At 51.6% G+C, this 137,039-nt stretch overlaps 9 protein-coding genes across 22 annotated transcripts in view; 4 read left to right on the forward strand and 5 right to left on the reverse strand.

Annotated features, from left to right (window-relative positions):
• Window positions 1-1,835: 1,835 nt before the first annotated feature.
• Window positions 1,836-4,142, reverse strand: MISP3 (MISP family member 3). Of its 3 annotated transcripts, none has more exons than XR_013998697.1 (3): window positions 3,001-4,101; window positions 2,438-2,595; window positions 1,836-2,206 (listed from the first exon to the last, which is right to left on the reverse strand). XR_013998697.1 is itself a non-coding variant. In XM_081135541.1 (3 exons), exons 1-3 carry the CDS (start codon window positions 3,566-3,568, stop codon window positions 2,189-2,191), a joined length of 660 nt encoding a protein of 219 aa, XP_080991667.1. In that variant the 5' UTR covers window positions 3,569-4,142; the 3' UTR covers window positions 1,836-2,188. The 3 variants fall into 3 exon arrangements, 1 of the variants encoding a protein (XP_080991667.1); XR_013998698.1 differs by having other exon boundaries at window positions 2,438-2,558; window positions 3,001-3,656; XM_081135541.1 differs by having other exon boundaries at window positions 2,438-2,511; window positions 3,001-4,142.
• A 5,371-nt stretch (window positions 4,143-9,513) lies between these two features.
• On the forward strand, window positions 9,514-18,693 carry PALM3 (paralemmin 3). Of its 3 annotated transcripts, XM_081135153.1 has the most exons (8): window positions 9,540-9,655; window positions 10,602-10,769; window positions 12,117-12,165; window positions 13,218-13,298; window positions 13,853-13,992; window positions 14,123-14,207; window positions 16,495-16,540; window positions 16,655-18,693. In XM_081135153.1, exons 3-8 carry the CDS (start codon window positions 12,121-12,123, stop codon window positions 18,448-18,450), a joined length of 2,193 nt encoding a protein of 730 aa, XP_080991279.1. In that variant the 5' UTR covers window positions 9,540-9,655; window positions 10,602-10,769; window positions 12,117-12,120; the 3' UTR covers window positions 18,451-18,693. The 3 variants fall into 3 exon arrangements, with proteins under 3 accessions (XP_080991278.1, XP_080991279.1, XP_080991280.1); XM_081135152.1 differs by lacking the exon at window positions 10,602-10,769 and having other exon boundaries at window positions 9,514-9,655; XM_081135154.1 differs by lacking the exons at window positions 9,540-9,655; window positions 10,602-10,769; window positions 12,117-12,165 and adding an exon at window positions 13,460-13,539 and having other exon boundaries at window positions 13,110-13,298.
• IL27RA (interleukin 27 receptor subunit alpha) lies at window positions 14,940-32,828 on the reverse strand. Of its 4 annotated transcripts, none has more exons than XM_081135156.1 (14): window positions 32,710-32,828; window positions 32,161-32,278; window positions 29,110-29,267; window positions 28,866-29,023; window positions 27,589-27,748; window positions 27,416-27,489; window positions 24,858-25,041; window positions 24,564-24,752; window positions 22,635-22,736; window positions 22,406-22,564; window positions 20,407-20,532; window positions 19,911-20,004; window positions 19,654-19,747; window positions 14,940-15,011 (listed from the first exon to the last, which is right to left on the reverse strand). In XM_081135156.1, exons 1-14 carry the CDS (start codon window positions 32,804-32,806, stop codon window positions 14,997-14,999), a joined length of 1,728 nt encoding a protein of 575 aa, XP_080991282.1. In that variant the 5' UTR covers window positions 32,807-32,828; the 3' UTR covers window positions 14,940-14,996. The 4 variants fall into 4 exon arrangements, with proteins under 4 accessions (XP_080991282.1, XP_080991284.1, XP_080991281.1 ...); XM_081135155.1 differs by lacking the exon at window positions 14,940-15,011 and adding an exon at window positions 18,826-19,530; XM_081135158.1 differs by lacking the exon at window positions 19,911-20,004.
• Window positions 32,829-33,092: 264 nt separating this feature from the next.
• RLN3 (relaxin 3) lies at window positions 33,093-42,962 on the reverse strand (the record flags this gene model as incomplete). The annotated part of the gene is made up of 6 exons (XM_081135471.1): window positions 33,093-33,827; window positions 35,183-35,387; window positions 39,553-39,670; window positions 40,102-40,275; window positions 41,270-41,420; window positions 42,770-42,962. The coding sequence occupies 6 exons, from the start codon at window positions 42,960-42,962 to the stop codon at window positions 33,661-33,663; spliced, it is 1,008 nt and encodes a 335-aa protein (XP_080991597.1). The 3' UTR covers window positions 33,093-33,660.
• A 15,506-nt stretch (window positions 42,963-58,468) lies between these two features.
• RFX1 (regulatory factor X1) lies at window positions 58,469-90,054 on the forward strand. Of its 2 annotated transcripts, XM_081135557.1 has the most exons (23): window positions 58,469-58,809; window positions 60,212-60,285; window positions 65,729-66,103; window positions 72,885-72,994; window positions 73,216-73,299; window positions 73,922-74,029; window positions 75,036-75,152; window positions 76,183-76,278; window positions 76,629-77,006; window positions 77,769-77,863; window positions 80,869-81,238; window positions 83,648-83,829; window positions 84,789-84,908; window positions 85,002-85,117; window positions 85,331-85,449; window positions 85,532-85,641; window positions 85,995-86,146; window positions 86,230-86,327; window positions 87,568-87,717; window positions 87,820-88,028; window positions 88,319-88,472; window positions 88,553-88,598; window positions 88,732-90,054. In XM_081135557.1, the coding sequence occupies exons 3-23, from the start codon at window positions 65,776-65,778 to the stop codon at window positions 88,899-88,901; spliced, it is 3,312 nt and encodes a 1,103-aa protein (XP_080991683.1). In that variant the 5' UTR covers window positions 58,469-58,809; window positions 60,212-60,285; window positions 65,729-65,775; the 3' UTR covers window positions 88,902-90,054. The 2 variants fall into 2 exon arrangements, with proteins under 2 accessions (XP_080991683.1, XP_080991684.1); XM_081135558.1 differs by lacking the exon at window positions 76,629-77,006 and having other exon boundaries at window positions 58,471-58,809.
• Window positions 90,055-90,178: 124 nt separating this feature from the next.
• On the reverse strand, window positions 90,179-98,897 carry DCAF15 (DDB1 and CUL4 associated factor 15). Its single transcript, XM_081134360.1, has 13 exons — window positions 98,634-98,897; window positions 96,860-96,957; window positions 96,632-96,767; window positions 95,853-95,959; window positions 95,632-95,771; window positions 95,374-95,544; window positions 92,137-92,571; window positions 91,939-92,030; window positions 91,710-91,838; window positions 91,532-91,617; window positions 91,231-91,335; window positions 91,041-91,156; window positions 90,179-90,675 (listed from the first exon to the last, which is right to left on the reverse strand). The coding sequence occupies exons 1-13, from the start codon at window positions 98,769-98,771 to the stop codon at window positions 90,620-90,622; spliced, it is 1,809 nt and encodes a 602-aa protein (XP_080990486.1). The 5' UTR covers window positions 98,772-98,897; the 3' UTR covers window positions 90,179-90,619.
• A 3,166-nt stretch (window positions 98,898-102,063) lies between these two features.
• CC2D1A (coiled-coil and C2 domain containing 1A) lies at window positions 102,064-126,804 on the reverse strand. 5 transcript variants are annotated; one of them, XM_081134354.1, is made up of 30 exons: window positions 126,490-126,779; window positions 125,019-125,154; window positions 123,915-124,030; window positions 123,756-123,821; window positions 123,347-123,481; window positions 123,018-123,252; window positions 119,714-119,838; window positions 119,316-119,388; window positions 119,076-119,147; window positions 118,848-118,984; window positions 118,696-118,768; window positions 117,880-118,013; window positions 117,398-117,512; window positions 117,144-117,316; window positions 116,302-116,424; window positions 116,157-116,215; window positions 115,950-116,066; window positions 114,609-114,682; window positions 114,476-114,534; window positions 114,306-114,357; window positions 114,121-114,220; window positions 113,944-114,034; window positions 113,502-113,639; window positions 113,349-113,413; window positions 112,706-112,769; window positions 112,483-112,609; window positions 112,332-112,408; window positions 112,202-112,249; window positions 102,977-103,122; window positions 102,064-102,136 (listed from the first exon to the last, which is right to left on the reverse strand). In XM_081134354.1, exons 1-29 carry the CDS (start codon window positions 126,547-126,549, stop codon window positions 102,985-102,987), a joined length of 2,982 nt encoding a protein of 993 aa, XP_080990480.1. In that variant the 5' UTR covers window positions 126,550-126,779; the 3' UTR covers window positions 102,064-102,136; window positions 102,977-102,984. The 5 variants fall into 5 exon arrangements, with proteins under 5 accessions (XP_080990480.1, XP_080990481.1, XP_080990483.1 ...); XM_081134355.1 differs by having other exon boundaries at window positions 117,398-117,509; window positions 126,490-126,755; XM_081134357.1 differs by lacking the exons at window positions 102,064-102,136; window positions 102,977-103,122 and adding an exon at window positions 111,669-112,123 and having other exon boundaries at window positions 126,490-126,804.
• PODNL1 (podocan like 1) lies at window positions 104,205-111,354 on the forward strand. Of its 2 annotated transcripts, XM_081136070.1 has the most exons (9): window positions 104,205-106,800; window positions 107,271-107,364; window positions 107,673-107,737; window positions 107,853-107,962; window positions 108,213-108,369; window positions 108,636-108,751; window positions 109,152-109,809; window positions 110,469-110,617; window positions 110,760-111,354. In XM_081136070.1, exons 1-9 carry the CDS (start codon window positions 106,441-106,443, stop codon window positions 110,908-110,910), a joined length of 1,860 nt encoding a protein of 619 aa, XP_080992196.1. In that variant the 5' UTR covers window positions 104,205-106,440; the 3' UTR covers window positions 110,911-111,354. The 2 variants fall into 2 exon arrangements, with proteins under 2 accessions (XP_080992196.1, XP_080992197.1); XM_081136071.1 differs by lacking the exons at window positions 110,469-110,617; window positions 110,760-111,354 and having other exon boundaries at window positions 106,668-106,800; window positions 107,639-107,737; window positions 109,152-110,040.
• A 98-nt stretch (window positions 126,805-126,902) lies between the features above and the next one.
• The window catches only part of BRME1 (break repair meiotic recombinase recruitment factor 1), an 18,803-nt gene continuing 8,666 nt past the window's right edge, over window positions 126,903-137,039 (forward strand). The window contains exons 1-5 of the mRNA XM_081134359.1: window positions 126,903-127,292; window positions 127,868-127,922; window positions 131,652-131,823; window positions 134,469-134,550; window positions 134,788-134,892. Of these exons, the coding sequence (XP_080990485.1) occupies window positions 127,889-127,922; window positions 131,652-131,823; window positions 134,469-134,550; window positions 134,788-134,892 (393 nt within the window). The 5' untranslated portion in view covers window positions 126,903-127,292; window positions 127,868-127,888. The remainder of the gene's footprint in view (window positions 127,293-127,867; window positions 127,923-131,651; window positions 131,824-134,468; window positions 134,551-134,787; window positions 134,893-137,039) is intronic.

The following is a 137,039-nucleotide window of genomic DNA, read 5'->3' on the forward strand; positions in this document are numbered from 1 at the left end:
AGAGAGACATCAATTGGCTGCGACCTGCATTCCCCCTACTGGGGATTGAGCCATATACCCGGGCATGTGCCCTGACAGGGAATTGAATCGAACGCGGGACATCTTGGCTCATTAGGCGATACTCAACCACTGAGCAACACTGGCTGGGCAAGAATGTGCATTTTTATTTTTAATCCTCACCCGAGGATATTTTTTCATTGCTTTTCAGAGAGAGTGGAAGGGCAAGGGGGAGAGAGAAACATCGATGTGAGAGAGACACATCAATTGGTTGCCTTGACCGAAGCCGGGGATCGAGCTTGCAACTGAGGTACGTGCCCTTGACCGGAATCGAACCCAGGACCCTTCAGTCTGAGGGCTGACGCTCTAACCACAGAGCCAAACTGGCTAGGGCATGAATGTGTGTTTTTAACAAGTTCCCAAGCAATTCTGGTGCTGCTGGTCCAGGCAGCACACTTTGAGAACTGCTAGCCAACTTCGAGAGCCATCTACATCATGGCTCTCAAACTTGGTTCCATGTTGGAAGCACCTGGGAAGCTTTACTGATGCCAAGGCCTCCCTCAGGTTCTGATCTGCTTGGCACAAGGGTGCTTCCGGTGATTTTAACTTGCAGGAAAGTTCAAGAAACCAGGTCTATACTTAAGCCACCCTGTCAATTCTTTACATGCTTAGTTCTTAGCTGCCCTGCTGGGAATTAAGAACTGGCTCTGGGTGTTTCCATTTCCACCTTGGTAGTGCTGACTTCCCTACTTTTCTCTCCAGACCTCCCAGAGTCACCATCAAGCATGTGGTCAGACGGTGGACTGAGCTGCTTTTGGGGTGCAATGTATGAGCAAGTATTCTTGCATCCTTCATTAGCCATTTGTTGTCCCTATGCAGGTTCCAGCCTGTTGCTAGACCCAGGGTATACAGAGTTGGACAAATCCAGGAATTTAAACAATGATTCTAAAATGTTTCCTGGGTCTCAACCATTTCTGGGTCTCACTGCACCTCTAAGAAATTGGTACACTAAAACCACAGAATATAACTGCAGAGATACAATTTTACAACTTGGGGTATTCCAGAACTTCTTGAAGTCCATTCAAGGGGGCCTTGAACCCCTTGTCTTGGGACAGAGAGAATTAAGGAGAGTCTGCCAATTGATAACCATAAGCCTTATTGCAAACAGGTGTTGCTTGCTGCCTTCTCTGGCACTCCTCCCCCAATTTAAAAAGTTTCTAATTAGTCACTATTATTTGCAGTATATTTCTCTTTTAAAAGCTGGGTTTCTGTTGCTTTTGGAAAGCAGAAGCTCTGCACCACTTAACTCACTCGTTGGTGGCACTGCTGTTATGGAGGAACACTTACAGCCCGTTGAACCGAGGCATTTGTTTTTGAGCACCTCTCATCTTTCTCCTTAATATTTGCCTGGGGCCGCAAGCATGTGAGGTTTGCAATCACTGGAGAGATTATAAATGGCCTTGTGTGCCCCGCTAAGGAGTTTGTACCCTCTTTTTTTCTTTTGTAGCTATTGTTTACATCCCAAGGCAGGAACAACCTCTTATCAATTCTGTCTAGCCAGCACCTAGCGCGGGGCAAGCCTCTGGCACCAATAAATGTTGATGAAGTCTGGAAAAGAGGGCGTGAGGTCATTGATCCGAGCGCTGCAGTTTGCACCAGTGCCGCCAGGGGGCATTAGGACCCGGGCAGGGACGGGGGAGACCAGCGGCCCAGGAACTGGGCTTTAAGGAGACGTTCCGCATTCCGCACACTCCGCGCCCCCGGCGGCTTTCCCTCCGCTCGCTGCGCTCCCGCCACACCCCAGACCAGGAGGGCCCAAAATAAAATACCCTGCACTGCTCAGAAAAAACGGACTTTATTGGGGAGTGGGGAAGCTGAGGCGGTGACCCCAGTCAAGGCTGGAGGGAAACGCTAGCTCGGTTTGCAATTAGGTGGAGAAGAGCTGGACTATTTCAATGGCTGGGTTGTTGTAGTGGTATTTCCCAATGGGGAATAACAGTTTTATAGCAGAAACTGATCAATTTCACAAAATCAAGTTCAAGGATGGGCTGGCAGATTTCATCTTTCCCGGCGCAGACGGCTGGCCCCTCTCCAGGACTTCTGCTTATCCAGAGGGCACTCCTCGGCTCCTCTTGTCCATGTCCTCTGACGGTCATGTTACTTTCGGCCGGGATCCCAACCCACTCCAACCTCAAGGCTTTCGCTCTTCCTGGGAAGAGGGACACCCAGGCTTAGGGTGGGGCAATTTGGGCCCCAGGACCACCCCCTCCACATCACCCCTGAGCAGCGCCCGGGTCTTCGTATCCTAGCCTAGGGCGACTTCCCAAGGGGCGCGGGGATGCACTTTCCCTGGTTCAGCGTCTTGGCGCCGCAGGGTCGTGGGGGATAGGGGAGAGAGAGTGATAAGCGTCTGAGGCAAGAGGGAAAAAGGGGAACCCACCTGCTCCAGGCCGTTCTCCGAAGCCTTTCTGCGGGGAGGCCAGATCACCGCCAGTTTTCCGTCGCCCCTGATCGCTATGGGGAAAGGGGCACTCAACCAGGGTCGTTGCTCCTCTCACCAGCTGGAGGCGGCCAGGACAAGGGAGACAGGCCGCACCCCTTAAACACACACAGGCGCTTACCCCCCACTGTCCCCTGGAAACCTCCATTCTGAGGGAGGAGGGAAGCAAACCCAGAGTGGGGACATAGGAACCTGAAGGACGTACCAGGAGTGGCAGAACCCAGGCAGGGTTCCCTGGGACCCAACAAAGAGAAAGACATATGGAATCCTCCTCCCTTCCCCCACCACGAACCTAGGTGAGGTGTATCTAGGAGGAGTAGGGAGTGAAGCGCAGAGAGTGGGTAGCCCAGAAAGCCTGAACGGAAACTTGAGAGGGGGTCCCAGGTATTTGGGAACCAGGGGAAAACCTCCAGAGGGCCAGAAGAGGGGCCACTGGAGTTGGGCAGTCGGCGAGGGCGGCTGGAGCCCCGGGGAGCCTCGGTGTCCGGGCGCAGGTGGCTTACCCATTAGACTAGGCGAGGGCTCCTTGATCTCGGCGGTGCCATAGACGCTAAGCCTCTGGCGCTGCAGCTCTCGCTCCCGCTCCTGCGCCTCGCGCACCTCCTGCTCCAGCAGCGACAGCGCGATGGGCGGCGGGGCGCGGGCCAGCACCGGGCACCGGCCCTGCAAGGCCAAATGCGGCCGGCTTCCGGGCTCCGGCAGCCGCTGCGGGCCCGCGCCGCCCTCCGCTGCGGGTGAGGAGCCGCACCCACCCGCGGCCTCGAAAAAGCGCTTGAGCTCGCCCAGCGGCTGCAGAGGCGGCCGGGTGCGCGGTTCCGGGGTCGCGGGGCGCGCCAGCGCCGCCTGCCGGTGAGCCTCCCGCTCGATGTCTCGCTGCATCTGCGCGCCAGCCCGCTCGCGCTCCAAGGCACGCGGGAGCGCGGGGCCCGGGCCTGGCAGGCTGAGCACCGGCCGCAAGCGCAACTCCACAAGTTCGCGGCCCGCGCGGCCTGGGCTGAGACCTCGGCTCCGGCGCAGGCTCTCCTCGCGTTCGCAGCTGCGGCGGATTTCACGCTCAATGGGCGTCTCCATGAGCGGATATTCTGGGGGCTGTTAGGGCGCGGTAGAAAACGCTGCTGGGGGGCTTCCGAGTCTGACCCGGAGGAGGAGGTCTCCGGACCCTGAGGGGAACACTGCCCCGGGATCCCGGCACTTCACGCTTCGGATGGCTCGGAGTCGTCGCAGCCTGGCCCAGGAGTCTCAAAGCTCCCAAGTGCGCACGGCCCGGGGAGCTCTGCGTCCTGACCCGCTGAGTGCTCGAGCACTTAGCTATCTTGGTCTCCGCGTCCTGCTCTGCAGAGGGCACGGGGGCCTCGCAGCCTGGCCTGGGGACCTCGGTGACCTGCCCTGAGATAGGCCGAGGGACTTCGCTGTCTGACCCCCGGGGGCTCTGGGCCCCGCTTTTCGGGCGACTCCAGGGCTCCAATCTCCGGCCTGGGGGCCTTGGTGTCGAGAACTGAAAGCAGCTCCGAAGCCTGAGTTTCCAGTGCCAGAGTTTTGATGCCCACAGCTGGGACACAATGCCCTGCCCGGCACCTGTGGCTGCAGTCGCCTCCCGCGGGTTCCAGGGCGTCGCCCGCACCGGCCGTTTCTCTGACCCGCCTCTGGCCTCCAAGAACAGCCCCCGGGGCAGGGCCGGGCACCGCCCCCTGCACCTGCCGGGAGGACTGGGGCCCCGCCCTGGCCCCGCCCTCGGGGCCAGAGCGCCTCGGCGGGGCACCGGATTTTGTCCATAGGCGCGTTTCAGGTCAGCTCAGGGCACCTGACTTCCCTAGGCTCGGTCCACTACCCGGAGGGGGCGGCAGTTTGGGTGCTGTTTCACATACTGGGCGCCACCCTGGCACCTTTCCATCCTCAAGTTCCTGGTATTGCCTGGAGGCGTGGCCCCAGCCGGGAGCCGCTCTGAGCCTTTGAGCCAGTAGCCCTCTGGTAGGGTATCCCCCAAGACATCATTCTGGGGCCTTGCCAGCCCAGCCCAGCTGGTGCCAGAAAGCAACAACGGCCCTAGTCTCTGGGCTGTCCATCCACTTTCCACCCCTGCGGCGCACAGCACAGGCTGGAGGGGGCGCCAGGAGCATGGGCGACAAGTTCCTGGGTTAGGGAGGCTCCCAGCAGTGGCCGCTGGCGCCAAGCCCAGAGGCCTCTTCCCTTCACCCTCTCCCAGAAAAGTCTTCGAAGCCTCCTCCGCCAAGTGCATTCCCAGATTGAAGGAAGAGAGAGGGACAGACACAGTGCATCTAGGATTCAGCAGAGTGATTGTGTTTGAAAGGCAGTCACCTTGGGCTCAGGCAGCTGGGAAGGCCCAGAGAGAGATCCAGGCTTGCAGAAGGGAGTAACAGCTCCTTGAAGCTGGGGCCAGATCCAGGGACATTGTCTACCCTTTCCCCCAGGCTCTTTCCAAATCTACTCTCCTATCCTGACTATTCTAGGGTGACCAGGAAGAAAGCTGTAATTATCTAGAGAAACTGGTGGGACTACACAGCCTCAGGAACCCCCAATAATCCAACTCTGACCATTTCTTCCCCCAACTCTCTGCCTTCCCTGGTGACTCCCCTTTCCACCCTCTCATTCAGCTCTCTCCTGGGTCACAATCTCAAACTGTTGCTCTCCTCCCTCTGACCATGACCTCCTTCCTCCCTCTGACCCCACTGGCCTAATTGGAATTGGGCCCACCTAGGTTCCATCCCACTCATAACCTGAGCAAGGTACCAGCCTTCTTCAAGGCTCAGTTTTCTTGGGAGGTGATGAAGATTAAAGCTATACTTCTGGAAAGAGCTGTCTCTATAGTGGCCTCTCCATTTTATCACCTCTGACCCTCCTCCAGCCATGCTAATCCTGTTCTTGGTCCCACCATCCCACTGAGCTTTCTCCATTCAAGGACACTGATGACCTCCATTTGTCAAACTCAGCCACTAGCTCCCCTCTGACTTCCTCTCCTTTAGCTTGGTCTCCAGGGACACCACCCTCTCCTGGTTTTCCTCCTACCTCCAGAGCACCCCTTTTCAGACTTCTGTTCACCTGCATCAACAGGCTTCCTTCCCCTCTGGCTTCCATTGGGGTTGGCTAGTGGGGGAGAGGAGAGTGAGGTCAGCGTATTTATCCCATGTACCCTCAGTTGGACACAATTGGCTGTGTCCCTCCACTGTAGGTAGCAGCTCTGCACAGCTCACCCCCCCCCCCACACGCACACACCCAGGCCAAGGTGGTAAGAGCTCCCGGCTGTTACTAACCCAGGGTGTGCACAATGCTTTGATTGTCTCCCTACTCCTTTGTAAACCTACTCTATAAATTCTCATCCATTACTCAGTTTGAGCACAATCTCTTTCCTGCCAGCACAGGGACCCTGACAAATCCTAATCTCATGCTTTAAACACCATCTCTATGCACATGTCTCCCAAATTTACATCACTAGCTCTGACTCCTCAGAGCTAGAGGGTTTTGGACTCATAGCCACCAGTCTCCAGTCTAATAGATATGTCAAACTGAACACTATCAAAACAGAACTCTTGGTTTCTTCCAACTCTATTTCTCACTATTTGGCAACTCACCCATTCTGATTTTCATGCCCAAAACCTAGGTGTCAGCCTCAGTTTCTCTCTTTCCCTCAACCCTTCTGGATTGGGTTGCCATTGGATCTGTTCGCTCTGCCTTCAAAACATTTGGAATTTGTTCACTTCTCTCCACCCTCACCCCAGCCACCTCACCCTCCTCCAATAGCTCTCCACCAAACTTAGAAGAAAAATGTAAACTCCCTACCCCAGCCCAAGGCTCTGCCCACTTTTCCGATCTCATCCTGTAATGTTTTCTCCCTCAGTCACTCCCCTGTTCCAGCCTTCATGCTTCCCTCAAACCACCCACTGTATTCCCACCTCAAGGCCTTTGCACTTACCTTTCCTTCTTCCTGGAATGGCTCATTACATGGCTGGCTTCTACTATTTAAGTCTGGGCTCAAATGTCGCTTCTTCAGACAAGTGGTCCCTGATCATCTCGCCTACATCACATACAGCCCTTCTCCATAACCATCCCTTTTGTTTTTTGTAACTTACCCTATACTGCAGTTATCAGCAATCACCTTTATTTGTTTATTTATATATTATCTATCCCCCACCACTAGAAAGTGAGCCACATTACAGCATTTTTGGTTTGTCTTGCTCACCTCTATACCCAACTCCCCCATGCCTAGAACAGTGCCTGACATACAGCAGTTGCTCAAGCGTTATTATTGCCTGGTACTTACTAGGCCTGCATGAATGTTGGGAATAAAGAAATAAATCAGACTCGCACGTCGCAGTTGAGCTTGAAATTGAGAGACAGGCACAATTATAAACAGAACAGTTTTGCCTCAATGTGGAATCCAGGACAAGAGTACAAAGGGAAGCCTATATACTACACATCTAAATTGTTAACAGTTATAAAATTGTTAACCTAAAAATAAAGGCCAGAGTGAGAGGCAACAGGCATTTATTTGAGACCCAACAGAATAGCTAGTTGGGAAGCAGTGATTCAGACAGAAACCCAACCAATGTTCCAATTAGGAGACAAAGGCAAGGGATATTTATGAGAAAGGGAAGGTGAACAATTATAGCAATAAAAGGAAGGCATTTCTATTGGTGCAGACGAGCTAACATAGTGATGCTAATTCTAAACTATGTTTTAAAATTTCAGTCCCATAGTCATTAGTTCAGTAGTCATATACCTGCTTTCTTGTTATCTTTGCAAACAGTTCTTTGGGGCACAATGTTGCTTTAGGCCCAGCCCAAAGTTTGTTTTGCCCTGTTTTAACATTCCAAAGGTTTGAAGGAAAAAGACATGCAAGGCAGCTCTGGCTCCATTTTAAAGTGGCTCCATTTATATAGTAATTATTATTGTTATTACATTTACAAAATCAAATTACAAGAAATTAAATGAAATATATTCCTGCCTCCAAAAGGTGAGAACAACCCATACGTCCACTAACAGATGAATGGATAAACAAAATGTGGTCCATCCATACAGTGGAATATTATTCAGCCATAAAAAGAAATAAAGCACTTATTCATGCTACAACATTGTGCTGAGTGAAACAAACCAGACACAAAAGGCCACATGTTATATGATTCCATTGATATAAAATTTCCAGAACAGACAAATCCATAGAAACAGAAAACAGATTGGTAGTTGCCAAAGGCTGGGGGAGGGAGAATGGGGAGTGACTACTCAGGGGGACAGGATTTCATTTTGGGGTGATGAAAAAGTCCTGGAACTAGATAGTGGTAAAAGTTACACAACATTGTGAATGTACTAAATACCACTAATGAGAAATTTTATATGTATTTTACCACAATTAAAACCAATTTAAAAAATATGTTCTCTCTTTATATCATGGCAAATATACTCTCAGAATGACCTAGAAGGCCGGGTTTAATGGACAACATTTTAATCCCTAGGAGTTTTGTACTAGAATGTGGGGTATGGGGAAACTCCAATCCTCAGTCTGGCCCCCTTTACTTCCCACCTCCAACTCTGTCCTGCATAGTAAGGAACCTTGTGCATGCACCTGGGGACCCTGTCCTACATGTCCAAGCTCTTTCCTCACCCATTCTCCCAATAGCTGTCCTTGGTCAGTTCTGGGGTCAGGGTCAGGTGAAGTGGCAGGGTGAGACACACCCTGACTGCATGGTCTGCCTTCAGGAAACCAAAGGCCTTCTCAGTGAGCTCAAGACCACTGGGACAGCCCTAGCCAGGTGGCTCAGTTGGTTGGGCATCGTCTCATACACCAAAAGGTTGCATGTTGGATTCCCAGTCAAGGCACATACATAGGTTATGGGTTCTATTCCCAATAGAGGCACATATGGGAGGCAACCAAGCGATGTTTCTCTCTCCCTCTCCCTTCCTCTCTTTCTAAAAATCAATAAAAGAATATCCTCGGGTGAGGATTTAAAAAAGAAACCAGCTTCCTTCTTATTTTAAAAAAACACACAGCAACACTGGACAAAAAAACAACAAAACACTGGGGCAAGGAATTCTGAGGTCCTAAGTACCCCCAGTAGGATCTAGAAGAGGGAGGTGCAGGTGTAGGTGGGGACCTTCCCTTTTCTTCATGGGAGGGTGTCCAATGGATGTGCTCTCTAAAGCAAGGAGTACAGGGCAAGGACCTTTCTCCTTGAGGTTCATGTCTTGAATTTGTACAGTGTGACCAAGGCTGTGATGGGGGAAGCACTGGAGACTATGGGAGACCAGCCTGGAGAGTAGGTTATTTCCCCAAGGGGCGGTTAAATGAAGCATGAAGTCAGCTGAGAAAGGAACTACTGACACTTTAATAATGACATTGGGGCAGGGGGAAGCAGAGACCCTCAAGATTTGGGTGGGAAGTTCTCTGGACCTTCCTCATCACAACCACATCCCAAGCTGTTATAGCATCTAAGGGTCCAGCACCCTGCCGGCCACTTATTCTAATTCTCCCTCTTCACAAAAGGGGAAACTGAGTCCTAGAAACTTGAGGTGAGTTGCCTATAGTTACCCAGAGCCCAGGTCTCCTGATTCCCACAGTGCTCAGAATCCTCTAGCTGGATCAGTCCCTCCCTCCCCACCCCAGAGCCAGGGTCTGGGAAGGGAGGGCAGTAAGTAGTGTGTAAGAATAGCCATCATGTGTGGTGTGCAAGGATGCTCACATGTGGGGGACCCTGGGTGGGCAGGCTGGACTTGAGGTCTCTGGCATACCAAGTGGGGGCGCCATTCTCTGAGGGGGTCCGTGACTCCCCACTCTGGTCCACATGCCCCACCATGCATGTGAGAGCATATTTGCAGGGAGGCAGCCTAGTGCAGCAAGGAGGCCAGTGGCTGGTAAATAATTTATCAGGACAGCTGATAGTACCTCCCCAGAACTGCTCGCCAGCCCCCAGCCCCCCTCGCCCCATGCACCTCCCGCCTCCCAGCCCAAACCAGCTGGACCAGCTCTCCTGGTGCCTGACTGCAGCCCCCCCCCCCCCCTCCTGCCAGCCAAGTCACAGCCTCCATCGAGGGCACCTTCAGGCGGGCAAGCGGGTGGTGGGTTCTGATCTCGGAGATTGGAGACCGGAACGTGGGCTTCTGGGCAGAGATGGCCCTGCAGAGCCAGGTGTGGTCTCCGGCCACACCCATGTAAGTGTCCAGGGGCAGGGGGGCGGGGGGCAGGTGGGCAGGGCCTGGGAGGGGCTCATGGAGTATACTGGCCTTTCCACTGGGGTGAGAGCCCCAGATGGCCTCTCCTAAGGGGACAAGGGGGAGTGGAGGGATGCCACTAGCCAACCTCGAAGGCTCTTTGCTGCCCCCCTCCCCAGAGAGTTGGGTGGGAGAAGTGAACCTCCACCCCCTTCTTTTGGGGGGATTTTCCGCTGGTAGGCTTCAAGCCCAAAGTCCAGCCTGGGGGTGGGGCTATGAAGGGGGGGGTGGGGAGGGTGGGGAATGACAGGGCCCCTCACTCCCCTGTTTTTGCCTCCAGGAACACCCTTCAGAGTCTATGGTAGGAGGAATTGCTTGAAATCTAACAGAAAAGTTAATAGCTCCTAAACTGGGAAAGATGATGGCAAAATTGAAATGATCACCTGTTTAATGAAATGACCACCAACTATTCCTGGTGGCAACAGGCCGCAGCTATGAACACTGTTCTTGCAGAGTTAGAGATAAACAATATCGAGTGCATGTACAGAGTATTTTAATATTTGAAGTGTGAGGGCCTTTTAAAGTAGGAGGGTGGAAGGACTCGAGGTTTGTAAAAATATCTGGAAAATGGGTTCCCCCCAGGGACCCCAATTTGGTTTCCTCACTCTTTTGGGTCCCCCATTGCATTATTCACCAACTACAAACCTGGTTGCCTAGCAACGGGAACCCGATCCCCCCCAGCAAGGAAGAGGCCAGGAGATTACATCTTGGGGGTGGGACAGCAGAGGGGGGACTTCAGTGGGGCAAAACTATTTAGCAGAGGGTCTGGCCTTCCTGCAAAGCATGACTTCAACCCTCTGCCCTAGCTGAAATCACAGCCCCCCAGGCTGATCTCTGGCCTCCAGGCTGCCAAGACAGGGTACCTGGACCTCCCTCTCTCCTCCAGGGTTTCTAGTATTTGGGGCCTAAGAGCTTCCAGCTCCAATACCAACTCAGTGACCTTGGACAAGACTTTTTGCTACTTCTTGGAGCCTCAGTTTCCCCATCCATAAGATGGGGACAAGAATACTACTTACCTCCTAGGATCTTTGGGAGGATTCAATGAATTATATAGGTAAACCATTTCACAGCGCCTGGCACATGGTATGCACTGGGTAATGGTTGGGTGATTTTATTCTCAGTTGGAATGTCAACTCAGCAAAGAGTCCACTACAGTGTCTCAAGATCAGGGCAGGGAGGGGGAGGGGGAGGTGGCTGTGGTAGCCTATTGGAAGCCCCACAGAGCACTTAGAGCACTATATATAGTAAATGCTAAATATGTGCTGATACTATAGCTGCATGGTGTGACCAGAGAAGATCTGGGAGGCCCTGCTTGAGTTTGGGCAATGAGGTTAATAGTCACTCAATAGTGTTAGCGCTCAAATTAATAAATGTTTGAGGGCTTGCCCTGTGTGTGCCCTGGGCTAAGTGTCCAGGACAACAGGCAGATAGATATATTCTTCTAGATATTGGCCTGTGAAGCACCTGCACATAGTTGGTACTCAGTGCACATCCTTGATGATAGGTTGATCCAGTGATGACTGTCTCTTAAGCACCACAATCAGTTTCCGGTTTCCAGAGTGAGCCCAGATGGGGCCAGGGGCAGCCCTGGAGTCTGTGAAGTGGGATCCTGGGATTCTGCAAGGAGGACAATGATGAGAGTATCTCAGGTTAAACCTTACATAGCAAATCCTCCTCCCCTCTTTTCAGCTCAGAGTCCAGGGCTAGGCAGCATGACTTGATGACCTTTGCCCCCTGAGGGTGGGGGCTGGCAGGTAGAGAAGGCAGCTCTGGAGTTACCATGGCAATGGTGAGTGTCCACAGTGGTGAGATGGACACTGCTCTCCCCAGACTCCCTCACCCCCCAGAGCTTAAGAGATCCTGGGTAGGAGTCAAAGTCCAGAGATGGTGTGGAATAGGAAGGAGATACAGCATGTTGGGGGTCTGGTGGAATTCGAGTTTCTGTAGGATGGACTGGAAATGGTTATTATAACTAATCAGCATTATCAATCATGGGAATTATTAAAGGTATTATGATTAATAAACTATGCTACCAGTTTTGGAGAACTATGTCCTAAGTTTTTTCTAGCATGGCTATTTCCTTGTTAGGGCATCTCTCTGCAAGGTCAGGGTCAAGCTATCCAGGTCCATTTGATAGATGAGGAAACTGAGACTCAGGTGATGTCAGGCCTAGGAAGGGCTTTAGCTCAACCTGTCATGGTCTCTGCTCCTTTTTCCTCACAGGACCCCTTCCTACCCTCTGCCCCAACTCCTCCCAAAGGGGAAATAGAGGAAATGCTGCGCTCTAGTTGCTTTCCAAGCAGCCCAGGGACCTTGCCTTAGAGAGGGGCATTCAAGAAGACAGCTTGTTGAGGGTGGGACCCTGGGAGACCCCTCCGAAGCCCCCGCCCTCTCCCCACAGGCCCATGGTCGAGAGCTCCCTCTACCGGCAGCGACTAGAGGTCATCGCGGTAAGTGACACCCTCCGGGTGCGCCCCGCCCAGCGCCCTGGGCAACTCCAGCCTAGGCCTCTTGCTTGCCTCCCTCCCATCCGGGGGAGATGGCCTAGCGCTGTGAAGTCGGGGAGCAGCACCCTCAGCTCCAGCCCTGCCTAAATCCTCAGTTCCCCTGTCTGGTTACCACCACCCCAAAATTGGTGAGGCTGCGATCCTGCACTTCCAGAATCTGCATCATCCGATGCTCCATCTAGAACCCCAATCTCCCAAACATCCCGAGTAACCCCCATCTCTGAGACCTCCATCTCACTAACCCCCATCTCTCTCATCCCTCATCTCTAGATCTGCATCTCCCTGAACCCTCATATATAAATGTTCATTTCTTTGGACCCCAACCTTCTGGCCCCCATATTTGTACCCCATCGTTCTGAACCCCACCTCACTAACCCCCATCTCTCTGTCCCTCACCTCTGCATCCAATCTCTCTGTCCCCCACTTCTGCACCTCCATCTCTCTGGACTCCATCACCACAGCCCAGTCTCGCCGAACCCCTATGACTGCACCTCCCTCCCATCCCTAGGGGCTGGCCTAGCGTTGTGAAGTGAGGGAGCAGCACCCTCAGCTCCTGCCCTGCCTGGGCGCCCCACCTAGATCCTCAGGCCCCTCCGCTCCCCGATTCCTCTGTCCGGTCACCACTCCTCCGGACCCTCATCTCATTAGCCCTCTTCCTTTGATCCCCTTATCTGGACCCCCTATCTCTGAACCCCGTCTTTCTTAACCCCATATCTCGGACCTCTACAGCTCTGTCTCCCCTCTAGATTTCCATCCCAAGGTTTGCCCCGCCCCCCATTCACAGACCCCCTCCCCCCATTCCTTGAGGGCCCGGCCCCCACGGAGTCTGGGGCGCGGCTGGCCCCGCCCCGCCCGCCCCGCCCCTACCGCTGCTGAGTCAGCGCCGCCGCAGCCCCCCAGCGCCCCGGCGCCCGCAGCCCCGCGAGTCCCGCGGAGGAGGCAGGGCGGGGGCGCGGCGGCCCCCCGGCCGGCGGGCAGCTGTCTTCTGTGCGCAGGAGAAGCGGCGGCTGCAGGAAGAGATCCGCGCGGCGCGCGGGGAGCTGGAGGAGGAGAAGCTCCGCGTGGAGCGCCTCAAGGTTGGTGGCGAGTGGGGGCGCCTGCCCGGCCTCGGCCAGGAGGTGGGGGGGTGCTGTGAGAGTCGGTTCGCGGGACCATCGGAGCCTCTGTCTAATTTGGGGGGAGCAGTTGGGGGCACTGGTTCCAGCTTTGAGGGCGACTGTTTTTCCCTGTGTGTGAGAATGGGTGATGGTGATGGAGACATTCGTGCCACCTTCGGGAAGAGTATGGGGACAGTGAAGATGTTTGTCCAACTTTGGGGTAAGGAGAGGCCAAGAAAGACATTGATTTCGCCTTTGGGAATGTATGTCCCATTCTGGAAGGGTTGGGGATGGTGATGGGTGCTGCTTCCAGCCTGGAGAAGTTATGGGCTGGTAATGGGGTGTCTGTCTGTCCCACCTAGCAGTGTTGAGGGAGCACTGAGGGCCTGTATCCCAGTCTGAGGGAGAAATGGCCGTCCCACCTGGGTCATTGTGGGGCTATGAGAAATCTGCCCAGCCTGAGGGGTGGGGAGGGGACCCTGCATAGGGCAGGGAAGTTCATATGGCCAGCTGGAGCCCCTTTCCATAACCAGAGAAAGTCTCTTCGGGAGCGGTGGCTAATGGATGGGGCTGAGGGACCTGAGGGACCGGAGGACGCCACCTTGCAGGACCCCCAGTCCCCCGAGGGCCAGGCACAGGCCCGCATCCGGAACCTGGAAGACAGCTTGTTCACGTGAGTGGGGTCCCTGCCTGCTGCCTTGGCCCCAGCATGGCCAAGGGTCTACTCCCAGGAGGTGGCAAATTGAGACTGGGGGTGTCCATTGAGCCTGGGGCTTGGCTCCCAGCAACCCCTTTTCTTCCAGACTCCAATCTCAGCTGCAGCTGTTGCAAAGTGCGTCCACAGGTGCCCAACACAAGCCCTCTGGCAGGCCTACCTGGCGCAGACAGGTGAGGAGGAGCAATGGTTAGGGAGGGGGTGTGGCCGCAGGGCCCCAAGCAGGACCTTTGCAAGTATAGTTTAGATACTTGGCCCTCTACTACTTCTTTGCTTTGTAGTCTTGGGCAAGTCACTTTCCTTACCCAAGCCTCAGTTGGCCTGTCTCTAAAAAGAGAACATCAGCCCAGCCGGGCGTGGCTCAGCAGTTGGGCGTCGACCTAGGATCCAGGCGATCAGGGTTCGATTCCTGGTCAGGGCACATGCCCGAGCTGTGGGCTGCAGCTGATCAGTGATTCTCTCATCACTGATGTTTCTGTCTCTCTCCCTCTCCTTTCCTCTCTCTGAAATCAATAAAGATATTTTTTTTTAAAAAAAGAGAGAGAGAATATCAGCACACACGTGGAATAGGTGTGAGGGAGGGTCCCCAAGATTGTAGCTTAACACTAGGAACAGGCATAAGGGAATGTTTTGATACATAGTTGCTAATATGAGGAAGGACAGAAAGTGTGAGGAGTACTCATGGAATTCAGTCTCAAAGGTGGGAATGGGTCATCATGAGATGCTCTTGGGATCTGAGGCATCTACACAGGGTTGGGATTTTTGTTTGTTTTCATTTTGGTAATGCCTTTATTAAGATAGAATCCACATGTCACACACAGGATTTTGAAAACCAGGATACTTCACAGTAAAATCTGGCTTGTCTGGGTTGTTCCCGAAATCCAAAGATCCCACCACATTTGTTCCTGGCCACAGTGAGGTGTGGGTTCTCCACAGTCTCCACCTCTCCCTGATGTCTTCCCTTAGCTCCCAGAAGCCTGTCACAGGACAGAGAAGGAGAGGAGACCTGTTAATCAGCATGGGAAGCACTTGTTGGGTTTTTTTATAAGCCAGAACTTTCTTGCCAGAGATGCACAAGGCATGCTTCCTGGCTCAAGGGAGCTCACAGTCCAGATGAGGAGATGGGGCACAAAGAGTCTGTGAGTGGAGAGCCCTGGGCTTGGGGGAGCTCAGAGGAAGCACCTTAGTGAGGTTAAGGATTCAAGGAAGGCTTCCTGGAGGCAGCGATATCTGTGCTGAATCTGGGTGGGAGCCAAGCATGAGGGGAAAGGGGATTCCAGGCAGAGGACAGCCTCTGTAAAGGTATGGAGGCTGGAAAGAGGAGATTAGGATCAGAGAACTGTGAGATCCATGGAGCTTGGTCTAGGCTTACTGCATGGCTGTCCCTAGTTCTGCTCCCTGAGCCCATGTTCCTATGGCTTCCTTCTTCACTCCATTCCAGTCATACTGACCACCTTTTCTGTTCCTTGAACTTGCCTAGCTTATTGCAACCTCAGGGCCTTGGCATTTGCTGTCCCCTCTGCCTGGACTGCCCTTCCCCACCTCTTGACTCAAGGCTGGCTCTTCTCATCTTTCATGTCTCTGTTCAATGTCACCTCCTCCCAGAGGCCCTCCTGCATCTTATACCTAAAGGAGGCACCCCATTACCTCCCAGGCACTCCTTAACCCCTCATCCTGCTTTTCTTTTTTCTGCCATAGTTCTCAGTCCCTGGCATTATATGTTTAAATATTTTTATTTATGACCTGCCTACTCCCATTGGAATGTATTTTTTTCCCCACCTGAAGTCACTGTGTCCCCAACAGTGACATCACTGGCAAGCCAGACTGCTCTGGGACACACAGTTGAAGGAACAGGCATGCTGGGGCAGGGCCATGTGGGTAGCTGAAAATATGTCACTAGCCCTGGGGCAAAGCCCCATCAGCAGCCAAAGCCTCTGGAAGATGATTGCCCCCCCACACACGTGCCTTAGAAACCAGAGGAGAGGTCATCAAAGTGCCCATCACCTTGGTTCAAGCGCCTTGTTTTACAGATAGGAAAACAGAGGCCAGAGAGGACAATGCCCCTTCCAAGGTTACATACATAGCAAGTGAGGGGCAGATTCAGGGAAGGACTTAGCCTTCCAGTCTCCCAGGACAGTGCTCTGCCCTCCAAGCGAGTTTGGAATGTATGTCCTAATAGCAAAAGGCTTAAGTGTCCCTTATGGTAACCTCAGTAGCTGTCAATACAGTAGGTCCCCAAAACAGAATATTAGCTGCACGACACAGTATTAAGCACCTACTTGTGCAAGGCACTGGAGCAGAGGGCAATAAGATGGGCGAGGAAGGCTGAGGTGCAGTAGAGGGTTTGGTCCTGAAGGTAATGAAGAGCCGCTGAGAGTTTGAGCAGGGGAGGGGTACTGGCATACAGGAGGCCAGAAGTGAAGACAGGCTGGCCTGACCTTGTCTCTGTTATTCCTGCAGGGTCACCGTCCACTCTCTCAGCCCACTGTGGAGGCAGGTACTGCAGGTAGGTATTTGTGCCCCTAGGTCTGGGGGTCCCAAGAGGAGGGGCCTGAATCTGGGTGGCCTGAATCTCATCCTGTCACCTTCCCTCTCTCCTATCCTCCCCTGACTTCCCCAGGCCAGACTGATCTGAACAAGAGAGCCTCCTTGCCAGCTGAACCAGTGGGCACATCTCTGGAGTCCCCGACTGAGCCCAGAGATGAGGCTGTTGGGGTTCTGCCAGCCCCAAGGCCGGTCCCTGGGGCAGCAGGGGCCTCCTCAGAAGCCAATGGCCCCTGCCCCAGGCCCAGCCCCCCTCCAGAGCAGGAGCAGGAGCAGGAGCAGAGTCAGGGGCTGACAGCATCCGACTGGGGGGTGGGTGAGGCCAAAGGAGGGGGTGTGGTGAAGGTGGTGTGGGAGGGGCTGAGGGCTACAGAGGACTGTGCCAGGGGGGCCACAGGCCCAGAGCTGGAGGCTAAGGTGGAGGAGATGGTGCTGGAGGCCATCGGGGACAGGCTGGAAGCCGACCGTCCAGAGCTCCCATCCTGGGTGAAGGAGGACAGGGGGGTTGTGGAGGTGGTGTGGGAAGGGGTGGGAGGCACAGAGGGCAGTGACTCAGAGGCTGCAGGGGAGACAGGCAGGGGCCCACAGACTGCGCAGACCAGCTCACGTAGGCTCCAGGAAGGACTAGAGGGAGCAGCTTCTGGAGAAGGGGGAGGGGCCCCCAGGGGCAGCCCTGATGGCTTCAGGCAGGGGGGCTCTGGAGGAGAGGAGGGATCGTTCATTTGGGTGGAGAGAGTGACCCTCAGTGAGGAATGGGAGGAACTGCTGGTGGAGGGGTTGGAAGGGTCGAGGGCACTGGGGAAGGAGGGAGGAGATGAGAATCCTCTGGGAGCGGAGAGGTTGAGAGGGGAGGAAACCTGGGAAGTGGAGAGGAGACAGGCAGAGGAATCCTTGGGCACCTGGAAGAAAGGAAGTGAAGAAAAGACAGAGGAAAAGGCAGGGGCTGAGTGGGGAGGAGTGGAGATGTCTCAGGTAGTAGAGAGGAAAGAAAGGGAGGAACCCTTGAAGCCAGAGAGGGGAGAAGGTGAGGGAAAGGTGGAGACCGAGAGGGAAGGGGGTGAGGAAGGACTGTCAGCAGAAAGCAAGGAAACTGAGGGACCTTTGAGGGCAGAAAGGGAAGGAGGTGAGGAGCCATTGGGAGTAGAGCAGAGTGGAAGTGAGGAAAAGTTGGAGGCAGAAAAGGAAGTTGAGGAACCATTGGGAGTAGAAAGCAAGGCAGTTGAGGGATCATTGAGGGCAGAGAAGGAAAGAGATGAGGAAAATCTCGGGGCGGAGGAGAAGGAGGTTGAGGAACCACTGGTTGTAGAGAAGAAAGGAGATGAAGACAAGCTAGAAGTGACTGAAGAGCCACTGATGACAGAGAGGAAGGAGGGTGAGGGGCCACTAACAGTAGGGAGAACAGGAGGTGCGGAGCCATTGGAGGCAGAGGAGAACCAGGAGGTCAAGGAAGATGTGAGTCCAGAAGAGCAGAGAAAGTCAGGAATTGGAAAAGAATGTCAGGGAGAGGAGGTGAGCGAGGCAGGGGCTCCCCTGGAGGCCAAGGAAGAGCTAAGGCTGGAGGAGGAAGGACCACAGCAGCCCCAGGAGAAGCAGGAAGGCTCCCTGGAGGAGGAAGCAGTAAAGCCCCAAACCCCTGCTGAGAGCCAGGACCCCTCAGGTGATGCCACACCCCTCCTGGCAGAGACCCCGGCTCCTGAGCAGCCCACCGAGTGCCAGCCACTGCTTCCAGTGGAGGGGCCCCGGGCTAACCCCAGTGCCCACCCTGTGCCCACCTATGCACCTGCCCAGCAGCCCGAGCCATCTGCTCCTCCTGAGGGTGAAGAGGCAAGTGGCCCTAAGCAAAAGACGTGCCAGTGTTGTGCGGTGATGTGAGTCCATGCCCTCCACCCCACGCCTCGCTCCTTTCACAGCTACCTCGGCCTCTTGGCATTCAGCAGAGGGTCCCAGGCACAGACAGGGCATATGGGACTGGCCATGGCATCTGGGAGCCTGCTGGCCCACATGTCCACCTCCACCTGGGCTTCCAGACCCCTTGTCCACTGCCTGTGACCCTGGCTCCCTTCTCTGACTAAGCCTTTATACTTGAAAATAAAATGTTAAAGCATTGAGACAGTTTGAATGTGTGTGTGTTTTGTACAGAACCTTACCATCTCCTGGTGGGAAACTGAGGTTTTCACTTGGCTAGAATCAAAAGATTATGAATCAGTGAATGTATAGGTGCAGCTGCTGTAACAAAAGACCTCAAGGTACAGTAACTATAAAAACATAAATTTATTTCTCTGGGTGGCTCTGATCCATGCAGTCACTTGGGGACTCAGGTTCCTTTCCATTTCTTGTTCCCACCCTCCCCTTAGGTCTGGCTGAAGCTAAATTATGGGCATGTTTATGTTTTTCCAGCTCATGGAAAAGGGAAGAGAATATGGAGGAGCCCCATACAGTCCCAGCTTTGGCACACATTCCATTGGTGAGAACTCCATGCATGGCCACATTTAGCTGCAAGGGAGGCTGGGAGTGTACCCAGTTACAGTTCTGTTACAGCAGCAGGACATATTTGGGGAGGTGGCTGCCACTCTGGACTTCATATATTTTCCTTTGTTCCCTCATCCATCCATCCATTTCCTATAGGTCCAGGCCTTCTCTGCAGGGGTCTTTCAATCTGAGCTCTTCCTGGCTGGGTATCCTCAGGCAAGTAGCTCAGTCTCTCTGAGCCTCAGTGTCTTCAGCTGTCAAATGAGCACCCCTCTCCTGGCCTGGGATCAGTTCAGGCCAGAACCTGGGGCCTGGGGATGGGGGTCCCAGAAGGCCTAGCTCCTCAGGTGTGGGCAGAAAATGTTTCTCATATCCAGAATCAAGCTGGGAGTAGGCCTGGGGGGACTCTATAACTGCTAGTGGCTCCATCTCCTCTACTTCCAGGGTGGGCAAGTCCCCGGGGGGCTGGGCCTGGGGCACCTCCTGGGAAGAGAGGAGGCTGTGATTATGGCCCCCATTCTCCCTCAGTGCTCCCACCCACTCCCCATTGTCCCAGCATCCCCCAACCCCCTGGAGGTTCCTGACAAGCCAGTCTTTTTTGCTCACCTCTATGTGGGGCTGGCTGGAATTGCTGTTGGCAGGATCAGGGACCTTCTCCCAGACCCAACGGGGCAGTATCTTGTGCCGCAAGTGGAGGCACCTGGCAAGCAGGTAAGAGTCAAGGAAGGGAATCCAGGGAATAACCCAGGTTGCAGGGACCAGGAATGTCAAAGAGCCCTGGGGTGGCCCCTTGCCCCAGAAGTTCAGCTATTGCCCAGCTGCCCTTCCCACTGGGCAGAGCCCCACATGTCTGACTGCCTCACCTTCCAGAGGTGGCCAGGCTCATGCCACAGCCTGTCAGAAGCAAGCCCCACAGGAGAAGGAAACCTGGCAGAATTTTCAACTTTAGGGTGTTATCTGGGGGAGAGGGGTAGAAGAACAGTTAGGCACCAGCAGTGGGCGGGGGGGTGGGTCAATTAAAGCTCACTGATGTACCAGGCTTGGGTGAGGGATGCAGATAAATGGGTGGAGCTTATGAAAATGAGTAGGGGGAACCGGTGAGGAAAATCTTGGGGTGGGAGTGAGCTTGTGAACAGAGCAATCATCAGTGAGAGGTCAAGGTTAAGGGTGGGTGAAATGGTCAGAGACACACATTGCCTGATAACCCACAGCAGTATTTAGCAGAATCAAAATACATCATCAATAATGACCCCCCCCCAAGTAAAAAGGTTGCCTAGTCATTGAAGCCCAGAGAATCATTCCATATCCCCTTCAAATGTAGCAGGCCCCCTACTATGGCAGTGCCACCCCACCCCCTACCTGGTAGGTGAAGCCGGAGGGTGGGACCAGGTGGGCCCTGTCCTGCGATGGTGGACGCCATCATCCACAGCTCACAGGGACCCCAGGGAAGGTTGGGCAGGGTGATTTTCTGGGTGCTGCCACTCACTGAAGGACAAACCCAGAACAGTTGGAGAAGCAGTCAAGTCCTACCTCAGGACCTTTGTATGTGCTTTCTCCCTGTCTGCAACATTCTCCCCCAGATATCCACACAGCTCCCTCCTTCAGGTCTTTGCACAAATGTTGCCTCCTCAGGGAGGGCTTCCCTCACCCCATCACATATAAAATTGCACCTCCTGCCCTAGCTGGTTTTGTTCAGTGGTTAGACCATTGATTGGCCTGTGGACTGAAGGGTCCTGGGTTCGATTCCAGCCAAGGGCATACACCTCTTTTGCAGGCTCAATCCCTGGCCCCGGTCGGGGTACATGTGGGAGGCAGTTGATGTGTCTCCATCACATCAATGTTTCTCTCTCCCTCTCTCTCCCTCTCTCTCTCTCTCCTCTCTCCCTTCCACTCTCTCTGAAAAGCAATGGAAAAAGTATCCTTGGGTGAGGATTTTTAAAAAAAAGTAAAAAATTGCACCTCCTTCGCAACCCATCTTGCCTGCTTCACACTCTACCCAGCATTTCTCACCATCTGACACACTGGTGAGATATTGTTTACTTTGTCAATCCCTGTGTGTCCTCTGTTAGAAAGTTAGAGCCCCATGAGGACCATATTCCCAGCACCTGGATCAGCCTGACACATGGAAAGCACTAAAAAATAATAGAGGTTTGAATAAACAAAAGAATAAATGAGTATCATATCCCTCACCTGCACAGAGCCTAGTGGGGGGAGGCTCCTTAGACCCAGGGTAGACATCTGCACCTCTCAGAGCTATTTTTGTTTATTTGTTTTACTGAATTGCTCTTTTTTGTTTTTAAGCTAAAAGAGGAAGTAGCTTTTTGATTTATTATAGGATTATAGGAAATGTGAACAGGAATCAGGATATATTGCCAAAGAAAGATGTCCAAGCAAAGTCCCAGATGAAAAAAAGAAAGTTGCAAAACATCAGTCATAAGACTCATGGGCCAAACCATAGCCTATAATATGGTCTTCTTTTACTACTAATAATGACAATATAAATGTACATATATTTAATAATAATATATGTTCGCTAGATACAATCATGGCAAAGCAATTATGCTAAAAAGTAGGCTTTATCAATTAGGGGCGAATGTGAAGTACTGATGTATTTAGGAGTGAAATGGTACCAAAGACTCTAGGGAGAAAAGTGTGGGGGAGTAAATTGAAACAAGATTGGCAAAATGTAGGTAATTACTGAAGCTGGATGGTAGACACACCAGGGTTTGTCATAGTCTCCCTACTTCTGTATGTGTTTGAAATTTTCTACAATAACAAGTTAAAAATCTTCAAAAAACCAACTCCTATCTATGTCAACATACATATGAAAAAACCTGGAAACTTGTAAGTATCAGTGAAATTATGAAAATGCTGATATTCTCGATGATACATGTCAGCTTTTGTAACAAGCACAGATAGTTTTTGTAATTAGAAAAAAAAAGGTAATATATTTTTAAAAGGAATTTGTGCCCAGAGTAAAAATGTAGCCTACACCCAAAAGTATAAATTTATTTTCGTATTTCTGCTTTAGCTTTGCTCAATGCCGGGTTTAGTGTTCAAAAAATGGAACCATCCCAGCATTTGGAATCCTTTCATATTTTTCACTTAATAAAATATGACAGACATCTTTCAATGTCAATAAATATAGATTGGAGTCTTTATTTTTAATGGCCAAATGACAGTCCATTACATTGAGAACCACCAGGGTTATTGTCCAATAGGGAACTGATGACATCATGTGTTCTCCCAGGGGCTGAGAGGGAACCAAAGGGGCCCATCTGAGGACAAGGGGTGAGGCAGACTGATGGCCTGGTCTTGTGGGGGCTGGGAGCTGGGGGCAGGAGGCAGAAAAGCTCACCATTCATGCAGACAGAAGGCCTGGTCCCACTCTGTGTGCACAAGGTGTAGTGGGTGAGGTGGCCTCGAAGTTGGTGTCTTGGGACCTCTCCCCACGCTATGACAGGGGTCCCTGGGGGAGCATCCTCGAGTCGCCAAAGCGCTGGCCCCACTAAAGGTACTGGAGAGAAAGCCAGTGTCAAGGTCTGTCAGGGCTCCAGGACCCTCCACCTTCCAGCCCCATCGCTTACCTAGTTCCTCTCTGAACCTCCATACTGAGGGGGCAGGGTACAAACCCTCAGGAGAGACGGCCGTCACTGTGATTCGGTAGGGGACCCCTCCTTCAAAATTCCCTGTGGGGTGGGGGTAGGAGCAAAGACCAGTTTCAATTGGCTCTTCCTCCCCCACTCATTTCCTACGTAACTGGAGCCTTCACTTGGGTCTCCAGGACACGCTGAGATCAAGACCTGGGTATAAGTCATTTACCTAGGAAGTAACCCCAGAAAACCAGGGGGCCAGTGGAGAAGCGAAACAGGGAAGGAAAAGCAGCCTGTAAACTGCGCGGTGGAAAACAAGTTTCCGATGTGGGCGACGGAGGTTCACTCCCGCTGGTGACCTCTGGGAGGCAGCAGAGGGCACGCGCCCGAGACCCATCCCGTTTGAGGAAGGAGCTGGGGTCTTTACCCACCAACCCTTATTTGTCAATGGTCAGGCTTAAGTCCCTGCGCTTCCAGCCTTCTACCCAGGCAGGCAAAATGCTTCAGGGACCAGACACAGGCCTCAAGCCAAGAAATGCTGAGAGATGGACAAACACTGGGCTAGGATGGGGCCCCTGACAGCACCCATGACAGGTAAGTGAGGTTTCTAAGGTCCCTCCTCAAAACGACTGCTGCTGCATGGCCTTCCCTGACTGGGAATTTTCCAGAACTGAGGTTCTTCTTCATTTGCCCATATATATTTATGGACCTCAGGACTCTGTCCTACATTTCTCACTCAACACCTTCTCATGCTCTCTCAAGTTCTTAACCTCAAGGAAGGCCTCCCCAATGTCAGGTCCCAGCTCAGAACTCATTGCTGAGCCCAAGACTTGCATTTGACAGTCTCCTAGACAACTCCACTTGGATAAGCCTCTCAGATGCAGACATGTCAAATGGGTCCCCAAAATTCTAATCCAAGACTTCCCCAACCAGAACCTGCCCGCTTCTCTCCCCTCCTCAGTCTCCACCTGGTCCAGCCCTCATCATCTCTGGCCTAGACTAGTACAGTTCCTTTTCTCAGCTTCCAACACCCCCACCCCCGTCAACCCAGTTTGTTCCTCCTCCCACATCAGCCAGGGGGCACATGTGAGCACTGAGGCAGGGCACCTCCCTCCTCTGTTCAAAATCCTCTGTGGATCCCACCTCACTCAGACTAAAAAAGGCAAAAAGTCCTCCCTGTGGCCCATAAGGCCCTGCACACTCTGCCCCATTATCTCTTGGCCTTCACCTCCTCCCACTCTCCCCTCACTCATTCCACTCCTGCCACACTGGCCTCCTCACTGACTCTAACACATCAGATACATCGCTGCCTCATGGCCCCTGCAGTATCTATTCCTTCTTGCTTTTTCCTCAGACACCCTCGTGGCTCCCTTCTCACCTCCTTTAGGCCTTAGCTCAAATGCCACTTTCTCAGAGAGGCCTTTCTTAACCTTTCTTTCTAAAACAGCAACTCCCCCTTCCCCCTTACACTGATTTATTTTGCCCCCATTACCTTATAGGTACTTGCTTTTGTTTCATTAGCTGCCCCCCACACAAGAATGTTGCTGAGAGGGAGAATGGAATGACATAGCTCAGGGTTTGGATTCAGGAGCCTGACTATGTCATTTAAATCCTGGTCCTACCACCTACTTGCTGTGAAGCCTCAATCAAGTTGCTTAACCACCCTGGGCCTTTCTAGTCATCTGTAAATGAGCATGACAATAGCAGAAACCTATTTCATAAGGAAGTTTGAATGATTTAATGCTTATGGTAAATGCCAATAGACGTCAGCTGCCATCACTGTGTACCAGTGTCTAGAACAGAAGCTGGCACACGGTGGGTGGCCAATGAATTAATGATACTTAAGCATAACATTCTTTCCGGCATACCCACCCATCAGTCTGCTCTCCCAACAGCTGGAATGGGAGCCCAGGTGTACCTCACCTGGCAACAGAGCACTGAGGTTCCCGGGGGGAAGCCGGACCCAGTTGAGGTTCTCTAGGGGCTCCCCGTCTCGAGCCCAGTCCACCACATGCTCCTGCGGCTCCCCAGACCCCTGTTGCCAAGTCACCAGCAGCTCTGTGCTCCCAGCAATGCTGCTAACCACCACACCTCGGGGGGCAGAGCCTGAACCTAAAGGGGAGGGAGAAGAAGTCTCAGCTGCCAACTCAGGAGGCCCCCTCCTGGGCACTTCCAGGGCACTGAATGGAGGAAGTCCACAGCCTCTTAGCCTCTTACCCAAGCAGACGAGAGAAAGGTTGGTGAGAGGCTCCCAGCTTGTGGCATTGACAGCAGACACTGCAGCCCACTCTGCCTGGGTTGGGATGGAGGAGCTACAGCAGGGAGTCTCCCGGCGGATCAGCTCCTGACCTTTAACCTGGAACCAGACTCTATAGCTCACCTGCACACAGTGCCCCAGGGCCTGTGGGATGAGGGAAAGAACGGGTTACTATCTCCCATTTTATCAGACACCTACTGTGTGTCTCAGTGAGGTCACCTGACAAACCAGTCAGTGAAATATTTGTGTTGGCTCCACTTTACAGATGAGGAAACTGAATCTCAGAGGGGCTTAACAGCAGAGGTGGGATTAGAATACAGTCCCAGGGCCAGGACTAGGGTGAGGTGAGTAAGGCACCCACCTTGGGTGCAAAATTTAAGGGGGAGAATACAAAAAACCCAGTAATCAAGATAAATTATAATTTAATCAATCAAAAGTAATAAAAAATCCTGTAACAAAATATCAACATTTTAAGTAAAGATAGGATCTGATCCTGCACATATACAACCCTGCCTCACTCGCCTCACCCTAGTCTGGGTCCTATGCAGTTCTTAGGGATTTCAGAATTCCCACTATTGCATAGAGGATTAGTTATATATAGTAAAGAGAATGGTACCCTCCAGGGGGATTTGGGGAAATGTGTGGGGATTTTTGGTTACCTCAATGATTGGTATTGAGGGGCAAGAATCAGGGATGCCACACTGTCCTAGAAACAAAAAACTATCCATGACCCTTATGATTTGAATGCCATTGCTACTGGAAACTCTTGTAAATGAAAAACCTGTCTAATAATTTTAATTGATCCTAAACCAAACAAAATCATTTGGGGGTCTGGTTTTAATATTCATGGAATTTTTAAATATTCAGGACATATGGGGACTTTGTAGGCAGTTTTTATTATCAACTCCCAGCACAATCTGTGTTTTGATGAGAGAATTTTTGTTTTTTAATCGTCACCTGAGAATATGTTTGTTTGTTTTTAATTCTTACCCGAGGATACTTTTTTCCCATTGCTTTTCAGAGAGAGTAGGAGAGAGAAAGACGTGTGAGAGAGAAATATTGATCAGTTGCCTCCCAACTCACCGCAGAGATCAAACCCGAAACCTAGGTATGTGCCCTGACTGAGAATTGAACCCACAACCTTTTGGTGTATGGGACGATGCTCCACCCAACTGAGCCACCCGGCCAGGGTGATCAGAGAACCTTTTAATGTGCCTTGCGTCACCTCACCCCTCTGAAGTCCCTGGGAATTGGCTCTATGGCATGGCATGTGGTTGATTTTGGTAAATGTCCTGTTTGTATATGGAAAGAACACATGTCCTGAGTTTTTATGTGAGTCCATTAGATTGTTTGTTAATCACATGTTCATAAATTCTAGATCTTGACTTATTTTCCTTCTGTTTGTTATGAAATTATTGAGTGGTGTATTAAAATCTCCCACAAAGGTTGCGAATTCATACATTTCTCCTATAGTTTTGTTTTTTTGCTTTATGTATTTTAAAGTCATATGATTAAGTAAATTTAGATTCAGTACTCTTAGATCATTCTGGTGAACTCAATTTTTTGCCATTACGTAGAACCTTATCTCCCCATTATTTTCTACTGAATATTACAGTGAGAACACTGTATTATGTATTTTTTAAAACATGTGTTTACATGGGTTATACTATCTGGGTATTTTATTTCGGTATAGTAAAGGGGCATTACAAAGTATGTGTTACACAATAGGGACACTGAGGCTGTAGATTTCTGTTCGAAAGCCAGTACTCTCAGCTCTGCCACTTACTAGTTGTGTGGTTTAGGGCAATCTCCATGTCTTATTTTTCTTATCTATAAGGTTAGTCAATATAAATAAGAGTGTGGGCTAGGGCCTGGCACATAGTAAGAGCTCTATAAGTGTTATGTAATGGTTAAAATGAATGACATTAGATTACGTGGCTCAAGAAGATATGGGCCCTGTTGTTTTGTTCCTTGCCATACTTACTGTGAGCCAGGGCCTAGTAATGCCTGGAACATAGTAGGTACTCAACAGATTTGGATCAGTGAGGACTACTGTACCCGTGTCTGTCATCTCATAATGCCCTAGCCCTGTGCCAGGACCTCTCTGAGCATTCGCCTCCTTTAAGCCTTGAAGCAACCTCTAGAGGGCAGTACAGGAACCTCTGTCTTTTTGTTTGTTTGTTTGTTTGTTTGTTTTGGTTTTTTAACTATAAAGCTTTTTTTTAAAAAAAAGTTTTTATTAATTTTAGGGAGAGTAAGGGAGAAGAATAAAGAGTTAGAAACATCGATGAGAGAGAAACATCGATTGGTGGCTGCCTCCTGCACGCCCCCTACTGGAGACTGAGCCCGCAACCCAGGCATGTGCCCTGACCGGGAATTGAACCAGTGACCTCTTGGTTCATGGCTCGATGCTAAACCACTGAGCAACACTGGCCAGGCCCTCTGTCTTGTTTACATCATTGTTATTTGGGGGTTTTCTGATACATGCAGAGAAATATAACTGGTCCCCACAACTCACCTTCCACAGAAGCAGGGATTTCTGCCCACCTTGTGTCCCACAGACGTCCCCTGATATCCAAACATCTTTTGGAGCTGACAAGGATGACGAAGGGGCACAAATGAAAGAGGCATGAATGGACAGACTTCCAGAAGGGGGAACAGAGGTACAGGGGAAAGCCAGGAGGTCCTTACCAGAGGGCAGAGTCTGGAAGGACAGAATGGGGCTCCACTCGCCCCACAGATCCTCTTCTTTCTCCATTCGGCAGCGGCCAGATACCTCGTAGCCAGTGGCCAGCTCTAGGTCCTGGATCTCAACAGGGGTTAGGGGTATGGACCTTAGTTCTGGTTCCAGCTGGGGAGAGACAGGAGAGAGCAATGAGGCTGAGGGCTGAGTTGATAGTAATTGATCTTATATGTCATCAGGGTGGCCAACTATCCTGCTTTACCTGGGACTGAGAGGGTTCCCAAGACATTGGATTTCAGCTTTAAAATTGGGCCCTGCCCTGATTGGTGTGGTTCAGTTGGATGAGCATCATCCCCTGTACCGAGAGCTTGCAGGTTCAATCCTGGTCAGGGCACATGCCCGGGTTGCAGGGGCTTTATTCCCCGTAGGGGGCGTGCAGGAAGCAACTGACTGACATGATGCTCTCACATCAAGTTTTTTTTCTCTCTCTCCCCTCCTTTCCCCTATCTCTAAAAATCAATAAACTACTCTTAAAAAAAAAAATTGGGCCCTATGTGCCAGGTATGACAGTAGGTGGTAAATTCTGTTATTATTCCCATTTTACAACTTAGGAAAACTGAGGTCCAGAGAGAGGAAGTCACTTGCTTAAGGTCACAGAGCTGGTGAGTGCTGCAGCTGAGCTTTGTACCCAGGCAGTCAGGTTCCAAATTCTGCAACTCAGCATTGCTATGAATTGCATGAATAATCAGTGACAGTTCTGCTCTCTATTGTGTTTTACATCAAAAGCTGTGGCTGAGCCCAGCTGGCATGGCTCAGTGGTTGAGCATCGACCTATGAACCAGGAGGTCACAGTTTGATTCTTGGTCAGGGCACACGAGAGGGTTGCGGGATCAATCCCCAGTAGGGGGCATGCAAGAGGCAGCCGATCAATGACTCTCTCTCATCATTGATGTTTCTATCTCTCTCTCCCTCTCCCTTCCTCTCTCTGAAATCAATAAAAACATATTTTTGTAAAAAAGAAAGAAAAAAAAGTTTATTTTTTCTCAGAAATTCCAAGTGGAATTTGGATTGAGACTGCATAGAATTTATAGACTTGGGGAGGTGGAGAGTAATTCTTTAGTTGAAGGATATACATGTACAAGTCCTTTGTGTAGGATGCAGACAGATTCCAGGGGCAGGTGAGAAATGGGCTCTGGGCTTAGTCTCTGATTTGGGGATACTATCTGGATGCCCCAAATCATCACAAATGATGATAGGGTGGGGGGAAAGCACCTTTGATACTCACCAGGGTCCAGGATATCTGCTGGCATCTTCGGTAGTGGAACTGGCAGACCAGGACCTTATGGGGTGGCCACACAGGTGGGGACCATTGGACAGTGGCCTCCAGGGGGTAATCCTCTGAAAAGTCCACGTCAGGGTCCAGTTGGGGGGCTTCTGGCTTCACTGAGGAGGGGAGACCAGGGTGCATTGAGTTGGGGTCTCCAGGACCACCCACCCTCCAGATAGCAACCCACCCTACTGCCTGTTACTTTGTGTTTCCAGGTTCACGAAGACTGGGGGCCACAGAGGCCGGCCCGCCTCTGCCCCCCAGACAAGGAGTTCATCAGATGTCGTGAACTGTTCCCGTGGGATGGCCACCCAGCTCTGCCCTGTAGGCACTGCGACAGTCCAGGTTCTGTTGGAATGACTGTGAGGAGAGATGGGGGAGTTGGGGGGATGTATACATAGGGCCAGGCCCAAGCCATAATAACTGCTCTGCCTGGGTTCAAATCCCAGCTCTATTGTTTTAGAGCTGTGTGACCTTGACAAGCAACTTAACTTCTCTGTGCCTCAGTTTCCTTATCTACAAAATGAGGGCAATAAAAGCACATGCTGAAAGGGCTGAATAGAGGAGGGGAACCAATCTGATAATAAATGGAATGCATTTAGAACACCATTGGGTGCATAACATATGTTACGTGAATATCGGTTATTATATTTATCGAGCACCTGCTCTATATATGCACATTCATGTCTATGCAACCATTCGCTCAGCAAATATATGTTGTCCCAGGCCCTGTTGTAGAAATTGAGAATAGGACTATGACCAAAGCAGGCACGAGCCTGCTCTCTGGAGCTGGTGTTCCAGGGGGGAGGCAGATGAGAAACAAATATATAACTGATGGTGGTATAAGCCATATAAAGAACAGTCAGGCAGGGTGAAGACGAGGCAGTGTGGTGATGGGGTGAGGATTGACAGCTATTTTAGGGAGGGTAGTCAGGAAAGATCTCTCAGACAAGGAGACATTTGAATAAATGCCTGAAGGACGTGAGGGTGGAGCCATGAAGGATCTGGGGGAAAACATTTTAGGAAGAGAGAACAGCCAGTGCAAAGGCCCTGGAGTCAACTGCCTGGTGTGTTTGAGGGAGAGGGGGAAGGAGGCCTGTGTGGCTGGAGTGCAGTGAGTGAGTGGGACAGTGGGAGGAGGTGAGGGCAGGAAGGTGACAAGCAGATTGTGCAGGTCCTAGTGGGCCACAGGGAAGACCAGCTTTTACAGTGAGTGAAGTAAGAGCCCTGAAAGGCTGTGAGCAGAGGTGAACATGCCCTGACTCAGATGTTCACAGGTGCCCTTAAGAGGCTGTGGGGTTGAGGGTGGAAACCAGAGCCCAGGGAGGAGGTCACAGAACTGGTGAGTGCTGGAGCTGAGATTTGTACCTAGGTACTGAGCCACACAGTCCAGGCCAGCAATGGTGGGAGCTGAGCCAGGGTGGGTGCTGAGGAAGTGGGGAAAGTCAGATTCTGGAGGTGGGGTCAGCAAGGCTTGCTGATGGATCAGATGTGGGTGACAGACAGAGGAACTGAGGAAGTTCCCAAGGATTGGATTTCAAAGGCTCAAAAACTGGAGTCCTCATACATTGCTGGTGGGAACATAAAAGGTAGCAGCTGCCTGGGCCTGTGTGGTTCAGTGGTTAGAGAGTCGGCCCTGGTACCAGGTCGGACCTGGTTTGATCCCAGGTCAAGGGTACGTGCCTGGGTTGCAGGTTCAATTCCTGGCCCCAGCTGGGGTGCATGCAGGAGGCAACCAATTGGTATCTCTCTCGCATCGATGTTTCTGTTTCTATCTCTCTGCCTCCCTCCCTTCTTTTCTCTCTAAAAATCAATGGAAAAAACATATTTAGTTGAGGATTAACAACAACAAAAAGCTAAACACAGAATTGCCACATGACCCAGCAATTCCACTCCTATATTTATATATATACTAAAGAGAATTGCAAACAGGTGCTCAACAACTTGTACACACATGCTCATAGTAGCACTAGTCACAGTCTCCAAAAGGTGGAAACAACCCAAATGTCCATCAACAGAGGGATGGATGAACCAAATGTGGTCACACCATACAATGCAATGTGGCTGAGCCATAAACAGGAATGAAGTTCTGATATGTGCTACAATGTGGATGAACCCTGAAAACATTATGCTCAGAGAAAGAAGCCGGACACAAAAAACACATTGTGTGTGATTCCATTGATATGAAATGTCCAAAACTGGCAAATCCACAGAGACAGAAAGCAGATTAGTGGTTGCCAGGAGCTGGGAGGAGGGAGGAACTGGGACAAATTGCTATTGGAAATGGAACTTCCTTTTGGGGTGATGGAAATGGTTTGGAACTAGGTAGAGATGGGGGTTCCACAACATTGTGAACATAACAAAGCCACTGAATTGTTCACTTTAAAATGGTAAATTTTATGTTATGTGAATTTCACATCATTAAAAAAAGGGCAGGACCTTCTCTGAATCCCCAACCCCCTACCAATGAAATGTACTTAATGACACTGACTTGCACACTTTAAAATGTTTGGGGGGGAAAAAGTAAATTTTATACGTGCATCCTACCACCACTAAAAAAAAAAAAAAAGGCCTGGTCTGTGTGGCTCAGTTGGTTGGGCTTCGATGTTCTGCTCTAACCTTGAGGTTTCTCTCTCTCCCCCTCTCCCTTCCTCTCTCTCTAAAAATCAATACTATATATATATATATATATATATATATATATATATATATATATATATATTTAAAGCCAGCCCCCAATGCCCTTTTTCTCTTGGTTCACTTAGCACATTTGAAATGACTTTGTTTCCAGGTGTGATTCATCATGAAGGAAGGGCAGTTGCAGGCCCAAGAAGGGCCAGGCTTTCTGTTTGCCTCTTTCAGTGCTGCACCTCCAGCACCAGACTGAATGATCTTTTCATATGCTCAGAGTGGTTAAGCTACTTGCCTAAGGCCACACAGCAATAAAAAACAGCATATAATTATTAAACATTTTCTCTTTGCCAAGTGCCTCACTCATTGGGTCCTCAGAACCAGCCCTGGGAGGCAGGTTTCACTTATTATCACCATTTGATATCTGAGTCTCAGAGAGAGAAAGTGACTGGTCCAGAGTCATGCAGCAGGGAAATGAAGGAACCTGGAATTATTGAAGGGCTTGAGAGTTGGGGAGGACTTGTGGGCAGGACTCGTGGGTCCTCTCAACTGGAGAAGGTGGGGACCTGAGCCCCCACCCCTCCAAAGTCTCACTTTCCCCAAGCCACCCCATTGTACTCACTACTTCTGGCTCTGCAGGTGCAGCATGGAGGGTGTTCCCAGGTCCCCAAGAGGCTCCCATGAGCAGTTCAAGTCGCCTAAAGGTCCAACACCGTAGCACTGCAGGGACCCTGAGCTTCCTGGGGGGCGGGCGGCAGGGTCCCAGGGAAGGGGTCAATTCCCCCAGCCTCCTGCACTGCCCACAGCCTGACCTTCCCCCAAGTTCTGATCATCATGGAGGGTGATAGGGTCCCTCTCTGGAGCGAGCAGCAGGAAGGGGGCGCTGGGCACCTCTAGCCGGCTTAGGGCATGGCTCCTCCCCTCCCTCTCCCAGCCACATCCTGTTGCCACCCGAGAGCCCCCACCCTCACCCCATCCCCACCCGGAGCCCTGACTTCCACCTGCCTCCCTCTCCCCACTCCGTCCCGCACCCCGTCCCAGCCCGGAAGGGAGCGGAGCGCTGCCCGGGCCTCTGTCATTCATTCGGGGGACTGGGGTTCGCCCTGGAGGATTTGCGCTTTAAGGGTGAGCACGAGGTAGGCGCCCAACACGAGCTCGCCCCACGACTCACCCTGGGGACTCGTCCAGCGGAGCAGCAGCAGCAGAGGCAGGAGCGCGGGCCTCGGCCTCGGGAGCAGCCGGCGGGGCGCGGCCCAGGCCCCCCGCATGGCGCCCCCGCGCCCCGGTCTGGCCGCGCGGCCGGCCCCGCAGACCAGCCCCCGGGGCCTTGCTCTCGGTCCGGTGCCTGGGCGGCGACCGGAAGCACAGCCACCCCTCCCACCGCCTCCGTACCTTCCATTTGGGTGCCCGCCCCTTCCTCTCCACTGTAAGTCCCAAAGGGGTGGGGGTGGGGGAGCACGGAGGCGGTCTGGGGCTCTGGGGGAGAGCGCCGAGGGCTGGACCTAGCTCCCCTGAAACTCAGCCCCCCAACAACACACACACACACACACACACACGCTGCAGAGTCCTTTGGAATTTTTATTATCGGGGTGGGAGCAGGTTGGGATCTGTCCCACTACCTAGCCTCCCATCCCAGGATATGAAGGGAACCAAGGGTTCTCAACACCAGCCTTGGGGTCCACAGCAGGTGGGGTTGGAGGGAGAGGGGCTGGAAGGCAAGGGCAAGGGAGTGGGCACAGGCTGGCCTGGGCAAGGGCACCCTTTGGGCTGGCTGGGGGACAGTGGCCACAGGAGAGCCATAGTTTTGTCAAGGGCTCCTTCAGTGTGGCTAGTCTGGGTAGGGTAGGGGCTCCATTGTACAGGGGACAGTCCAGTCCAGACGAAGGCCTGATATGGGCTGGGAGAGGTCAGGAGTCAGGACCAGGGGCAACCATTTGGCCAACTAGAGATACAGCTTGCTCTGGGTTAGGAGAATTTGGTCGAAGTTGAGGGTTAATTTGGGGGATTGTGTTGGAGTCCATAGTGCCTGACCTCAATGACTTGCTGTAGAATGAACATATGAGGGGACCAGAGACAGGTACTCAGCATTTCCCCTTGTACGCCCAGCTGCCCAGTCCCCACTCTAGCAGAGAATTCTGAGTTCACTCTTGTGGCAACCCAAGTTGCAGCACTTGTTGTGGAGGTCATACACGACACCTCGGCTGTGCCTCAGGACCCCTGCGGTTCCCTTCTGGCCGAGCTTGATCAGGGAGGCCACTTCCTCTTCCAGCTCACTGTCTGCATCAGATTCTGAATCTCCAAAAGATCAGAAGAGTTAATGCTTGGGGCTCAGTTTCTGTCACATCCAGAGCCCATGCTCCTGGTTAGTCAAGCTACTTTTCTGTTCTTGTGACATGGTGTCATGGTTAAAGGTTTTGATTCCACTCAGGCCTAAGTTCCAGCTTTGATGGGCAGAATATTCAACCTTACTGAGCTTGAATTTCCTGTCATTTCTTTCCCCTTACTCTTTGTTTATGGAGGACCTGGTGGTTAAGAACATGTGCTTGGGAGCAGACTGATTAAGCACCAATCCAGCTTCTCAAAGTTATAATCCTGAGCAAGTGAATTTACTTCTCTGAGTCTTGGTTTCCTTGTCTGCAAAGTGAGGGACATAATAACTCCTCCCTTTGAGGGTTTCATACAGAGTAGATGAGTTAATTAATACCCATTAGAAAAACTTAGAACTGTGTCTTATACATGATTAGCACTCAAATAGCCCTGAGCATTTATCGAAAACTAACAGTGTGCCAGGCATTGTTTTAAGGGCTCTCGTGGATAAACTCTGTTATTCCTCCCAATGACAACCCCATGAGGTGGGTGCCGTTGTATCACCTCTTTTCCAGAGAACACCACTGAGGCCCAATTTGGTAGAGTAACTGCACATGAACACACAGCTTTTGAATTGTAGAGCTGCTATTTGAACCCAGACAGCATGTATTCTAGGTCCACATTTACATCATCATCATCGTTATCGTCGTCATCATCACCACCAACATCTATTTTTCTGCCAGACCCCTGCCCTTTAGGAAAATAGACCCCCTACCCCCTGCCTGAGCCCAGACTGAGCCACCTGCCTTCCTTAGACCGTGTCCTTATCTGTTTTGACTCAACTTTGCCACCGAACAAACGTGAGGTACAGGGACTCTGCCTCCTGTTTGCAGATAAAGAGGATCAGAGGGGGAAAGTGCCTTGCTGGGAGGGTTACCCACTAGGTGGCAAAATCTGGCCTAGGACCCCCCACCCACACACGCACACTACCTTCTCAAAGGGGTTGGAAAGCACTTCGGTGGCAGCTTCTGAATGGTGTCCCCTTGGAGTTCTGGAAGCATCTACCTTGCTCAGCGCAGGGCTGGGCACATAGCAGGTGCCCCAGAAATAGTCCTGTCCTCTAACTTTAGCCAGTGGAGATGGCTTGCACCCCCCAACCCGGCTTTGCAGTTGTGCCAAGAGGCTCAGCTTTGAGGATGGGCTGGTCTCCTCAGCTGCAAGTTTTGGACAGAGACTCACCTGCCCTGGTCTTTGTTCTCATTTTTGTCCCTGCCTCCTTGGGCTCATCCCATGTCCCATATCCCCATTTCACACCTTCCACTACCTCCCAGCCTCACCTATTGCTTCTCGGGCCAGGATGACCGACCGCTTCAACATGATACCACAGGAGGCAAACATTCTCCGAATGAATTCTTCGTCACAAAGCTTCACTTCTTCATCTGGTGCTTCCTGAGCTTCGGCTTCCAGCCACAGCCCCCCAGCCAGCATCCACAGGGCCAACAGCAGCAGCAGTGGGTGGTTGGCCATGCTGGACAGAGATGCCTGGGATGCGAGAGTGGGCAGAGCGAGGCAGTTTCCCAGTGATCAGTGCCTCTGCTGCCTCCTGGCCCCCCATTTATACATCCAGCCTCCCCACCCTCACTCCCCCACCTGTTGTGGAGGAACCAAGTGACCTCCTTTATCTGTTCCAGCAGAGGAGATGCTGGCATGGGGAGAACACCCCGACCTTTCCTGTTTCCGGGAATAGGCGATAACCTTTTGCCAGGGATGGGGTGACGTGGTTTGACTTTCTGTCATCTTCAACAGAGAGGCAAAAAGGCCTTAATTTCGCAGACACCAGGATCCTAGACCCTCACCAGACCAGCAGAGAGGGTGCAGCCAGACCCCTCCTCCTCACAGGACTGGGGTCTCGGCCTTCTCTATAACAACAACGGCAAGGAGAGTGAGCCCTTACACAGTATGGGCTCGGGATTAAGCACTGCTCTAAATATTGCATATTTGTGTCATCTACTTAATTCTCCTGAGGACCTAGGATAATGGTTGTCAAATATGAGCGAGCCTCGGCATCTCCTGGAGGGCTTGTTAAAACCCAGAACACTGGGCCCACCTGCAGAGCAGCAGAGAATCTGCGCGTGCACCAAATTTCCAGGCCCTGCTAATGCTGCTGGTCCAGAAACCACTTCTGAGAGCCACTGGACTATAAGATTAGGAATAAGATGATCCCACAGTACAGATGAGGAAACTGAGGCACAGAGTGGTGACATAAGGTGCCCCAAATCAGCTAGTAAGCGGGGGTGGGGTGGAAATTGAAACAGAGACATCTGGCTCTAGAATCCATGCTCTCGGGGGGAAAATTTTCGAGAGTAAAAAGGTATCTATAGGGACAGAGTTTCAGTGTTGCACGATGAAGAGTCTGAGATGGGTGTGGTGACGGCTGCACAACAGTGTGAACGTCCTTCATGCCACTGAGCTGAGCGCATAAAAATGATTAAGACGGTAAAACCGAGATTGTTACATGGGCCAGGCACAGAAACTCGAGTACAGGAACTCGGGCACAGAGACTCACCGGGGCAGGAAGCCCCAGGTGCCTAGCAAGGGGCAAAACTGGGAAAACAAGAACCTTGTCCCCGGGGAAACCTACCCTCCCCCAGCATAGCTGGTCAGGTGGTTTAGCCCCCCTGAGCATTTCCTCCCAAAGATAACATCTAGCTCTCAGTTGTATTTCAGCTCCAGGCCCAGAAAAGCAGCAAAACCAGACAAGTGGCACCGCCATGGCTGCCTCAGGGCCACCGACATTGACTAATGACCTGCTGCCCTGGCACCACCCAATCAGGGGAGAACAGGACCCTGAAAGAAAACACCTGGAAAGCTCACAAATAATCTCTTGAGACACTGGCCTGAGACCTCCCTTAAGCTTCCCACCTGCAAGAAAGATTCATATTCTCAGGACAAAGGACCCAGTGGGTGCTCCCCACCAGGGGAGTGTGCCAGCGCCATCTCCATCCCCCTTCTTCCCTTTGAGGGGACCCCAGGAGACTTGCAACCAGGGGAGCAGTGGGCAGAGGAGGCCTGTCCCGGGCTTACCCACTGAACCTGTCTCCAAGGCCCCTTCTCTCTCTGACTTCTCAGGGAGCCAAAGCAGCCCAGCCCAGGCCATCCTGTTGCCCTTCTATGCTCTGCCTTGTTTCACTGTCCCAAGTATATTTTTGCTGCCATAATGGACCCAATACCCTTTGGCTCAGTGCTGTGTAGCCCCTCCCTTTGGATATCCCTGTCCCCTTTTAATAAATTTAATTTTTCTTTATTCACCTCTCTGAGATGGCTATTTAGCTTCCCATGCACCACCATGTTAACCTTTCAATTGATGGCACATATGGACATATCCAGAATAGAAACTTCTCCCTTCCACCCCCCGACCCCTAGAGACTCCTAGTCTTGGGGTCCAGCACCAACCAAGTTCCTCTGGAATCCCAAGCAGCTGCAGGAGTGCCAAATTGTCAGACCTCCTGATTCTTACTAATGAGTGAGTCACTTCATTTTGGGAAGAGGGCACTAGGAACAGAGACTCTCAGCTCCCCACGGAGTCACCACTTCTGGGCACCGGGTCGGCCACATAAAAGCCACAAGGGCAGCTACTGCTGGAAATGTCCCATGAAAAGATGAACTGGGCTCGGAACGGGCAAGATGGCATTATGCAGCCCCCTGGTCCAATATCCGAAAAACTGAGAGACACTGTGGAAAAGCACACACTAGACAAACCCCGGCCCAAGACATCTGGTAGGGTTTATTTGGGGAACTGTGAGTCTTGACATTACCAATGCCAGAATTTCAGGAGGAGATAGCTCAGCTGCTTGGCTGGTCATGTCACATTATGGCTTCACTGGGAGTCCCAGCTCTGGGTTGGACCAGCAGCTTACTAGGAAATAAACAGCGAGGATGCTCCTATATATCCCTAGCCACCAGGGGACTCCCAGTACCAAAACTGAACCTTTCTACTGGGATTTTGGGGGAAGCCCCCCAGAATAGGACTCAGCAAACAGAAGGAGACAGCAACCAGGTCCACACACAGGCCCTTGGTTTCTCCCCCTCACTAGGTTCAGGAGCCTGACTATGTCCTTTAAATCCTGGTTCTACCACCTACTTTCTGTGAAGCCTCAATCAAGTTGCTTAACCACCCTGGGCCTTTCTAGTCATCTGTAAATGAGCATGACAATAGCAGAAGCCTATTTCATAAGGAAGTTTGAATGATTTAATGCTTATGGTAAATGCCAATAGACGTCAGCTGCCATCACTGTGTACCAGTGTCTAGAACAGAAGCTGGCACACGGTGGGTGGCCAATGAATTAATGATACTTAAGCATAACACTCTTTCCCGCATACCCACCCATCAGTCTGCTCTCCCAACAGCTGGAATGGGAGCCCAGGTGTACCTCACCTGGCAACAGAGCACTGAGGTTCCCGGGGGGAAGCCGGACCCAGTTGAGGTTCTCTAGGGGCTCCCCGTCTTGAGCCCAGTCCACCACATGCTCCTGAAGTTCTGATATGTGCTACAATGTGGATGAACCCTGAAAACATTATGCTCAGAGAAAGAAGCCAGACACAAAAAACACATTGTGTGTGATTCCATTGATATGAAATGTCCAAAACTGGCAAATCCACAGAGACAGAAAGCAGATTAGTGGTTGCCAGGAGCTGGGAGGAGGGAGGAATTGGGACAAATTGCTATTGGAAATGGAACTTCCTTTTGGGGTGATGGAAATGGTTTGGAACTAGGTAGAGATGGGGGTTCCACAACATTGTGAACATAACAAAGCCACTGAATTGTTCACTTTAAAATGGTAAATTTTATGTTATGTGAATTTCACATCATTAAAAAAAGGGCAGGACCTTCTCTGAATCCCCAACCCCCTACCAATGAAATGTACTTAATGACACTGACTTGCACACTTTAAAATGTTTGGGGGGAAAAAGTAAATTTTATACGTGCATTCTACCACCACTAAAAAAAAAAAAAAAAGGCCTGGTCTGTGTGGCTCAGTTGGTTGGGCTTCGATGTTCTGCTCTAACCTTGAGGTTTCTCTCTCTCCCCCTCTCCCTTCCTCTCTCTCTAAAAATCAATACTATATATATATATATATATATATATATATATATATATATATATATATATATATATTTAAAGCCAGCCCCCAATGCCCTTTTTCTCTTGGTTCACTTAGCACATTTGAAATGACTTTGTTTCCAGGTGTGATTCATCATGAAGGAAGGGCAGTTGCAGGCCCAAGAAGGGCCAGGCTTTCTGTTTGCCTCTTTCAGTGCTGCACCTCCAGCACCAGACTGAATGATCTTTTCATATGCTCAGAGTGGTTAAGCTACTTGCCTAAGGCCACACAGCAATAAAAAACAGCATATAATTATTAAACATTTTCTCTTTGCCAAGTGCCTCACTCATTGGGTCCTCAGAACCAGCCCTGGGAGGCAGGTTTCACTTATTATCACCATTTGATATCTGAGTCTCAGAGAGAGAAAGTGACTGGTCCAGAGTCATGCAGCAGGGAAATGAAGGAACCTGGAATTATTGAAGGGCTTGAGAGTTGGGGAGGACTTGTGGGCAGGACTCGTGGGTCCTCTCAACTGGAGAAGGTGGGGACCTGAGCCCCCACCCCTCCAAAGTCTCACTTTCCCCAAGCCACCCCATTGTACTCACTACTTCTGGCTCTGCAGGTGCAGCATGGAGGGTGTTCCCAGGTCCCCAAGAGGCTCCCATGAGCAGTTCAAGTCGCCTAAAGGTCCAACACCGTAGCACTGCAGGGACCCTGAGCTTCCTGGGGGGCGGGCGGCAGGGTCCCAGGGAAGGGGTCAATTCCCCCAGCCTCCTGCACTGCCCACAGCCTGACCTTCCCCCAAGTTCTGATCATCATGGAGGGTGATAGGGTCCCTCTCTGGAGCGAGCAGCAGGAAGGGGGCGCTGGGCACCTCTAGCCGGCTTAGGGCATGGCTCCTCCCCTCCCTCTCCCAGCCACATCCTGTTGCCACCCGAGAGCCCCCACCCTCACCCCATCCCCACCCGGAGCCCTGACTTCCACCTGCCTCCCTCTCCCCACTCCGTCCCGCACCCCGTCCCAGCCCGGAAGGGAGCGGAGCGCTGCCCGGGCCTCTGTCATTCATTCGGGGGACTGGGGTTCGCCCTGGAGGATTTGCGCTTTAAGGGTGAGCACGAGGTAGGCGCCCAACACGAGCTCGCCCCACGACTCACCCTGGGGACTCGTCCAGCGGAGCAGCAGCAGCAGAGGCAGGAGCGCGGGCCTCGGCCTCGGGAGCAGCCGGCGGGGCGCGGCCCAGGCCCCCCGCATGGCGCCCCCGCGCCCCGGTCTGGCCGCGCGGCCGGCCCCGCAGACCAGCCCCCGGGGCCTTGCTCTCGGTCCGGTGCCTGGGCGGCGACCGGAAGCACAGCCACCCCTCCCACCGCCTCACACCTTGCGCTTGGGTCCCGGCTCCTTCCAAGCAACGGAAAGTCGGCGGGGGCAGTAGAGACCGGGTCTGGGGCGTTGGGGGAGGGGGCTGAGGGCTCGTCCTAGATCCCCTGGGTCGCCAGGCCGGGCGTGGCTCAGCGGTTGAGCGTCAACCTAGGATCCAGGCGATCCGGGTTCGATTCCTGGTCAGGGCACATGCCCGGGTTGCAGGCTCCATCAATGACTCTCTCATCATTGATGTTTCTATCTCTCTCACCCTCTCCTTTCCTCTCTCTGAAATCAATAAAGATATATTTAGATCCCCTGGGCTAAGCACCCCCAACAACACACACACATGCTGCAGAGTCCTTGGGAATTTTTATTATCGGGGTGGGAGCAGGTTGGGATCTGTCCCACTACCTAGCCTCCCATCCCAGGATATGAAGGGAACCAAGGGTTCTCAACACCAGCCTTGGGGTCCACAGCAGGTGGGGTTGGAGGGAGAGGGGCTGGAAGGCAAGGGCAAGGGAGTGGGCACAGGCTGGCCTGGGCAAGGGCACCCTTTGGGCTGGCTGGGGGACAGTGGCCACAGGAGAGCCATAGTTTTGTCAAGGGCTCCTTCAGTGTGGCTAGTCTGGGTAGGGTAGGGGCTCCATTGTACAGGGGACAGTCCAGTCCAGACGAAGGCCTGATATGGGCTGGGAGAGGTCAGGAGTCAGGACCAGGGGCAACCATTTGGCCAACTAGAGATACAGCTTGCTCTGGGTTAGGAGAATTTGGTCGAAGTTGAGGGTTAATTTGGGGGATTGTGTTGGAGTCCATAGTGCCTGACCTCAATGACTTGCTGTAGAATGAACATATGAGGGGGCCAGAGACAGGTACTCAGCATTTCCCCTTGTACACCCAGCTGCCCAGTCCCCAGTCTAGCAGAGAATTCTGAGTTCACTCTTGTGGCAACCCAAGTTGCAGCACTTGTTGTGGAGGTCATACACGACACCTCGTCTGTGCCGCAGAACCCCTGGGGTTCCCTTCCAGCTGGGTTGCCCCCCAGAGAAAGCCCAGGCGGGCTTGATCAGGGAGGCCACTGCCTCTTCCAGCTCACTGTCTGCATCAGATTCTGCATCTGCAAAAGATCAGAAGGGTTAATGCTTGGGGCTCAGTTTCTGTCACATCCAGAGCCTATGCTCCTGGTTAGTCAAGCTACTTTTCTGTTCTTGTGACATGGTGTCATGGTTAAAGGTTTTGATTCCACTCAGGCCTAAGTTCCAGCTTTGATGGGCAGAATATTCAACCTTACTGAGCTTGAATTTCCTGTCATTTCTTTCCCCTTACTCTTTGTTTATGGAGGACCTGGTGGTTAAGAACATGTGCTTGGGAGCAGACTGATTAAGCACCAATCCAGCTTCTCAAAGTTATAATCCTGAGCAAGTGAATTTACTTCTCTGAGTCTTGGTTTCCTTGTCTGCAAAGTGAGGGACATAATAACTCCTCCCTTTGAGGGTTTCATACAGAGTAGATGAGTTAATTAATACCCATTAGAAAAACTTAGAACTGTGTCTTATACATGATTAGCACTCAAATAGCCCTGAGCATTTATCGAAAACTAACAGTGTGCCAGGCATTGTTTTAAGGGCTCTCGTGGATAAACTCTGTTATTCCTCCCAATGACAACCCCATGAGGTGGGTGCCGTTGTATCACCTCTTTTCCAGAGAACACCACTGAGGCCCAATTTGGTAGAGTAACTGCACATGAACACACAGCTTTTGAATTGTAGAGCTGCTATTTGAACCCAGACAGCATGTATTCTAGGTCCACATTTACATCATCATCATCGTTATCGTCGTCATCATCACCACCAACATCTATTTTTCTGCCAGACCCCTGCCCTTTAGGAAAATAGACCCCCTACCCCCTGCCTGAGCCCAGACTGAGCCACCTGCCTTCCTTAGACCGTGTCCTTATCTGTTTTGACTCAACTTTGCCACCGAACAAACGTGAGGTACAGGGACTCTGCCTCCTGTTTGCAGATAAAGAGGATCAGAGGGGGAAAGTGCCTTGCTGGGAGGGTTACCCACTAGGTGGCAAAATCTGGCCTAGGACCCCCCACCCACACACGCACACTACCTTCTCAAAGGGGTTGGAAAGCACTTCGGTGGCAGCTTCTGAATGGTGTCCCCTTGGAGTTCTAGAAGCATCTACCTTGCTCAGCGCAGGGCTGGGCACATAGCAGGTGCCCCAGAAATAGTCCTGTCCTCTAACTTTAGCCAGTGGAGATGGCTTGCACCCCCCAACCCGGCTTTGCAGTTGTGCCAAGAGGCTCAGCTTTGAGGATGGGCTGGTCTCCTCAGCTGCAAGTTTTGGACAGAGACTCACCTGCCCTGGTCTTTGTTCTCATTTTTGTCCCTGCCTCCTTGGGCTCATCCCATGTCCCATATCCCCATTTCACACCTTCCACTACCTCCCAGCCTCACCTATTGCTTCTCGGGCCAGGATGTCCGACCGCCTCCATCGGGAGCTTCCACAGGTGAAGATGAGTGTCCTGATGAATTCTCGGTCACAAAGCTTCACTCCATCTTCTGGTGCTTCCTGAGCTTCGGCTTCCAGCCACAGCCCCCCAGCCAGCATCCACAGGGCCAGCAGCAGCAGCAGTGGGTAGTTGGCCATGCTGGACAGAGATGCCTGGGATGCGAGAGTGGGCAGAGCGAGGCAGTTTCCCAGTGATCAGTGCCTCTGCTGCCTCCTGGCCCCCCATTTATACATCCAGCCTCCCCACCCTCACTCCCCCACCTGTTGTGGAGGAACCAAGTGACCTCCTTTATCTGTTCCTGCAGAGGAGATGCTGGCATGGCGAGCACTCCCCGACCTTTCCCATTTCTGGGACTAGGCGATAACCTTTTGCTAGGGATGGGGTGACGTGGTTTGACTTTCTGTCATCTTCAACAGAGAGGCAAAAAGGCCTTAATTTCGCAGACACCAGGATCCTAGACCCTCACCAGACCAGCAGAGAGGGTGCAGCCAGACCCCTCCTCCTCACAGGACTGGGGTCTCGGCCTTCTCTATAACAACAACGGCAAGGAGAGTGAGCCCTTACACAGTATGGGCTCGGGATTAAGCACTGCTCTAAATATTGCATATTTGTGTCATCTACTTAATTCTCCTGAGGACCTAGGATAATGGTTGTCAAATATGAGCGAGCCTCGGCATCTCCTGGAGGGCTTGTTAAAACCCAGAACACTGGGCCCACCTGCAGAGCAGCAGAGAATCTGCGCGTGCACCAAATTTCCAGGCCCTGCTAATGCTGCTGGTCCAGAAACCACTTCTGAGAGCCACTGGACTATAAGATTAGGAGTAAGATGATCCCACAGTACAGATGAGGAAACTGAGGCACAGAGTGGTGACATAAGGTGCCCCAAATCAGCTAGTAAGCGGGGGTGGGGTGGAAATTGAAACAGAGACATCTGGCTCTAGAATCCATGCTCTCGGGGGGAAAATTTTCGAGAGTAAAAAGGTATCTATAGGGACAGAGTTTCAGTGTTGCACGATGAAGAGTCTGAGATGGGTGTGGTGACGGCTGCACAACAGTGTGAACGTCCTTCATGCCACTGAGCTGAGCGCATAAAAATGATTAAGACGGTAAAACCGAGATTGTTACATGGGCCAGGCACAGAAACTCGAGTACAAGAACTCGGGCACAGAGACTCACCGGGGCAGGAAGCCCCAGGTGCCTAGCAAGGGGCAAAACTGGGACAACAAGAACCTTGTCCCCGGGGAAACCTACCCTCCCCCAGCATAGCTGGTCAGGTGGTTTAGCCCCCCTGAGCATTTCCTCCCAAAGATAACATCTAGCTCTCAGTTGTATTTCAGCTCCAGGCCCAGAAAAGCAGCAAAACCAGACAAGTGGCACCGCCATGGCTGCCTCAGGGCCACCGACATTGACTAATGACCTGCTGCCCTGGCACCACCCAATCAGGGGAGAACAGGACCCTGAAAGAAAACACCTGGAAAGCTCACAAATAATCTCTTGAGACACTGGCCTGAGACCTCCCTTAAGCTTCCCACCTGCAAGAAAGATTCATATTCTCAGGACAAAGGACCCAGTGGGTGCTCCCCACCAGGGGAGTGTGCCAGCGCCATCTCCATCCCCCTTCTTCCCTTTGAGGGGACCCCAGGAGACTTGCAACCAGGGGAGCAGTGGGCAGAGGAGGCCTGTCCCAGGCTTACCCACTGAACCCGTCTCCAAGGCCCCTTCTCTCTCTGACTTCTCAGGGAGTCAAAGCAGCCCAGCCCAGGCCATCCTGTTGCCCTTCTATGCTCTGCCTTGTTTCACTGTCCCAAGTATATTTTTGCTGCCATAATGGACCCAATACCCTTTGGCTCAATGCTGTGTAGCCCCTCCCTTTGGATATCCCTGTCCCCTTTTAATAAATTTAATTTTTCTTTATTCACCTCTCTGAGATGGCTATTTAGCTTCCCATGCACCACCATGTTAACCTTTCAGGCTCTTCCCAAAGATATTATTGGTAGCATTTTTTGATTTCTGGCAAATTCAAGCTACTAATGTTAGATGTCACTATGATGTCCCTAAATTCCTGGAAATTTGAAATCTGTCCTAACAAGTCAGTGTAGCTGGCTCCCTGATACCACTGAAAGACAAAAATCATAACATGTGTAACTTAAACCATTTTAAACCGGACACGGTGTCATCACTCAGATCAGGAAATCGGATGGTACAAGCACCGCAGATGTCGACCCCTCACCCCACATCCTGCTTGATCCCAGTCCCTTGCTTTCCCCAGAGGTAACAGGCATCCTGACTTTAGCTACCATCATTTCTTTGTTTTTCATTATAGTTTTAACACTAACACGTGCCTCTCCAAAACAGACAGCCGAGCCTATCTCTCTCCTTTTTTTTTCTTGTTGCACTTGAATAAATTGGACTTTTTATTGCACATACAGAAAAGTGCACATATTGTAAGTGGACACTTGGAAGAATTTTCACAAATGGAACAAATTGCTGTGACCACCACTCATGTACAGAAACAGAACGCTCTCAGCCTCCACCCAGAGCAGGGCAATGGGAGGTGGAGTATGCAGTAATGGTGGACCTATGTTAAAACTATGATAAAAACACAAAAAATTGATACTTTGGCTGAGATACTGTGAGGCCCTGCAAAGGTCCTGTTTCCCATTAAAGTTCACCCATTGCTTTTACATTCATTGGTGGATCTTGTGTGTGGAAATTATTACTGTGATGTTTGTTTACTAGTAATTTTCCATTTATCTCATTCTGCTACACCTACTATTATTTATTATTTGGAATTCTTCTGTAAGGAAGAGTTGCTTTGTCTCCGTTGATTTGTTTATTGAATCCTTTCTTTATAGCCATATGGATTTGGGAACAGTTATTTTACTCTTTGGGTTATAATCCAGTACTACTGTTATTTCTTTTGTTGCCCAAATTGTTCCAGCCTTGGCCACTGGGAGCTCTTTCGGTTGGACCCCGCGGTAAACATTTTATTTCAGGCATGACTCCGTTTGTGTTTGTTTGTCTGTAGTACTTTGTTATTTTCTGGCACCACAAGATGTTCCAGGCTCATCTTGTGTTTTCCCCACCTCAGTCCTAGAATCAGCCTTTCCCCCAAGAAGCCTGAGTTCCCTTTACTGGAGAATGGCACTGGGAAACCAAGGTCTGGGGCTGGGCGTGCTCATTGCTACTGGGGGTGGGGCGTTACATCACTGCTTCTAGGCCCTCTCAGCTGATAGCATTACTTTTTTTAAAATTCTTACCCAATATGTTTATTGATTTTAGAGAGAAGAAGAGATAGAGAGAGAGAAAGAGGGAGAGAGAGAAGGAGAGAGAAACATCAGTTGTTTGCCTCTCACAGGTGCTGTGACCGGGGATCAAACCCACAACCTTTTGGTGCACAGGACTAGGCTCCAACCAGCCGAATCCTCCAGACAGGGCACTTTTTTTTTTTTTTAATATTGAGATAAAATTCATATAAAATAAAATGAGCCATTTTAATCATTATGTGCACATTGCTGCACACACACATTCATAGCAGCAGTATTCAAAACAGCCAAAAAGCAGAAGCAACCCAAATGTCCATCACCAGATGAATGGATGAACACAATGTGGTCCATCCATCAACGGAATATTACTTAGCCATAAAAGGTATGAAGTTCTTATATATGCTACAATGTGGATGAATCGCAAAAAACATGATGCTGAGCCCTGGCTGGTTTGGCTCAGTGGTTAGAGCATTGGCTCGAGAACCAAGGGGTCACGCGTTCAATTCCCAGTCAAGGGCACATACCTGGGTTTCAGGATCCCTGCCCCAGTTGGGGCGCATGCGGGAGACAACCAATTGATGTGTCTCTCTCACATCGATGTTTCTCTCTCTCTCCCCCTCCCTCCCTTTCACTGTCTCTAAAAATCAAGGGAAAAAAGTCCTCCTGTCAGGATTAACAACAAACAAACAAACAAAACATGATACTGAATGAGAGAAGCTAGACACAAAAGGTCACATATTGTATGATTCCATTGATATGAAATGTCCAGAGTAGTCAAATCCACAGAATCAGAGAAACCAGTGGTTGCCAAGGGTTGGGACGAGGGAGAAATGGGGAGTAATGCTACTGGGTGTCCCGTTTGATGAAAATGTTTTGGAATTAGACAGAGGTGATGGTTGCACAGCATTGTGAAGTACTTAACGCCATTGCACGATTCACTCTGACGTGATTAATTTGATATCAGTTTCACCTGGCTATTTAAAAAAACAACAATAGGGCCTGTGATGATGGGCAGAGTTGGGTCTGAATCCCATCTCTATTTACTTCCTGCCCAGCAACCTTGAACAGCTCAACCTCTTGGTGCCTCGGTTGCCTCAAATTCGTGAACTGGCCTGCGGCCTGCAGTAACTACGGCTTAAATGTTACTTGTACTTGACACATTCCGTCTGGATGCGAACTTTATTCCTCTGCCCTTTTCTTCGTGACAAACTCCTGGCCTTGGTTGCCCCCTGTGCACGTCTCTGGTCATGGGCAGCGCTCCAGAGGCAGGAGTCATATCCGATGGTAAGGCTTCTAAAGGGCTGATGAATAATACGATCTCCCGCTCCGCCTCTTCTCCAAGCCACTCCCCAGGGACGCGCCCTTCTTTCCCTTCCTCCGTGGCCCCAGGGCCTGGCCCAGGGTCTGGTGAAGAGCAAACATGCCAGGAAATTTTTGCTGCCTGACAGTCCGACTTTGGCCCAGAACCAGGAGCCTCTTTTGTGCCTCGCACAGAATCAGTTTGGAGCCGGACACAGCTGGGTTTGAGTCCTGATTCCTGTGTGACCATGAGCAAGATGCTGCACCTCTCTGAGTTCACTGGGTAGATGGAGATAATAAGTGTACCTACTTCATGGGCTGTGTTGGGGACTCGGGTGAGATTATGTAAACTGCTTATCACCCTACAGAGCACACAGTAAGTGCAGTTGGTTGAGCGGGGACCTGCAGAAGGATTAGGCCCTTGTCCTCACCCCCCAGGACCTATGAAAGTGATCTTATTTGAACAAAGGGTCTTTGCAGATATAATTAAGGACTTTAAGATGAGATCATCCTGGATTATCCGGGTGGACCCTAAATTCAGTGACGAGTATTGAAGATGCAGACAGAAGAGACGAGCTATGTGAAGACAGAGACGGAGATTGGAGTCAAGTAGCCAAAAAAGCCAAGTCATGCCTAGAGCTGCCAGAAGAGACAAGGAAAGATCCTTCCCCAGAGGCTTCAAAGGAAGCACAGCCCTCCTGACATCTTGACTTTGGACTTCTCCAGAACTATGAAAGAATAAATTTCCATTCCTGTAAACCACCCAATTTATGGCAATCTGTTACAGCAGCCATGGGAAACTAATACGTATGAATTAGGAAATCTTACGTGCTATCCATATCATTATTATTTCATTATCATTGTCATTTTGGTCAGCATAAAAAGGCAGCCAAATCTTACCAATCCCAAATCAAGCCCCTCTCTCCAATCTTCTTAACTAATTTTATTTTTGAGTAGTTAATACATTCAGGTGTGTCAAGGAACAAAAAGTGTTAAGAAAGTTTACACTGTAGAATCTCCCTACCCAGTCTCAGTTCCCCTCCTTTCCCCCATGGATAGCCCACTGCTCTTGATTTCCTGAGTATCTTTCCAGAATAGATGTGCATGTTTACAAACAAATATAAATACAGGTCCTCGCCCCCCACCCCCACCCCCCACCCCTGCTTTTACATTAAAGGTAGTACTAAAAAAATTGAAGGTGGGGCGGGGGGGGGGGGGTGGCTGTCTGGTAGCTCTCTCTGTTGGTTAGAGCGTCATCCGGATATGCCAAGGTTGTGGGTTTGACCTCCGGTCAGGGCACATACAAGAAGCAACCAATGAATGTATATGTGAGTGGAACAGCAAATAGAGGTTCTCCCTCTCCTCTCTCTCTTTTTTCCTCTCTCCCCCCCTCTCTAAAATCATTCAGTAAAGTTTTTTTGTTGTGGTATGTTATGCAAAGTGCTGAGGCCCCAGAAAACCTCAGCATATTGTTCTTGGATTCCCAGAGAAATAAGCTGCAGGGCTGGCTGTGAAAGGCATGGGTTTATTAGGACTTACATACGCACCAGTGGCTGCCGACCAGTGCTACTGTATCCCTGACACCCAGACCTTCCCAGCACAAGGTTTTATAAGAGTACAGAAAACAGAAAAACAGGGCGTGCAGGGGGAGGGGACCGGGTGATGTGTGAGATCGAAATGCTGTTTTCCTGACCGAGGAGCTGGCCAGGCTCCCATGGTCTCACCGTCTGCTTACTGAAGGTCTTCATCATTTTTCCACAGGGTGGGAGGGGGAGTTGGAGCTTGGGAAGGGGTCCATGTTCCCATTTACCGTACATGGTAAAATAAACATAAAATCAACCATTTTAGCCATTTTAAGTGCCCATTTCAGTGGCATTAGCATATTCACACTGCTGTGCAACCACCCCATCATTCATCTCCAGAACTTGTTCATCTCCCAGAACTGAAACTGTTCCCACTAAACCCTAACTCCCCCCATTCCTCCCTCCTTCCAGCTTCTGGAAACCTCCATTCTCCGTTCTGTCTCTACGAATTTGCCTATCCTTAGGTACTTTGTATAAGTAGAATCATATAATATTCGTCCTTGTGTGTCTAGCTTCTTGCACTTAGCTTAACGTTTCATGATTCATCCACGTTGTGGCATTTGTTAGAATTTCAATTCAAGATAGCGTGTTTTACACTCCCCTGCAACTTGTCTTTTTCTTTCCGCTTAACAAATGTTAGAGGTCTCCCCTTACCAAACTCCCTTTCTGTGTTGTTTTTCTACAACTGCATAATGTTCTGCTGTGTGGGTGCCCCTTAGTTCATTTCATTTCCAGAAACCGGTATTTTTCATCTGTTTGTTCTTAGGCTAACATGACAGTGAAGAACCTTGTACGAACGTCATTTCACACACATGCAAGTGTTGTCTGTACATAAATCCCCCAAAGTGAGATAGATTTCTGGTTCAAGGACCATGTGCATTTATAAGTTTTACAGATATTGCCAAATTTCTCCCTTTGGGAGTTAGATTAATTCACGTTCCCTCCAGCAATGGATAAGCGCCCTGTTTCTCTACAGCCTCACCAACTGAGTGTGTATCAACCTTTGGACTTGAGCCAACATGAAGGTGAAAAACGGTATTTCAGAACAGAGAAAATTTGCATTTCCCTTACCACAATTGGGGCAGAATATATTTTGAGGTGTTTAAGAGCCATTTATAGGCCCTGGGTAGCTCAGTTGGTTAAAGACTCATCCCAATATGCCAAGGCCAAGGTTGCTGGTCTGATCCCCGGTCAGGGCACATACAAGAATCAACCAATGAAGGCATAAATAAGTGGAACAGCAAAACTCAATGCTTCTCTCTTGTTCTAAAATTAATTTTTAAAAAAAAGCTATTTATAGTTTTTTCTTGTCCATTATTCTTTGGGTTGTTGATCTTTTTCTTCTTGATTTGTAGGAGTTCTTTATATATTAAGGAGATTTACCATCTGGTTATGAAATTAGCTGTAAATATTTTTCCCGGGTTTGTCATTTCTCCAAACTTTTGAATTAATGACCAGGAGCATTTATTAAGAATTTGATGCAATCTGTTTTTGTGCTAGTTTTTTGTTGTTGCTGGTGGTGGGTTTTTGTTAATCCTTACCAAGGATATTTTTTCCATTGATTTTTTTTTTTTAGAGAGAGTGGAAGGTGGGGGGAGAGAAAGAAACTCGATGTGAAAGAGACACATCAACTGGTTGCCTCCCACACAAGCCTTGGGGGCCAGGATCAAACCTCCAAACCAGGCATGTGCCCTTGACTGGGAATCAAACCTGTGACCCTTCGGTGTGCAGGCCAATGCTATAACCACTGAGCCGCACCAGCCAGGGCTGTGCTAGGTGTTTTGATCACACATTTCAATCTTACTGACATAGTTTTCCACCTCTCATGACTACAGCATGCATCTCTGAAAAATGACTTTTTTTTTTTACATAATCATACAACTATTTTCACATCTAAGAAAATATACAATCATTCTTTAGTCTCATCTTACACCAATCACATATTCAAATTTCCCTGGGTCTCTGAAATGTCTTTTTAGTGTTAGTTTAGAGCACCACTGGCAATAGAATGTTCTGTGGTGGCAGGAATGTTCTATATCCGTGCTTTCTAATACGGTAGCCACTAGCTACATCGAGCTCTTGAAAGGTTGGAATGTGTCCAGTGCAAATGAGGAACTGAATTGTTCACTGCATTTTATTTTAGTTACTTTTAGTTTTAATAGCCACATGGAAAATTACAGATCAATATCCCTGATGAACATGGATGCAAAAATCCACAACAAAATATTAGCAAACTGAATTCAACAGCACAGTAAAAGGATCATAAACCACTATGAAATGTGATTTATCCCAGGGATACATGGATAACGGTTTGACATCCACAAATCAATGTGATACCTCACATTAACAAAAAGGAAGAATAAAAATCATATGATCATCTTAATAGATGCAAAAAAAATTTTTTGACAAAATACATTTCTTTCATGATAAAAATTCTCAACAAACTGGGTATAGAGGGAATGTATTTCAACATAATAAAGGCCATATATGATAAACCCACAGCTAATATACTCAACAATGACAAAAAAGTTTTTCATCTAAGGTCAGGAACAAGACAAGGATACCCATTCTCACCACTTTTATTCCACATAGTATTGGAAGTTCTACCCACAACAATTAGGCAAGAAAAATAAATAAAAGGCATCTCTTTCCCTCAAAAATAGCCACATGCGTCCTAGCCAGTAGGCTCTGTGGTTAGAGCTTCGGCCCTCGGACTGAAGGGTCCTGGGTTCAATTCTGGCCAAGGGCATGTACCTCGGTTGCAGGCTCAATCTTGGCCCTGGTCGGGGCACATGTGGGAGGCAACCAATTGATGTGTCTCTTTCACATGGATGTCTCTCTCTCTCTCTCTCTCTCTCTCTCCCTTCTACTCTCTTTCTGAAAAGCAATGGAAAAAATATCCTCAGGCGAGGATTAAAAAAAAAAAATAGCCACATAGAACTAGAGTCTACCAGATTGGACAGTGCACATTTAGAATCTGGCTTCCTGACTCCAACACATCTCACCTGTACTCACTGTCTCCATTCCTTGCCTCCCACTTGACCCTCAGCCTTTTGCACTGTGATACCTGGCCCCCAAATGGCAGTGAACCTAGGTCTCATTCAGCCCCACCTCTCCCCAAACTCTATCACACCTTCATTGGTCCATGCAAAGCCTTCACTGGTTTCATTCCCAACCCCTCCAACCAAGATTCCCAATTTCTTGCCCTTCCCAAACCACTGCCAGCACCTCTAAAGCATTTCCTGTGTGGTTCTGCATAGGTAGACATTGCTGAAGAATTTTGTGTGTTTGTATGTTTACTTTGTATGCTTGTATGAGGATGTTGCAACCGGCACAATGGCATTGTGTACTAGATCTCAGCATCTGTATCCTTTTAGCTCAGTGATATATTGTGTTTTTTAAGAGTCAAAACATTTGTTAATTTATTTCCTTCAGCTTCTTTCAACAGCGGGGGGAAGGGGAGGAGAGGTTGACACATGTTCGTGTGCCCCATGCATTTTCTCTAAAAGTCCAAATACTTAGGGGACCGCCTCTTTTTGTTGTTTTATCTGGAAATCTCAGTTTATTCCTTTCTTTTCCAACTTTCCTTTCGTTGTGATGATGCAGTACTTTTAGGAATAGGTTTCTGAGATCAAGATTGTCTTAACTCACCAAACCCCTGCTTGCAACTTATTTCCCAAACCTGTTTAAGTGGGTGTCCCTGACATTTCATTCCATTTTATCCATGGATAGTGTTTATATATCAAATAAATATATATTTTTCTTTTACCCTATTGTGTATATAATTTGAAATGTTTGTTCAAAGAACCAGTCCATGCACTACACTTCATGTATAATAAACAGAAATGGTTCCGCTTTATGAGGAATTGCCAGCCTAACAGAGAGATATACTGTTTACATTTCAATGCACTGAGTGTCAGATGCTTATTTCCTTACTCACTAGCACAATAGATGGTAGTTTTAAGTTTCTTTCTTTTCTCCTTTTTAGCAAAACTCTGTGGAGACCTCTTGCTCTTGCCACTTGGATCAGGAGCAAGGTTGCTTTATTTTAAAATGCTATAGTGTCTGGGTTTCACCCCATTGGCACTCTTTTTTTTAAAAATCCTCACCTGAGGATATTTTGTATTGATTTTAGAGAGAGAGGAAGGGAAAGAGAGAAACATTGATTGGTTGCCTTTAGTACACATCCCAACCAGGGATCAAACCCACAACCTAGGTATGAGCCCTGACCAGGAATCGAACCTGCAACCTTTTTGGTATATGGGATGATACTCCAACCAACTGAGCCACCCGGGCAGGCTAACACTACATTTTTAAAGATCTACTTTGTTGCTTTCACTATTGGTTAGCACAGTATTTCGTATCATGGAGCCTTCTTATTTCACTTTTCTAGTCCCTTAAGGGATGGACACTATTGCTTCCAGCTTTCTATCTCAATGAACATTCTTATCTGGTGCAAAACTTTCAATGAATATAAAAATTAGAACACAACTGCCAAGTCACAGTTCTCCCAATTTAACAGGGAGCCAGTAACTGGCTTAAATAAGAAAGAATATTTACTTGTCTCTGTTGGTAGACAGCCTGGCGACCTCAGTCTTTCCGTCAGTTATTCCACCATCCTCTAGGGCAGTATTTCCAGGGACATTTGGCTGTGTCTGGAGACAACTTTGGTTGTTACACCTGTCAAGGCGGTATGCCACTGGCATCTAGAGGATTTTGCTCAATATCCTGTAATGCACAGGACAACCTTCCTCCATAAGAAAAAATGATTTGGCTTCAAATGTCAACAGAGCTACCTGTCCTAGAATAGTCCCCACTCCTTTTTTCTTTTTTCTAAAATATATCTTTATTGATTTCAGAGAGAGGAAAGGAGAGGGAGAGAGAGATAGAAACATCAATGATGAGAGAGTCATTGATCGAGCCCGCAACCCGGGCATGTGCCCTGACTGGGAATCGAACCCCGATTGCCTGGATCCCAGGTGGACGCCCAACCACTGAGCCACGCCCGGCTGGGCCCCACTCCTTTTTTCTTGACTGACTTGTTCAAGAGACCGGGACAGTTGTCTCATAGTGCAGCCCATCCTCTGAATTTGTCGGTTGCTTCCTGATATTGTCATTTAACTTGTTTTTCGACCGCTTCCATTTCCTGCCAACTGGACTTTAGGCTGAGAGACTTGATCAGAGCCAGGTTTAACATTTTGGCAAGATGTGACCCAGGGAAAGCTATGAAAGTTTCTTTTTGCATCACATAAAGAGGTCCACAAGGCCCTGGATCCCTCTACTTTGATACTGAGCTTCATCAAAGCTAGTGCTGGTGACATTCTGGCCTCCATGGCAAAGTCCATTCTCCTACACCCAGTGAGCCCTCTGGCACCCTGTGCATATCTCGTTCCCACCATTCCTTAACCTGATGTTTTATGATGCCCATCATGGTAACTGCCCTAACCAATGATTTCATCAGCTTTTGCAAAATGATTTTTCTAATTCTCTCTTTCCTTCTACATTTTCTTTTGCTGGCATTCTTCTTGGGCTTTTTGGTGACTGCGAAACATAGCTACTACTGGGAAGACAAGACCATGTTTAATCTTACTTTTAATTACCAATGTTTCCAGGAAGGAGTTGGTCAAGAACTGCTTCCAATGGTATAATGAATACGAGGGGCTTTTTTTTAATTTTCAAATTGAGGTTTAACATACATAAATGCACAGATCTTGCCTGGCTCACTTGGCTGAGCATCATCCTGTGAACCGAAAGGTTGCTGGTTCGATTCCCAGTCAAGGCACATGCCTGGGTTTTGAGTTCAATCCTAGTTGAGGCACATACGAAAGGCACTGATTGATGTCCCCCCCCCCTTTCTCTCTTTGATGAGGATTACAATAAATAAATAAATGCACAGATCTTGGATAGAAAACTGGGGAAATTTTTAGATCTGTATACTTGTGCAACTATCATCAGACAAAAATATAAAACATTTCTAGCCCCACATTGCCTTTCCTGCCATGAAGACTTATAATGAATATTTGTGACTGTAGAAATTATTTCTAGGCATGGAAGTGCCCATCTTGGGGTTCATAAACTTCAGGAAGATGGGAAATTTGTGAGAGGTGAAAACAAACCTTCTAGGTCCCCCCCCCGCCCCCGCCTCACCTGGTTGACCCTAGGAGCTGACTCCTCTCACAGAGGCAGCTGCAGGGGCTGAACAACTTGCTTTGCCAACTGGGATGGATCCCAGGCACCTCCTGCCTGGAAGACTCATCAATTATTGGGGGGACTTGTCAGGTCTGAGGCTCAGCTGGCATTGCCAGGCAGACTGGGGCTGCTGCTGCTTCTCCTCTCCCATTGAGGGACACACCCAGGGGCAGCAAAGCACATTGGAAAGTCCCAGAAAAGGAGACAGGCTCTCTGGGCTCTGGTGCCTCCAGCTTGGTGACTCTGGGAGAGCTACTTTACCCTCTGAGCCTCTGCTCACCTGTCAAGTTGGGGGGAATGTTCTACTTTTGAGGCTTATTGGGAGGATTGCATCCAGCTGCATTACCTCTCTGACCTCACCTGCTGGTGCTCTCTCCTCTTTGCTCATTTTGCTTCAGCCAGAGGTTTGTTCCTGCCTCCAGGTTCAGCAAACTCAGTACTGGACCTCTGGCTAAGAAAACATTCAGAGTGAAAATTCAAATACAGAGAAAAGTTTATTTAGAATGTCACAGAGTTGAAGAAGTGGGCCGCGGAAGAACTGAGCTGTGTGGGCTCAGGGAACAAGTTACAGAGCCAAAGAAAGGCCCTTGGACCTTATGAGAGAGGGGCACGGGAAATGCACCAGGGGAGGGAGGGGGAAGGACACAGAAGTGCTGCGGAGAGAAAGCTGCACTGGGTCCTCCGTCTTGAGGATATCTATCTGGAGGTCTCAGGGGAGGATCCCAATAGAATACTCACCAGCTTTCCAGGTGTGTCCTTTCAGGGTGATGGTCTCTACCGATTGGTTTGTGCCAGGGCAGGGGGTCACTAGTCAGTGCAGCTGGTCCTGACGTCAGCCATGGCATCGCTTGTCTGGTTTTGCTGCTTTTCTGGGCCTGGAGCTGAAACACAACTAAGGCCTAGATGTATTGGGCTTAATGCCGGTATTCTCCGGCCCCCTTGTTAGTTTCTCCTCTAAGGGGGTCTAACCCACATGACAGGCAACATGCCAGAGGAGGAAAGGTCAGGGGAGGGTGCAAACCCCATGACCAGCCGTTTGAAAGGTCAGGGGGTCTGAGCCGCATGACTGGTGATGTGCTCGGGGAGGAAAGGCTGCCTAGCTGCCTGCCACAACCCCTCATTAAGTAACATAGGCTATGGCATCCTCTCACTCTTCAGTATGCCATCTAATGTTGCCCCTACAGCCCTTATAAACTTATTTTATGTATGAATTTCACTCATAATTGTGCCTCCCCTAGAACACAAACTCTAAGGGCTTGTCTGCTTTCTTCACTTTACAGCCTGTGCCTGGCAAGGAGAAAGTGTAATGCTGGTTGAACTAGGAAACAAAAGCCATTTTTTGTCACACAGCAGAACTGTTAGGGGCAGAAATATTACTCATGCTCTGTTATCCGTGATTGTTCTGTTCTGATCAGAGAAAGCACATTCTAACCTGGCTGAGAGTTGTATGCACTGGGACACGGGAGTTAACCTTGGAATGATCATCATGGAAACATTAACCACCTAATTCCCGAAACTATGGAGTCTCAGAGGTGCTCATCCTTTGCAACCCCCAGCCTGCATCCCCTCACCCAGAAGTGGAGGCACCCCACCTTTTTGCAAACCCCCAGCCCAGATTGAACTATTATATCCATTCTTATTCCTTTTGCCTACTTCCCCATATAATCTTTGTCTTTCTACCCAACATAAGCAGCTGGTTTACGGGGGTGGGGCTACAGCAGATTTTATGTGGATGACCCATTATTGGAATAAACACTCATATAGGATTCAACCTTGTCTCTGCTTAATTGGTGAAGTAGTGACAGGCAGCCCTGACTGGTTTCAGAACTGGAATTAGAACCTCCTGGAGCTAGGCCTTTGCTTTCTTTTCCTCCCTCTTTTGTCTGGGTGGGGGGGTGGGGAACTAGCGCACAAAACTTAATGGGATGTCAAAAAACTCAAGCTAATTATTGTTTCCAAAAGTAAAAATTAATGCAAAATATATGATCAAAATATATTTTTTGAAAGTAAAGAACTGACCCTGTATTTGCATGACTCACCTCACCCTAATCCCAGTACTGTTTTTATTTCAAATTTTATTTTGTTCATCATGGATTTCCCCCCATTACTGTTTACATTAAAAAATATTTTATTAAAATATGTATCTTGCCCAGCCAGCATGGCTCAGTGGTTGAGCATGGACCTATGACCCAGGCAGTCTGGGTCCTATTCAGGTCAGGGCACATGCTCAGGCTTCAGGCTCTATCCCCAGTGTGGGGGGGCGTGCAGGAGGCAGCCAATCAATGACTTCTCTCATCATTGATGTTTTTCTCTCTTCCTTCCTCTCTCTGAAATCAATAAAGACATATTAAAATTAATTAATTATTTAAAAATATTTATCTTGATGGCTGGGTTGTTGTGCCTGAAGGGCTCACCCTTCTGTGGGGAAACTGAGGCACGGAGGACGGGAGGGGAAACGCAGGCGGAGCCCTGCCGAGCCGGGAGAGCGCCCGCCTACCCCCGCTGAGAGAGGCCGGCAGCTGACCTTTGCTTATCGCTCGCTCCAAGCGGCTAATTAAGTCCTCTGCGGGAGACCTTTCGCGGGGCCGCCAGCGCCGCCCGAGGGGCCGAGATAGCCGTGGTCCCCGCGGCAGAGATGACCTTTACCGACCAGATAGGGATGGGAGCGGGAAAGAGCACAGCGGCCACGCATAGGGCCCCGAACAGGCGGAGGTGCCGACAGTGGCGGAGGTGCCGACAGTGGCGTCGGTCCCAGGCTGAGACCTGGAATGGAACCTAACCCCGGCTCCCCACGTCTCTCTCATTATCCTACGGCCATGGGGGAGGGGGAAGAGCGCCCGTGACGTCATCGAACCCCAGCCCAGCCCCCACCGCTGGCGTCACAGAGGAGCAGCGCTGCGTCACCGCATTCCTCCCCTGGTATTAGTGCGGGAGGCCAAGAACTGGCCCACCGGGAAAGGGAGAAGTCAGAAGAGAAAGATCTCTTCTTTCTCCACCTTCTATTTGGTAAGGCGTGTATGTACACAGGGACGGACTACCACTCCCAGCTAGCTTTGCGTGCTGGGCATGCGCGTGGCCTCCAGTTAGAGAGCGCGGCAAACCTTTGGGGTAGATTGACGTCCCTTTAGTCGAACCAGAGAGCAGTTTTACAGCCGCAAACCAATCCCGACCTCACAGACCCACCCCTTTATTCTTAGCTGCAGCTTCCTTGCGGGAGTGACGGGCTCTGCTGCCTTTGAGGGTTCAGTTTCCTTTGATGGACATTGCTGCCGATAAATCAGATCGCCGGGAAGTCGAGAGGGTGTTGAAAAGCGTGCCTTATGACCAATAGCTTAGCGGCAGGGCCCAGCGTCGTCCAATAACTTCTCCTGGCGTCGCCAATCACCGGGACCCGGCCCTGGCCCGTGACGTAAGTAGGGTGGGTAGCAACAGTTGCCCCGGTGAGGGAAACGGAGGCGCCATAGCCACGGTAGTCGTGGCGACCAAGCAACCCGGCAACGCGAGTCAACAACAACAACCGCCCGGCCGACCCCCATCCCCACCCCCACCCCCGGCCCGGGGACCCCGGCACGTTCCGTCCCCCTGCCAACATCGCCTCCGAGACCTCTGGAAAGCCCTTCTGCGAACAGAAGTGGGGAGAAGCCGAGGTAACCGGGACGGCCAGGGTGGCGGGCTGGGGAGGGCGGCGGGGCCCGGGTGGCGGGTGTCGCTGTAATCATAGTCCCGGGGGAAGGGGCGGACGGTCAAAATGGCGGCGACGGTCGGGGCCGTGGGGGAGGGGGCCGGGGCTCGGCTGGGGCGACACCACCCGCCCTAGGCCCCGCGGCCCGGCCCCCGCGAGGGGCGGGCGCTCGCAGGCCCGCGGCGAGTGGAGGTCGGCGGGCCGCGGCGGGGGGCTTTTATATTTCGAGAGGTGTTGAGGGGCGGGTCTGGGGAGGTTGGGCCAATAGGAACTAGGGAGGGGTGAGGCGGGGCCGAGGTTGGTGGGCGGAGCCAGGCCGTAAGGTGTAGGCGGGGCCGTCCTGTGCACCCTGGAAAATCGGGTGGGGCTGCTGTAGTCTGGGTCTTACCGCTCCCCTAAACTATGGTAGGCCACCTGTGCCTCTTCCCTTCAGAAGCCCCCCCCTTCGCTGTCGTCTCCAGGACTCAGTGCCTGCCACAGTTGAGTCCTCAGTTTTTCATCCTGTAAAATGGGGAGAACCATTGTCATACCCCCCTTTTCTCCATTGCAGGAATTCCTAATTCCTTTCAGGACTCTCTCTAGGGTTTATCTTTGAACTTTTACCCCATTTACTGTTTTTGAATGTGTTTGATAGATTAACTGTTAGCTGGTTTTGATTTCAACTCTGCAGTTCTCTCCTAAATCTGCCTTCTGTCTGAGAGGAGGCAAAAAGAGACTAAGTTTCGTGGAGAAGCTGTGGGCTAGGAATATGGCTTTAGCCTGGAAGATTTGATTTGCAGAAATAGGAGCTGGTGGTAGGGAGGAGTGATCTTGAATGACTTGAGTTAGAGGAACAGAAACTTGATTGCTTCTCGGTGTAGTCGCAGGGCAGGGTACTTGTTACTGGAGACAGGATCATTCCTAGCTGTTCTGCCCATCCAGGTCTCCCTTTCTGGGAATGGGGAGCAAATGGAGCCTAAGGAAGTTTCTTAGATTTATTAAGTTTCTTCCCTTGGCCAGAGACATGTTTTTGTGTCAGTCAAGTTGGTGTCAATTGGGTCACATGTTACTGAAGAGCTACTGGCCTCCAGGGCCACGTGGGCAGGAGGGGGTGATCACCGAGGTCAGAGGGAAGGGGAAGTAAGTGTTCCACATTTGTTAGAGGAGAATCTGAGGGACTGCTTTGCCAGGGGATAAAGATCTGCCAGTTTGGGGAAGAATTAAAAAAAAAATTTTTTTTAAAGCCAGCCAGGCCAAGTCCACTTTCCCTAGTCTCCATCTTGCTTTGGAGCTTGTCATCAGCAGAGCTGAGTGGCTGTGTGCAAACTGCCATTTTTTTTAAATAAGTTTTTTTAATAGGTTTTTATTGATTTTTTTTTTTTTAACAGAGGAAGAGGGAGAGAGAAATCTCAATCAGCTCCTCCTGTACGCACCCCAACTGGGGATCGAACCCGCAACCTAGGTATGTGCCCTGACTGGGAATTGCACCAGTGACCTTTTGATGCACAGGACAACGCTCAGCCAACTGAGCCACACTGACCAAGGCCAAACTGCCGCTTTTAAAATCAATCAGACTTCAGGGAGAAGGATCCCATTTCAGGCTCTCCCAAAGCTTTCCCCCAACCATCTAAGATAAGGCTGGGGCAGGGGGTTCACTTCTGCTGGGAATTTTCCTAGGCACAGGACCCCTTGAAAGTTAGAAAATTTTCAGTAAAAATCTAGAAATAACCAAATTGCCAGAAAGATCACCAGGTGTTAGGGGAATTTTGAGCAGAAAGATTATTCCGATTGTCTAGTCTTACTGACTGTCCCCCATCTCCCATAACTTTTACATTTAAAGGGCTCAAGCTCAGAGAGTCAGTTGACTAGGGTAGGAACACTGGCTTGGTTTGCTTGTCTTTGAAACAATCAATTGCTTTCTAGTTTTGTGTGTTTGGGAAAGATACTTAACTTCTCTGGGCTTCAGTTTCCTTCAGTCTAAGCTGGCGGGTAGTGATCATTGGTAATGATTTTAATCTCATGTTACTGTGCTATGGATTTCATAAGAGAATACAAGTTGGGCATCAAATACATAGTAATTGCTCAAACTATGTTAGCTACTACTGTTATAATGATTGTCACTTCCTGTTCAGCCCTCGGAATTATACCGTTTACATTTATTTTTATCATTTTGAATGGGGTGAGAGCCTAGTGGCTTGAAAGGTTGACTTTCTGGCTGGGCCATGTGGCTGGTGACAGGGATCTCAGGAGCTGGAATCCAGGACTCCAGTGTCTAGTGGGAAAGTGTCACTCTCTTAAGGCCCTTCTCTGGCTTTAGGAAAGTAACCAGAAAGAAAAATTGTCCCTGGGCCCCAGACCCCCACTCAACCCCAAACTTTCCAGGAGCCAGCTGGGTAAGCTGGGGGTGTGGATATCATGAGAAAGGTATCTCTGAACCCTCCCCTCTTCATACACCCCTTAGCATCTTGGAGCTGAGGACAGAGAATGGGCCAGGCAGCATCCCAGGGACATAGCCTGCAGATAGCAACCACAGAGTGCATACTCTTCTTGGCCTTGGGGTCATGGAGGGAAGAAGAATTATGAGTAAGAAAATAAACAAACAAGGAAATACAGGGCTAGGAAGAAAAAAAACCAGGAGTATGTGTTCCAGAGTGCTGAGAGGAGGGGCACTCAAAATCCAAGAAGGTGACAAATGAGCTGGGACCTGAATGATAAGAAGGAGCCAGTGATGGAGGGTAGAGGTGGAGGTGAGGAGAGTATGCCTATAGCTAGAAGAGCTGGTGCAAAAGTTTTGAGGCTGGAGGAGGCCTGGAGCATTTTAGGAGTGAGAGATGTTGTGGCTAGAACATCCAGAGTGAGAAAGGCAGGAACTGGAGGGGCCAGATCCCACAGGATGCTCTAGGTCATGGGAAGGACTCTGGACTTTATTTATTCCCTGTGATGCGGAGCCTTGGAGCCTTTTAAATAGTGTTTGTGTTTTCAAAGGATCTTATACATTATAGAGGTAAGAGTGAAGCCAGGAGCCAGTGACAAGGCTGTGGCAGGGGTCCAGGCAAGAGATGATGGCAGCTCAGACTTGCACGGTGTTGATAAAGATGGAAAGAAGTGCCCAGCCTTAGGATCTATTTTGGAGGCATTATCGACAAGTCTTAGAAACTAATGGGATCTAGAGGATGAGGGAAACCCACAACCCATCAATGTAATTATTTTCCCCATTCCCCTGAAGTTCCTTATTGAAGCCATTCTACAGATGAAGAGGGTGAATTTTCTTTCCTTTTCCTCGGAAGGGCCTCATCTAAGATGTAAACTATTCGGTTATAGGATCTGGTGTCCAAAACAGGCCACCAACTAAGGCCACCACCTATTTTTGTACGCCCCCTGAGCTAAGGATGATTTTTACATTCTTAAATGATTGGGGGGGATCAAAAGGCAATGGATAATATGTCATGACATGTGAAAATTATATAAAATTCAATCTCAGTGTCTAGAAATAAAGTTTTATTGGCACAGACCCACACTTACTTGTTTACATATCATCTGTGGTTGCTTTCACACTGTAGTAGCAGAGCTGAGTCATTACAACAGAGACGGCTCACAAAGCCAAAAAAATTGAGTGCCTAGCCCTTTACAGAAGTTTGCCAGCCACTGATCAGTCATTGATTCATTCTCCAAAAACATAACTATTGCCTTTGAAGATAGGTGCGGCCATTGGTGCTTTTCTTCGCAGTTTCATTGCCAAAGAACAGATTTGCTTACTGATTCCCTTAGTGTTTCATGTGCTTTGCTCCATCAAGAAAGGGGTCTTATGTTCAAAGAGATGGAGAATGCCTCATGCTGTATAGAGATCTGTGACTTAATTTCTCTCTAGAGAATACCCTAAAGAACTCTTCTTAACCTGGTCATCCACAAATGGGAGGGAAAAAATGTTCCCTGGTCAAATAATTACAGGAAACTAGGCATCCTGTATTGCCCCTCCTGGAGACTGACAATGGCAGTGCTGAGAAGTCCTCCAATAGAAAAGTTGGTTTAACTGTTTTATCCATCCCCCCTCCCCCCACCTTAGAGCTCAACCTTTCAGCCCTCATGGCCTCCTTCTGCCCCTGAGTGGAAGGGATGAGGTCTGCAGGCTTTGTATCTTGAGTAGGAGAAAGCACCAGGGTGTGTGGGGCTTTTAAAGCCCTTTTCTGGTGGGAAGGGCCATGAGGGGCCAGCTTTCCTAGGGCTGAGAAAGCCCAAGACCAGGGTTTCTCAAAAGGTGCCCCCAGGACCACCTGCCTCAGAATCATCCAGGGGTGGGGAGCTCAAACAACAGACTTCAGGGCCCTCCCAGACTCTGGGCCTGAGAACCTGAATTTAGCTCCAAGTGATGCTGATCACATCAGAATTGGATTCCCCCTCAGTGCCTCCTTCTAAGTGCTCAAGGATGGTGCCTATCTCTTTAACCCTTAATCCCCACATGGCACAGATATTTGTTGAGTGAATAATAATAATAGCAACTTCTACTTCTCAGCATTTATGGGGTGCTGGGCTGATCTCATTGAATTTTTACAGCAGCCCTATGAATCAGCTGTTCTCATCACACCCAGGTGACAGATGAGGAAACTGTGGCCAGTCATGTGTTCATGAATTAAGAGACAGGCTAGGGCTCATGTCAAGGTGGTTCTGACACCTGGCAGATGGGTGACGATTGGCTACAGTGACTTGAGCACTTGAGCTGTGCCAGAGTTTGGACCTGATGGTGTGAGGAGCCCCTGGGAGGTGACCTCTCTAATGCTGGCAGGAAGGCGTTTGGGGAGGGCAGAGGCTGGAGGAAGATGTCTTTTCCCTGTGTATGACAGACAGCAGCCTCCTGCCTCTCCAGGTGGGCAATCTCCCCCAGCTGCCTGAGTTACCAGGAGGGAAGCACTGAGACTGGCCACCCATCCGCAATGCCTAGTGGACAGCTCCCCATCTGCCTCTGCCCCTCTGTCCCTAATGACCTGTTCTGGTAGGTGAGGTAGCCCCAGGCTTCTGAAAGCGGAGCCCTGTGTCCCCTTCCCGGCCCACCCTGAGCCCAACAAGTGGTCACATCCAAGTACAGACAGAAGCCCCTTTTCTTTTGTATTCTGCTGCCCAGAGGCAGGACTGGCAACTCTGTCCTCTTTCCTGGAACTTTGTTAAAGGACCCTGGGAGATTATGTGAACCTGAGCTATTTCCTAAGTGCTTATCCTGTGCAGGGTGCTTGGCCAAGCTTGCTCACACGACCAGACTGAACTCCTCAGCCACCCTGCATTGTAGGCCTACTGTCCTCCCATTTTATAGACTGAGCTGTGGAGGTCTAGGGAGGGGAGGCTCTTTTCCAAGTCACACAGCTAGGAGATTGCCAAGGTCAAGTCCTGCATCAGCCCGATCCAGGACTTGTTTCTCACCTATCTTTCCCCCTCTGATTCCAACAGCTCTTGGGTCCCAGGAAGGGAGATAAAGGGGAACCATTGTGCTGCCCAGCATCCCTCAGCTGCTTGGGTGGGCTCCCTGCTCACCATTTCCGCTGCTTTAACCAGGGCCCAGGGCAGGTGGCTAACCTCTGGGGACAAGGGGTAAAGGGTAAGGGTGGGAGGGAAGGGGGTCCCTCAGGTCTCCTCACCTGAAAGTGTACTGATTGTGAGAAATAAATGAGCCTGGCTGCCTGAGTAGGGCTGTGGGCTAAGAGCACATCTGGAGGTCAGAGAGACCTGGGTTCAAATCCTTCCCTCCCTTGTTGTGCACCCTTCAGCAGCTCACTCCAGAGCCTAGCTTTGCTCATCTGTAAAATGGGCATGGTGGCTCCTCCTTCACCAGGCTGCTGTGAGGAGGCAGTCGCAGCAAAGAGCTCCTGGGGCTTCTCCTCAAGTAGCAGCAGTTGCTCAGGAGCTGGGAATGGGGTGCATTTGCGGGGGGTGGGGGGGGGGAGAAACTATCAGTGCATCCCCTGCTGAGCCAGGGCCTAGCAAGAGGGACACCTTGCTTAGCCCAGCACCTAGGAGAGGGACCATGATCATTTAGCAACCAGAAAGGCTGTCTCTGCCTGGTCAGATGGGCCTCAGAAGCAGCAGTGGCTGCTGGGCCTGCCCTGTAGCCCCAGAAGGGCACTCTCCCCATGATAAGCTCACATCTGGGGTGTTCACCTATAACTGCCCCCAGGCAAAGGCCTGGAATTGTCTGTGGCCATAAGCCTTTTAGAGGAGAGGTTTGGACTCAAACACCTTTCTGGCATCCCACTGGGAATCATACTCAGCCAAGAATCCAAGCCCAGATAGGGAATATATAGGGAGCTAGCACGGGCTGGCTGGCAGACAACTTTTCCCAAGATTTTCCTTTCCAGCAATTAGCTGATTAATCAAGTGCTCAGAGCACCCAGGGTTCCTACTCAGCCTTGCTGCTTCCCTGCTCTGTGACCTGGGGCAAGCTCCTCAACCTCTCTGAGCCTCAGCTCATCATGTGGCAGACTAAACCCAAACCCAGATGTGATTGTTACACAGTTTAAAATGAAATAATGTAAAGTACAATGCCCAGCCTGTAGGAACCTTCGGAGAACTGTACCATTTGTCCCTGGGTGAGAGCCCGACTGAGTCGCTTGCCCCCCTGCCCCCCGGCACAGGAGTCCCCCAGGCACCAGGGGCTGGGACAGAAGAAGTCAGGAGTCCTGGGCAGGGGTGAGTGGAAGAGGTGCAGACCAGCCTTGGTCCATACTCAGTGCCCCTGTAGTGATGGGTTGGTTATATTTGGCCACCAGCCTCAGGATTTAATTAAGTTAGTGATAAACCCAAATGTGTCTCTAGGGAGCCAGGAGCTGTCCCTGGCTTCCTCTGCCTGTAGATTAATTTTTGTTTTTCCTTCTTTTGTTGTTTCTTTTTTCCTCTTCCCCCCTCCCCTTCTTCTTCCCAAGGAAGAAAAAAAAAAGCCTTATTTATTATCATTTTCCCCACTGTTGGCATGGCAACACAGGCGTACGTTACTGAGCTACAGGCAGCCCCGCAACCCTCCCAGCCGCCACAGGCCCAGCCACAGGCCCAGCCCCAGCCACCACCACCACCACCACCACCATCAGCGGCACCTCAGCCCCCCCAGCCACCTGCTACCACCGCTACCCCCCAGCCCCAGTACGTCACCGAGCTGCAGAGCCCCCAGCCCCAGGCGCAGCCACCGGGCAGCCAGAAGCAGTATGTGACGGAGCTCCCGGCTACTCCCACGCCCTCACAGCCGGCTGGCACACCTGCCCCGTCCTCCGTGTCCCAGCAGTACATCGTGGTCACCGTCTCCGGTAAGTGGACCTGTGTGTGGGGCCAGGGCGCTCTTTGAACAACTCCAAGAGGAGCTTTTAGGAGCATTTTGGTAGTGGGAGCTGTCACTTACTGTGCCTGTCACCAGGATGGCAGCTTTCAAACTCTCCAAGATTCCCAGGTGGGACTTGAGGAGCATCTCTGGGGATAGAGTTTTCAGGACAAACAGGAAGGCCTCTATACCCCCAATTCCTCCCCACCAGGGCAGCTTTTAGAGATGTTTCTGTCTATCCCCAAGTAAGCTATCACTTGAAGAAAGGATTGGGCAGTGAAGTTAAGGTTTAAAGTTCATAAACATCTGGAGAGGAGGGCGAGCACATGGCCACTGCTCAGTAGTCCTGACCTCACTGCTCACCAGCTGCTTGGCTACCGTGCCTCAGTTTCCTCATCCAGAAAGGAATCCTAACGGTTTCATGTGCTCAGGGGATGTGTGTGAGGTGCTCATGAAGGCACTTCAGGGAGATTGGCTGGAGGGCCTGAAGGCATCACCTTCCCTCCCCTCCCCTTTCATTTTTGGCAGGACTTGGGCTAAATGGGGCTCTTGGCTGGACAAGTTCAAGAGTATGTAGCCAAGGGTTCCTGTTTCTCACTGTGACCACCCCTTACAGCCATGGAGCAAATGACCAGGAAACTTGGGTCATGGTGCCCGTGGTTCCTGCCTAAAGCACCTAACCCACGCCCCAGTTCCTCCTAGGACGGCTAGGCTGGGCAGAGGGAACCTGGAGCAGAGGGTTCCGACAGGCAGTCACTACCCTGAGGGAGAGTGTAGGACTGAGTGGTGTTATTGGTTTCCAATGTGCTGTGAGGAGGGGGGAGGATGCAGCAAAACCCTCAGTTGAGGCTGGCCCAGTCCTTTTGGAGTGAAAAAGGAAGTGGCAGGAAGGTCACAATGCTTCCTAGAGGGCTGTGGAAGGGGCAGGTCAAGACTGAGTTTAGGACCATAGGTGTTAGTTAAATATGTGGCAATTGACATGGCCCTGTGGGACATGGGCAGATGCAGCCGGCATAGGGGCAGCATCCTGGAGACTCCTGGCACTGTCAGGGTCCCCAGAGAGAGCTAAGGGGTGGGGGCACGCAGAAGCTCAGAGCAGTGACACTTTATCACACAGATGGTGTGGAGGGATGGTGTGTGAGAGCCATGTCGAGCACACTGGGTTGAGGCCAGGCCATGGGTATGGCCAGGGTTCCCAGGCCACACATCTCTGGTGGGTTCTCAGCCTTGCCCAGAGATCCTGCTACATCTTCTCACTAGCATACCCCCCGCTGTCTGAGAAACCCACATCCCTTCCCCCCCCCCACCTCTATCACCTCCCTCTCTGTGTTCTTGACCCCTGAACCTGCTGCTGACCTCACTGGGAACAGGCTGTCATTATGTGATAAAGACCCCCATTCTCCCCCCCCCATCCAGCCTGCCAGCTCTCAGGATCCATCTGCACCCACCAGATTCACCTGTCCCAGCCCACCCCCTCCAGGGCTTGCTCTTGCCATCCCGGCCTCATCCCTCGATCCCTATCTTACATTCTTTCTCACCTGGCCACAAAGATGAAACAGCTCCCATTTTAACCAGGACCCCCCCCCAGGCCCTGCACCCCCTCCAGCTGCCATCAGTGTCTTCTCTTCCCTTTAAGTCAGAATTCCTCAAAGGAATGTCCTTTCTTCCTTATCCCAAGCTCTCTCCTCAGCCACTCATACCTTTCCTCCCAGTTGGGGTCACTGTCCTCCCAGAGATACCTTCCTGCCCTGGTCTCCACCCACCTCCCTGCCCCTCCTTCTCTGTCCCCTTTGCTGCTTCCTCCTCTTTCTGACCTCATCAGTAATGACCTCATCAGACCTGGAGCCTCCTCTTCACTCCAGTGACTCATCCTTCATGGTGGCCTTGTCCAGTGTCTCTGCTTTTAATGCCACCTCTATGCTGACGATACCCACAATGAGGTCCGCATCCTGGACTGCAGCCCTAAAACCCAGGATCCTATGCCCAGCCTCCTGTGACCATCCACTCTGTTGAACAGGCCTCTCAAGCCACCACGGCCAAATGGAACTCTGGATTGCTCCCAATTCAAGTCCACCTTCCTTTGAGGCTTCCTCATCCTCATAAGTACCACCCCCAGGCCCAGGTCAGCCTTGGCCCCTGTCTTACCCATCCTCAAGCAAACAAGGCCTCTTGGCTCCACCTCCTAAATTCAGCCATCTCTCCTGCCTCCATGGCCCCCACCATGGCCCAGCCTCGGTTCTCACTCTTCACAGTTTCCCCCTACGGCAGCTAGGGAGCCTGTTGACAACTGTCATAGGTCCCTTAACATCCCAGCTCAACCCAGCTGATTCCAAGGCAGGTGGCTCTAGGGCATTTTCTGAGAAACTCTGGCCTGGGCTTTCTGGGCCCTAGGACATCTACTCCCTTGTGGCCCCTCCCATAGGAAAGGGCTTTAAACTCTCCCCACTCGCTGTGCCCCTGCTGCTGAACACCCAACCTCCTGTGCCCTCACTGTCCTTCCTGCGGCTCTACAAACCCAACAGGCTTGGTTCAGCCTCAGGGGTTTGCACTCTTGGTGCCCTCTGCCTGGAGCACTCCCATCCTAGACCTTCTGGAGTTTCATCCCTCGTGTTTTTCCAGTCTCCTCAGATGCTACCTCCCTGACGCCCACAACACCTCACTCTCACTCTCATTCCTTGTCTTCTTACTTTGCTTATTTTTCTTAACACTCATCACCACCTGAAGTGATGACAATGACGACGTCCACCTCCATTATCCATGAGGGCGGGGCTCTGTCTACTGAATCTTTGTGGAATGACTGGTGAACGCCCACATGAATGTTGGCCTGACCCAGTGCAGCCCTCACAATCAGTCAGACTCTGGGCCACCAAGAGCAGGTGGAGGCCTTGTCTGGCACAGCTGGAGGGCTTTGCCCAGTTCTAGGGCATTGATTGGCCCTGGAGCTTGTGGGTGCTGGCTTTAGCTACCTTCTGGTCCAGGGTCTTTAGAGTAAGGGTCTAGAATGGGCACACAACTCTGGGCCCCAGAACTCCCCAAATCCAAGCCCACCTCTTCTCTTTCCTTTTGCTCCTCTAGCTCCTTCTGACACTACCCCAGGGAGGCCCTGTGCTTAGAGGTCAAGGTTATGCGTGGTCTTTTGGGTCTCGGCAGGACTCTTGCTAGCTGTGGGGCCTGGGGAGGTGGCCTTCATTCCTCTACCTCCAGTCCTCCCACCATGCTACAGGGTGCTCTGAGCTATTGGCATGACTCTTGGGATCCCTTCTCTGGTGGTGGCTTAATCATCTTCTGCAGTGGTCCTGGGAGATTTCTTTTTCCCTCTGCTCCTGACTCTGGCAGGAGTGAGCCTGTCCCCAGAAGGGTGACTGGACGATGCTTCCTAGATGTGTTTTGAGGAATGGGAGGTTGACTGCTGCCCTGCAACTGTACTTGCTGCTCTGTCGACCCCTTCTCTATTCCCTTGAAGGGATTTCCTAGGGGGGCCCTCTGTGACCCTCTCCTATGTTAGTGTCTCTTTGTATCTATGGGTGGCCTTTGGGCCATGTGAGCCAGTTCTGGGGCGGAGGGGGGGAGATAAGTGACACCAGCAAATGCAGAAGGTACCTGGGGCTCCTCCAGGGCCAGAAGCAATCTGAGCTGACCAGGGACCCAGGGAGTCTCAGGGAGGGGGCAGGGAAGGGCCTGGATCTAGACTTGGAGCCCAGGCTGGCAGCTAGCCAAGGCAGCACTAGAAGATAGGTCATCCAGCTCTCTCCTTGTGGGCTCTGCCCTAAGGTGACTTTGGAGGTGATGGGAAAGCAGCTCAAGTTTCCCTACTCAGAAACAATCCTCTAGATCCATGAATCCCATCTTCAGAGCCACCAGACTCTTCGCCAGAAACTCAAGGTGGGAGGAGGGCTGTATGGGTCCTGGCAGTGTCCCCAGGACAGTGAAACCAAGCCTGCTTGCCCACCAGGGATGGGGCTAGGCTGAAGGGGGACCATTTCTAGCCTCTCTTCCCTGCTTCTCTCTCACTTGGACTCCTTGGGAGTCCAAAAGACTTGTGTTTGAGAGAGGGACATGGAGGGTAGGGATGCATGGTTTCCCCACAGATGGGGAAACTGAAGTCAGGACAGAAAAGGGACCCAAGATCATGGGGGCAGCAGAGACCCAGAGGTTCTCCCCCCGCCCCCCAAGATCCCCTGACTGAAACCATCCCTGGTAGCAAAGGATTAGTAGGGAGAGGGCCAGACTGCCCAATCTATGGTCCATGGAGAATGAGCCTCTCTCAGCTTCCCCCAAGTAGCTCGTGACATTTGAGGTATGAATAGGTCTTGAAGGGGAAGTGTAGGGCCCAGGGAAGATGAAACACTCATCATATTGAGGGACAGGAAATCAGCTGCCACTTCCTGACTAGAGACTTGAGACAGTGGGGCCCTCCCTGATCTCATGCACATCCTAGAATGGAGATGGCAGACAGACAGATGCAGACGCTCTCAGACTCCACGTTCCCCACTCCCACACACACATCTTGGGCAAGACACAGGCACACAGGGCGCACAGGAAGCCCCTCACCTGAGGAATAGACTCTGAAACCTTACCTGCTCATCTTCCTGCAGCCCAGCCTGCCTTACTGGCCTGGCAGACATGGGAGGGGATGTCCCAGCCTTGGGGGCCACCCCAGGGCAGAAGATGGGCAAGACAGTTGTCCCAGGCAGATGTCTGATCTTCTGAGGGTCCCGCTCAAGGATCAGCTTTGGCCTTTTTCATCAGAGCCCTGGGCCTAGGAGGTGTCTGGGGCCAGCCCACCCCCACTGCCCACCCTGCGCGAGGCCAAACCTGCCATGGGCCACCTCGGTTGGTGTCATCTCTTGGCCTGGGGCTGGCTCCCTGTGTCCCACAGACACCCAGGTGTGCTGGGCTCCTCATGTGACTCAGGGTTTTCTCAGGTTTCTTCCAGGGGGCTGTCTCAGTAAGGGCCTTCTCCCTCATGGCTCAGGGAAGCCTATGTGGATGCAAGGGAAGATTCCAGCAAAACAGGAATCTGTGCTTTCTGGAACTGGCTGCAGAAGCAGCTGGCTGAGTATGCCTGGGGTTATCCTAACGACTGCCCCACATGTGGCCAATGGGAGGCTTCCCCCAACACTTCCTCCCACATCTGGCCACTACTCCCCACTACCTAACACACACACATTCACGTGCTCTGCTCCAGACTTGGTCCCTGAGGTATTTGCATCTACCTGGGACAGCCCTTTTGCCCTGGCTAGGCCTTTTTCCTGGTATTCCCACATGGCTGAGGCCCAGCTCCTTCCTTTGGAGGCTGAGCCCCACCCTGGGATGCTCTGAACCTTGTGTTGTCCCCATAGGCCCCTGTACCCACAAGCCTGAGTCTGCACACCACTACCCTTGGGGCCTCAGCCCAGGCATGACCTGTGACTCTAGGTTCCATGCATGGTGTGTTCATGTAGGCACAGATATGGGCCTGTGTCCTGGCCTGCCTGTTCCCAGCAGAATGACCTTGGTCAAGTTACTTCCTTTCTTCCAGTCTCTGTAGCTGTATCTGAGATCAGGGGTAATAACGTTCTTTCCATCTCCAGCTATCTAGGAAGACCCTAGTGCATCTCCTGGGGCACCAGAAGCACTATAGATAATCCTAGCCCTCCTTGTCTACCACCCTGCAATCTTGCTAGGGGACCCAGGAAGTGGAGCTGGGACCCTAGCTGCTTGTGGGAGCACACTAGAGAGCAGGCACATGTGTACTCCCAGCCCCACCCCAACCTCTGGAACTGCTGGGAGCAAATCAGGCCACACAAAGGGGCAGGAAAAGTGGTTTCCTGGCTGGGGTGAGTTTCTCTGAACTCGCATCTTTCAGGAACACTCACCCTTCACGTCCTCACCCCCCAGCCCTTGTTAATCACTCAGTGAGATGTGCATGAAACTGTACCTGCACCTGTCTCATAGCATCTCTGGGTACCAGCCTCCCTCCTGACCCTGCAGTGCAGTCCCAGTCCCAGCCCCTAAAAGGCCCTGTTTAGCCACGCCTGCTGGGAGGGGAGTGTTTATTCCAAGAGGGCAGCTGGGAGCTCTGCATCTACTGGGGGGATTAGCTCTCCAAGGTTGTAGGTATAAACCCGCCTTTGTGCCCTGCTGTTCCTGAAGAGATGGGCCAGGAGTGAGAAGCACAGGGCAGGCTCCCCTGGACACAGGAGGTGGGGGGATGGACAGTGAGGTGGGCACCATGTTCTATGACTGCCTCTTCTCGGCTGCCCTTCAGCGTGAGTACGAGCCTGCTCCCACCCCAATGAGGACAGAAAGGCTGGGACAGTGAAGAGGGAGGGGGCTGTCAGCCATTGGCCATAAAGGTTCTGGGGCCACTCCTCTAATCACCGCGGTTCCTGGGAAGCCAGAGGTCATCTCAGCGTAGGTGGCTCCAGCACTTTTGTTCTTCCAGAGCTACCGAGGTAGTAGGCCAGTCACTGCCTGTCTACAAGTCCTGTCTGTTGGGAAAAGGGGGTCTAGTCCTCTGGGCCGCCACTGTATCATGGCTATCTAGTCACCCCTTTTGGTCTGGCTTTGGGATTAGGAAGGTGGGGGTGGGGTTGCTTCTGGAAGTTAAGGGTCCTCCTGGCCTGCACCCCAGTGGGCATGGGCAGGGCAGGCCAGATGGCAGGCAGTACTCCTGCAGAGGCCTGGTCCCATCATGGATCTGCCTCACACTGCGTCATCCCATCCAGATGAGCTCAGGCTTAGGGTGGGAGCAGAGACAGAGCTGACCCTGTGATTCCTCCTCCCAGAAGGTGCCATGCGGGCCAGCGAGACTGTGTCGGAGGCTAGCCCAGGCTCCACGGCCAGCCAGACTGGAGTCCCCACCCAGGTGGTTCAGCAGGTGCAAGGCACCCAGCAGGTAGGGTGCACTCCTTCCCAGGGGCAGGTGGGGAGGGCACGTGAGGGAGGCAGTAGGGGCTGTGGCTGAGGGTACCTGGCCTTCCCTCCCTGATCTGCTGCCAAAGCCATCTGCTTACCTGTCCTTATCAAGATGTTCACTTCAGCTATCCCTCCACCCACCTGGACTGGGCCTCCTGGGGAAATCAACACAGCTCATGGCCTGCCTTCTTGCCCCCACAGCGGCTACTGGTCCAGACGAGTGTGCAGGCCAAGCCAGGTCACATGTCACCCCTCCAGCTCACCAACATCCCTGTGCCCCAGCAGGTAAGTTTGCCACATCTGGCCCTGGCCTTCATGGCCTCCCCAGGGTGCAGAACCAACCCTTGATAGCCTTCGGGGATCTGCCCTCACCAGCATCCAGGACATGAGCCCATACAGGGCTGCCCCACCCACAGCTTCCAGCCAGTGAGGCTATGTCAGTCAGGGCTCATCAGGGAAGGAGGAGCCACACAAGTCACCTTAACAGAAAGAATTATGGATTGGCCGTAAGGAAGGTAGCTTGCAGGGCCATTCTGATATCCCCAGGCAGAGAACCCAAGACCAGTTAGGTGCTGACAGCCTGTAGCCAGCACAGGGACTGCAAGGGCTCTGTGCTCTGTCACTTGGAAGGCTACAGGTGTTGTGCCTGCCTCAGCACAGACCAGGACAGCCCTGTCAGGTTCAAGAGTGAGGCTCCCTGACATAAACCCTGGCTCTGTTGCTTATGGGCTCCAAGACCTCAGGCAAGGACATTTGCTATGCTGAGACTGTGCTGTCTGGGAGGTTCCGTGAGCTAAGCATGCAGTACTAGGATGTTGCCTGGCTCAGCACAGTTGCTCATTAATCGTCGTTTAAACTGTATAGACTGTCTTCAGTGAACTGTGGTCCTTCTCCCTCCGGGCTCTAGGCTCTCCCCACGCAGCGGCTGGTAGTGCAGAGCACAGCTCCAGGTGTCAAAGCAGGCCAGGTCTCCCTGACGGTGCATGGCACCCAGCAGGTGCACTCACCCCCTGAGGTAGGTGGTGGCCCTGTCAGCTACCTTCCCCACTCCTCTCTCCCCAGGTTAGCTATGTACCCTCATAATATACTTGGAGCTCCTGTCTGCCCCACAAGCCCATTTGCTCCTCCAGAATCCTCCAGTCCTCCCCACTCCCATCTCTGATACCTCTTTGACCCCAGGCAGAGTGGCTTGGCTGCCCCATTCCTGGTCCTGCTACCTTCAGGAGATGGAGTTGGCTCCCTTCCCCATAGCAGGTTGAGATGGGCCTCTCAGCTCCAGCTCAAGAATGTATTGTAGGAGGCAAAGTAGTCCTTCCCTCTATAGGGTGGGTAGAGGCTCTTCCTCAGACCATAGGGTGGAATCTAGGAACCCTCAATATCTTCAAGAGTGTTGGAGGCAGGCAGGTGTGCCTTGGGGCTGGAGCATGGGTGTCCACATTAGGAGCTTGAGTTCAGACCCTCCAGCTCAGAGGGCACTCTGAGGCACTCCTGGGGCACTCTGGGAAGGCCTTCAGAGCCTTCTGTGCCCAGAGTTTTCTTCATATAAAATAGCTAATGATACCAGCATGGCCCAGAACTCAAAGGGGCTCTGTAGCAAACTGGCCTGGGGGCAGTGCCTGGTGCCACCATTCATAGCTATGTAGCTCTGGGGCATGTTCATTGCCATCTGTGCCTCAGCATATCTGGAAATTAGGTATTCCCTTACCTATCTTTCCTCACCTTGGGGCTGCAGATGGCCCCTGAGCTGAGGCTGGAGTCCGGCTATCCTCACTGGGGAAGATGGGTCTGCTTACCAACACCTCTGGGCTGAAACCCCAGTCTTACCCAGTGGTGACTGCGGCTTGTGGCCAGGACTAGGCATTTGAGTGTACAGAATGGAGCCCGTTAACAGCTTAGATGGTTGGCACATGCCCCCACTGGCTGTTGCCTTTCCCAACAGCTCTTGGGGATAGTCCTCCTGAGAAGCATTTTGTCAGGGCCCGGATGCTCCAGGCAACACTCCGTGTCTTCTTTCCTTGTAGCGGTCGCCAGTGCAGGCCAACAGCTCCTCCAGCAAGACGGCTGGGGCCCCCACGGGCACGGTACCACAGCAGCTGCAGGTCCACGGCATCCAGCAGAGTGTCCCTGTCACCCAAGAGGTGCCAGGCCAAGGCGGGCGGCAGCTGGGGCGAGGGTTCCTGGCCAGGCGGCCTCTGCAGCCTCCTAGGGCTGTGAGAGCTGGGCAGATGGGAGTCCTGCCACCTGGACCTTTGGCAAGCGCTTCTGCCTCTCTCCAGATCCAGCATCCTCATCTAAATAATGTCTTCTGCCCTGGGGCCTGGGGTCAGTGTGGTTGGAGCTGCTGTGAGGATGAAATGTGGTCCTGTGGGAGGCACCTAACACTGAGCAGACACTGGAAGCTTTGAGAAACAACTTTGGCCTCTTTGGGTCCATTTGCCTGGAGGAGCCCCAAGGCCAAGTCCTGGCTCACTCCTAAGAGACTCAGGGAGAGGCCCTAGCCTCTAAATCTATTTCCAGCATTCTGGAGGAGGTGGTGCTCTGAGCCACCAGCCAGGGCACCCAGAGCAGGTTAGGTGAGAGGTGAGGGTTGTCTGTCAACTGTTTGTTACCACTGAAATTGGTGCTTTCCCAACCCTCAGAAAACCAGATAAAAGCCATAGATCCCCTCCCCAGAGGAAAGCAGAACTGTACCCCAAAGGATTCAACAGATGTTCTGTCTGACACCACAGCCCCTCTGAACCTCCAGATCTGGATTTGAATCTGTGCTCTACCACTCACCAACCCCCCACCTACCCACCCCCAGCCTGTCCCTCACTGTGCCCTGAAGGTGATACCTGAATCCCTGCCATAGCATGGAAATGAGGACATTGGGAATCCTGGACATGGAAGTGTGGGATAAGCCTGAAGGGAGTGGAAGTAGAGAGCAGGGACTCCCTGTCAGTTCCTAGTTCAACTCAGCCCTGTCACTTCCCCTCAGCCTTGCCTTGCTGAGCCTGGGTTCCACACCTGTAACTGCCCAGAGTCAATGTGGTAATGAAGCTGGAGAAGGTGGCCTCTTTCTTACCAGGCTGCTCTCAGGCTTACATGAGTGCATGTGGGCAGGGGTGGGTGCTAGGGAGGGGTTTGCCACCATCATTACCGAGGTCTGATTCCCTTTTCCCTCCCCAGAGGTCTGTGGTCCAGGCCACTCCACAGGCACCCAAAGCCAGCCCAGTGCAGCCACTCACAGTGCAGGGGCTCCAGCCAGTCCATGTGGCTCAAGAGGTACATATCTCCCCCACCTGCCTCTGGGCAAACTGGGGCTGGTCCTGGTCTGGGCTGGGGAGGGGTGCAGGCCCCTCAGGCCGCAGGGAGGGAATGGAGCCACCCCTGGGGTCCTCAAGGGTCTAGCCCCACTCTGGGCTCCACCTCTGGCTGTGGGCTTCCCCTTCCCTGGCACCTAGCACATGTCTATTTGCTAAGAGAATAATCTGGAGTCTCATGTCCTTGAGACACGAAGCAGGGATCTTCTGGTCGGGTTGCTGCGTGAGCTCAGCATCCGGTGGGCAGCGGAGGCCTGGAGCCCCGCCCGCAGCAGCCCTGGTTACCCGCCAGTGTCTCTGTTTGTCCTCCAGAGCTCAGGCAGTCAGTTTCCCGCTAGGAAGGCAGAGCAGCGAGAGCCCAGGCCCACGCCGCCGCCGGAGCCACCACCCCGGCCGCCCACGCCTGGGCCCGGCGCGCTGGCCCAGGAGCCACCGTCGCTCCAGCCCACGTGCAGCGGCGAGGCCCCGCAGCTAGGCAGCCCCGAGCTGCCGACGCCCCATTACGAACCGGGCACCGAGCAGTGGGTGGAGCTGGTGGGCGTGCTGCCCCCACACCTGCTCCTGCCGCAGCAGAAAGTGGTCCTCGAGCCACTGCCCGGGCTCCCGGCCCGAGCCAGCCCAGACCAGAGGGTCAGGATCCAGAGAGTCCCCCAGGTGCTAGTGTTCGGCACGGCTGCCACGGCCCTCAAAGTAGGTCCCCGACACACTGGCGGGGGACAAGGGGCGGGCGGGGGCGGGATCCGCCGGCCCCGGCCTGCGCCCGGCCCCTTAGGCCCTGGACACCCCACCTCTACCAGCCAGTCTGGGGAACCACCTTTGACCCTCTCCCCAAAGCCCGTCCCAGGTCCCAGGCTCTGCCCTTACAGACGGGTGGAGGCGGGTAAGGGTGGGGAACGCGAGCCCCGCCCCTAAAGCCCTGTGCGTAGTTCCAGGTTCCGTCCCACAAACCGGGCCCCACGCCTGGACACTGTCTCCGCCCCTAAATCCTGTACATGATTTCCAGGCCCCATCCCTGCAGACTGGGGTTCAGTCCCTGATACAGACTCCATCCACAAGGCACTGTCTATAGTTCCAGGCTCTGGCTTTAGCAACAGCCTTGTCCCAGTGCTTGGCTCTGCACCTGGGGTCCAGCTTTCACATCCACAGTAGAACCCTGTCTGGGCTCCCCCTCTGTCTGCCCCACCTCAGGCCCCACCCTTGCTGTCCCTAATCAGAGCAGAGTCCTGGCTTCTGACACAACTCTGCCTGATTCCCAGCCCTGGCAGAGGCTGCAGTTCCTGGGCTTCTGACTCCTGGTCCTGTTTACTGTGCGTTTAGAGAGCCTAGAAGTGCAGCCTTTCAGCCTGGGAGCCAGGTGTCCAGGAGAGGCGGGGCTGCCACCAGCCCTTTAGAGGCAGAGGCGGAGGAGTGGGCTCACCTCTGACCCTCTGCATGCTCTTTGTCCCATGACAGGTGCAGCAGCTCCAGCAGGTACCTGTTCCACATGTGTACTCCAGCCAAGTGCAGTATGTGGAGGGTGGCGACGCCAGCTATACAACCAGTGCCATGTGAGTGTGTGTGTGGGGGGGGGGAAGCTGGGGGAAGAGACAGGATTAGGATCATAGGTCTGCTCGGGACTCCCCAGGACTGGAGGGCCCAGTCCCAGCCCCCAGGGGACGAGACAGCCTTCAAGGCTTCTGATGACAGACAGGTGGCAGGTGCTCCAGCAGCCACCAGGCAAAGGTAAAGCAGGGAGGACCCTTATAGGTTGGGAAAGGGATCCAGCATAGTTTAGGGCTTTGGGGTCAGATGGGCCTGGTTTTTAGCCCACCCCCCAAAAAAATTTTTTTTAATTAAAAGTTTTACAAGATAAAAATGTCTAAATAACAGGAAATGTTAAACAGTGAAAAAGAAATTGCCTTCACTCTTTAACCCCCACCCTGCCCCATGGGGGCACTCTGACCTGTTTTTTATTTCCTTCTAGAGAGACTCTGAGAATAGAAACTACCCTTTCTATGTTCAAAAATAGAGGGAGCATGTTCTATCCCTTATTTCTTTCCCCAATATGTATCTCGAACCTCATCCTCTTATTTGCTCAGATGGGTCCCGGTCACTCTCTTTAACACTGTGCAGTACTCCACTGTGTGGACGTAGCATGAATAATAAAGCCAGGCCCCACTCAGCTGACACATAGGTGACTTCCACTCCCTGGTACTGCACATGGCACAGCATTAATACCATGCCCCAGACCTGCCCTAGCCCCAGCCTGGGATCCTCCACATGCCACTTTCCCTCTTCCATCCCCCATAGTAATAATTCCAGGACTGTAGTAACTGTTGTTTCAGTTTTTAGAAGCTTCATTTGGTTTTCTTTGCATTTTTCTGATTTTTCTTATATTTCTGCCACCTTTCCCTGTGGGCGTGACGCTGGTGGTAGGTTGGCTCATGGACCATGCTTAGCTTGGTTCCTGGATCATGACGCTGTGGCTACCTCCAGGGGCATGGCCCCAGCACCTGAGTCATGGTTCATGGTGTCCAGCTACCTCACAGTTCTCTTGATATATTTCTAATGCTGCCAGTCTCCTAGCTGTGCATTTAAGCATTGCTGGGAGGGACCACAGAGGGGCATTACAGAGAGGAGACAGGCCCCAAGGACCACTAGGATGTCAGAATCAGAGCTGAGCCATGGACCCAGGCCTGGGGTCCCAGGGTGTCTCCATCTGCTTCCCTTGGTAGCATCTGTCCCTTGCTTTTCTTTGAATTCTCCCCTCTGTGATTATAGTATGTGAGATGCCATGTGGTCCATCGTTACCATCAGATTTTTCTGCTATATGAAGTTCTTAGGGCAATGTATCTTCTCTTTTTTCTTCAAAATGGATTGTTACTATGTTCCCAGCCCTTGGCTGGCCTTGATCCCCACCCTGGCAAAAGCCACAGCCCCTGTGCCTCTGTCCCTGGCCCTGTCCAGGCCAATATCAAGGATGCATACATTCATTCATTCAGTCAGTCAACAAGTAGCTGCCAGAGCAACATTCTTTTGGAGCAATTGTTGCATGTGGGGAACTGGGCTGGTCCTGGCTGTGGTCCTTGCCACTGGAAGGGGTAGGCACTTGCTAGTGCCAGTTAGGGTCACACACCCTTGGTGTCAGTCATGTTATAGATGTGAACCTGTGCACAGTGATCGAGATCTGGATTAAGGTGACGGGCAGGGCCACACACCTCCAGTGATCATACCTCTCACTACTCTTGGACCCACCAACTCCCTCTCCTGGCTGCCCCCAGAGGCCCACAAGGCTCCCTCTTCTGCTTCCTCTTCATGAGATGGCTCCAACAGTTCCTTCTGAGCCAGGCTATCCCATACTAGCCTTCCTACCTTTTTGGATTTGTAAAATTTAATGTTATTTTTAATCACTAGTATGTTAAGAGGGCTCAAAAATCAAAACTATGTCCAGTGATGTCCAGTGAGGCAGCAAGAGAGGTGCCCCTGCCCATCCCCTCTCCACCCCCATAGATGGCATATAGATGGCAGGTGTAGATATGAAATTCTGCTTAGTCTCCCCTCTATTACTAAGACATCATCTGCACCCTTTCCTCCTCTTTTCACCTATTGGAATGTTTTGGAACTTGTTCTTTGGTGGGACCATGAGACCTTCCTCCTCCTCCCTCTTCCACTCACCCCTATGTAGAATTTCTCCACCTTTTACTTAGCCCCTAAAGATGAACCGACAGTCATTTTTACTTTCTTGCTATGATTTGCAGCCTTGAGCCAGCATCATCTGAGGCAGGTCCTGGGATAGCTGGAGAACTCTCCAGGGCAGAATAGATCGCTGGATCCAAAGAAAATGCATCTGCACTCAGGGTGGCCACTGGATTTAGTAGAGCCTCCCCCTTCCAGTCTTCTTCTCCTCCGGGGCACTTCTGAAGTGCTCTCAATTTACCTTTGCAATAGGCTGCTTTTCCAGCTCCCCAATTAGAACATTAACTCCCCCACGCGGGGCCTTTTTTGTCTCACCCAATTGCAAGTGCCTAGTACAGTACCATACCAGCATACAATAAGTGCTCAATAATTTTTTTTTTATTGAGTGAAGTATGTGACCTGTTGCAAGTTACCTAAACTTCCTTTTTAAAAATAATCTTTGGGAGGCAGGTGTTTTTGTTTTGTTTTGTTTTATTTTTATCCTCACCTGAGGATATGTTTTTTTTATTGATTTTTTTTTTTTTTTTTTTAGGGAGAGAGGAAAGGAGAAACATCAATGTGAGAGAGAAACATCAATTGGTTGCCTCCTGTATGCACCCCAATTGCAAGCCACCCTGCCAGGGCACCTAGTCCTTTTGTCTTAGCTTCCTCACATGTGAGGTAGGGACTCCCATGTCAGGGTGCTGCTTTGAGGATTCAGTGAAAATTTGCCCATCAAGCACTTGGGGTGGTGCCTGGTCTGACACTCAGGCTTGCCTTGTCCAACACTCAGGTTGTGGCTTTCTGCTCCCAGCCACCCCTGTAGGCGCCTCCTCCTTCATGTCCCTTAATTGCCTGGCTCTTGCCCCTGACTCCCCTCCTTTTGCTTCTTTCTCAGCCGTTCTAGCACCTATCCCTACCCCGAGACGCCACTGTACACGCAGACAGCAGGCACCAGCTACTATGAGGCTGCAGGCACGGCCACCCAGGTCAGCACGCCTGCCACCTCCCAGGCAGTGGCCAGCAGCGGCTCCGTGCCCATGTACGTGTCTGGCAGCCAGGTTGTCGCCAGCCCCACCAGCAGCGGGGGCGGGGCCAGCAACAGCAGCAACGGTGGCAGTGGTGGCAATGGAGCCAGTGGTGGGGGCAGTGGTGGTGGCAGCAGTGGCAGCAGCAGCGGAGCAGGCACCTACGTGATCCAAGGTGGCTACATGCTGGGCAGTGCCAGCCAGTCCTACTCCCACACCACCCGTGCCTCACCAGCTACTGTAAGTACGAATCCTGGCCCCTGCAGAGGCAGGTGGTGGAGACCCCTGCAGACACCTGGGTAGCCTGGCACTAGAGTGCTCAGATGAAAATGGCCTGGGATCAAATTCTCACTGTGTGGTCTCAAACAAGTGATTCTGAGCCTCAGCTAATATGGATGAAGCTTTTAGGGTAGTACCCTAAGAAGGGTCACCTACTCTGATTATAATCGATAATAGCAGATAGATAGCGAAGAGAAGGAGAAGCAGGCACCATCATAAGGGGAGCTGCCCTGAGCAATGTTCTTTGTTCATCTGGAAGACATCAAAATAACCTCGTTCTGCTCAGAGACTGCTGCATTTAGTCACTTGGGCAGCCCTGGGTCCCAACCCCAAACGGGCCCCTCATCAGCTCTGTGACCATGGGTCAGGGCCTGGTAGTCATGGGGTGGTCTCTGTCCTCAGAGCATGGGGTCTGGAGCGATGGCTTCCCCACTTTTTTAACTACTGTCCTCTCACATGGTCACCCATTGGGGACCACATAACCAAGATGGACACTTTCTCAGAAGGCAGGACCTCCCCTATGTACCCATGCAGCCTGGCTTCTAGTCTAGTTTTCTTTTTTCTTTTTAAAATTTTATTTATTGATTTTAGAGATAGAGGAAGGAAGAGACAGAGAAACATTGATTTGTTGTTCCACTTATTTATGCACTCATTGGTTGCTTCTTGTATGTACCCTGACCTGGGATGGAACATGCAATGTTGGTGTATTGGGACAATGCTCTAACCAACTGAGCTACCCAGCAAGGGCTAGTCTAGTTTTTCTTAATGTTGGTGTGACCCACTAACTGATTTCATGATCCCCCTAATGGGTCCACACTCACAGTTTGCAAACATGCTGTGCTAGAACAGTGCTGTTCAATAGAACATTCTCTGGTGATATGTTTTCTCTGTGATGCTCAGTACAGAGGCCTGTGGCCACATGTGGCTATCAAGCACTTGAAATTTGGCAGGGGTCACCAAGGAACTGAGTTGAGTTGCTTTTTTAAAACTATTTTGATATGATTTTAGAGTCACAGGAAGCTGCAAAAATAGTAGAGAGAGAGATCCCATGGGCCCATTCTCAGGTTACCCCACTAGTTACATTTGACGTAATTGTAGTATGGTATCCAACCAGCCAGGTAGCATTGGTATAGTGTGGGTGTCTGCTTCTGTGTGTGCAGATTTGGGAAACCACCACTGTAGTCAAGATGCAGAACTGTTTCAGCACCACAAAGGTCTCCCTCCTACTAACCCTTCCTAGTCATCCTGCCCTCCTCCCTCCCAACATCCATAACCCCCTGCAACCACAAATCTGTTCTCCAAATCTGTAACTTGAGAATGTTCTGTGAATGGAATCATATTCCCTGTGACCTTTTGACATTGGCCTTTTTCACTCCTCATAAGTTAATTTAAATTTGTATTTCAATAGCTGTATGTGCCCGGCTGGGCTTGGCTCAGCTGTTGAGCATCGACCTAGGATCCAGGAGATCGTGGTTCGATTCCTGGTCAGGGCACATGCCTGGGTTGGGAGATTGATCCTCGGTGTGCAGGAGGCAGCCGATCAATGACTCTCTCATCATTGATGTTTCAACTCTCTCCCTCTCCCTTCCTCTCTCTGATATCAATGAAGATATATTTTTAAAAATTATTTTAAAAAAAGAATAAATCTCATTTTAAATAAATAAATAAATAAAAAGCTGTATGTGGCTGACAGGACTATATTGGACAATGTGGTTCTAGAGAGTTCCCATGGGTCATTGTAATACGATGTGCCCTACATTGTGGTTGGCAGGATCACAATTGGAAATAGGTACAGAGAGCATTAGCAATGAGTACTACTACAGCCCTGCCTTATCTGGGGGGGGTATGTTCCAAGACTCCCAGTAGATGCCTGAACCCTATATAAACTGATTTTTTCCTATATATACATACATATGATAAAGTTTAATTTATAAGTTAGGCACAGTCAGGGATTCACAACAATAACATCATAAAATAGAACAATTGTAACAATATATTGTAATAAAATTATGTGGATGTGGTCCCTCTCAAAATATCTTATTGTACTGTACTCAACCTTCTTGTGATGATGAGAGCTGATACAATGCCTACATGATGAAGTGGAGTGAAGTGAATGATGTATGAATTGTGACTTAGTGTGTGAGGCTACTACTGACCTTGTGATGTATTACTTCTGTGATCCTGGATCATTGAGCCATGACAATGTCAATGATTGGATATCAGGAGCAGACAGTGTTGATGGCTGGGGAAATTTAATATTTTCACATTGTGACTGAAACTGCAAGAAGCAAAACCATGGATAAGGGGCAATACTGTAGTTGACAAACTGAAGCGATTCTTAGCACTCTTCCATCCCTATTCTGGCCCTAGGTCCAGTGGCTCCTGGACAACTATGAGACGGCCGAGGGCGTGAGCCTACCACGGAGCACCCTCTACTGCCACTACCTGCTGCACTGCCAGGAGCAGAAGCTGGAACCCGTCAATGCTGCCTCCTTTGGCAAGCTCATCCGCTCTGTCTTCATGGGCTTGCGCACCCGCCGTCTAGGCACCAGGTGGGGCCACCTGCCCCTGACAGCCACAAGGACCTTCCCACCCCAAGTTTTCCAGCGCCTCAGCTACCCCTATCATGCCCTCACTCACTCCCCTGCAGCCCCCCTGGCCTCTCTACAGCTTCCCCCCCAGGGCCTTTGCTCCAGCTATGACTGATGCCTTGTGTGCTTTCCCCTACATTTTACTCAAACATCCTTTGGCCCCCTTAACTAAAACTGCAGCCTTTCCCTACCTCTCTGACACTCCGACCCTTCCCCCTTCCTTGCTTGCTTTTTCTCCTTATCACTTCCCATCATCCAACATGCCTTTTATGTTACTTCCCTTGTTTCTTATCTGTCTTCTGATGCTGAAATACACACACCTTGTGAGTACAGGGGCTGCACACAGTCAGTGCTTAATCAAGGGCCTTAAGTCAGTAAATTCACACAGGAAGGAACAGGGAGCCATTCCACAAACCCACCCTTCCCTGCTTTTCTTTTGCAACTCCTACGCCTACACATGCATCTCTCAGTTTGTTTCCAACTTAGGCATCACCTCATAACCTTGGGCAAAGTGCCACATCTCTCTGTGCCTCCATTTCCTTACCTGTCCATTAAGCAGTCTTCATAGGATTGGGATGAGGAGCATGTGGATTTGTATGTGCTCAGATCTCAGAACAGCACCTAACATGTTCTTATGACTAGTGGTCAACAAGTGTTTGCTGCCTCGTGCAAGGATTGGGAGTTGAGGATGCCCCAGACACTGGCCCCGTCTTCACAGAGCTTAGTTGGCACTTGGGGGCCTCTTGGCACCCGCAGCCCCTATGCTACCCCAGCACACATCCCCGGCTCTGTGGAATGTGTCTCCTTGCTGTGGGCTGTGTTTGGTCCCCAAGTAGCAAGGAAACAGGTGTGATGTGAAGCTCCCAGTGGATGACTAGTGGCCTCTGCAACCCAGCCCTCACTTTCCACCTCACTCCCAGGGGCAACTCCAAGTACCACTACTATGGCCTGCGCATCAAGGCCAGCTCGCCCCTGCTGCGGCTGATGGAGGACCAACAGCACATGGCCATGCGAGGCCAGCCCTTCTCACAGAAGCAGAGGTAAAAGGGCAGGCTGGACCCTACACTGATGGGTAGGAGATGGTATTTTGGCTGACCCCCACCCAATTGCCCCACCCACCCCTTCTCCCCCAGGCTCAAACCCATCCAGAAGATGGAGGGCATGACCAATGGTGTGGCCGTGGGGCCACAACAGGCCACCGGGCTGTCAGACATCAGTGCGCAGGTCCAGCAGTACCAGCAATTCCTGGGTGAGAGCCCCCTGGCCCATGGGCTGGGGCCTGGGTCAGGGTTTGTGGTCCCCAGGAGGTTTGCTTGTCTTCTCTGGGCCTTGTCATCCCCCACTACACATGGGGGACTCCTGCTTAGTAGGAAAGTGGTGACAATCAGATCCCAGGATGAGGCTCCAAGGGGACAGGCAGGTAGGGGACAAAGGGCCTCATGGTGTCCCTTCCTGCCCCCAGATGCCTCGAGGAGCCTCCCTGACTTCTCAGAGCTCGACATTCAGGGCAAAGTGCTGCCCGAGGGCATCGGGCCTGGGGACATCAAGGCCTTCCAGGTCCTGTACCGGGAACACTGTGAGGTAGGGCAGCCTGACTGGTAGGCGGGGTGAGGGAGGGCCATGCTGTCCCCCAACACCCCTGAATGTCCAGCCTCCCCAATAGGCCATCGTTGACGTCATGGTGAACCTGCAGTTCACCCTGGTGGAGACACTGTGGAAAACCTTCTGGAGGTACAACCTCAGCCAGCCCAGTGAGGCACCACCGCTGGCCGTGTGAGTCTAGGAGAGAGCAGGGAGGAGGGGAGAAAGGGGGAGGACTGTGTGAATCAGTACCCAGGGCTGGGGGGGCTGGACCTCAGGCATCCTGCAGTTGGTAGGGTAAACATGGCCTTCTGACCCCCCCTCCATAGTGTGCATGTGTATAGGTCTGACACTGAGTGCATGGGATGGGGTGCCCCACTGAATCATTTCCTCCCTGCAGTGGGTGGGTGGGTACCTGTGTCCCAGTATGCAGAGTATAAGACCCCATCAGACCCTGGAGGCACTGGAGCTGATGTCAGCCTGATCTCAAGGGTCAGCCAGAGGCAGAAAGCACCTGCCTGACCCCAGGGGTGGGGTGCCCACAGGCATGACGAGGCAGAAAAGCGGCTGCCCAAGGCCAGCTTGGTGCTGCTATCCAAGTTTGAGCCCGTGCTGCAGTGGACCAAGCACTGTGACAACGTGCTATACCAGGGCCTGGTGGAGATCCTTATCCCCGATGTGCTGCGGCCCATCCCCAGTGAGTGCACTGCTGCTGCCCCCTCAACCCCACTCCCCGCCCACAACCCCTCAGTCCTCATCAGCCCCCACTGCCACCCACAGGTGCCTTGACCCAAGCAATCCGGAACTTTGCCAAGAGCCTGGAAAGCTGGCTCACCCATGCCATGGTGAACATCCCTGAGGAGATGCTGCGGGTGAAGGTGAGGGTGTGGAGGGCCAGCCTGGGTTCAGCCCAGCTCCCCTCTCCCAGCTGCAGGGCCGAGGTCTGGGGGCTGGTGGCTGGGTACCTCAGTACCCTGCCCAGTAGAGGCAGTAAGATTTGTCCCCATGCCTGTCCCCTTGGAGCGAGCTTTGGGCGTTTTCTTACAAACCAGCTTCCTCAGTTACCCATTTCTGAAACAATCCCTTTGTAGTTTTTTTGTACACAACACAGCATCTTAAAAATCAACTGCAGCCCTGGCCTGTGTGGCTCAGTTGGTTAGAACATCATCCCATACACCGAAAGGTGGTGGGTCAGATCCCTGGTTGGGGCACATATGGGAGGCAACCAGTCACTATTTCTCTCTCACATCTCTTTCCCTCTCTCTCTCCTCCCTCCCCCCCTCTCTGAAATCGATGAGCTTGTCCTCCAGTGAGCATTAAAACAAAAAACTGCAAACTTGAAGTAGTTTTCTTCAGACAACCTCAAGAGAAAGTGCTTTAAGTGTTCAGAAATAGATAAAATCTAAAATTAAAAAAAAGACACTGACAAGAAAACAGAACAATAGCCCTCTTCGTCAGTGCTGCATATTCACTAACTAAGAAGTGAGGAATTAGATTGTAAGTGCTTGCTCTTGGGAAAAAAAGGGTTTTTTAGTCTGTAAACTTCTAACAAGACAACTAAACAGAACTGATGTCTAAAGAATCACCCCTGGGTACACTGGACACAGAGCAGGGCTGGGAGACTGTGGGGAGAGTAGAAGCTGGATCCAGGGGAAAACCCTTCAGAACTGACAAGACTAGTGTATTCACTCATTTATTAAACACACATTTATTGAGTGCTTACTGTGTGCCCACCATGGTTCTTAGTGCTAGCAGCACAGCAATGACCAAGATGAACAAAATTCCCTCTTTGTGGAGCTGACATTCACTAGAGTAATTGAAACAAAATAGAACAAAACTTTATTGGAGCAATGCCCTTTCTGGACAGTGCCCTCTGAGATTTTGTTGTGTCCAATAATAATAATAATGGTTGTCAGACACAAACCATTGATTATTATTATTATTTTTTTTTACCCACACTTTGGGTGGTGGACACCCAAAATTTGAAATCTCCAACCCCTTGATCTCCCAACAAAAGCAACAAGGTATACTCCCACCCTTCTTAGGAGAAAGAAAAGGGCTCAGAGAGGTGGTGTGTGGGTTCTGTGGAAGCCGCAAGTTACCCCCAATCGCCCCCAGGTGGCAGCTGCTGGCGCCTTTGCGCAAACCCTGCGGCGCTACACGTCACTTAACCACTTGGCGCAGGCGGCGCGCGCTGTGCTGCAGAACACAGCGCAGATCAATCAGATGCTGAGCGACCTTAACCGTGTGGACTTCGCCAACGTGCAGGTGAGCGCAGGGCGGGGCAGGTGAGCGTAGAGCTAGAGGGGGTGGGCCACCGGGCCTGGGGTGGCGGCTGAGTCAGGGGGGCCTCCTCCCACTGTGCCCCAGGAGCAGGCCTCGTGGGTGTGCCGCTGCGAGGACCGCGTAGTGCAGCGGCTGGAGCAGGACTTCAAGGTGACACTGCAGCAGCAGAACTCACTGGAGCAGTGGGCGGCCTGGCTGGACGGCGTCGTGAGTCAAGTGCTCAAGCCCTACCAGGGCAGCGCCGGCTTTCCCAAGGCCGCCAAGCTGTTCCTCCTCAAGTGGTCTTTCTACAGGTGCCGCCGGCTAGGGGGATCTGGGGTGGGCGGGGCCGAAGGAGGCCCTGCCTCCTTGGAGGGAGTGGGACCAGAGAAGGCCCCGCCATCCTGGAGGGTTAGGTGGCCTTTTATAAAGGTAGATGTCTTGGTGGAGGTGGGGGCCGCGAGAGCCCTCTGCTCTCACTGGCACATCGCACGGAAGCCTGTGCGGTCCGACTTGGGTAGCTGGGCTTGCTGGAGCCTGCCTCGGGAATGGCGGGATGAGGGGCGGAACCCAGCCTTATGCCTTCTCTCCGCTGCTGCCCCAGCTCCATGGTGATTAGGGACCTGACCCTGCGCAGCGCAGCCAGCTTCGGCTCCTTCCACCTCATACGGCTGCTCTACGATGAGTACATGTACTACCTGATCGAGCACCGAGTGGCCCAGGCCAAGGGCGAGACCCCCATTGCTGTCATGGGCGAGGTGCGAGGCGGAGCGCTGAGGGTGTGGGCGGGGCACCCCTTGGCGGGACTCTCACCCTTTCTCCTCTCCCCTTCTTCCAGTTCGCCAACCTGGCCACCTCGCTGAACCCTCTAGACCCGGACAAAGGTAGACGGGGCTTGTCCCTGCCCCTGGCCCAAATCCGGGATGGGGCGGGGCGCAGGCTGGGGTGAGAGGTACCTGCTGCAGGGGGCTGGGGACTCCACGCCCTGCGCTCATGGTACTGACCTGTGTGCCCCAGATGAGGAGGAGGAAGAGGAGGAGGAGAGCGAGGACGAGCTGCCACAGGATATATCGCTGGCGGCCGGTGGCGAGTCTCCCGCGCTGGGCCCGGAGGCCCTGGAGCCTCCAACCAAGCTTGCCCGGACAGACGCGCGAGGCCTCTTCGTGCAGGCGCTGCCTTCCAGCTAACCCCCTGGCCTCCCTTGTCCCGCTCCCCGCCCCCTCCGCTCTCCACTCTAGGGTCCCTCACAGCTTCTGTGGCTTCGCTGTCCCCACTCCAGCCTCTGCCAGGGCGGGGAGGGGGCCTCCCAGACAGGGAAGGCAAGGGGGTCCCTGCCCCGGACGGGTCCGGCACAATCACAGGGCCGGGTGAAGCCACAGCTGCAAACTGACACAAAAGACGTGCCTTAAGGAACCCGATGCTGTGCCCAGGTGCCCTTTGGGGCAGCAGCCTGGCCCCTTGACCCGGAAGGCAGCAGCCTCTCCCTCCCCGCCCTCAGGGGGCAGGCAGGCAGGCCCCCCTACCCTGTTAACTTATTCAGCTCGCTGGCTTTGCACAGCCTGTCCTGGGCCCAGCCCTGAGCCCCGGGTGGGCACAGGTGGGCATCACCTAGGGACCGCCCCTACTGTCAGCAGCAGCCCTGGGACCCCTCCCCCAGCAACCCCACTGCTCCCTCCTCCTTGGTATAAGTGCAATTAAAGCCGTGGGTGTCGCATCTTCTCTAGAGCTGGGTCCTCCCTTGCCCCATAGCCCTGGAAGGGGGCACTGCCCGGCCTGGCTCTAGCGAGGGCCACAGGGGGCACCACCTCCAGCTTCCAAAGAGCAGTGGGCTGGGCCTGGTGCCGGAGCCCGGAGGGGCCTGCTGCAGGCAGCAGGGCCTGTAAGTGGCCTGCTCCGTCAAGGCCTGGGCTCCACTCGCTCAGATCCAAGACCCCCACATCCCACAGCTGGTTTGTAATGGAACCTCCGTGCTTCTCCCTGCTGTGCGCCGCCCCCCACATGACTATTGTGCGATTTGTGAGTGCCACCCAAGCGGGGTCGGTAACTTGGGTTTTTTTCCAACCATCATGGCCTTATCTGTTCCAGTTTTCTCAGTGTTTTCAACCTGTGAGATAGATGTTTATGGCAAAAATCACAAAAAAAGAAAAAAAAACAACTGACTTATTGTATAAAAATCACTATTTTGTGTGCTCCGCAGTGCTGCAAGCTTTTGGGGTGGCCGCCCACTCCCCTCCACGCCCTCCGGCCTCCCCTCCCAGCAGTGAAAGTGTGGTAGTCTAGTGTGCCAAGCGTTTTCTACCTTTTTGTAGTCTTTCTTAAACAATAAACTCTGCTGTGATATTTGGCTACTGCTGACTTGAGGGCCTTAGGGGGGTGGGGTGGGGTGGGGTGGGGTGGGGTGGGGTGGGGTGGGGTGGAGGGGGTAGGACCTTGCCCTGATCACAGTAAAGGGAACTCAGTGAGGTTCAGAAATAAAACATTTATTACATGAAGAGGAATAATGGGGTGAGGGGATGACCACAATGTTTGCCACTTTAGGTGGAGGAGGCTGGGGGCAGGAATCGGGGTCTATTCAGCCTCCCAGGGGGAACGTCCACACCTGTAGCCTGGGAAGGAGGAAAATACACAAGGAGCAAAGGCCCATGCCCAGTGCAGGATGAAGGCAGGCACTGAGGCTTTTTGGACGGGACACCCTCCCTCTGCCCCTTCCCAACTTAAATAGGCATAAATAAGAAGCATCCAGACTCTCAGGCCACTAGGGGCTGCCCTGCCCAGCCCCCTTCCCACAGCCTAACACTAGTGGTGGTCGTTGGGCGGCCAGCCAGCCAAGAAGAGGCTGCTAGGAAGGCGGCCAGCTCCCAGGCCGCGGAGGTAGTTGGAGTCAGTGTCCGGGCCGGCCAGACCCTCACAGCACAATCCATGTGTATCGCTCGCTGTCTGCCAGAACCTTCAGTGAGCACCCTGCGGAGAAGGGTTGGGACAGACCATGGAGTCTCTGCAGGCCCAGCTGTGGGAGGAACCTGCCTCTTTTCTAGACCTGACTTGGGCCCAGAAAGTTCTGGAAGGCAGAGACCCTGCTGTGTTAACTCTGCCTCCCACCTGCAGCCACCCAATGTCTGTTGAATGAATGAGCAACTGGCTGGGGGGTCTCCAGGTGCCACACCTGCCAGGCTCTCTCCGAGCTGGCCCCCAGGCATGCCTGGCTAGGCTGCCCTCCCCTCACCCCAATTCCACTCCGTCCAGCAACACAGGACTCTGTCTACTCGGCATGGCCTGGCACTGGGATAATGACCTCTGTGCTATTATCACTAGGTCACAGGGCCCACCTTTGTGCAGTGCCTCGTTAGTCATCCTGTTGACATAGCGGCCGCTGCTCTCGGGCACCAGCCACTTCATGACCATGTCCACACAGCTCTTGCGGTATGAGCTCCAGACACTGCCGCTGAGGGCAAGAGGGTGAGAGCTCTCATCACTCTGGCCGCCCGGGCCCAAGCCCGGGCCCAAGCCCAGCCTTACCTGGTCTGCCCTTTGACCTCAGTGAGATCGCCCACACTGACTGTCATGAAGATGCCCGTGTTGAGGTCCCATGCCACCTTGAGGCTGGTGTGATACGTCTTTGGTCTACAGGGGGAAAGAGGAGAAAGGGGTGGGACCACCACATCCATGAGCTGCCCCAGGAGCTTTTGTCTTTGGAGCAGTAACAGAGTACCTGATCCAGGTTTGGGGGACAGGGGGATTCTCACATCCCCACTCTCCTACACTGAAGGGTCTCAGTGTGGCCCCCTGCTGGGTGAGAGCAAGGTCCCTGCCCACTCACCGGAGCTGGCCTTCCTCTGTTGGGGATGGGAATGCCAGGAGCAGCAGGCCAATGTTGATCAGGACCTGGTTGGTTTCAGGGCAGACCTGGGGGATGAGAGGTGGATGGTGACAGCTATTGAGGGTGATTCCCAGAGCAGACAACCCCTGGACCCACTTTGTTCCACTCTTGGGCCCACCTCCAGGATGACGATGTCATAGTCACTGAAGGAACAGAACTGGTGACCCCAGGTGGCATCATGGCGAATGACTTCATTGATGACATACTCGAAGTCCAGCGTGAGCTGCTCCACTGTCAGGTACTGACCCTGTGGCAGCAAGCAGAGGGGCAGGGGGAGACCTGTACCAACAACCACCCCAGCAGGCTCCCTGGGGCTTCCCCTTGTCCTGTCTGCTGCCACCACCTACCTGGACAGAAGCCCGCTCCCGCATGGGCCTCAGACTGCGGCCACGGAGATCAGTCACCACAAAGGGCAGAGAGATCTTGTCATCCTCGAACTCTGAGGGGGCAGGAAGTGGGGGTAGGGGTGGTGGGAGGCCTGAGGCCCACTCCAGGCCAGCCTCCCATGCCCGGGGCCCTGCCTGCTGGGTGGACTCCTTGCTCACCATCCTCTGGCTCTGTCCCTTCGCCGGACCCCAGCACGTAATACAGCTTGGTGTAGTTGACATAGCCAGGCTCAGGGGCCAGCTCCTCCGCTGCAGGGGGGCTGTCCCGGGGTGCCACCTCCCCACCTGGGGCCAGAGGCTCAGGGGATGGGTGGCAGCAGCTGCCCAAGGGCCCCGTGCCAGAGGGTGGCCGAGCTTCCTCTGAGGTCCCACCCTTGGCCTCTTTGGCCCTGCGGAAGATGTCAGCCACAAACTCCTTGGCTTTGGCGATGGCAGGTGATGGCTCAGGGACCCCAGAGGGACGGGCTGGGGCCACCTCAGGGCAGAGGCTGGGGAGGGCTGGGGGCACCTCTGGGCTCTGGGGCCCAGGGGGGCTGGGAGGGGCCGGGGGGTAGGTGGTATGGTCATACAGGATTTGGCAGAAGCTGCTATCGCCTGGAATATAAAAAGAGATGTAGTTGTTGGGGGTGTGGGGGAGAGCAGTGTCAATAACAGAGCTCAAGTACAGGACTCTCTCCCGCCCTGGGGGGCTCTGAGAAATCCTATGCTAAATGATCTGTATGAAACATGCAAAAGAGAAAGTGCCTTTATATGCGTGCACATGGACACATTCATTCTAACCTTATTCTTAAGCATCTACATACGCCACACACTGAGGACACGAGTAAACCAGATAGACAAAAAAAATCCCTGCCTTTGGGGAGGCTGAATAGTCTATGTTGACAGCAGATAAATGCCACATAAAAAACAAAGCAAAACAGCCCTGGCCCATGTGACTCAGTTGGTTAGGAAAGGCTGCTGGTTCCATTCCCAGTCAGGGCATATACACAGGTTTCGGGTTTGGTCCTAGGTTGGGGCGCGTGCAAGAGGCAGCCGATAGCTCTTACATCAGTATTTCTCTTTCTCCCTCTCCTTTCCTCTCTAAAACTCAATAAAAAAATTAAAAACAAAGCAAAGCAAACAAACACAAAAAGGCACATCCTGGCAGGGTGGCCCAGTCAGTTGGAGAATTGTCCCATACACCAAAAGGTGGCAGGTTCAATTCCCGGACAGGGCACATACCTAGGTTTCAGGTTCGATTCCCTGTTGGGACACGTACAGGAGGCAACTGACCGATGTTTCTCACATCAATGTCTCTCTCTCTCTTCCTTCCTCTCTAAAATCAATAAAAACATTTTTAAAAAGCAACATATCCCCTGATGAGGATTAAGAAAAAAAAGCCACATAAGTTTAAGAGTTTACTATACCCCATCCTCCGCAGTGTGAGTCAGGCTGGTACAGGCAAAGCCTGGCCAAATCTGCAGCCTCTATGTCTCTGCTTGACTAGGGCCACACTCCCTCTGGGGATGTGGGCTCAGTCACTGAGAGCCCCGCCACACTCACTGAACTAAGCAGCACCATGGCCCAGCCCTACACCCAGCCTGCACCACCTCCTTTGGGCCCCCCCCCAAGCAATGGGGATTGGGGGTGAAGGCATTCTTCTCGGTTCAGAGAAACTTGTCCAAGACCATACCATGAGATAATTCTAGCCCACCAATTCACTTCTGTCCACCAGAGCGGTGATATTTCTGAAAGTGAGGGGAATGAAAATGGAAAATGGCCAAGTCAAAATTCTTCTGGCCCTAGCCAGTTTAGCTCAGTGAATACAGTGTTGGCCCTCGGACTGAAGGGTCCTGGGTTCAATTCCGGCCAAGGGCATGTACCTCGGTTGTAGGTTCAAGTCAGGTCAGGGGGTGTGCAGGAGGCAATCGATCAATGTATCTCCCTCACATCGATGTTTCTCTCTCTCTCCCTTCTACTCTCTGAAAAACAACGGAAAAAATACCCTCAGGTGAGGATTAAAAAAAAGCAAAAACACTTTGCTTCTGTAAATACTCTCCTCCTGTGAGATGAGTGTTCGACATCAGTGACAGTGCCCCTCCCCTGGGCTGGTGCACATGGCTGAGTACTGTCTGATGTGGTCCTTCCTAACAGGACCCACAGCTGTGAGGGCAGGGAGAATGGACCCCATCCTGGACGGGCTCAACAGGATTGCAGCTCAATGAGGGGCAGGGCCTCGCCCAATTGGACACAGGTGACCAGGGCAGAGGCAGGAGGCCCCTGGTGGCCACACACAGGATGCCCTGGTCCTAGCTAGTTTGTGGGCTCTGCTTTTATCTTATTTTTTCAAATACTAAGAGAGTTTATTTAGAAAATTACAGAGGTAGAAGTGAGTCAGCTGGGCTGCATAGGCTCAGGAAACAAGGGCTCTTGGAGCTTAGGAGAGAGAAAGGCAAAAGTAAAGTGCCCGGGGAGGGGGGCATGAGGGAGAGCTTGTCTGTGGGCTCTGTTTTAGACATTTAGTCCTCTCTTCACGCCCACAGCCCTCCTACCCCAGGAGCAACTGTTTTAACATTGTTAGTGGGCATCTTTTTATTTCACTGTATTCTTGCGAAACTGAAACATTTTTAATTTACACCTGTTATTTGGTTATAGATCTTGTATTTATTTTCCATTTGCAAATGACTTTGAGATATGCTTCCTGGACAAGATTCTGGAGCTCTCACTGAGTCTGCTGATCTTAGGAACGTACCTGCCACATCCCTAGGAATGGACACCGGGTGGCCCCCAGCTCTCACCACTACAGCCTTGGACATGCACAGTCACAGGGCAGCTGGGCCTCAATCACTCTCTGTTGCCATGCAGCCCTAGCAGTGCTGAGGAGAGCCACCAGGGCTCCACATAGTAGCCACCAGCCAGTGGCATTATCCAGCTTCCTAACAGTTGACACTCTGTCAAGGGACATCACCTTCTGATTTTCACTGGTATTTCTCTGATTACCAAAGACATAAGAGGGCCATCTATCCACCCACCACTCCTTAAAAGTTTGAATTAACATTTCTCCTTTTGAAGAGAAGGCAGTACTACGCAATCCAGCATGGTAGCTGCTAGCCAAATGTGACTTTAAACATAACTAAAATTAAATAGTCTAACACTCAGTTCCTTGGTCACATGAACCACTTTCATGTTTCTACTGGTGGCAGCTATAGTGGACACAGACATGGAACATCCCAACCCCGCTGTTCTAGAGGACACTGTTGGGGTAAGGCTAGGTTTGGATCCTACTTGAGGCTGTGTGACCTTGGATGAGGCATCTCTCCAGATCTCAGTCTCTTCCTGTCACATGGGGTAGCGATAGGACTGACCCAGCAGGGCTTACAGAAAATGCTAAGACTGTCGTCAGACCTGGGAGCCTACCTGCCGAGTGGACTGAGACAGCACAAGCCACCAGGGAGTAGCTGGTGTTGAGCAGTACCACCTGGTCCTTCTTGAGCTGGAAGGCGGGCTGGAAGGTGGGGAAGGGGTACACCACCTGGTACTTGGTGTGCAGCATGAAGCCGTGTCGCAGGCACTGCGCGCTTGGGTCACCTGCAGCAACACATGCCCATGGGCTCAGTCACCACCCTGGAGTAGGGAAGCAGGTGGCCCGAGCTCTGAAGCCCCCCAGCCCCTCACCTGGATGGGCCCGGCTGGCTTCCCGGCAGGCGGCACAGCGGCCTGGTGGTGGCACAGCCACTGTGCTGATGTAGATATCTCGGTGGTTCTCGTCACTCATCATCATCATGTTCATGAGCATCCCATTGGCTGAGCGGGTACTGAGGGCCAGCATAGCCTCAGCTGCCTGGCCAATGTGCCCTCCCCTAGCCAACCTCAGCCTCCCCATCCCTGAGTCTCACTTGAAGCCAAAGACGATGACCTTGGAGGCATCACTGGGCCACTCACACACAGTCAGGTACAGGTCGCTGTAGATCTCCTCATCCTGGAAAAGCCGCACCTGCCGGATCTGAGTGGCATGTTTGTGTCAGTTCGGGGTCAGAGCAGGCCGGGGCCCACAGGAGCCCACCCAAGGCTGCACAATGCTAGGCTGGAATTGAGGCTGGCAGAAGCACACCTCTGGTGATGTGACAGGCCAGGGAGTCCCAAGCAGCCTCCAGCCACACCCCTCTGCCTTCCTGAGGACAGGCTGGGGAGGCAGCCATCACAAATGGGGGAAACAGAAGGCTGGACCCAGGATGACGTAGCCCACGGGAGCCCTGCCCTAGCAGAAGGGACTCGGCCAGACACATTGGTTTCCAAGCCCCATCCACCCCAAAACCCATTCACCTCACTGAGTTCATGTGTAAACTGGGGTAATAGCACCCACCACCTGGGGTGGTGGCCCACTTGGTCATAACAAAGCTAATGGGTCCCACCTGGCCTGAGCCTGTGAGGTTCTATGAGCTGTATACACTGAGTTCTATGGATTGTATATACTGACTTGAACCACATAAAATTGCTGCTATTTACCCATTTTCAACTCTTAAAAACAGCAATTTCATGTGGTTTGACCTAACACAGAGCCTTGACCATGACCCAATGAGCATACTATCTCCATTTTTTGAACACTGAAACTGAGGCTCAAAGGGGTGGCATGACCTGGTGGGTTCATGCTGTTGGGCGCTGGGCCTGGCCCTACCAGCTTGAGCTTGCTGTGCACGTTGAACTCCCACCAGTACAGGTGGTAGATGTAGAAGGAGAAGTCATCGTCCCCACTGCTGCTGGTGTAGGAGAGAACGTACCGGCCACACTTGGAAAAGCCCAGGAAGATATGTCTGGCGGGGCACAGGGCAGATGGGCCATGTCAGGGTCAGCCAGCCCCCCTACCCAGCACCCCCCACACACACACCCCTGGCCTTAGACTCACCCTGCATAGAGGAAGTCCTCATCCACGATGCTCTTAAGGGAGACGCAGACCCTGGGTGGCAGCTTCCGGAAGAGTCGAGGGGAGAGCTGCCCACTGATCTGGAGAAGGGGTGGCCAGGGCTCTTGAGGCACCATTAGTCAGAAGCCACCTGCAACCTCCCAGTCCCCTCACCCAAGGTAGTGCAGCACTGAACGCAGGCCTACTCCCTGTCAGCCATAACAATCAAGGGTGGCCCAAGCTCTGGAAGGTGGGATCAACTGAGAAAGATGCATGAGCTGGACTTTTCTTGAGTCTCCGTCTCCACCAGGGACCCAGGCCACCCTCCCAGCCTCACATTTCTTCATCCTCAGAGTCCCCAGACTCTGAGGACCAGCTCTGGCATCACTCCCTTTCCCCCAGGAAGGTTCCTCAGTCACCCCTGTCCACAATGGGTCAGTCACCTGGCTGCCTTCCTGAAGGCTACCTAACGGCACACTGAGCTGTGGGTGTCAGCTGCTAAGGAGGCTGGCATGGGGGCTTGACCAACTGCACTCACCTGTCCTCAACCCACTAGCCTATACATGGGGTGCTCAGGACAGCCATGGCCTCAGCTGGGGACCAGCTGCGGCAGACAAAAGGCTGGGGCTGACCAGTGACCTACCAATTCCTTCCTGATTCCACCTTCTCAATTAACTTAGCCTCCTTTGAACCCACTCCCTCATCTCAACAGCTTCACCAAGGAAGGGTTTGGGGAGACAGGCAGACACAAGCTGGGTGCTAGGTGATCTGGATCCTCCTACCCAGCCTGATGGTGGATAAACAGTCCTGCCCTCAAGAAAGTCCAGTCTAATGGGAAAGAGAGCCCTGTCTTCAGAGCTTCCTGACAGATGGGGTAAACAGACCAGTCCTCAAAGAGAACCTAGTCTGATGGAACAGCCCTGTCAGTGAGGCCCAGGCTGACAAGGACTACTCGATACCCAAATACCCATCCAGGGAGCTCCCAAGCTAAGGGTGGAGCCACAGCCCAGCCCAGGGAGCTCCCAGGCTAAGGGCGGAGACTGTCCGTGCCCTTGGGAGCTCCAGTCAAAACGAGGAGACACAGCCCCGTCCTCAGCTCCCAGCCTAACAGAGAAAGCATACGCCCTATCCACAGTGACACAGTCGTAACCCGATTGCTGCTGACCTGACCAAAGATTCACAACTCTCTGCCCTCCCAGAGCTCCCAAACTGATGGGGGAGAGATACTCGCACACTGGAAATTTCTCCATCTGATGGCGGAGAAAAAACCCTGCTCAGGTGGCTCCCAGTCTGAGAGGGAAGACCAGGCCCTCTCCAGGGAGCTACCTCCCATTCAGTAGGGGTGCAGCAGCAGGTACAGGAACTCCCAGCTCCCGTGTGGTTACTGCAGCACAGAGAGAGGAACACCAAACGGAGGAACTGCAAAGCCGGTAGCAGAGGCTCTGCCAAGGGGGCGGGAAGGCTCCATAATGGAGAGGCCACAGGAGTAGGATTTTGAAAAAGGAGTCTGACCCTGGATCGCCCCCTCCCTCCTTATTCCTCCAGCGGCCCCTCCATCCTAGCCCCGTCGCTGGTGCCCCGCCTCCAACCAAGCCCCCTCCACAGCCCCCAGCATCCAAGCCTTCTCCCAGGGGCGCCGCCCAACTCCCTCCCTCAGAGCCCCCTACCCCGGGACTCCGCCCACAACCCCTCACCCCGCAAACGCCCTCCCTCCCTCAGCTTCCCCCGTCCCTCTTCCGCACCCTCCGGCGCGCTCCTCCCAGACTGTGGACCTCACCTTGACCCGCTCCAACTGCTTGAGTACGTGCTCCCGCCGCCGTCCCCCTGCACGCTTCCCGCCGGTGCCCCCGGTGCCGCCACCGCCACTCCCGGCCCCGCTGTTCCGCTCCGATTTCGAGCTGGGCGCCATTTTCATCCCCTCCCTCCACTTCCGGAGCAACCGGCCTCTTCGCCCCACCCCCGCCGTCTCCTCATTGGCCTTTTCACTAGATTGTGGCCCGCCGGTTGGGTAAAAGCCCGAACTACGGGCCTCTTCCCTCTGTGCCTGTCCATCACAGCCACCTCGGCCCTTGACTGGTAGGTACAGTACGGCTCCCGCGGTTATCGACATATTCCCGCCTTCCCGCCAGTACGCACCAGTCAGAGGTCCCGTTTGTGCCTCACGCCGAGATGACTTTGACTCGATAGGCGGAGGCCCGTGTCCGTCTCGAGGGCGTCACGCCCCTCCGTAGCTGGTGGGTTTCTATGGAGACCGCAGGCGGTTTAGGCCCGTGGGCGGGGCGATAAGAGCCTGTGGTCCAGAAGGGCCTGAAGCCCCAGCCCAGAGATGTCAGCGCAGAAGTCTGGCGAGCACCCAGGGGTTACTGGGCCCGGCCGGCCGAGGAAACGGATTTAAGCAAGCAAACAAACAAAAACACAATGAGATACCGTTAAAACATCTTTTAGATGGGGGCCTGATCTGGTGGGATGAAGATGATAATCGTGATGATAGCATCAATCACTTATATGGCACTTTACATGTGCCAGACACTGTTCTGAGGTTAGAACAATTTTTTTTTTTTACTATATCTTTATTGATTTCAGAGAGAGGAAGGGAGAGGGAGAGAGAAAGAGAGAGAGAGAGAGAGAGAGAAACATCAATGAGACAGAATCATTGATCAGCTGCCTCCTCCCTGCTGGGGATGGAGCCCACTACCCAGGCTTGTGCCCTGACTGAACCTTGATCTCCTGGATCATAGGTCGACGCTCAACCGCTGAGCCACACCTGCTGGGCGCACCTATGTTCTAAACGCAGCGGATACAGCAGTGAACAAGATGGATGATAAACAAGGAAATAAATTTCTATATTATTCCAGGTAGGATTATTAACTGAGGGGAAGGAGGAAGGCTACTTAGGGCAGTCAGAGAGGGGCCCTGTGAAGGGGAGGACGAGGAATATTCCAACAAAGACAATGGTTTCAGGGGAGTGAGAGCAGTATACTTAAGAGACTGCAACAAGGCCATTTGGGCCAGAGCAGGAATGAGCAAGGGAAACAGACAAGGACCAGGAAACAAGTAAAGAGTGTATGGGGCTCGAAGGTAAGCAAGGCACTTGGATTTTACTCAAGTGTAAAGGAAAGCCTCTGGACGTTTTCAGTAGAAGATGATGGAATCATATGAGATTTAAAAGATCATTGTGATCCAAAGAGTTAAATAAATACCCATGAGTCCGTACGGCATAAATGATTGAATAAATAAATGAAGAGAAAGGGACCACTCTTTCTTGAACAGGCCACTGTGTTCTGTTCCAGCTGTTTGCCTGAGGTTGGGGGTGAAGTGGAGGGAGGAAGGGCTGACAAAGAGGCACAAGGACACTTTGGGGGTGATGGAAATGTTCACTATTGTAATTATGATAGTTTTGTGGATGCATACATGTGGAGTTTTGGAATGATGAGTTTTGGCTCATTTAAATATCAAATTTTTACTATTTAGTAAATACTAAATATTTTCATTTTATTGTATATCATGTATACCTCAATCAAGTTTTTTTAATTCAACAGATACACAAGGCTATATGGTGGCAAGGCCCGCTGTGCACTCAGCCCCCAGCCACCCAGTTCTTCCCCCAGAGACAGCCAATATCTTTTTTAATTTATAAAAATGATCAAAATTGTTAGCCTTACTCTGTAACTTTTTCCCCTCATAAGATTAGCTCTACTTACATCAATCCATGTTATGGTTTGAATGGTGACTGACAAAGAGAGATGGTGGTGTCCTAACCCCTAAAACATGTAAATATGACCTTATTTGGGAAAATAAAAAGATATAATTAAATAAAAGATCTCAAGATGAGATTATTCTGGATTAACCACTTGGGCCCCAAATCCGATTATCAATTGTCTTTATAAGAGACAGAAGAGGAGAAACACACACACATACACACACACACACACACACACACACACACGAAAGGCCATGTGAAAACTGAGGCAGAGTTTGGAATAACACAGCCACAAGCCCAGGACTTCTGGCCTTCACAAATCCCCAAAAAAATAACTTAAACTTCTGAAATGAATACGTGTCTGCTGATTTAAGCCACCTAGTTTGTGGTCATTTATTATAACAGCCCCAGGAAACTAACACAGTATGTGTAAATCAAGGCCCTTGTACAGCCTAGATCTGTTTATTATTTTAATAGGACACATTTTTTAAAAAATCTATTCCCCTCTTATGGGACTTTTTTCATTTGCTTACTCAACACATGTTCATTGATCAGGAAGTGAAGCTGCGAGCCATTTGGGATGCAGGGCAAGAGAGAATTTTCACTAATAAATGAGACTGGAGAGAACATCCTTGTATATATGTGTTGGAGGCTGTGTAAAAGTTTTTCCAGAAGACTAAATTGCTAGTCCTTGAGTGTTACAGAGAGTAATACTCCAAATATTCTATTTGCTTCTCCCAAACCCCATCTCCTCACTTCTCTATCCCTTGTGGTCAGGCAGGACTATGTGTCTATGACCTGGCCAATAAAATGGCAGCAGAGGGTTGTGTGGTACTTCCTGCTGGAAACACTAAAAAGCTGGCTTGGGAGTCTCCTCTGTGTCTTCCACTGCACCAGCAACTGTGGAGGCTGCTTCAGCCTCTGTCGAACTGGGTGACTATGTGGCTCAGAAACCCTGCTGATCTGTTGGGATTGTATCATGTGGATGACCAACTCAAGTGTTAGTCACTGACTTTTGGGGTCATTTGTTATGCAGGATGATCGTGCCTGCCTAATAAACATGTGAAACAGAACCAATAAAATATATACAGATGGTCCCTGACTTATGATAGTTCAACATATGATTTTTCAACTTCATTATGGTATGAAAGCGATATGCATTCAGTACCCTGCCTTGGGAACCAGAGGTCACCCTACCCTTTTGTCACTACAAAGTTTGCCTCCCACAGTCCCTGCTTCTTGTCTCTGCTCCAGAGTGCACCACCCCCGTGTGGCTTTACATGGTGTGTAGTATCCTCCTCCTCTGAGCTGTGAGTATAATAAACTGATAACGATCTCATCTATCCAGTGATATCTATCACGTGTTTGGCCATCTTATACTGTGTAGGGCATGTGATACCCTCCTTCACCAACAGGGTAAATAGGTGGCAATCAAAACACTGGTTAGTCCAAGGATGACACAGCCTTCCATGGTATGTAAGACTCAGGTTGCTTTTATCTTCTTGCTCCACCATTCAAGGCCTTTATTCCCAAGTTGATGTCATGGCCCCAAGTGGCTGATGGAGTTTCAGCCATCACATCTATGTTCCAACAATAAGAAGGATAAAGGCACCCCCTTTTCCTCAAAGTTGTACATACCACTTCTGCTTATAGCCCACACCTAGCTACAAGGGAGGCTGGGAAATGTAGGGTTTTTTTAATTCCAGGCAGCCTATGCCCAGCTAAATATCAGTGATTTTATGGATTGGGTTCAGATCCTACAAGGCTTATCAGCTGGATGTAGGCTGATTAAGAGGTTGGGTCTTAGACTGTGTCTTGAAATTGGATGCCATCACAGGATGAGGAGGGGTGGGCCCAAGGTCAGCCTTAAGGTCATTAACTGGTCCTGAATTAAGACCCCTTCTTTTCTCTTCTAATTGGAAGACTACACTCCCCATCAGCCTCTTGCTCCCTCCCACATCAATTGCACCCCCCACCCTGCGACTGCAACCCAAATGAGATCAGATTGCTGCAATAGCTGCCCACAGTGTTATTGCAACTGTCCCCTGTCCCCGATTCTACAGTCCTTCCTACTCTTAGATCAGAGCCTCAGAGGAACTGAGAGGAACTGATAATGATCTCATCTATCCAGTGTTAGATATCAGGTGTTTCTTCCCATGCAAATCTTCCCACATGTACAGACAATTCTGCATGCATTCCATAAAGGTGTACTAAATGCTGATTGTGCCAGGATCAATATTTGGTTGACCACACTACATCTCTGTCCCTACAGAACTCCCTGCTTGGCTGAGCAAGGCAGGACTGGGCAGGACAAAATTGGGCTGGACTGGGAAGAGTTGGGCTGGGTTGGATAAAGGAAGGGAAATTTGTTTCAGGGAGATAAAGCCAGTGGGTCATTTATGAGATTGATGGTTAGGTACCTGGCCAATCAGCACATTCTATTCCTCTGGCCACAGGGATTGGTTCCAGATGAACAGGTGACCAAAGCTAGGCCACTGTGATTCAGGCTTGGGGCTTTCAACTGGACTAAAGCTGGAAACATTCTGGCACCACGCAGAGAAACCTGCTGGTAGAGCAGAGAGGTAGAGAGAGAATCCATCATAGGATGTCACTTGAGCCCCTGGATTGAGCTAGACCTGCAGAACTCTTCCCCCAGTGTTTTGTTCCTGGATCAATAAATGCTATTGTCTGCATTTGTGTTTGGTTTGAGTTCTCCATAGTTTGCAACTGAAGGAGGCTTGCCAGAAATTCAAACAGCTTGGTTGGCATTGCTGCTTCCCTAGAATCTGTGCAGTAGCAGTTCAGTAGCTCTCTGGGACAAGCCATATTGCTCTGCCACACAATGTCCAAATTAGTGGCTGTCAGTCCCACATGGAGGACTTGGGGTGGGGCTTGTTCTGGCCAAGGCTAACACCTGTGTCCTGCCCCAGCCCTGAGGGGTCCTCCCTCACAAGGCTACAGTCCTGGGAAATGTGGGCAAATGACTACCTCTTTGTTTCCTTCATCTAGGTTTCCTTCTCTGTGGAAAGGAGATTAATAATACAGATACCCTGCCCTAGCTGGTTCGGCTCAGTGGTTCAGGTGTCGGCCTGTGCACTGAAGGGTACCGGGTTTGGTTCAGGCCAAGGGCATGTACCTAGGTTGCAGGCTTGATCCCCGGCCCTGGTCAGGGCACATGCAGGAGACAACCAACTGATGTGTCTCTCACATAGATGTTTTTTTCTCTCTCTCTCCCACTCTCTCTGAAAAGCAATGGAAAAAATATCCTCAGGTGAGGATTTTAAAAAATAAAAAATAATACAGATACCCTCTCTCTACCATCCTCCCATATCTTGCTCCCTTCTTACTGCCTACCTGATGTACCTCATTGCCAACTCCTCATGGCTGGACCCCGTAGTCTGCTATAGCAGGTGTTATCTGGGACCTTCTATGCCCCTCAGGGCTCACCATCAGGCACCTATATCTCTTTAGGATTAGAGCCTGCTCTACCCAAAGTGCAGGGGAATTCACCCCCTTGGGGGCAGCTGTTAATCAGTGATCAATGGAGGAAAATACAGGATCAATATCACAGCTCCCTTGCCCCTCAGGTGGATGACTCTGAGGTGTGTGTCCTACACAATCTCCTAGTGTTCCTCAGTGGGACTGGGCCCCAGTTGCCTATGGCAGGAATTTGCTTGATAACAAGAGCAACCAATCACCCCAGTTAGCCCAGGACTAAAGGTTTTCTAGGAAGCCGTATTTTGTGTGCTAAGACTGGCAAGATCCAGGCAAGTTGATAACCCTAGTGATAACTCATTGATTATTGACTGCTCCCTTCCTTCCGTCACCTCCCCACTTTCCTACAGCTTCTTTCTCTGAGACAAGCACATTCAATCCTTGTCTCAAGCTCTGCTTCCAGAGGATCCCTACCTCCTTCATGCCTTTCATGCAGCCCATCACCTTAGCCACTGAGTGCTTGCGAGGGTCAGATGTGGTCTTAGAACATTCTGTTACTGGTTTTGCCTTGTGACAACTCTTTGAGGAAGGGGCTTCTGTCATCCTTATTTTATGTGTGGGAAAGCTGAGGTTGGGACAGGAGAACGACTTGTTCTGAATTCATCCCACTGGTAAGTGGCATGTCTCAGGAATTAGACTGTGGTGAAATGGCACCAGAATGTTACCAGCAATTGGACCTTGGTTCAGCAATCTCAGTACTTGAGTTCTGGCTAAGAAAGCATGCAGAGTCAAGACTCAAATACAAGGAAAAGTTTATTTAGAAAGTGACAGAGGTAGAAGTGAGCCACGAAAGAAGTGAGCCAGCTGGGCTTCATGGGCTTACTAAACAAGTTATAGAGGTAAAAGAAAGGCCCTTGGAACTTAGGAGAAATAAAGCAAGGATATACATGCTTGGGGTAAGGAGAGGAGGAAAACTATGGGCATGTTCCACGGAAAAAGAGCCACCCTGGAGGGAAAAAGGGGTGGGAAAAGGCGGTGTGATGGAGAGTGCTGGAGAGAGAGAGGCACGCTGGGTCCTCTATCCTGAAGGATTTTCTCCCTGCTCTAAAGGCAGGGATCTTAGGGGAGGTCCCAGGGGAAGATCTCAATAGAATATTCATCAGCTTTTGTAGGTGTGTCCTTTCAGGGTCGTGTTCTCTATGGTTTGGTAGGTGTCGGGGCAGGGAGTCATTACTCATTGCAGCTGGTCCAGATGTCAGCCATGCTATCATCCCACCTGGCCTTAATGCTTTTCTAGGCCTGGAACTGAGACACAACTGAGGTCTAGATGTTATCCCTAGGGGTTAATGCTTAAGGGAGTGGTTGTGCAAGGGCCCGCATAGATGTGAGTCGCATGAGGCCACTCTTCGATGCCTTGTTCCTCCTCCAAAGGGGTCTATCACGTGACTAGCGACATGCCAGGGGAGGAAAGATCAAGGGAAGGTCCATGTCCCATGACTAGCCATATGAAAGGTCAGGGGGTCTAAACTGCATGACCAGCAACATGCTAGGGGAAGAAAGGTGACCCTGGGGGGAGGTCCTTGCTTTCCCAGTTTTGCCTGTTGCCTGGCACTTGGGCATTTTCTGCCCTGGTGACTTCTGTACCTGGCTTATGTCTGTCTATCTGCCTACCACAAGACTAGGGGTAGAGACTGATTTCCTCACCCAGTGGCACCCCACTTTGCAGAGTGGGAAACCAAGGCCCAGAGAAGTGGCTGTTCCCAGGTTGAAGCCCAGGTAGGCTGGCACTCAATGAACATCCTTTACTGCCAGGCTGGTGCCTCCATACGTGTAATTTCCTTTCAGGCAGTGATGGCTGTGGACATTTAGGGTGAGGGGCAGTGTGGCTGCCAGTGAGGACAGCTGGTGGTGGGATAGGAGGGGCACAGATAGCAGACCTGGCTGAGAGCCTCCAGGTTGGTGTCTGGGCTGGCAGGCTGAGCCCAGGCCTGTCCTGACCCCTCCCCACCAGCCTTAGTTCCTTGGGGACCCCTTCTGCGGTCTGCATCACCCCCACTCCTCTGCCTCCACCCCTATTCCTGTGGTCGGCCCAAATACCAGACAGGGTGAATCTTAGCTTTCCCCCAAACATTCCTTGCTCCTGTAGCCCGGCCCAAGCTGGCTGAGGTTACGCAAGCAGAGCTGGGGGGGTTGGGGGTGGGGAACCAAGGGGACAGGCTGGCCTTTCCTTACCACCCCATACAGCAGCGCACCCACCCTCACCAAGTCAGGCAAGGGGGTGGGCCAGCTCTCTTGAGCCACTGGGGGAATAGGCTGCAGGGAGGGTGGCCTGTGCCAAGAAATGGGGGGTGGTGGCAGCCACGGCAGAGGCTCCAGGAGGTGACCGCCTGGTTTCCATTAGGAAGCCCTGGTCGGCAGTTCAGGCAAGAGAGCTGAACTGGGGCTGGCTATGGTGAGGTGGGGTGGGGTAAGGTGTGAGGGTGGGGCCTGCCTGCCCCCACACCCCCTGTGGAATGCTCTTGTTGCCATGGTGACAAGATGCCCAACCTGGCAACACCCTGACCTGTCCCTCCACTCCCAGCGGCTAAGCCTGCTGCTGCTGCTCCTGCTGCTGCTCCCAGGCCCCCCAACCACCCCTGGCATGGAGGACACAGCTTTCCCCCACTTGGGGGAGAGCTCGCAGCCCCTGCCCAGGGCCTGCCCCCTGCACTGCTCCTGCCCCCGGGCTGACACAGTGGACTGCGATGGCCTGGACCTGCGGGTGTTCCCTCACAACATCACCAGGGAGGTTCAGCACCTCTCCCTGCAGGTGAGGGCGGGGGACCGGGACGTTGCAGGGTGGGGTGAAGTGGGATGAGCTTGGGAAGTGCTGGAATTGAGTGATAGGTGTGGGGTCCACATACAGGGGTGAGCATTGGGCGTGTGGGTCTTGAAATTGATGGAAATTGACCTTGATGAGTTTTGGAGGTGGGGTATAGATATTGGATGTGGGAGGGGCTGAGAGTTTGGGGTCTCAGGGGGTCAAAATCTTGGCAGTATAGATGAGGTTGTCTGGGGTGAAGGTGATGGGTGTCAGAAGTCAACTATAGGGGAGGATGGGGCATTGGGATCAATGTCCTTTTGGTTAAGGGGTGATGAAGCATTTGGGATCAACTATGGGGGTAATGGGGTGGTGGGGCTCTCTTGCTTAGGCTGATGAGAAGCTGAGAATCAGGGCTGGGGCTCTGGTTGAGGGCTCAGGGTCATCCGGGTCAGGGGTGTGAATGCTTCCCCCCCCAGAACAACCAACTCCAGGAGCTCCCTTACAATGAGCTGTCACGCCTCAGTGGTCTTCAAACTCTCAATCTGCACAACAATCTCATCTCCTCTGAGGGTGAGGGGGAACAAGGGGGCTGCCCCTTCCTGGCTTGCTGCAGGGCTGCCCACAGACCCAGCATGGGGGAGGGAGAAGCTCTGTGGCAGTTCCCAGAACTGCCCTTTGCTGAGCAGGATGGAAACTCAGGGGATGGGGAGGGGGGGCCCTGTGGCTTTTGTGGACTGGGATGCCTGGAAGAGCCTCTGCCAGTCCCAGGCCAGGAGCCTCTGCCAGTCCCAGGCCAGGAGCCCTGGGGCAGCTGGGAGCACAGACTCCCCCTGCCCCCTACCAGGCCTGGGTCCCCTCAATACCCGCTCCGCTCCCAGGCCTGCCGGACGAGGCCTTTGAGTCCCTCACCCAGCTGCAGCACATCTACTTGGCCCACAACAAGGTGAGCCCCTCACCCAAACCCCCACCCCAGCCCAGCCAGGTCACACAGCAGAGTGCAGAGGGGACAGCAGGGGGCTGGAAGGTGCCGCCAGGATCTGCACACTGTGCTCCCACAGCTCTCGGTGGCCCCCCAGTTTCTGCCTCGTTCCCTCCGAGTAGCGGATCTGGCTGCCAACCAAGTGACGGAGATCTTCCCACTCACCTTTGGGGAGAAGCCGGCGCTCAGGTAGCCCCTGGCGTAATGCAGGCCCTCCAGGCCTCAGGCATCCCTATGTCACTCCTCACCCTGGGGATCTGAAGGAGGTCATGAGCCTGCCCTGGGAGGTTTGGGGGAGACAGGACCCTGGATGCTGTCTGGAGAACTCCATTCACACACACATGCACACACACACTAAAAGTAGCCCTGAGCTGGGGTGCACAAGGGGAGTGGTAGGGAGCCAGGGGCAGGCTGGTGGCCGGAGCCTGGCTCCCCTCAGGTCCGTGTACCTCCACAACAACCAGCTGAGCAATGCCGGCCTGCCCCCCGATGCCTTCCACTGTTCTGAGGCCCTCACCACCCTCAGCCTCTCCAACAACCAGCTCAGCTACCTGCCGCCAAGCCTGCCACCCTCTCTGGAGCAGCTCCACCTGCAGGTGCCCCTCCTTCACCTTTTCCGCCTGTCCCCCACCAACCCTCTTCACCTCTCTCCTGGAAGACCCCTCTGCCTCCTAAAAATTCCAGTGGTCACAAATATCTTTCTCTGAGTCTCTACCACCGGCACAAGTCGGTCACAAGTGCTCTCTGAGCAGCCTTGCTAAAGTCAGCTCCTCATCTATCACTCCCTTACTCAAGAGCCTTCTGTGGCTCTCCACTGCCTTCTATTCTGGACCCTGGGTTTCATTCTCTCCTTCCTTCCCAGAACAACCTCATCTCCAAGGTACCCCGAGGAGCCCTGAGCCGCCAGACCCACCTCCGTGAGCTCTACCTCCAACACAACCAGCTGACAGACAGTGGCCTGGATGCCACCACCTTCAGGTGGGGCTTGGGACAAGATGGGATGGGGTATAATCTCATGGTGGCAATAGAGGCTGCCACCCTCTGTCCCCCTCCTCTGTATCACTCCTACCCCATGGTAAGCACCTACTGTGCACCAGGCTCAGCCCAGCCCCTTGTTACCCAACATCACAGCTGTCACATGCAGATCTGGACCCAGAACTCTGTTCTCATCCTCCCTGCATCTAATCCTCAGGCCAGAACCTGCCTTGATCACCCCAAGTTTACCTCCCACCCAGATCTCCCAACTCACCACCCCAACGTTGGAATTTCCAGCTTACATCTCTCAATACCACTCATCAGCCCTCCTGCCCCCCACTCAATATCCACCTGGTCCCTAACGCTGGGTGCCCAGAATGATGCCACCCCTCTCTCCCACCAGCAAACTACACCGCCTCGAGTACCTAGACCTGTCCCACAATCAGCTGGCCACGGTGCCCGCTGGCCTGCCCCGCACCCTGGCTGTGCTGCACCTGGGCCGGAACCGCATCCAGCAGGTGGAGGCAGCCAGGCTTCGTGGGGCACGGGGACTTCGCTACCTGCTGCTTCAGAACAACCAACTGGGGGCAGCGGGGCTGCCCGCAGGGGTGCTGCGGCCTCTGCGGGGCCTGCACACGCTGCATGTTTATGGTAATAGGCTGGAGCGCGTGCCCCTGGCACTGCCACGTCGCCTTCGGTCCCTGGTGCTGCCCCACAACCGTGTGGCTGCACTAGGGGCCGGTGATCTGGCTGCCACTCCACGCCTGGCCGAGCTCAACCTGGCCTACAACAACCTGGTCAGTGCCCGTGTGCACCACCAGGCCTTCCGTCCACTGCGTGCTCTACTCAACCTTGATCTGGCTGGCAACCAACTGACTCGGGTGCCCACCGGTCTGCCCACTGGCCTGCACACCCTGCAGCTGCAGCGCAACCAGCTGCGGGCCCTAGACCCCGAGCCACTGGCTGGCCTGGACCAGCTGCGAGAGCTCAGCCTGGCATATAACCAAATCCGAGTGGGTGACATCGAGCCTGGCACCTGGCATGAGCTAAAGGCCCTCCAGGTCAGAGGTCGGCTGGTTAGCCACACTGACTGTCCCCAGGCTGTCCCTATGGCCCTTCGATGATATCACAAAAAGAGCCCCCCATAGGGGGATAGCCCTGGGGTAGATAAGATAGATCCAGCCTCCAGGCCTTTGGCTGTGCTGTCCCTGCCGCCTGGTCCTCTGAGACACCCCCCTCCACCTCCCTAGTAAACTGTGGCCTCTAGCTCCTGACCACTATAGATTCCAGAGTTTAAAGCATCTGTGGGTGTCAGGCATTGTTCTGGGCTGGCCACGGTGACACAGCTCCTGCCCTGGCATAAATGCCCTGGTTAGGGAGAAAGCAATCAATAAAAATCCTAAGTAAATGATAGAGCGTTAGAAGGGCATGAGGACATGGATTAAGTGCCATCTACGTGAATGACTAATTGAACCAATGTCTCCCACAGCAGGTGGGAACGTCTGTGCCCCTAGCACCTATAGCAGGGTGTGCCACAGAAAGAACTGTTTACCTCTGTTGAGGGGAGGATTTCAGCCTCGAAGAGGGTCCAGGGGAAGGGGCAGGACTGGGCTAGACATGGAGGGGAGGAGGGTTCGGGAGGAAAGTGGCTTGGGGCTTAGCTGAGCAGTTGACCTAGGGCCTAGAGCCACCATGGGGCCATCTCTGCCCACCTGCCCAGGTGCTGGACCTTAGCCACAACGAGCTCTCCTTCGTGCCTCCTGACCTGCCTGAGGCCCTTGAGGAGCTGTACCTGCAGAACAACCGCATCAGCCATGTGGGCCCCGAAGCCTTCCTCAGCACACCCAGCTTGCGTGCCCTCTTCCTCAGGTGCCCTCAGGGCAGGTGGGCGGGTCCTGATGGGCAAGGGAAAGCCATGGCGGGCTGTGGGGGACCCCAGTTGGGCCAGGGGGGTCAGGATGGTTGTGGCCCCTACCCTTGCATCTGCCCTCATGCCCGCCTCTTGGTCCAGGGCCAACAGGCTTCACATGACCAGCATTGCGCCCGAGGCCTTCCTGGGACTCCCACACCTATGCGTGGTGGACACGACGGGTAATCCTGAGCAGGTCCTGATCCAGCTGCCACCCACGGCACCACGTCGGCCACAGGCAGGGGGTCCCTGACCTAACGGGCCTGTCGAAATGGTGCAGACCCCTGGGTTTCGGCTGGGCCATGGACTAAGGAGACATGCCCACCTGGGGCCTGAACCTGTATCTCCCACGCCTCCAGAGCTAAGGCCACCTAACCCATGCTGGCTAGCAAGCTGGGGCACCGCACACACAGGGAGGCACTGAGGCATGCAGCTCATACACCAGACGCATAGACGACACCAGCCCTGCTGGCCATGTCCTCACTTCCCGCACAGATGGAGACAGCAACAATAAAGCCTAATTCTTTCAAGCACTCACCACCAATCAGGTGACCTTCACCTTGTGGAGCAGGAAGGGCTCTCACCATCCCTATATCCAGTGGGGGAAACTGAGGCTGTAGAATGCTAAGTGGATCAGGCAATTTGGTCCAGGTCCCATTGCCAGTAAGTGGCAGGACTGGATTTCAAGGCCCTGAGAACCTCGTGTCACCCAGCACCACATGTGGCCTGAACACACCTCTAAACCCAAATATGTCCAAGGCCACCTTGGGCATATTTGGGTTTATACGTGAAGATTAAATGCATGGTGGGGCAGGTGTCCTCAGGCAGGTTTCAGACCCTGTGACAGATACATGGGCCTTCACATGCAAGAACACATCCTTTACAGACACTCCCTCTCCCAGCCTGCTCCTCTTATATGTACCTTCCCTTCTACTACCCCTGGGAGTGGGGGGGGGAGAAGCCCAACACAGCCACTGAGGGCAAGAAACAAAGGCAAGGTGGAAAGCCGAGTGTGGCCCTGGCTGTTTATTCCATGTATCAACCCTAGGTCCTGGCTGGGCCAGGGTAACCCCCTGGGAAGTCAGCCAGGTTCTGGCTGGTCTCAGAGGCTTCTTTGGGGTATGGGTGGGCTTAAGGGTTAAGGCTGGGGAGGGACAGGAAGTAAAGTGCTTACAGGGGCTCTCAGGGCTTGGTCTTAGCCACTCTTCTACCTCCAGAACAGGCCAGGTTCACAGGCTGGCTAGTGGGCACCATCCCTCATGCCCCCTGCCAGGGAGGCTTCTACCAGGCTGGGTGGGCCCAGCAGGAGACGAGTCCATCCAGAGCCGATTGTCCGCTGATTGTCTGCTTATCTGGTCTGAGGCCATGGCCACATCAGCTCCTCCCAGCACCAGGACCTTGAGCCTGCTCCCCGATCTCCAGGGGCTGCCAGCCCCATTGGCCCCTCACCTACGGAGCCGCTGCAGCTGCAGGAGAGTCCACTGGGGTCAGGGGGGCCATGGCTACAGCTGCCTACCGCCTATCCCAACACCTGAGCAGCTCACCTCATTCTCAACCAGGTTCCGCCTGTAGAGTGCCTCCTTTGCAGCTTCCTGGGGATCCAATAGGTGATCAGTGAGAAGCCCCTGGCAGCCTCGGTCCCCCCAGTGCCCACCCAAATTCCACCCAGCTCACCCTGCTGCCATCATTGCCCAGGCGCCGGGCAGCCTCTGTGTAGAACTGCAGCTGACGCTCCAGCTGGGCCATGTATTCTGAGGGTGGGAGGGGGTCAGAATGAGGCCACTGCCACTGCCCCTCCCCCATGTGCCTGTCCCGGAGCCCCTACCTCGTCTGATGCCTGGGCCCCCCTGGTCCAGCTGTGCCCTCTGCCACTGGCTACGATGCATGATGTCCTGGTACTGCTGGGCAACCTCCGGGGGCACTGGGCGCCGTGCCTGCCTCAGGGCCAGGATCTGGACGAGGGGTACAGAGGGGGCTATGAGGGCCCTGCTTGAGCCTGCAGAACCCCCCCAATCCTGCCCCACCAAGCTCAGTAGGTGGGCACCCACCTTCCGCTCCAGACGCTCTTGGTCGAAGGCCAGCACACTAAGGCTATGCAGGGGCCGGGCAGATCTATGGGGTGGGGACAGGGATGAGGGTCTGCAAAGATCCTCCATCCCTGACCCCTTTAATTGAACATGTCGGGCACTGGAGAACAGCCTGAGACAAGCTAGGCCCACTACAATGTTGCTAAGCCCACAACCTAGTGGTAATGATATATACTCAGGCAACTGTACTGTATACACAGGGAACAGGCAGTCAGGGAGGGTTTCTTGGAAGAGATGACAGCAGCCAATTTGGGAACCACAGGAGAGTTGGGCAGAGGAGCAGGGAAAAAGTATAGAGGTAGAAGTACTCAGGGCATTGTAACATAGAAGCCCAGAGGACGGTGAAAACTAGGTGTAGCCATGAACCAACAGGAGGAAGTGGAGAGGGAGAAGGCTTGATATATTCATAATGGTCAGATCAAAAAAGGTCTTAAAGATCAAGCTGAGGAGTTTAAACTGGATCTTCCAGAAGAAAGGAAGCCAGGAAAGGTTTTAAAGTGGGGAAGGGACATGCTCCAATTTGTGCCTGATGAGATATTGTCCAGGAAGGGCTGAAATGGGAAGAGAGGGGTTCTTTCCAGCATGGCCTGGCTCAGCCACCTACCTGTTTCCTGGCTCCCTTGTAGGGGCAGGCATGAGAGGGGCCTTCCCTTTAGGCCCAGCAACCTGCTTCAGAGGACAAAACCAGTCTTGTGAGTCTTGGTTCCCCTTGAACCAAGCCTCCCTCCCTGCAGTTGCTGCTGGGTGGGGGTCTTACTGTGGGCACAGCTGCTGGCACTGGGTCAATGACCAGCCACCTCTCAGTCACTGTCTCTAATTGCTGGGCCGTCAGTGGCTCTCGAATCCGGACCATCACTTCTAGCCGTCCCCCTGTGGGCCGGCGACCATCCAGGACCTGCGATGGAATAGCAGAGGCTTCTGGGAAGCAGGCAGCAGCTGGAGTCCCAGGGCTGGGATCAGGGAGAACCAAGGTGATTTCCTAAGTATGAGCCCATGGGTATGACTGAGACACCAACTGGTCATAATGGAACAGGGTGCTGGAAGTATTTAGGAATGGGAGTAAGGAGGTCTTAGGCTCCCAGGGGAGGGGCTGGGTCAGCAGAGAGGACGCTTGAAAGACTCAGGACAGTAAGCATTTGAGTAATGTTAATGAGTGACACATCCATAATGGAACGTTCAAATTGATGTCCCCCTCTTACCTCAAGGATCTCCCGGACCTCACATGCTGTCTCCAAGGCATCCAGCTTCAGCTGGGCTGTGCCCAGGACACGGTCAGTCTTGAACAGACCCCTATATATGTGAGGGGACATATGATGGTGGGCCCAGGGCAGCTTCCCCTCCCTGAGAGCCCATGCAGTGCCTGGCCCCCAGCTCACCCCTTATGGACCACTTCGAATTTGATGCCTTTGGTCTGGATTGCCCTTCGGAAGCCTCGGTGGCTGCGGTTGATGCAAAGTTTGAACTGCTCCTTGAACTCTGCCCAGGGAAAGAGGGAGGGGTCAGGCCATGGTCTTGTGTTCTTTCTGCAGGGGGTGCGGAGTACCTGTTGCCCATGAATTACCAGGGGAGTCTGTATTCTTGATTACACTGGTCTTGTCTTTCTGAGCTTCTTCCTGGGTCCAGACAGGAGGCAGGAAAGCTCAGGGGTTTGGGCCTGGCCTGGGACCCGTGCCCAACCCACTTCCCATCCTGATGGGGCTTGAGCCCATCTCTGTTTCGCTCTCCACATACCACATTGGGATAGGGGAAATCAAACCGAACGAAGACATCCAGATCACCGGGGGACAGCCCTGTAGGCAAATAAGGGTCACAGCTAGGCAGAGGTGGTCCCCACAGCCCTGACCCCTGCATGGTGCCCCCTCACCTGGAGGCGTGGGCAAGTTGATGCCCTTCACGATGAACAGGAGCATGTCATTGCTGCTGAGGTCTGGGAAGATCCTTCCGGGAGGGCAGGTGGGGAGACAGAGGTACCTCAACCTCACTGCCTGCCCACCTTTTCCTTCAGCGGGAGTAGGGAACCCCACACTGGCCTTTGGGAGTATCTCAGCTCCTGGGCTCCAGTTTTAGAATTAGACAAACTAGAGTTCTCTGTCCAGTTCCATCAATGACTAACCTTTGGGTCCTTTCTTAGTTTGCACATATTTATTTAGCACCTTCTTTGCACCAGCCAGTGGCCTCACTGCTGTGGGACCTTCCCTTCATTTAACAGTATTTCAGGAAGCTGCCAGCCAGTACCCTAGTTGCTATGGGCCTTCTCTTCATTTGACATTACTTGAGTACCTACTAAGTGCCAGCCAGTGACCTCATGGCTGGGGGACTTCCCCATCATTTAACATTTCTGGAGCCTACTATGTGTCAGCCTATATCCTCACTGCTGAGGATACAGAAGTAAATGAAAGAGACCCATCTCTGTGCTCATGGAGCCTGAGCTGACTGAGTGGAAAGACGACCAATAAATATATAAATAAACAAAGCAACTCTACAAAGAATTAAAATAGGGGAAAGACTGAAGTGTGCTCAGAAGGGTCTGCTTTAGATAGGGTTGTAAGGGAGGGTCTCTCAGGTGATATCATAGGTGATGATGCTGGATGTCAAAAGGTGCTGCATGGAGATGCTACATGGAGACCTGGGGAACAGGGTCTGGGCAGGGTGCACTGCTGTGGTAAAGGCCCTGAGTGAGAACATGCTTAGTGAGTTTGAGGGACCAAAAAGAGGTCTGTGTAGCAGGAGGCAAGCAAACTGGGGACAACAGGTAGAGATGAAGTGATGAGGAGCCAGGCCATGCAGACGTGGGAAAGCCAGAGTAAACGGTGTGGGTTTTCCTAGACAGTTATCCTAGGTTATCCCAGGGGCTGCACTTAACCTTATTTATAAGTGGAAAAATGGTCCCAACTATCCAGGGTGTGGAACACTTAACTGGAGCAGGACCAACAACCACCATTCCATGGGCTCACACAGGCCCTTGGGACAGAGCACACCTCTGCACTTACTACATCTTCCCCATTTCCAAATGTGTCACTGTCAACACTCCCTCACTTGCCATCCTTCATTCACACCTCATGCCTGCCTCAGGACCCTTGCTATGCTCCCACCATCCACCCAAATTCTCCTCTAGAGGCAAGTCCTCCATCAGCTCCGGGAAGGGAAAACCCTTCTTCAAAGGGGCATCTGGTTCAAGGGGCCATTGGGGCCATCGGGGCCTTACTTGATGACGCTGAAGGTTCTCTGCTCAAAGCGGGCAGTGGGCGTGGGGAGACCCCGGGCGAAGGCCTGCTTCAGAGTCTCCATGCTCCTCTTACAGTCCTCTGCCAGTTTCTCAAATCTGCCATAAGAGGGCCCTGCTCAGGTCCCTGGTCCCAGAGACAGACTGGGGGTGCACACACCAGACAGTGGTGGGTGTGGGGACACTTACTTGCTGGTTTCAGCAATGTTGCCCAGGTGGGTGAACTGGTTAGAATGGTTCAGACACATCTGGTGAAGCAGAAGACAGCGAAGAGAGGGTTAAAGGGTCATAACCCTGGGGGAGGTCTGCTGACCCAGGCCAGAGGCTCCCTAACCTCATGCTGCTGCCTTATGAGCTTGGTGAGTTCACCATAGCGCCGGATGGACTCCTGAGACAGACCAGGGCCAGGCCGCTGGACCAGGGTGAAGTCATCCTTGTTGACAGGGGCGGGCGGCACCTGGAAAGGACAAGGCTCATGTGGAGGTGCTTGCTGGTCAGCAATGAGCAGGCCCGCCCTAACCCCTCCTTGGAGAGGCCTTCCCTGACCACTGCTTTGCCCCATGCTCCTGCTTTTTTTTTCCTAAAGAGAAAAGTGATACTTAGAGAGAAGTGGATGGTCCTGATCAAAGTGGCAAAAGCTGTTTATTTCCCCAAAATCTGACTCACACCCTCTTCCCTAATAATGGAGTTCTGACTGGGCACATGGCAGCCCCACAAGAGACACATTCCAGCCTCCCTTGCAGCTAGGTGCAACCATGTGATAGTTCTGGACAATGGGAGGTGAGCAGTAGTGATGACAACTCCATGTCACTTCCTTTAGAGGAAACTGGCCTGCAATTTTTCTCCCTCATGGCTTCCCACAGACTGGGTACAGACAGATTAGTAGCCCACCTGGACCATATGGACAAGGACAACCTCCTCAGCTGCAGCAGAAAAACAAAATGGAAAGAACCTGGGCTCTGGAGGGCTTTATCTTTCAGAGCCCAGAGCACCCTGAGTGTTACAGGCAAGAAACATAAACATCTGTCTTGTTTAATCACTCTCTTAGGAGGGGCCTATTTGTTACAGCAGCTTAACCTGCACCCTGACTAATATATTCCAAGTCACATGGCTGCTAAGTGACCAGAGCCCGACAGACGAGCACCTGGGAAAGTCTAGCAGGCTGAGAGGTTTCACCTTGGTGATATCCACAGGCAGCCCATTGCGTGAAGCCTCCAGCATGGGCTCCAGCCCCTTGGCCTGACGCAAGTGCATCTTGGCTCCCTCCACGTCATTCTTCTGCTTGGCTCGCAATGCAGCCTGCAAAAGCTGCTTTTTTCGGCCCTCCAGGAAGGCCAACTGCTGCTGGGCTGTGGGCATAGGGGAATCTGCAGCTGCTGCCCAGCCCATGGCCAGGTGACGGGCAGTCAGGGTAGGGAGGGGACACCTACCTCTGGTGGATGTGCCTTTGGGGGCCGCTTTGGCTGCTAAGGTTGATCCTGGCTGGGGTGCCCTTGAGGGTGGGGCCTTGGGCTGGGCTGTGGGGGCCGCAGGGCTGTTGGGCTGCTGAGGGATGGAGAGAAAGTCAGAGTTTTCCTAGCACCTATAATGAGGCCACTCCCCAAATGGTCAGGGCCTGACAATGACAACAATGACCAGCTTAGTTTTTGTTTCCTCAGCACTAAATACAATATACAGTCCTGTTCTCATTGAATCTTTGCAACAGTTTTGGGAGGTAGGGACTACGACTATGCCTACTTTATAGATGAGGAGACTGAGGCTCAGAGAACCAAATGACTTGCCAATGGCCACATGATTAGGAAGTGGTAGGGCCAGAATATGAGGCCAGTTCTTTACGGCTCAAGGCTGGGACCATCAGGATTTATTTTGCTGCCATTCCCTTGCCTCACTCCAAGGCCCCGGCCCCTCACACCTTCTTAGGCTCCTCATCTTCTTCATCATCTGGGCCTTCGTCCTGGTTGGCCAGCTTCATAGCAGTCTCTAAAACCCCCACCAGGCTTGGCTGGGTGGACTCGGAGGCCTCTAGGCCCTGGATAGGGAGAAAGCCTGGGGGGCCAGTCAGGGCCCGGTCAGGAGAGAGAAACATGTGCCATGATGGTGGAAATGTGGGTTCCTCCCCCTCCAAAGGAACCTTGGGTCTCTGAATCCTTTAAATGCAGGAAGGAGCTGCTGATGGTTTGGTGTAGACACCAAACCATGTCAACCTCTCTCTTGTCTCTTAGCTCTTCTCACCTGACCCTGGACCTTGACCAGACTCCAACAAGCAAGCACTGTGAAGTGCTGTGCTGGGTACAAGGGGTGGTCCTGGGCCTGGGGAGATTCCTAGAGTACCAAAGTGCAGAGAGATCACTGCTCTCAGCAGGGATGCACAGGCAGCTCTGAGAACCCAAAGGAGGCCCTCAACCCACTTGGGGGGGTTAATGGGAGGCTGAGTAGGTATTTGCAAAGCTGAAGAGCCGATTATTAGGAGTGAGTCAAACAAAGAAGAAAAGGAAAGATCAGACAACAGTGGGCTGGCCAACAGGCTCTTCGAATAAAACCCCCTGATTTTTAGTGTTTGCCAATTTCCATGGTGTAAACACTCCCACTGTACTGATTTTAAGTTAACAAATGCCTAACAAGCTTGCAGAATCCCTGAATGTGTAGCAATCAACTTCCTGAGCCTGTACAGTCAGAAGGAATAGCACCTGCAAAAGCTCAGAGGCTGGAGGGAGGGGGTAGGGCCTACCTGGGGGCACGGGCAGCTCAGCAACATCCACAGCTCGCCCAGCTTTATGGGCTCGAATGGCATCTTGGTATTGCTGTGGGGAACACAGGTGTTAGGACTCCCTGGGCACGGTCCCCAGGTACTGCTCACCCACCCACTTGGCCCCCAAGCACCTTGACAATGCGCTCATGCATGCGAGCCTTCCGCTGGTCCCCTTTGGTCTTAGCCTGGGCGGCGGCCACATGGTATCGCTCCATCCGCTGCTCCAGTGCCTCCAGGAGAGTCCTTGGGGGTGGGGGAACCTCTGAGCCTGATGAGGGTGAGGGGCAGAGTTAAGAGTCTCGGAAGGGGAGGCTGTCTTGCTCTAGCCTGCCTGCCCGCCCAAAGTCCCAGGAGCCTACCTGGTGTGGACAGCACCGTGGTGGGAGTTGGAGGCTGCAGTGGTGGTGATGGTGAATCTGGGGGAAGCTGATCTGGGGGCAGAGAAATCCAGTGCAATGAGGGGCTTGTTTGTGGCTGCCCCCACCTCCGGGCTGGTATGGCCTGAGTGGGTCTCCAAGCCTGACCAAAGGGGGCAGCAATATCAGGAAGTCAGTGGAGGCCTCCAATAGTCCTGGAAGGTGGGCAGATGGTGTCCTCACCAAGTGGAGGGGGCAAGCGGGACAAGTCCACAGGTTCCCCGCGGCTCAGGGCCTCCAAAACAGCATCAAAGCTCTGTGAGAAGGAAGGGGATCAGGAGAGGCTGTAGCTGGTGCCAGGACCCTATGGGGAGCCTCCATGCCCTGCCATGTGACAGAGGGCTCCCAGTTATGCCCCTTCCTTTTCCCCATCTTGTTCAAACCTCTTCTCACATTTAGAACCATTTCACAGAAAAGGTAAGCTAAGGTTTTAAGAGGTGATGCAAATGACACCTAGGGAGTGATCAAGCCAGGATTCAAATTTAGGTATGTCTGACTCCAGAGCCCACGTTCTTTGCCACCATGTAATGTTGGAAGCATCCTGTCCTTTCCACCCAACCCTGTCATAAGTCTGGACACACCTTGGCCACACGGAAGTGTCTGGTGGCGGCGGAGGAATCTCCCTGCTGCTTTGCATGAAGGGCAGCCAGCTTGTATTCACGTTGGCGGCTCTGCAACTGAGCCAGGGAGCCAGTGCTGCAGGGACCTGGCAGGGAGAACAGCATACAAACCATTTATATTCTCACAAGAAAGACTGTTCTTAGACCCATTTTATAGATGTGAGAACTAAGGCTCAGAGAGGGGATGCTATCTCCCCAAGGTCACACAGCCTGAAGAATGCATGGTGGGGACTCAACTTAGGCCCAGCAGGCTCCAGAGCCATTGCTGTTTTGCACCCCCAAAATTTTGGAAAATTTTATGTACCCTTAAGCATTTTTAAGTTGACATCTAAAAATTTTTTAAGTTTCAAAAGTGGCCAAGGTTGTCATTCCCAGTATCTTGCAAATATTGACATTCGAAAAGAAAACCATCACACCACTCTTAAATCTAATGTATTTTAACTACCATGGTGATTTGGAACTTACCAATATTCACATTTTTTTTAAAATATGACAAAATATGAGTAAGGCAAAATTCACCATCTTAACCATTTTCAAGTATACAGTTCAGTGGCATTAAGTACATCCATTTGTTGTGTAACCATCACCACCATCCATCCACAGAACAGAACACTTTCATCTTTCCAAACTGAAACTCTGTCCCCATTAAACACTGACACCCCATTCCTCCTCCCCCAATCCCCTCACCCACCATTCTACTGTCTGTCTCTATGAATTTGACTCCTCTAGGAACATCACATAAGTAGACTCAGACAATATTTGTTCTTATGTGACTGACTGGCTTATTTCATCTAGCATAACATCCAAAAGGTTCATCTACATTGTAGCATGTGTCAGAATGTCCTTCCTTTTTATTTATTTATTTTATTATTATTTATTATTTTTAATCCTCACCGGAGGATATTTTTCCCATTGCTTTTCAGAGAGAGTGGAAAGGGGAGAGGGAGAGAGGGAGAGAAACATCGATGTGAGAGAGACATATTGATTGGTTGCCTCCTACACGAGCCTTGACCAGGGCCAGGATCAAGCCTGGAACCACAGTACATGCACTTGGCCAGAATCGAACCTGGGATCCTTCAGTCTGCAGGCAGATGCTCTAACCACTGAGCAAAACTGGCTAGTTTTATTATTACTTTAAATCTTCACCCAAGGATATGTTTTTTACTGATTTTTATAGAGAGAGGAAGGGGGAGAGAGAGAAATCAATGTGAGAGAGAAACAGTGATTGATTGCCTCCCATATGCGCCCCAACCAGGGATTGAACCTGCAACCTAGGTATGTACCCTGACCGAGAATCGAACCTGCCACCTTTTGGTATATGGGACGATGCTCCAACCAACGTTCCAAAGGCCAGGGCAAGAATGTCCTTCGTTTTCAAAACTGCATAATATTTCATTGTACAGATATACTATTTTGTTTATCCATTCATCCATCAATAGACACTTGGGTTGCTTCTACCTTTTGGTCACGCTGCTATGAACATGGCTATGCAAATATCTCTTCATGTCTCTGCTTTCAATTCTTTTGAGTACATACCAACATTTACTTATAAAATATTTCCCAGGATTCACTTTTAGCAGTTGGGAATTTCCTACTTCTTCTCTTCTGTCTATCCACGTCCCCCCCAGAATTTAATCCTAACATGATCTATGTGGGTACTTGAAAGCCTTTTTTGACCACCCTATCATACATTTGTAACCAAAACACATTTATGTGGTGTGTTAGTAAAGTTGGGAAAACTGCTTTTTAAATAGTAATTTAGTTAGTTTCAAATAATACGCTCAATACATTTTCAGAGGAAGTATCTCTTAGTTGAAAGCAACAGGTACAGTTGTTGGTATGAGAAACACCACCCAGTGACCACAAATCCTAGAAACACCTGGGAAACAGCCTGCATTGTACTTTTGCAGACTGACAACTGGACCCAGAGCTTTAAGTTTTGGGGCACTTGCCTGAGAAGGTATCTACAGGTTGAAACTAAACACCTTGATATTTGATTGATTTGATTTATTATTATTGCAAGTTCCTCTCAGTGTTAAAATTTTTTCTTCTGGGGTATGTAATTGAGCATAGTGTAAATAGGTCAAGCTTTCTGATAAATATCTTTTACAAACCAAGAGTAAAATTTTATTGGCAAGGTACCTCTTGCTGATACAGTAAAAGCTGAGTCCACCTCCTAACATTTAGCTCCTGATTCCCATTCATTCTTCTCCTATTTTAATTTTTCCTTTTTTAAAGTGTAGAGAAACCTGCTTCACACCAACAAATAGATGGGAATAGACGGAGTCTTGTTATTGCGAAATCACACGATTCTCCAAACCCCTCCCAAACCATATGCCAAAATCCCCACCGTGAAAAATTTGGGGTGGTTTCGGCAAAGAATTTCAGGTGACAATTTCCAACAGTCCTCTTTGAACATTGCCAAAAACAATGGCCTAGAGACCAACCTGGCTGCTGAAAGATTTAGAGACCAGTGTCCACGTTCTTAATCCTAGGCCAGCCTTTTATGTCATCTTATTGGTTCCCATCTGGGAGTGTTTGTCCCTAGAGCAGAGCCCAGAGTTCAAATTCTAGAAAGGAGGGGGTTGGGTACTCCTTTCCTGTAGTGGGAGGAGGGCGACCCAAAATAGGGAGGTTGGGAAGGAAAAGCTCTAGGTAGGTGCCTCCTCCAGCCAGGTGAATTTTAGTAAAAAAGACAGACAAGCTGAATGCTTGAGAATTATTCACTTAAAACTCTATATGTGGGAATGTTATTCAGCCCTAAAATGGAATAAAGTTCTGACACAGGCTGCAACGTTATCCTAAGTGAAAGAAGCCAGACAGAAAAAGACAAATAGTGTATGGTTCTACTTACATAAAATATCTAGAAGAGGCAAATTCACAGAGACAGAAAGTAGAAGAGAGGTTACTAGGAGCTGGGGGAGGGATATGGATATAGGGAGTTAGTGTTTAATGGGGACAGTTTCTGTTTGGGGTGAAGTTTCGGAAATAGAGGTGATGGTTGTGTAATGCTACTCAATTGCGCACACTGAGATATAGTTAAAATGGCATGTTATGTTATATATATTTTACCACCACCACACACACACAGAATGGTATTAATGAACTCCAGGGGCATGAAGACTTTGGAAAGGAAGGAGTGTTTACAATATCTAATAATCAGTACAGGGCCTATACCCTCATAGAGAGTATAGGGTATATATTCAACCACTGAATATATCTTATACTCTGACATCCCATGTCAACATCCCTGCTCTTGGCCTACCTGGGGGCAGCTGGGGCTTAGCCAAGCCCAGTGACAAGGCTGGGGCACTGGAAGGAGGACCCTCCACCGTGACCCTGGGTTCTGGGGCCGGCAGGTTCACAGAGGCTGGCAGAGTGGGTGCAGGAGTGTGACTAGATGCAGCTGTTGGGCCCTTCCCCACAGCAACTGGTGGTGGGATGTCCTCTTCGTCAATGGCATTGCCCTTCCGGACGGAGGCCAGCAGGTTTTCCAGTGTCTGGGAGAAGGTGTAAATGTGGGTTTTGGAAGAGCCCAGAGCTGAGTGCAGGAGCAGTGGTGGGGTCCCAGTACCCTCTTGTCTGTTCACTCACCTTAAGTCCCCGGTCGTAGCGCCGCATTTTGGCGCTGTCTCCGGCTTGCCTAGCACTTTCAATCGCTGTCTGGTAGAGGGCCAGCCTCTCCTGCAAGGTGGCCTCCACCTCTGGGCTGGGGGCTGTGGCTTTTGGCTGTGGGAGGGGCCAGGGGCATGGTGTGGGTGGGTGGTGACCCAATTTGGCCCACCCTGAAGGTGTCCTTGGTTGAGGGCCTACTGCACATCAGGCGTGTCACCCCTGGACAAGTTGCCCCCACCTTGGAGGGGCAGAAATGATCATACCCTTTCCTAGTATAGAGAACTGAAGCTCAGAGGTGTCCCATCACCTGCCTGTGGTCACATGGCTAAGAGGTTCAAGGGAAGGCTTTGAACCCTGGGCTATAGGAACAGGGTTGTCAGAGGCATACCTGGGCCACAGGAGGGTGGGACTCCAAAGTCTTCTGCTCTTCCCCAAGGACCTCATTAAGTTCTGCCTGTAGGGACACAAGGCCAAGGGCCTGCATGGGGAACCAATGGATGGGGCAACAATGGGAGGGGAGGTCCCCGGCCCCGTCCTGGACACTCACCAGCAGGTCATCATCAGCCTCCACATCCTCCTCATCTGTCCCTTCCTCCTCATCCTCATCAGGGTCTCTCATGCACAAACTGGCCATCTTCTCAATGGCCTCCATGGGCAGAGGACCTGGCAGCAGGGGGAGGTGCCAGCTGAACTGGGATCCTTCAAGAGTCCCTGGCCTCCCATCCTGGTCACCCACAGTCCCAGAGAATAGAGTAGCAGGCAATGGGACGGCATGTCTCCCTCCTGGCACATCCATGGCATCCTACTGCCCTAGGATCGGCAGGCATGATCCTACTTCCCAGCTGACCTCACTGGCCTTATCCCTTCCTTATGAAGCCCGAATTTAAACTCTGGCTCTGGAACTTTCCTCACTGTGGGACACTGGCCAAATTGGGTGACTCAAACTTCTTGTGGCTCTGTGCATGTCCAAGAATGACTGCAAAAGAGCTGCATATACTGATTTGGGGTTATAAATAAATTTTAGCCAGTAGGTGAATTCACTAATACCGAATTTGTGATAATGAGGATCAACTGTATTAGCTAAAAAGTGTAAAGGCGACGTTTGCTGTCTGGGCTGCAGCCCTACTTGACCACTTTGGAATCTTCTGTCCACTGCCATCTCTCCCAGGGCCTTTGCATGTTCTGTGACCCCCCCCAGAAGTGCTCTCCAACTCTTCATGTGGCCCTCCCCATCATGTGTGCCTCCTCCAAGAATCCCCTTCCAGCTCACGGGTCTCTCCTAATGCTCTGTGCTTCCCCCATCCCAGCCCTGATCCCAAGACAGTGGGTTACCAGGTCCTTCGTGAAGTGCTTTAAGAACAACAGATGATTAATTCCTGTAAGTGTGGTTTATTCCCATTTTATAGATGGGGAAACTGAGGCCCACACAGGTGCTGGTACTCATTAAGTCACAGCCAGTAAGCGGCTGAGCTGGGATTTGAACCCTCACTCTGGGTCAAGAGTTGACAGCTTAACTTTTAACCCAGACTGTGAGTTTCAGGACGGCAGGGCCCTTCTCTGTCTCTTTTCCCCCATCTTCCTAGCACCCAGCTCTGAGCCTGGCCCACAGTAGAGCTCAGGAAATGTTCCAGGGATGGGTTGAGAGTCTCACCTTTGCCTTTGAGCTTCTCCAAAGTTTGAGGCTGGCCCCCAACCAAAGCCAAGAACTCGGCCTCCAGTTCCTCATTGTTAACTCCATCCTCGGAGATCATCAGGCCATCTGGGGAGAGGTCAACCAGCAGGCCCAGCTGCAGGAACAGCAAGAGTCCAGTCAGACCTTGAGATGCACCCCACCTAACCAAAGGCAGCTATGATGGACCCAAAGTCCCCTTGCGAGAAAGAAAACCCAGACCTCCTGGCATAAGCCATTTCCCTGGGGAGTGTCAGAAGTCCGGAACAGGTCCAGAATGCAACAGGTGTCCCAAGATGGGCTAGGCCCTCTGCCATAGATTAACATGGGGCAAAGGGCAGACAGAGAGGTCCGGCTCCCTGCTCTGAATCCGCACCCAGGTCTCTGATAGCAGAGATCAGTAGGGAAAGCAGGCCTCACACCCTGCCCAAAGCACAGCCACTCTACACACCTGGACTTTTCCTTCCAGCATCCTCCACAGAAGGGGCCATGCAGGAAGGTTGGAGGTGTCAAAAGTAAATAGAAGCCCTGACAGTAATGTGACATTTAAAGTGGGGTCTTTGCTCTGTAACAAACTAACTTCCTATCCTATCCCATCCTGGTTAATGACCCATCATGACATGATAATATTAGGTTGAACTACACAAAATTGCCCTTTCTGTGAATCAAAAATTGCCCATTATTGGCAATTATGTATGGCTCCTCCTAATAGTAACAATGATAGTAACACTGAGTGCTGTGTTCTAGTACTTTCCATAAACTATCCCAATGATTTTTCACACCTGTCCTATGACATAGGGACTCTTAGGGCCTCCATTTTACAGATGAGGAAATAGGCTGAGAGCTGTGAGGCCAAGTATCTAATGTGCAGAGGCCAGGAGGGAACTTCAGGTTGGCCAGACTCTAACACCTGAGCACTAAGCAATGGCCTGGACTCCTTCCATCAAAGCTGAGAAAAATCAAACTCTCCTGGTGCCTGGGACAGAGGAGATGGGAGAGGGGGGGAAGGGACTCAGCCACAGTCCTGTGGGCTAATGGCAGCAGCTCTGGATTTGGGCTTAGCTCTGGCCAAGCGTTTAATTCCCATGACATGACCTCGGGCAGGTGTCTTCACTTTTCTGGGTCTCAATGTCCTCATCTTTACAATGGGGATAAAAAGAGTCTGACCTGGCCTGGCTGATGCGAGGGTTCAAAGCTGCTCAGGCCTGGGGAGCAGTACCCGTCCTTATCCCAGGTCGAGGCCTTCCCCTCCCCTACTGGAGCTGCTACGGCAACAGGTGGCCCTGGGCCTAGGGCGCGGCGCCAGAAGCTGGGGAGCCAGGTCCAGTAGGCCGCACTTTGGGGGTCGAACCTCACTTGGGGGCGGGGACCGGGGCTCACCTGGGGGTGGAGATCGGGTCCCTCTGAGGGGTAGGGAGGATTCTTTCGGCGGGGCTGCGGGGTACAGACTCACCTGGCGGGCGGCGGCGGCTCCTCGGCCCGGGGGTCCCGGGGGTTCCTTCCTCTTGTGCATCTTTCAGGCAAGATGCCCCGACCACAGCCCCCTCCCCTGGCCTTGCCCTGCCTCCTCCCCCAGGGCCTATTGCCGCGCACGCGCCCTTCCTGAGACCTGCGCCCCTCGCCGGAGCCCCACGACCTCCGACTCAGAGTCCTTGGTGCCCGGGGTGGCCGCCCTACTTTCTCCTCTTCCCTTGGGCTCCGTGGCACCGGAGCACAGCCACTGGACTTGCGGGGGCCCGCGGTATTGAAACTACAACTCCCGGCAGTCAGTGCGTGGCCGCGCATGCGCAACGCGGGGCGGTGGTGGCGCCCTCGGTGGTACGGGCAACAGGCGGAGCGTGAGTGGGTGTGAGCAGCAAAGCAGGCGTAGCGCATGCGCGCGACTGGGTCTCGCAGTGCGCGGGAAAGAAGCAGAATGTGCCCATAAGTGAGGGGTGGCAGTAGCCGCAAGATTCACTGCGTCCCGCGAGGCTGTCGGGTTCTGGGCATTCCTCACGTTTCGGTGGCCGTGGTAGGGTTAGTGTGGGCTTAGTTACCAGAAGCCAGTTCACAACCCTCGGGCCTCAGACCTCCTGGCCCTTCAGCTCCAGCCCCTCTCAGAGGGCTGCCGCGCCTCAGAGGGGGGCGAACTTACCTTTTATTTTCTCCAAAATATTTCACTCATATAACTTAACCTAGTTATCCCGCAACAGCTCCAAGCAGACCTACCCAGTTCCTGATAAGGACAGAGGGACCTCAACAACTTCTCTGGCTCAGGTCAGTTTGGGCTTGTCCGGGCCCCCAAGGCTGGAAGGAATTCCCTGTGGCAACTCCTGCCCCTTTTAAGACCCCAGGTGCGCCCCCCCAAAGGCCCCACCTCCAGCCCTTGAAGTGCCCCAGATGGGCCTACTAAAGCCACCAAGTGACTTTGAAGGACTCCCCATGTACCCTCCAAAGCCTTCGGGTGTCTCTAGAAGGTTCCCAGAGACCCCCAGCCTGGAGGGAGGGGCTTCACGCAGGCTGCCCCAATTTAGGGACTAGAAGCCAGAGTCCCCAAGATTTCCCACTGAGGACATACCCATCCCCACCCCCACCCATGAGCTCTCAGATCCTTGGCAGAAGATCCCTCTCTGCCCTCTGCAGTATGGAGGAGGTTTGAGTTCTTCCCCAGCCATGGCCCAAGGTTGCTGTGACTCCCAACCTGAGTCTTCTTGGGGCCTAACTGACCCCTTAGGGCAGCCACATGGGCCAAAGTGGGGGATGGGGTGGCTTCTGCCCTCAGCAAATGTCACTGGGTCTTATGTACCCAGGGACAATGCTGCTTGTAATGATGGAATTTTGTTCATTTTCAGATTTCTCAAGGGAGGGGTAAAATGAGTAAGAGGAAGAAGTTTCGACGGACTTCAGGTATTTGGGCATTCAAGTTGATTTCTTTTTTGCTCTTTCTGCTCTTAGGAGGAATTTGGGCTTATTTGTTGCAGAAATGCTAAAATGACCACACCAAGCTCCCTTAAAAAATGATTTTACACCTGCTAGTAAAAAAAGTATAAATTATGGAGGGGTGCATACAGTAGAAAGTAAAAGCTTTGTGGAGCTTCCTCCAGCCTCTGGTGGAGTCCACAGCTGAGGGGAGGGCCCCAGTCTTTGGGGCAGGGGTGCAACCTCCATGCAAGCCTCTCTCAGAGACTACTCCTGAATAGAGCTTGATGTGTTGAAAGGCCATCTGGTGTGTGGCTAAGTGCTTCACTGTCAAAACAAAAACCTGGATTCCTCCCAACTCTGCTGCTCACTGTGATGGCAGATGACTTACTCTATGCCTCACTTTCCCCCTTCTGCAAATAGGGGATAATAAGAGCACCTCTCCTTTTTTTAGAACAGTGATTCTCAACCTGGTGTGGGGAGGAATTTGCACTCCAGAGGATATTTGACAATATCTAGAGACATTTTTGGTTTTCACAATTGGTGTGTGTGGGAGGGGTGGGACTGGCATTTAGTGGGTCTAGGCCAGGATGCTGCTCAAAATCATAGAATGTGCAGGACAGCCCCCACAACACAGAATGATCCAACCCCAAATGTCAATAGTGCCTCAAATGTTAGTAGTGCCAAGGTTGAGAACCATGCCCTAGAGCTCAGATGTGGATTAGTATTTGTAAAGCACCAAGAAGAGACCCTAGGTAGTACACAAATATATGCTGCTATTATGATTGTCCTTCCAGACTTTATTCCCCTAATGTTAACATCCAGCAAAACCACAGTACAAGGTCAATCATATAGTACAGCATAAAAGACAAAACAAAACAGAAAATGCCCTGGCCAGGTGACTCAGTTGGTTGGAGTGTCGTCCCAAACACCAAAAGATTGAGGGTTCAGTTCCTGGTCAGGGCACATACCTTGGTTGTGGGTTCAGTCCCCATTCTGGGCGGGTATGAAAGGCAACTGATTGATGTTTCTCTCTCCTCCCCTTCCTCTCTCTCTAAAAATCAATAAAAATATAGCCTTGGGTGAAGATTAAAAAAACAACAGGAAATGAACCTGAGTACACTACTTCTTCCAAACTTTTTCTTCATGTACAAAAATATAGTGTTTTTATTGGAAGATAGAATCATTACACATTGATATGCAACCTTCATTTTTCACTTCACAGTATATTGAGACCATTTTCACTTGTCCATATACACATAGAATTTTCTCATTCGAAAAGAAGCATACAGTATGACATAGTGTAGTTCTATTTCCCTGTCTGTTATCTAATAGAGGTGGGGAACCTTTTTTCTGCCAAGAGCCATTTGGATATTCATAACATCATTCATGGGCCGTACAAAATTATCAACTTAAAAATTAGCTATGAAAAAAGCTCCTAGATTTATTGAATTTTGAGTCCCACCTAAGGTTGCCTTGGCAGGGCCAGACCAGGGCCAGACATTTCCCACCCCTGATAAGGTAACTCAAACTTCTTAAAAGTTTAGCAATTACTTCTTTACTTAGTGCTTAATGAACTTAAGTAGTAGGACTCATTTTTCCCCCCTCAAAATCTGGAACTGAAAATAAATTATCAACAGATTGAAATATTTTATGTAGAGATGAACAACAGGCTGCTTGGAGACACAAGAATTTCTCTGACCTCAGAGGGGGAAGCTGGGGACAGCCAAGCCCACCCACAGCAAGTCATTTGGGGCCTCTCTTGGCTGTGGACTCCCCAGCTCATTAAACCCCTAGGCTGGCCCAGGACAGCTGTTTCTGTATGCCCTGGATGGGGTAGGGAGAGAGGAAGACAATTCTGGTAGATGGTGAAAGAAGCCCTTTCCCTTCCAACGTCTTTTTGGCCTTTGGTGTTGAAAACAAGGTTCTGCCTCAGTTTTTCTTATATTAGTCCTGTGGGAACAGGTCAGAGGAAGGAAATGGGAGGCTCTTCACTTCTGTTGATATTTTTGTTTCTTACTTGGTATAAATGTCCATTGGATTAGCAAAGCAAGCTAATGTTTGGACATCTTAAATGAAGCTGCTGTATTTTGTGTTTTCTGACAGACCACAAAGTAGGAATATGTTTGTGTAAGAAACTCATTGGAGCCTTGCTCTGGGTGCAGCATTGAGGTGGGCACCTGAGAAGAGGAGTGGGAGGCAGGGCAAGGATGAGATCAAAGGGTACAGCAGACTTAGTTCCTCCCCTCCACACCCTCAAGGTCAAGTCAAGGAAAAAAGAAAAATGCTTCTCATGGAGAGAGCTAATCAAATACACAGCAGTTGGTTATAGTTCTGAATGGGCACACATGAACCATAACTCACAGAATTAGAAGAAATTACAGGAAAGTTGCTGTGGTCTAGTGGAGTGCAAACAGTTGAGTGAATGCTGAGGCATACCTTAGCAATTGGCATTGAGAGGAAGGGGGGTTTATTCAATGGGTGTAAAGAGCCGAGGTTGGAAAGGATCTACATGACTGAAGTCCAGGAAAATTAGGCCTGCATCTGGTTTGTCATTTTGTCCTCACTGCCTGGTTAGAAGCACAGTACATAGTAGGCACTCAGTAATGCATAGTAGGCACTCAGAGTGTGTAGACTTTGGGGTTGGATGCCTGGACCCCATTCTAGATTCCTTGGCCTCCAGGTGCCTGGGCTTTCTCATCTGTAAAATGGGCATAACAACAGGACCCTGTCTTGAAGTTTTATAATACACCCAAGTTCTTAAGACAGTGTCTGGCATGGAGCTCACTAGAATCACCCTTATTTGTTCATTGAATAAATTGGAGAGGCTTCACAAGCCAGCCACTAATGACAATTTTTGTGTAAGTGAATTTCCTTCATCCAACAAGTATATGATAATAAACACCTTTAGGCTCTAAATTACTCTCAGTGATGGGGAAGGTACTGCGGAGATACAAGGAATTAAGTGGCAGCTGAGACATCAGTTCCTTAGCACTTAATGACATTGGGTCCAAGTTTTCCCAGGGTGGATATTCTTCAGGCATCACAGAAAACTAGAGTGGTACACAATTTAGTTGTATTTGCATTTCCTGGGAAGTGATCTGATTTTCTACATGTTTATTCAGTCATCTACCAGTTATTTATTGATCAGTGATAGTGAACTAGATGGTCTTCTAGGCACTTGAGACTCAGCAGAGAGTGAGATACGCAAGGCCCCTCCTTGCATGGAGCAATTTGCAGTGGGCAAGACAGAAGTGACCCAGTACATTGATACTTGCAGAAATGCTTTGAAGTCAACAAAACAGCATGGGAAGACTCTATAGCAAAGTCAGGGTATGGTCCCTCTGCAGAGATGTTTGAACTGAGACCCGAAGGAGCTAATACACACTTCTTACCACTTCCCCAGAAAAACAGTGAGCTGGGTCAGGTTGTCTTCTGTGGTTTGGAGCCCAGCCAGACCACCTCAGGATTCAGCCTCAGTCACAACCAGTCCATAGGTACAAAGCTTTTGAATCCTGTAGCCACATAAACTCCTAGGTCCCACCTGGATAAGGTTCTATCCCATCTCTTGCTTTCCAGGAAAGGTCAGGGGTTTCCTGACCTTGGAACAAACCTGCTCACATTGCAGCAGTGGCCCTGCCAGGTTTGGTTGCCAGCCATGGAAGTGCATGCTCTTGGCATCTCCTACCCTTTTGTCTTCCTTTGTCTCTAAACCAGAAGGAATTCATCCATCGAAACCCCCAAAGAACCCAAGACTCAAAGACTCTAATGGGGCCCCCCAGAGTTTCAGCTTGGGCCCCTTGTGTCACCCTGAAGAGTCAAAAGGCAGATCAGGACCTGCTTCCTCTGCAGAGCAGAGTGGGGAGGAGCCAGGACAGGTGTCCTCCAGGTAGGTGGCTCAGAACATTTTCAGTACCTCCCTATTGACAGTGGGCACAGCGCAGCAACCCAATGAACAGGATGCAAAAGGAAGGGGATCAACATGACCTATCCAATGTCATGCCTCCCCCTGGGGACTCAGAGCCCTTTGATTGTGCTTTCCTCCATGGGACTCTCCTCTCTATCAAGAAAGGTCAATGTTATAACCACTGGCAAGAAAAACCTTGAATTTTTCAAGGTCACTTAGTTATAGAATGTAGCTTGTCCTTTCTGCTGGTCAAATCTATATTTACCCCACATTCCTTTGTGATAAAAAAGGTATCAAAGGCCCTGGCCAGTGTGGCTCAGTTGGTTGAGCATCATCCCATGCACCAGGAGGTCACCAGTTTGACTCCCAGTCAGGGCACATGCCCAAGTTGTGGCTTGATCGATGGTGCAGGAGGCAGCCAATCGATGTTTCTATCTCTCTCCCCCTCTCCCTTCCTCTCTCACAAGTCAATAAAAACATTTTTTTAAAAGAATAAAAACAACACATACAGTTCATTTAATCCTCATAGCACTTTGAAATAGGCCTTTATCCCCATTTAACAGATAAGGACTCTAGGCTTCAAGAGATCAAATGACTTGCCAAGGCTACTGAGCTGGTGCAAGGCAGGCTGGGGTTCTGGCTGTATTTGCCCCTGTGCTCCTAACTACAATGGTTTCCCAGTTCTCTTATTTTATTTTTCAGCAAGGGGGTGGGGGTGGGAAAAAAAGATCTAGAGAAGAGTTTAGTCTGTCCACTGTGTTAAACCACGTGTAACTAACTATAGCAAAGTAAAAAGGGTTGGCATGAATTAGAAGGAAGGTTCTTACTACCTGAAGTCTTCAGCGAATGTGTCATGGATTGGACTACCAAATTTTCTGAGTAAAATATTAAGGCATGTGATCTGACAGAATTGTTTTCTAGTATGCATGTGTATATGTGTCTGATCTCAGGTCATTGCAGTTTTAGGATTAAAGGCAGCCCTGCTCTGTGTGTGATATGAAGAGAGGGTCCACATGTCACATCTAAGCCATTTTTCCCAGGAACAGCAATGTCACAGTGCTCCTTATTCCTGAGAGGTCAACAGGGCAGGGCTGATGAGGTTGAGCCATCTGCTGTCCATAAGAATAGTCAGAAGCCCAGAAGCAGGTTCCCACCATTTTTTTTCTTTTTTTGTTTCTTAAATGTTTTACTAAGAAATACCGTGTGCCCAGAAATATAACGGAAGAAAACATAAAGCAAACAAGCTTAACACATTTATGTTGAGAAATGAAATCTTGCCAGCACTCCAGAAGCCGCCCAAACAACCCATCCCAATTGAAGTTTTCTAACAGGCTCTTGCTATCAGTATCTAGACTCCTGGTTCACGGCGTGTATGGGAGACAACCGATCGATGTTTCTCTCTCTTTCTCTCTCTCCCCTTTCTTCTCTCTCAGACCAATAACACATATCCTTGGGCAAGGATATAAAAAAATATATTTTATTTTTAGAACAGTTTTAGGTTTACAATAAATTTGAGAGGAAGAGAGAAATCCCTCACATATCCCTTGCCCTTACACAGGCATAGCCTCCCCCATTATCACCATCACTCCCCAGAATGGCACTTTTTATTTTTTTAATCAAAGATGAACCTACATAGTTTACCTTAGAGTTCACTCTTGGTGTTGTATAGCCTATGGGTTTGGACAAATGTATAATGACATGTATCCATCACTATAGTATCATACAGAGTATTTTCACTACCCTAAAAGTCTCCTGTGCTCTGCCTGTTCATCTCTTCCCCTGACCCTGGCAACCACTAGTCTTTTTACCATCTCCATAGTTTGCCTTTTCCAGAATGTTGTGTATTTGGAATCATACAGTACATGGCCTTTCAGATTGACTTCTTTTACTTAGTAATATGCACTTAGTTTCCTCTGTGTCTTTTCATGACTTGATAGCTCATTTATTTATTTACCCTCACCCAAGGATATGTTTATTGATTTTAGAGAGAGAAACATCGATTGGTTGTGTCCTGTACGCTCCCCAACTAGGGATCAAACCTGCAGTTCAGGTTTGTGCCCCAACTGGGAATCGAACCTGAAACCTTTTGCTGCATGGGACAAGGCTCCAACCAACTGACCCATGTGGCCAGGGCTCATTTCTTTTTAGTGCTGAATAATATTCCATTGTCTGGATGTATCACAGTTTATTTATTCTTTTACCCACTGAAGACCATCTTGTTGGCTTCCACATTTTGGCAATTATGAGTACACCTGGTTCTTTTGACACTGTTTCTCATATATACAAATTCCCTTGGAATTTGCAGAGCTGGGGGCGGGAGTGTCAGTGCAAATGAGAATTCCTGGTCTTATTTGAGGAACCAATTACTGGGATTATAAGGGTCAAGTGCACCCACAGCAGGAAGTTTGGATTCTAGATGTGGGACTCAGCACTCTTCTTGGAGTAAAATGTTCCCCAGCATACTGCTCACCTCCTCCATCCCACCCTCTCTCAGCAGGTGCTTCAGGGCCTCCCTTCTAGGAGATTCTGAGCACTACTTTGCCTTTGGACTTCATTCTCTGTCCCACTAGGTGCATTGAAAGCCTTGGATGACTTCAGAACCTCTTGTTTTGTCTTTCTCTACCCAGCTCTCTGGATAAGGAAGCAGAAGCTCCCTCCAGGCTCCTCTTGCAACCAGAAAAGGAGCCAATTCCCTTTCCTCCTTTCCAGGTGAGCCTGTTTTGTAGCTTTCCATGTGTGCAAAAAGAAGCTGCCTCCCTTAGGCTGGAGTTCCTGCCTCTTCAACCTCATGGCCAACAGGGGCTGGTTTGCCCTGGGGATAGAGGGCAAAGGCCATGTTTGAGACAATGCAAAAGAAACAGGTTTTGATTTGTTTGGTTTCTTTCTTGGACCTCATTCTTCGCTTGTATTTATTGCTGCTTTGTTCTTGTTGTGTCTGGTTCACAGAACTCAGTCAGGAGGTTTGTTCCCCAGTTTGCAAAACCCAGGAAGGCAGTGACAAGACTAGCAGCTATGAGGGAAGAGGACCTTGGGAGTGGGGCCTTTAGCTCGGTAAGGCCCTAAAATCAGCAGGCTGAGCCCCATAGGTGGGCATTTTTGGCCCAGCCCTGGCAGCTGAGTTTAACCTTGGTTTTCTTTGGCAATGGCTAGATCTGCACATCTCCACACCCCATTTTCATCATATTGCACTACAGATGTCTCTGAACTGCAGATACTATGCAGGCAGCTTGCAGGCCTGTGAGAGGCACTCAGGACAGCTGTGCCTATACCAAAGTGCTGGAGGCCAGAGCCCTCTTGCCCACATTGCATGAGAATTGGAAAATTTAGAGAGACAGCCCTCACCGGGTTGCTCAGTTGGTTGGAGTGTCGTCTCGGTCAGGGCACATACCTAGTTTGTGGGTTTGATCCCCAGTCAGGGCACATGTGGGAGGCAACCAATCAATGTTTCTCTCTCTCTCCCTCTCCCCCCCTTCTCTCTCTCTAGAAATCAATAAAAACTTCCTTGGGTGAGGATTAAAAAAAAAAGAAAACTCAGAAAGGCAACTCATGTTCTGTCCCTGAACCCCTTTGCTTCTCAGAAGCTTTGTGCAAGTTGGGGCTGTGGGGGGTCCTACAGTGTACTTTCTTGTCCTTGCCACTGTGAGCTCCAAGGCTGACCATGTCTGGTAATACATGCCTCTAAAAGAGGTGAGTGGTGGGCCCAGCTGGCATGGCTGAGCAGTTGAGCATCAACCCATAATCCAGGAGATCAAGGTTCGATTCCAGGTCAGGGCACATGCCCAGGTTGCAGGCTAAATCCCCAGTCGAGGGCTTGCAGGAGGCAGCCAACCAATGACTTTCTCATCATTGATGTTTCCATCTCTCTCTTCCTCTCCCTCTCTCTGAAATCAATAAAGCCGTATTTAAAAAAAAAAAAAAGTGCATGGTGGGAATGCCCAGCAGCTGTGTTTGTAATCACCCCTAGTCAGGAACACCCTTGATAATCTTTCAACTGGTGAATGGTTAAACAAACCATAGTCTATCTATACCATGCACACAACTTAGCAATAAAAAAGGAGCAAAATAGTGACATAGGCAACCACATGAATAGATCTCGAGTGTTAGGTGGAGCAGGAAAAGCCAATCCCAAAAAGGTTATAGAGATTCTATTTACAGAACATTATTGAAATGACAGAATCATGGACATGGACATGTTGGGTGGACTAGTGGTTGCCAGGGGTTGGAGATGGGGTGGGCAACATGGGAGAGAGGTGATTTTGGCTGCAAATAGCAGCACTGGGAATCTTTGTTTTGCACTTTTCAGTATCTTAACTGTCATGGTGGGTACACAGCCTCCACCAGTGAGAGAAGAGTGTAGAACTTAATACACATATACAAATGGGAGAGCTGAATAAGGTTGGTTACTTTATCAATTTCAACATCCTGGTTGTGACACTGTACTTTTGTTAATGTAAGATGTTACCACTGGGGCAAACTGGGTAAGGAGCACAAGGGATCTTTTCACATTATTTCTCACAATTACACAAGAACTTACAGTGATCTTACAAAAGTTTAATTGTGAAAAAGGAGGGATGCCCTGGCCGGTGTGGCTCAGTGGTTAGAGTGTCCGCCCATACACTGAAGGGTCGTGGTTTCGAATCCCTGGTCAAGGGCATGTACTGGGGTTGCAGGTTTGATCCCTGGCCCACCTGGTCAGGGCATGTGTGGGAGGCAACCAATTGATGTGCCTCTCTCACATCGATGTCTATCTCTCTCTCTCTCTGCTCTCCCCCTCCCTCCCTTCCAGTTTCTCTAAAGGGCAGTGGAAAAAATGTATTTGAGTGAGGATTAATAAAAAGAAAAAAATAAGGAGTGATACCTTTGCCGTCAATGCTGAAAAGGCTGCGTGTAACTCAGCAGTCTGGTTGCCAGTGTCTTCATTGAAGACCTATTGACATGCTGTGACCTTCAGGTCTGGCATTGTAATGCAGACCCTCTCAGAAAGGTTGGCCTTAAGGTGCAGGGAGATAATTGAGAAGGTGTCTCTCCCCAGCGCTAAGTGTACAAAAAAAGTAGGGGAGCAGCTGCCGTCTATAAGCACCCTAGATGCATACCTCAATCCCTAGGTATTGAATTTATTTGCAGTTCAGTTTGAAGGGAGAGCTGATGGCACAGTGGTAACATCTTAAATAAATATGGTTCGTCTCCAGTCCAGGCAT

Source organism: Miniopterus schreibersii (genome assembly GCF_964146895.1).
Source record: "Miniopterus schreibersii genome assembly, chromosome: 4".
Lineage (NCBI taxonomy): Eukaryota > Metazoa > Chordata > Mammalia > Chiroptera > Miniopteridae > Miniopterus > Miniopterus schreibersii.

Coding starts and splice junctions, on each gene's coding strand:
- MISP3 (XM_081135541.1), bottom strand. CDS start 3,568: ATGGAGACGCCCATTGAGCGTGAAATCCGCCGCAGCTGCGAACGCGAG. Junction 2,512..3,000: donor GCCCTCGCCTAGTCTAATGG/GTAAGCCACCTG, acceptor CTTTCCCCATAG/CGATCAGGGGCGACGGAAAA.
- DCAF15 (XM_081134360.1), bottom strand. CDS start 98,771: ATGAAAATGGCGCCCAGCTCGAAATCGGAGCGGAACAGCGGGGCCGGG. Junction 96,768..96,859: donor GAGGACTTCCTCTATGCAGG/GTGAGTCTAAGG, acceptor GTGCCCCGCCAG/ACATATCTTCCTGGGCTTTT. Junction 95,960..96,631: donor TGCACAGCAAGCTCAAGCTG/GTAGGGCCAGGC, acceptor CATGCCACTCAG/ATCCGGCAGGTGCGGCTTTT.
- IL27RA (XM_081135155.1), bottom strand. CDS start 32,806: ATGCGGGGGGCCTGGGCCGCGCCCCGCCGGCTGCTCCCGAGGCCGAGG. Junction 25,042..27,415: donor AATCCCTGCTTCTGTGGAAG/GTGAGTTGTGGG, acceptor CTCATCCCACAG/GCCCTGGGGCACTGTGTGCA. Junction 20,533..22,405: donor GCCTTCTGTCTGCATGAATG/GTGAGCTTTTCT, acceptor TTTGTCCTTCAG/TGAGTGGCAGCACCCAGAAA.
- PALM3 (XM_081135152.1), top strand. CDS start 9,615: ATGGCCCTGCAGAGCCAGGTGTGGTCTCCGGCCACACCCAT. Junction 9,656..12,116: donor TGGTCTCCGGCCACACCCAT/GTAAGTGTCCAG, acceptor CTCTCCCCACAG/GCCCATGGTCGAGAGCTCCC. Junction 13,993..14,122: donor CTGGAAGACAGCTTGTTCAC/GTGAGTGGGGTC, acceptor CTTTTCTTCCAG/ACTCCAATCTCAGCTGCAGC.
- PODNL1 (XM_081136070.1), top strand. CDS start 106,441: ATGGTGAGGTGGGGTGGGGTAAGGTGTGAGGGTGGGGCCTGCCTGCCC. Junction 106,801..107,270: donor TTCAGCACCTCTCCCTGCAG/GTGAGGGCGGGG, acceptor TTCCCCCCCCAG/AACAACCAACTCCAGGAGCT. Junction 107,365..107,672: donor CAATCTCATCTCCTCTGAGG/GTGAGGGGGAAC, acceptor CTCCGCTCCCAG/GCCTGCCGGACGAGGCCTTT.
- RFX1 (XM_081135557.1), top strand. CDS start 65,776: ATGGCAACACAGGCGTACGTTACTGAGCTACAGGCAGCCCCGCAACCC. Junction 75,153..76,182: donor GTGTCCCTGTCACCCAAGAG/GTGCCAGGCCAA, acceptor TTCCCTCCCCAG/AGGTCTGTGGTCCAGGCCAC. Junction 86,328..87,567: donor AGGAGATGCTGCGGGTGAAG/GTGAGGGTGTGG, acceptor AATCGCCCCCAG/GTGGCAGCTGCTGGCGCCTT.
- CC2D1A (XM_081134354.1), bottom strand. CDS start 126,549: ATGCACAAGAGGAAGGAACCCCCGGGACCCCCGGGCCGAGGAGCCGCC. Junction 114,221..114,305: donor CAAGAATACAGACTCCCCTG/GTAATTCATGGG, acceptor TTCCCTGGGCAG/AGTTCAAGGAGCAGTTCAAA. Junction 112,770..113,348: donor ACAAGGGAGCCAGGAAACAG/GTAGGTGGCTGA, acceptor CCCACCCCATAG/ATCTGCCCGGCCCCTGCATA.